Below are 144,179 nucleotides of genomic sequence, written 5' to 3' on the forward strand. Positions count from 1 at the left end.
GTGGATTTAAAGGACTTTTTGGTTGCTCCTGAGTAGGTGGATGAACTGTTCCATTCTGATTAGGGAGCAGGCCAACATACTCGTCTTTTGGGGACAGGCAAGGACCCGAGGCCTCATGTTGAATTGGTAATATATTGGTCAAGGACGAATGTGCAGTGTGTTTTGGCACTGGTGGATACAAGTGCAGAATGTAGCCTGGTATATGGCAATCCAGATAAGTTTCCAGGGGCCACAGTTCATATAGATGGCTATGGAAGACATACTACTGATGTCAAAGCTATGTCATTGCCATTGGGCATAGGAAGATTACCTCCTCGTGTATATACTGTATATATATCTCCTGTAGCTGAATGTACTTTAAGGTTTGCACCTGCAAACAACAGTTGGAGAGTTTTGGCTGCACATAGGGACAGTAAAGCCTGTGTTATGAGGATATGTTAAACATGACCCACAGGTGTTACCCAAGCCAAGATGTGTAGTTAATGTAAAGCAGTATCACCTACCAGGAGGACATGCAGAGATAAGTGCTACTATATTGGAATTAGAAAAAGTTGGCATTATTTGCCTAGCTCAGAGCCCATTTAATTCTCCAGTATGGCCAGTAAAAAAGCCTGATGGTCCCTGGAGAATGACTGCAGATTATCAAGAACTAAACAAAGTAGTGCCACCTTTGCATGCAGCTGTGCCTTCAGTTCATGACTTGATGGATCAGCTGATGACTCAGCTGGGAACTTATTATTACGTATTGGACCTTGCAAATGCCTTTTTCTCTATTCCAATCTCGGCTGAGAGCCAAGATCAGTTTGCCTTCACATGGGAAGAAAGACAGTGGGCCTTTCAAGTATTGCCCAAAGGTTATCTGCATAGCCCAACCACCTGTTGTGGTTTGGTGGCTGAGGACCTAGCCAAGTGGACTAAGCCAAGCATGGTTACAATGTTTCACTACATTGATGACATGTTACTAACCTCTGATTCTCTTGCAGATTTAACCCAGGCAGTTCCAACACTGCTAAGTCATTTGGATGAACACAGCCAAAGTGCAAGGACCTATGCTCTCAGTCAAATTCCTGGGAGTGGTCTGGTTGGGTAAGACGAGGGTCATCCCAGAAGCTATTATAGATCAGATACAGGCATATCCTTGACCCACAATAGAACTCAGCTACAGATGTATTTGGGACTTTTGGGGTATTGGAGAGCTTTCGTACCCTGTATGGCCCAAAAGGCACACCCACTATATGCACTGACAAAAAAAGGAGCCCTCTGGGATTGGACTGAGGAAGTAGAACAAACTTAACAGGCTACAAAAAGGGAAATACAGCAAATACAAACTTTACAAGTGGCTGACCCCACTAAGCTGTTTGAGTTACACGTACATATAACCCAGGAGGGGTTAGGCTAGGGTTTGTAGCAGAGACAAGACCAATTCCGCACACCTGTAGGATTCTATTCTCAGCTCTGGAATGGTGCTGAAGTGCGCTACACCTTAATAGAAAAGCAGTGAGCATTTGTGTATTCTGCCTTGAGAGCAACTAAAGCTATCACAAGAACTGCCAAAATCCTAGCTTTTTGTTGTTGGGTAAACATTTGAATGATGTTATGTTTTACCATGTTTTCTGTTTATCTGTACCTACTTGCTTTCAGTATGCATAATATGTGGCATAGATCAATGCTTATGCCAAAGAAGACATTATTTTCACAGGTAATCAAGCTTTACAAGAGTAAATGCTTTCCATACAGAGTCAACCTGGGTGAGGTTCAGTAGAAGATAAACAATTGGTAATTTGTGAGCAAATACTTTTTTTTGACAAGGTTAGAAAACTTCTTTATAAATTGAGGTAGATGTTGAGAGAGATGAACAAGATTTTCCAAAACACATTCTGTTAGGATTCCCTCATAAAGCAACAATTTGTAAATTACATATCTTACATCAAATCTGTGTTCTTCCCTATGTCTGGACCAATGATTTTCTATATAAAGTCTTCAGATAGGAAAGGAACAATAATGATTAAGGCTGTGTTCTCCGTTTGACCCAAATAACAACTGGTATAGATCATCTGTCATGATTATTAAAAATGCAGAATTCAGAGTTAAATCAATGAAATCAAAATGTGGGAATTTTGAACCTAAACCTTGGCTTGGACACCTAGAGAAGCTCTAGATTCTGTTACTAAGTAAATTTAGTTTTTGAAATCTACTCATTCATTCTCTTCAAAACATTCATAGAAGGTTGTTATTGGTTCTTTATAGTGAACACTGTGTGTTTACTCCACTATGGGAAAGGTAGCAAATCTTCTTAACCGACTTGATTCATTAAAGTTCTTTTAATAGATATGTGTTTCTAGATTAAATATAATAATGTCTAAATATAAAATTTAAATAGTATTTATGAAACAAAATTCTGAAAACACTAACCTGCTACATGGTTAGCATATAAAGTATTAAACAGAGTGTAATGGTAGTTATCAATATTTAAAAATACTGAATCACCTCTGCAAAGACATGTTGTAATATACTGGAAGACATTTCTATTAAAATATGATTTAAAACAAAAGTAAATATAATCACCCACTTTATCAGATAATAAAAATAAATTGGAAAGCAGTGACATATAAAAAGCAGTCATGGTTTTTTAATCCTTTCTATTTCTTTTCTTAGTGTTTGAAGGGAAACTAAAGTGTATATAAGACTGACTTATTTCATGATCTTTTAATATTGTGCTGTAGGAACAGGTTTCATGTGGTGATGGTAGCTAAGACTGAGAGGTATTGTTTACTTTTAAGACTCCATTGATTTTATTTTTTACATCTGTTTTATGTATCACAAAGACTAAAGCAAAAATTTGTTAGTAAAGGGCCCTGGTAAAATTTACAGTGAGAAAATGTTGACCTGAAAAGAAAATGCTGGTAGTATTCATATTAATACTTCAAAAAATTCCTGGACTATATTAGGAGTTCAATAAATAGTGTGGAATTAAAAGTATATAATTAAATTTGTGATCATTTACTTAACAATAGGAACATTGGATCAGATTATGAATGTAAATATAATAAGACTTAAAATGGATAAAGACATAGACATTATTTATAATTATTTTCTAAACCAAATGAGAAAAAATATTAAACATATCTCGTTTTTTATTTGGATAAATAAAAGAGCAAGTCTTAAGGGGTCTCATAACCTTCTGACCTTGTTTTCTCTCAGGAGGATGGCCATATCTTTGGCTAATTTTTAATTTAATAATTAATTTGAGGATTTTGATCTCCTGAATAAGTGGTACCATTAACTCTAGTCCTTTCATTGCCCACTTTCACTGCCCCAGGAGAAGTAGAATAACTGGCTAATAAGTTTGGAAGAAGATACTGGCTCTGAAACCCCTTTCTTTGTCTTGCTAAACTAATATGCCCACAAGAAAAGGACATCTTTCTTTCTTCTCTAGGCACAGATTCTGTGTGTAGTAAAGGAGCCCTACCCATGCCCAGTTCTGTCATTTCTGGAAAATAAGTATGTTAAATTCCATGCTTTATATTAGAAAGTACAATTTCCCATAAATAAAAGCCATGCAATCTAACCTGACTGTAATCAGTAATTATACACCACCCACTTTTTTGAAACTCCTTTTTTACTTGCATTTCAATGGACCATTTTTTCTTTTCTCTTTTTCTTTCTGTCTGTCTTACAAATGTTCTGTGAAATGTGGCATAAAGAAATACAAAAAAGATAAAAATAAAAATACAGGAAATTGCATAAATACATAAATGCAGTTTGAAAGTAAAAAAGGTCTACATAACCACAACCAAGTTAAAAAATAAAACATTACTACATTCCAGAATCCTCTGTCCCTTATCCATCAAAACCCTCTCTTTGCCCTCAGAGGTAACTGCAATCTTATTTTATTGTATTCACTTTATCACTACCCTCCATATTTTTCCTATACAGCCATCAACCATACATCACTGTAAAATATTAATTTGAGTTACTGATTTTGAATGTGTATATATATACAATTTTTATATAGCTAAAACTTGTACTTTTTATTGTGGAGTATTTTTTAAAATTTATTTTAAATTTGTTGCTCATAAATAGATAAGTGATTTAATTTTGCACACGTAGTTGGATCCAGAAAACTTGCTAGCTATTGTTTTATTGATTCCAAACCTTATTTGGAGATACAGGGTGTGGTGCTAAGGCTAATGTCGGAATCCCGCCGACATAGCTAATTGTAAAGCTCTTTTAATCCTGTTCATGACTCCAATTGTAAAGCTACACGACTACTCCAGTTGTCAGGCTCTTTTACCTGCCCACAATCCTGCACTGACTGGGCCAATTGTTGGGCTAGGGCTGGGTCTGAAGCTCACAGACCCCTCAAGCCTGTTCACAGACTGGGTCACAGAATCTTCACATGCCAGGCTGGGTCCCCCGACCCCTCACATGCCAGGCTGGGTCCCCAGACCCCTCACATGCAGGTTTAATTAGCTAGGTAATAGGCAAATAGGTCCTTGGAAGCCGAAGTTTGAAAAGCATGGCTGCCCCGAGGGGTGTCCTCCCAAGGCAGACACCACCCAAGCAGTGGTGCCATGCCACACATGCATGTCAACTCCACCTACACACAACCTATTCACAAAGAATATGCCGCACCACCCCCAACCTGCCCTGAGGTGAGGGGAGCCTGATTAAATTATTCTATTTTCCCAACACAGGGTTTTTTTGTATACAATAATATAATAATGATAAAAAAATTACTTATCAAGTTACAATGGGGTTATGTCCTCATAAACTCATCATAATTTGAAAATATCCTAACTCAGAAATGTATGTAATACAAGTACACCTAACCTACTGAACTTCATAGCTCAGGCTAGACCACCTCAAATGTGCTCAGAACACATTTAATCATTTGTTTAACCTGGTGGTCTCCTGGTTGACTGGTAGCTGTGTCACACTGCTGCTGCCCAGCATCATGAAAGAGAATTGCATCACATATCATTAGTCTGAGGAAAGATCAAAATTCAAAATTCAAAGTATGGCTTCTACTGAATTCTGCAATTGCAAGTTGCAATTATGATGTATTATATTAATGTGTATTATGTCCAGAACCATTAATTGGAGCGTAAAAGAGGCAAGTAAAGGGAAATAATGCCAAGTTGTACAGGGATTTCAGCTATCCAAGGGGAAGAGTTAATAAATTTATAATTCTTTCACCTAAAAGATTCTGCTGTTCAAATCCCCCTTTTGACTTGAAGCATTGTTTGTTTCTAACACCGGTGGCAGCACCACCCACATTTCAAGACATTTAGATGCAATCAACTTTCGTTTCCAGGATATAAGGCAAGTGATGTGGCAAAGATTTTTTCCCTGGGTCCTCAGTGATGTTAGTCATCATGAAGCAGATTAAAAGAGAACTCATTATTAGATCTAGCATTAATAATATGCTTAAATTAAATTTCATGTATTTATATGTTTTAACTGATTTAACATGAAATTTGGTTTATCATTAATGTTTTTTTCTTTATTTAGGTAAAAGGAGAATGTGGTAGTCTTTAAGAGTGTTCACTAATAATTTTTCTTCTTCTTCTTACTTTTCTTTTTCTTCTTCTTACTGTATAAGTAATAGTATTCCTTACTCACACCCTTGAGTTAGGCAAGGCCAGGCTGTGGCCAATGAAATAAGAACAAAATTCATATATATATCATTGAAGTGCAGATATTTCATTGTCCATGTACAATTCATCAGTCCCTTTTTCTTGCCATGGTGACTAGTATTCCAGGTAATAGAAGCCACGTCCCCTTGCATTATTGATTTTAGATGGAAGTAGAGCAGAGTCCCAGACAATTCACAATGAGCATGCAATGTAAATGATAACTAAATCCTGTTGTTTGAAGCCACTTCAGCATAACCTAGCCTGTTCTGATTGAAATAGGAAGTTTTCTGATAGTCGAGTCACCTGAATTTTGCTTCAATGATTTCATGTATATGAATACATGAAATGTAATCATGTACTTACTGTCATCGTTGATTGATGATCCTGACAAGACAGAGAGGACTAAAATTATGTCAGATTTGTAAATATACCTGTCAATACTTTTCAATAAATATTTAGATAGTTTTATTACACTCATGAAAGCACAAAGCAAAGTGCTCATTCCCTGTAAGGCTTTAGATGACATTAGTTTCTGTGTGTGTGTGTGTGTGTGTGTGTGTGTGTGTGTGTGTGTGTGTGTGCATATGTTTGTGTTTCCATAAACAGCCAAATTTCCAAAAGCAGAATTTATGTGTATTTATGTGGGACATATTAAGTAATGATCATTTTCTCATATGTCAAAATACTTTTGGAAGCAGTTTTAACTCTTCAATTTATGACCTCTCAAAATGCTAATGATAGCCAGGATAAAGAGTGGAAAGCAACATGGAAAGAAATATATGCTACCATCTAAATTGATGACTTCTAGTTTCTAAACCCACCTTAAACCATAGGTAATCTAATGAGAATTCCCATGGGTTTCTGTAACTTGGAAAGTTTGTCCATGGATTTTTGATAATGTCAGTTAAAAGTGTTTTCTTATTAATGCCATATATTAATTTTACTGGTAATATATCCTATAAATTGTCTACTTCTTATCTGCCTCAGATTTTAGAATATTCCATCTTCAAAGTTGGGGAAGGCAACTCAATGCAGTGATTAAGCACCTGAATTTTACGCTGTACAGATAAGGATTTGAACCCAAGCTCCTGCAATATACTTACTGTGCAGGCTGAGGCACATGAAGTAACATCTTTCAGCCTCAGTTTCCTATCTGAAAATTGGTATTTAAATTTAATATTTATACTATAACTGATGCATATTCCTACCGATTTCAAAAAGACAATGCACATAAAATGCTTAGTACCTGCACTGAGTAAATGTATTAATTATGTTTTTCATTTTCTGTATCTTATGATATTTTGACATCTCTTGGGGGCCTTCCAGATGTGGAGAAAGATTGAAACTTCTAGTTAATTCTTGGAGGTGGTGGACAGTTTGCCTGGAGCATGCTTCTTACATGCAGACCAGCTGACCCAAGGCCATGCCCCACCCCAACTTTTTATCTAACTCTCATACAACAAACCAATATTTCCCCTGCCTTAAATCAACTCAGTGACAGCTACCAGACAAATAGAGACTACCCCCATAGCCCAACACCTGCCTGCATTATTCAAATTAGCCAGTATTAAGCTATTTATTCTGCCCTGCCCTGCCTTTCTTGCAGAAACCCCAATAAAGACTCAGGCTTAGACTTTTCCTTTGCTATTGCTCATGGCTCCTGAGCAAAGCCTGGTGGTTCACCTGTGGTCTTGCATGGGATGCTGTGCTTCTTGACTCTAGGGAGACTGTGAGTAACATTAAACTTCAATGACATTGACCTCTCCATGTCATCACCCAGTCATCACTTTCTAAAGTCAGGACCTGGGCACAGAATAGTAAACAATACATAATAGCTAACATTAGTTTTAGTAATTGTAGTAATAGTAGTAGTTGTTGATGATGATGATGCGACCACAAAGATGATAAGTAAAATGTATTCATTATTTGAAGAGGTAAATAAAAAGAATATATAAGTATAATTGCTTGAAAAACACTTAATAAAAGTATTTAAATAACTTACAGGAAAGAGAGTATGTCTCCAATCATTTTTCTGAGGTATTTTATGTGTGTATGAACATTTAGAAAATCATCCAGCTCAAAAGTAGTTAAAAATGATCTGACAACAAAACAACAAAATTATGAAACTGCTAAAAAAGATTCTTAGAAGCTTTTATAAAAATCCCATTATATACCCTGGAATCATATATAAACACACACACACACACACACACACACACACACACACACACACACACACACACACACACACACACACTACTTCTTGTTAGTTTCTTTTGCTTTGGCCAAATAGAATACATAAGGAAAGGTAAAAACCTACAGAATCAGTTGTCTAATAGCCAAGCTGGTATTAAGACAGACACTTTAGATACATGTGGTGAAATTTTGTCATGATAGTACTGTTCATAAGCTCAAGTTTCAAGGAATGTGATCACGTTCATAATCAAGTATTTATTGAGAGGCTGTTCATTTTCTAAAGTTCCTCAATGTGAACATTTTTTAGCAATCAAATTAAAATTTTCCTTTCATTTTCCTTTTTCAGCTTAAAGAAAGAAATAATAGTCAGTGTCCAAGAAACTAGACACAAATGAGCTTAAAAAACACGCACACATACAAACACACACCTTTGTAGTTAACTACATTATATTTAATCCTCAAAAGATATTTTCTGGAAAAAAACTTATATTTCATTAAAATACTAATCCTTTTGTATAAAACATTACATGAAATTTTCGGTTCCTAGATCTAGAGCTCTTCTAGGGCTGATATTTTGAAAACAACAAATGCTTCCAGAGCATTTCCAAAGATTCTGCAAATACAAAATTAACATTAGCACCCTCCTTAATTTATTTTATTTTTCAGAATTTTCCATTTGTAACTTGTCTATGTACTTACATAATGTGTGTTTGTGTGCATGTGCATGTGTGTGTGGTATAGCACAGTCGTAAAAGAGGGAGAAAAAAATTAAAAACACTTGTAATCTAATAAGTAACCTATGTCAATTGTCATTTTAAAATGAACACCTGAGGCTGGCTAGTTAGCTCACTTGGTTAGAGCATGGTGCTGATAGCACCAAGGCCACAGGTTTGGATCCCCCTACCAGCCAGTAGCCAAAAAAATTAATTAATTAATTAACTAATTAAATCAAATGAATGCCTTATATCCACAAAAGTTAGGGGTTAGCATCTCAACCTATTTGACAATATCTAATAATTTTTTTTGTCAAATCTCTTTTATAATATAATTTTCATTCTCTCAGATAATATAAAATGCTTGCCAACACAAAAAATACTTGACACTAAAAACTGAGCATATTTTAATGAAAATTTCTTTGCAATTCAATTGTTTTATCAGAAATTATTTAAATAAATTATTCTAGTTCGTACGTTCTTAAAAGTTACTACAGTCAACAATTCCACAGCTGTGTAGTTTGATCTCATCTAATTCAAATAATTTGAGAATTTTTTTCCTCAAGCTTAGGATACCAGAAGTAGTTGCATTCTGTTCTCTGATAATTAAGAATTCCATATTTTCTAAAAGATTATCTTTTCATTTCCTAGTCACTCAGTCATCTAGGTGTCTTGTCACCCATCACTAGGTATCTCGATAACTGTAGCAGTGGATACTGGCAAACACAAAGATACTGTAAAGTGCATGATCACCTCTGCTGGCTGCCAAGTACAGCATCAAATAGTATAAAGGTCAAACAAACATTGCCATGTTACTGGAATTCCCTTAGAACTATGTATTTTTTTCTCGTTGCTTCCTATGACTCCTGGTCTCTGGACCTTTATGTATAGACTTACATTGAATGTTTCCTGATTTTTGTTCCTGAATGAGAAACTTCTTTGGAATTGGTTTTCTACTTTCTTAGATGTACATGGATATACCAAAAATTTAACTTTCCCATGACACTTGAGATCAAGTAACGTCACAAGTTGGACAGAAAACTAAACATCACAATTTTTTATACTACCATTTCCTTTTCTTTAGATTTTATATGACCCAATGGATTTGTCTCAATAAGAAAACTAGTGAATTTCCTTGTTACAATTCAGTGCTACTCCACCCAGTGCTCTAGAGTAGCAGAATCCATTAGAGAGGATAAGCACATTGAAACAACACACCGTACCCCACAAATATGTATGAGTAAATGTTAAGATTAAAAAAAAAAAAGAAACAATGCCTAATACAGTCAAAGAAAGAAAAAAAAAGAAAGGAAGGAAGGAAGGAAAAAAGGAAAGATGGATAAGGGGATAAGTCACATTTGAGCCCTTGGATGTGTAAGGACAGAAGAGTAACTTAAAGAACCTCCAGCGTGATTAAAATTTATCTCACTTCTGTTAACTCTCTTATGTTAGTTAATAGCTTCATTAACCCTAAGCTAAAAACATAAGAACCATATTGAACAATTTATGCATTTTCCATCCACATCAAATCAGTTAACTACCTCAGCAGAGTTTCTTGAATTTGCCCTGCCTCTGTTTAACCCCACTGCCATTTTCTTGTTTAGACTTTTACTGCCTCTTATCTGCAGTCTTTATTATTCTCGCTCCGTTCTCCCCATACTTAAAGAAATCAACACTCCGATTTATATTTTATTCTTGATTCCAGAGTTATTTTTCTAAAGTGAAAATAAAATTTATCGATTTTCCACAAAAAAGACTTTCAGTTTGCTATCTAAAAAATCAAATATAAAATTTTAATTCTGACATACAATACAGTTTGCTAGTTAAAGTCACAGCCACTTTCAGTTTTGTCTTCTTCTACGCCTATATGTCTCTACACTCTATTCCCTTTAATCTTGCTGCTCCTTAAACATCCTATAATGCTGCTGAGCATTCCCCCTGGGAATAACTTCCTTAGAGTCGTAAAATCCTAGTCATCCTTCAAAAACTGGCTTAAATATTAATCCCTAAAACATTGCCTTCTTCTCCGTAAATCTGTAGCATTTCCCACTTTTCTCATCTTCCGCTAGATCGTGATCTCATCAAGGACAGACATCGATCATGTTATATTATTCCATAATAAGTACTTGTAAAACAAAAGTGTATATCGTTTGCTTAATTATGGGCTCACTTCATAGAAAGTTTCGATTTTAAATAACCTGTACCTATGCTTCCCATAATATACATTTACCATAAGTTTATGTATTCTAGTTTGCGGTCCAAAAATAAAATCAAAATAATTGTATTATTTTAGAGCTAATATTTAAATATTGGGGTTTATGATCAGGGGATAAGTGTAAGCTCATGAAATCTGAAGTATGAGGGGTTCCATGCCTGTTCTAGCATGTTTTTCATGTCACAACTAATTTAAATGCAATAAAAATGCTTGCTTGGTTGTTTACAAGCAACTAGGGGCTTAACTTCCTTCATCCAGGGCCACTAGAGACTCTAGATGAAGTACTAGAATAAACAGTTTAATGAATAAATAATTAACACACAATTAAAAAGTTATTAAAACAGACTGGCATTAGCTATCTGTGTACAGAAGGTCTCATAAGTCTCCTGTAGAATAGCTTTAATACTTTTATTTCTAGCATTAATCTTGGTTAATGGCCTTTTTAGTCTTAAGTAAGAAAATTTTTGTATTTTTATTTCTCCCCAAATCAAAAGGTATATGATTTCATACTACCTAAATTGCTTAATTCTTCATGTAGATTTTTAGAGTAACATAGCTGATTATTTTGTGTTATCATTTGAAAAACTATTTCTAGATAAAATGCTACCAATCATTCCAATTATTACAACTGCATTATTCTCATAAAACATCCTGCAGTTGGTCTTTGGGCTGTAATAAGTTTATTGTCTCAGAAATTCTGAAAAATAGTGAGCAAATTAGATGATTCCCAGTGTTAAACACTTTCTTAGGTGACTTCCTTAAAACAGCTTCTTTTCTAACCCTGTTGCTTCTGTGCTTCAATGACACATTTAGAGATATGCCAAGTATTTGTCCAGATTCCAACACCTGTTTTTTTGTTCTGTTTTGTTATCATTAAAACAATCTCTTTAGAACAAGTTTTAGACTTCCTGAGATGGTAATAGACATTTGGACAGAATTAGTTGGATGCTTTCTGCCTTCATTCTCTTAAAAATTTATCATCATCAAAGGAATGATTCCAAAATCCTATATCAATCATCGCATGTCCCAAAGAAAATGTTATATTTTTTCATATATCACTAATCCAGTTTTCAAATCCTTAGGGTTAAATTGCTAGAGAATTTTGCTGTTTTATTTTTTAATCAAATGTTTGTATTTTTGAAAAGAAAAAGGGTACACACTCATAAACCCACTTACACACACGCACACACACAAGTGAAGTAAAATGCTACAGCATGATTGAAAGCATATAAAATTGTGAAACACAGAAATTGTTTCATTTTTTATCCGACATTAAGTATAAAATAAGACAGTATAAAGATTATCAAAACTGCTTCATTTTTTATCCGACATTAAGTATAAAATAAGACAGTATAAAGATTATCAAAACTGCTATCCGGCACTTTAATGTTAATGTACAGTGACATAATATGAGTAAAAATAAATCGTATGATGAAAATAGCACAGAGGACAGGAGGAGAAACATAGAATTATATTTCGTAATATTTTTAGATTTTAGTTGAAGTAGTATAGTGTTAATTGAAGGTACGGTGTGATAAATTAAAGATACATATTGTAAACCCTGGATAAAACCTAAAAATGAAAAACAACTAAATAGAAATATATCCAATAAATAGAGACATGAAAATCAACTACATTGTATATTGATAAATTAAAATAGTAAAAAAAAAAGAAATATAGCCAGTAAGTGAATAGAGAAGTAAAATTGAATACTAAAACATAATTAAAAAGAATTTTTTTTAAAAAGGAAAATTAAAACTTTCAATCCAAATTAAAATCCAAGTATGGTTTATTATCATCATCATCATCATCATCATCATTATCATTATTATTATTATTATTATTATTTTAGAAATTAACAAGATGACTTTAAAATGTTTCTGAAAAATGGAAATACCAAAAAAACAAACAATAAAACAAGACAAAACAAATCAAGAGAACAAGTTTGGAAGAAAATTTGTACTACCTAATTGCAGATGTACCACAAAGCTATACTAGTTGTGGTAGTCAGAATAATCATCCCTCAAAGATGCCCACATCCTAATACCTCTAACCTGTGACTATGTGAGATACATCCAAGGTTATTAAGGCTACAAATAGAATTAGGTCGGCTAAGGAGCTAACCTCATGATGGGGAATTATACTGGATTATCTGGCTGGGGCCAATGTAATCACATGGGTCCTTCTAAATTGAAAAGAGGTAGTAGAGATCGGACCAGAGAGATGCCAGCACAGGAGTTCCTGATGTTACTGACTTTGAAGATGGGGAAGGAGGCCACTAAGAAAGGAAAGCAAATGACCTCCAGAAGCTGGCAAAGGGAAAGGAAAAAAAAATAATTCTCCTGCAGCCTCCAAAAAGAATGCAGCCCTGATGACACCTTGATTTTAGCCCAAGGAGACTCCTTTCAGACTTCTGGTATCAGAACTATAAGATAATAAATGTAGGTAGTTTTAAGCCACAGCATTTTTGGTAATTTGTCACAATAGCGTTAGAAAACTAATATGCTAATCAAGACAGTTTTATATTAGCTTAAGGATAAACATATAAATCAATGGGAAAAAAAAGAGTCCAGAAACACATCTAGATATATAAAGTCAATTTAATTTTGACAAAGTTGCTAAGATAAATAAATAGAGAAGATAGGCTCTCACAGAACTTTCATCCTTACTTCACACAGTAGTACATAAAAATTAACTCAGAATAGCCCATGGACCTAAACTAAAAATGTAAAAGCTAAAATTATAAAACTTCTAGATGTAAACATAGGAGAATATCTCTATAAACTTGAAGGAGATTTTTCTCAGAAAGAAATAGCGTTGTCCTTAGGACAGAAAAATAAACATAGAACATATTGCATTAAAATTAAATATTCATAATTATAAAGACAACAGAAAGGAAATACATAGGCAAGACACAGAGTAGAATAAATATCTGTAATATACCTGTTTGAGAAAGGACCTATATCAAAAATATATTTTTAAAAGTCTTTCAATTCAAAATAATTTTTAAAAAAATTATTCACAAAGGGACTGGTACATAAATGTTCATAGCGATTTTATTTACAGTAGTGAAAGTGAAACATATCAGTACTCATCAACTAGTGAATGGATAAATAAATTAAGATAAATGAATACAAAGTGGTAACATTCTGTAATAGAAATTATGAACTTCTGGTATACAACATGAATGAATCTCAAAACATTATAATCAACAAAATAAGCCAGGCACAAAGTATATACTATTTATTTCCATTTGAATAACTCTAGACTTGCTCTCTGATAGAGATCAAATCAGTGTTGCCTGGAATGGGAGGTCAAGATGGCTTGACTGAATCAGGGAATTGAACTTTCTACTATTCTAGGAATATTCTAGGGGTGGCATTTACAAAACTACCCACATTTGTCATTTGAACTGTAATCTTGAAATAACAATTTTATTATATGAAAATTATGTCAATATAGTTTATTTTTAAAAAGATTAATCAAATTTATGTTAGCCATTTGTCATGTGTCACTTAAAATGTGTGATAAACATAAAATATATAGTCTGTTGGATGTAAACTTTCACACAAATATTAAATAATTAGTGTAAGCCACAGATAAGCTTTGTTTATGGAACTCTTCTGCTATGGAGACATCATGTTATAATGCAAAGTCCATCATCTTTGGACTTAAATAGACTTGAATTTAAATGTTCCACTCTGTCTGACTGTTTGAATAAACAAACACTAAAATTATAGGAGCATCAGTTTCTTCATCTATAAATTTGAATAAGAATGCTTACTGTGTAGGGTTGTTTCAACTATGAAGATTACATCTTACTCTTATCTGTTTCTCTTCAAATTTCTGATATAGGCAAGTCCCCTAACTTATCAACTCACATTGCTGGACATTAAGTACACCAAATTTGGCCCCAATAGGAAAAAAAAAGAAAAACTCTACCCATTCTCTTCCAATAAGCTGAGATGGAGAATAATGTCAACCTTTTTTAAAAATGTGTTTAAAGATAAAATAGAGATTAAATAATTTCACATTTAGGAGATTTAAAGAGATCAAGTCTCTTTCATTTGTGCCTTTGAAGGGAACAGAAAAGTGATGCTCAGAATTCTTTTATCTATTTCTATTTCTCCAAAATAAAAAGAAGTAAATAAAAAAGAAAAACCTTGAATAATACGTTCTTTTATGAGAAAGGTACATTTTGATTTGGAAGTTGTTGGGGAAATTGAATGGTTTGGTCAGGCCTCCTTGCCTCAGGTCCAGTTGGGTGTGGTGCAGCTCATTCTTTGTAAAGAAATTATGTGGGTGGAGTTAGTGCACATGCATGCAAATGTAACTTTTTGGTTTTGTTACTATTCTTGTGTTCTTCAGAGAGTGTGTGGAGAAGTGACCCTGAACTTCTGGCCGTCAGAGAGCTTGCACCTAAAATGAGAGCATGTTTACTTTGCTGGCAGCTGCTCAGTTTTTCTTTGGACTTTGCTGGTAGCGTTGAGTTTCTGAGTTTCTCTTTGGACTGCCTAGCTCCTAGATGTATGTGTGCAGAAATAAAGACTACTGTTTTTCAACCAAGTCTCCAAGGATGTTTCTTCTGGTTACCTAGCTCATAGACCTGCGTGTTTATGACCCATGTCTGGACAACAGGCTTGAGGGGTCTGTGAGCTCCAGACCCAGCCCTAGCTCTACAGCAGGAAAGCACAGCCAGAATAAAACTTAGGAAAATAGGCAGTAATTGAGACTGGCCTCTCAGACTTGGCTGAAGATTAGGCTTTCAGGGAGATAAGTGAACAAAAATAAAGAACATGTAATTCCTTTGTTTTCTAGTAGAAGATAACAAATATGGACTGTGGGAAAAAGACCTGCCAGGAAACAAGACTGCGCTTTTCACTGGAAGATTTCATCAGGAATTGAATAAACTAGAAGAGAGACATAAATAGTCGTTAAAGAAGAAAAGAAATTGAATAATAACATGTGAAGAGCTAGCACAGTGCCTAATTAGCTGTGCAATAAATATTACTTCCCTCTCTCTCTGTCCTACTTATGCTTAATCATCACTCTGCAATTTACAAAGAATCTATAATGGAGTGGAGACATTAGTGCTTGTAACCCAGGAACTAGGAGGCACCCCATATCAGGTGTTGGGTAACAATTTTTTTTTTTTTTACATATTAACAACATTTTTCAGATACTAATATATATGACATCAAATGAAGAAATACAGTGTGCTAAGATCAAAAGCATTCTGGTGCAAATAGAATACAAATATTTAGGCAAATAAGCAGTGCAGCATAAGCTGAACCAATAGAAAATGGAAAACAAAACTCTCAAAGTAAAATCCTCACTGTGTACAAAGCTGCATGATGATCAGAAAGAGATTTGCACCAGGTTCTCCTGAAGCTGTTTTAGAAAATAATATTTTATACATATTCACATGTGTTATTTTGTTTCCTTTCTCACGTAATGTTTCAGCAAGACTTACTTTACAAAAAGTATCTATTCATTGAGTAGTTGACAGTTGTAGTCATAGCATGATGTTATCAAGTCATGAGATACTGCCTTCAAGACTGTTTCTGAAGTTAAGTCCCAACAGAGATTTAAAGAAAGGCAAAACTCATATACAATTGTGAAACAAGGATAAAAAATATTGGAATGTCTTAGCCAAAGGAGTTGGGGAAAAGGCCACGTGAATATGAGCTATATTGAAGCCATAGTTAAAGAGAAAATGGGTGCCCTGATATTTTTTTTTTAATGGTTATTTTTCTACGACATTAAAGTAGTTGAAAAATTTCAAACATTTAATAGAAGGTGTATTATAAATCTCTTATTTTGTCAGCAAATAAAAAGGGCTTCTGGGTAACAATTTTTGACCTGCTCATTTTTGCTTAGGGGTAGTACTGTCAAACCAGGAATTTGGAAACTGAAATCCACTGTCTGCAAACATGAAAAGAATAAAAGCATTGCAATACGAGACTTGGGTAATAGAGCTCAAAGAGAAAGACTCTCACGACAGATCCCCAAAAGTTCTCAGTTAATAATAAATCACTGACAGAGCTTAGGAAGCCTTGCTCAATTTTGTCATCCTTAAATTATTCAGTTCAATTTAGTTTTGGGTAGAAATGGTCTAGAGGTCACACATCTTTAAAATGTTTCAAAACATGTTAATCAAATAAGCTGCATCTTGAACCCTGGAAGGTTAAAGTTTTTGTTTTGTATTGTTTTTTCCTTTGCTGTGTTTACCTATTGCTAATCACAAACAAATAATTGAAGTAAAGTTTAAAACAGCCAAATGCATTTATTTTTAAAGAAGCTGGATATTGTGACTATCAGAAAGAGTAGAAAGAAATCTGCATTATGTTACAATTAAATTAATAACTTTAAAAAGATTGTGGTGTCACTTTCAAAGCCACAGTACAACATAAATAATATCCTGCTGTTTGTACCTCATTTGTGTAATGCAGCATACAGAGTGCATTGGACAAATGATGTAATAGTTCTATAAATATGTTGCATCACCTAAAGTACACAGCTGTTCTATTCCAATGAAAAAATATTCACCCATTATCCAAAATTTCATTTAAAACGAATTACTTGAGGGTTTGTGTAGGAAATAATTTTGCTTTTGAAGCATTATAGTTAAGTACAGGCACCCAAAATTAACTTGAACAACAATCTCCATAAAAATTATTTCTAAATACTATCCATCTGTTAAGGGTTGCTTATAATAAGGCAACAATTATGTTACTTTACCTTTGCAGATGTTTTTGCCCTATACTTCCTGATGGCCTTATACTTTATTAACAAGCCCTAATCACATATGTAAGTTAGTAAAAATGGCATAAAAGTGTTGTTATAAATATAAATACAGATGATATTATCATTAAATTTTATTTTCTTAATTCAATTACATTTTAGCTCTGTTATTCACTTAATATTATATAAATTATCCTAGATTATTAATCCATTTAACTGTAAGCAATTCATGTAATATTAAGTAACATTTTTCTTATGGTTATATATGATTTGTTAATTTGGTTGATTTTCTATAGAAACATTAATCTTAAGCACATTATTCAGAAAAAAATGATAGAGTGTCATTGAGTAGAGTACACACAAAACATTAAAGGAAGAGTTAAAGATTTGGGGTGAGTTGAGAATTTAATTTTTTACATTTAATAAATCGTTAGCATTTACAATCCCTTTAGCTATAGTAATATCTACATGAGCAAAATGAGTTATTTGAATTTTTCAATGACTCTGCCTTATTCATTGAGAAAATGAAAAAGAAACTTGAGTAAGATAGTGGCTATATGAGGGTCAGGTATCTTAAGAACAAAATTGAATCCCACCTGCATTGAAGTTCATACCTCAGAGCCGTTTTCAAAATCTGAATATCTGCAACAAGTTTTAGTGGAATAAAATTCAAATGATAGACATTATTAAAAGAGAATGAACCAAAAAATTTCAGTCGTCAGACATACTGATTAGGAAAAGAAAGTAGGCAAAGTATGATACTAAACCTGGAAAAAAAGTTGATATTTTCATTGCTTAGACTCCTTCTATTCCTTTTTTCTGCTGTGTCTGACAAAGTAATTGTTCAGTTATCAATGAATACATCAACTATGTTGCCTTGAATCCACAGTAATACTAACTTAGCAGATACTTAGATCATTGTCTAGTAATTGTAACTGAGAAAAGCTTGAGATATGATGAATGGGAAGCAGGGGAATGAGTAGTGTAATAAGAAGGTAGGATAGAGGACTGGAGAGTCCAATTTTGGGGAAAGTGCTCTAAGGCTGTAGTGTGCTATGCACATATGTTCAGTAATGGAATGTTTAGTGGGTGATCAATATATAGTAAATGCTTATATTGTATTAGCATCCGGTTAGTATATTCATTTTTTCTCTTCTTTTTTTCAAATTTAGATATAAAAACAAAACAAAATAAAACCATGATCACTAGCAGAAATTTCACTCAAAACTCAGATTCATTTTCTACTTCAAATTCAAGTTTAGGCTTTGAGATTGAGAGCTCTGCATGAACAGTGTCATTTATACACAAATGAAAATTTTTTTCTGAACTTCCTACATTTAAACTGCCTCTACCATGGACTCCAAAGTACAATCAGGAAATCAGTATATACTCTGAATAGCCATTTGAATTCTACACTTCTAATATTCTAGTTTGATTTTTAATTTGGATTTCTGTACGGAAACAGTCTAAATTTACCCAGTGTTTCCAAAAACAGGGATCAGAATAAATTTGTTCTATATTGGTTATTATGGAGTATAGACTTTAACTAAATAGTGTGTGCTTTGCTAAAAATCTTGTAGTAGTGAATACATAGGGCTTAACAAAAGAATATAAAATTAAACTTCCTGTTCTAGAGGGTAGAACTAGGACCAAGATGTGGAAAATAGAGTTAATAAATTTCCACTCACCATAAGGAAGAGCTTTCAGCAGTGAAAGCTACCCAAGCATAGAAAAGGCTGCATCTCAGGTAGTCAGTTTCCTGTCATTGGAATTATTCAAGCAGAAGCCAGATATATGACTATCATTTGGGGATGGTGTGCATGTGGTGAGAAGTGAGATTATGTGACCTTTAAGGTCCCTTCAAACTGTGTTATGATTATAAGTAGATGTCTGATTAAAAATAGTTTACTATGCACATGCTGATGCTAAAATACCAAGCACAGTCTAATTCTGCCAGCAAAAGAATAAATCGACGATATCATTTTGATTGGAAAAAACAAGTATATTTTCTAAAATCTAGTAGCAATGAGGTGCCATGTAAGACACTGCAATGAATCAGTACTTGGCATGAAGGAGACAATGATTTAGTGCTTCAGCCTCAGTCCATATGGAGTTACTTATCAAATGGCAGCAATTTCTATAAAGCATGCTAGAATGAATCTGCTGCCCACCACACAAACACTGTATAATGTCATTGTCAGTTGCAGACTGCTTGCTTCTACAGGTTACAAAAAACCAGAAACACAGTGATTTCCTACCTCCAATCACCATTTTGATTGTAGGGTCCAGATAAACCTCTGCTTTCATTGTAAGATAAAAAGAAAGATTGACATTAAGATGAAAACATATTAAAAATGAAAGTCTAAATAATATTATTCCTTAACTTTTATCAGACTGTGTAAACAATGTTCTAGGTTAGGTATAGAATAAAACTGGCTAGACTTTCAGATCTATACTACTTCCTTCTCTACCCAGGTCTGTGCTTTGAGACTGATCTGTATGGACACATGAATGAGCTTTCTTGCTTATGGTTGGAAGACAACAGTAAGGGGACTGGCAGGAGTGTGGGGTTGGGGAGTGGGAGGAAGTCATATTAACTACTCTCCTAGCTTCCTAGCTTCCTCTTTTAGAGGTTGGCTTCACTTGATTAAGTATATGACCAAGGGTTCCAGTTTCTAAAAGGTGGTCCTCTCCTATCGCCTTTTTTGTTTTTTGGTTTGTATTTTTTTTTAGTTTTATTTTATCTTATCAATATACAATGTGGTTGATTATTGTGGCCCATTACCGAAATCTCCCTCCCTCCTCCCTCACCCCCCTCCCTCCCAACAAATTCCTTTCTGTTTGCTTGTCGTATCAACTTCAAGGAATTGTAATTGTTGTGTCTTCTTCCCTCTCCCCGCCCCAGGTTGTTTGTGTATTTATTTATTTATTTTTACCTCCCACAAATAAGTGAGAACATGTGATATTTCTCTTTCTGTGCCTGACTTGTTTCCCTTAATATAATTCTCTCTACGTCGATCCATGTTGTTTTAAGTGGCAGTATTTCATTCTTTTTTATGGCAGAGTAGTATTCCATTGTGTAGATATACCACGTTTTCTGTTCCACTCATCTGATGATGGACATTTGGGCTGGTTCCAACTTTTAGCTATTCTAAATAGTGCTGCAATAAATATTGGAGCACAGGTATACCTTCAACCTGATGATTTCCATTCCTCTGGGTATATTTCCAGCAGTGGGATAGGTGGGTCATATGGAAGATCTATCCGCAATTATTTGAGGAACCTCCATACCTTTTTCCATAGAGGCTGCACCATTTTGCAGTCCCACCAACAATGTATGAGAGTTCCTTTTTCTCTGCAACCTCGCCAGCATTTATCATTCACAGTCTTTTGGATATTAGCCATCCTAACTGGGGTGAGATGGTATCTCAGTGAGGTTTTCATTTGCATTTCACAAATGCTGAGTGATGTTGAGCATTTTTTTCATGTGCCTTTTGGCCATTTGTATGTCTTCCTTTGAGAAATGCCTATTTAGCTCCTTTGCCATTTCTTTAGTTGGGTTACTTGGTTTTTAGCTCTAAAGTTGTTTGAGTTCTTTGTATATTCTGGATATTAATCCTTTGTCAGATGTATATTTTGCAAATATTTTCTCCCACTCTGTTGGTTGTCCTTTGACTCTGTTAATTGTTTCTTATGCTGTGCAAAAGCTTTTTAGTTTGATATAATCCCATTTGTTTATTTTTCCTTTGGTTGCCCATGCTTTTGAGGTCATATTCATGAAGTCTGTACCCAGTCCTATTTCCTAAAGTGTTTTTCCTATGTTTTCTTTGAGTAGTTTTATCGTTTCAGGGTGTATATTTAATTCTTTAATTCACTTTGAGTTGATTTTGGTATATGGTGAGAGGTATGGGTTCTTGTTTCATTCTCCTGCATATTGATATCCAGTTATCCCAGCACCTTTTGCTGAAGAGGCAGTCTCTCCCCCAGTGTATAGGCTTGGTGCCTTTGTCAAAGATCAGATGGCTGTAGGTGTGTGGGTTGATTTCTGGATTCTCTATTCTATTCCATTGATCAGTGTGTCTGTTTTAATGTCAGTACCATACTGTTTTGGTTATTATAGCTTTGTAGTACAGTTTAAAGTCAGGTAGTGATATGTCTCCAGCTTTATTTATTTGCTCAGGATTGCTTTGGCTATGCGTGGTCTTTTGTTATTCCATATAAATGTCTGGATAGTTTTTTTTCCATTTCTGAGAAAAATGTGATTGGAATTTTGATGAGGATTGCATTGAATCTGTAGATCCCTTTGGGTAGTATGGACATTTTCACAATGTTGATTCTTCCAATCCAAGAGCATGGGATATCTTTCCATCTTCTTGTGTCCTCTTTTATTTCTCTCAGCAGTGGTTTGTAGTTCTCATTATCGAGATTTTTCACATCCCTGGTTAACTCAATTCCTAAGTTTCTTTCTTTTTTTTTTTTTTGGTGGCTATTGTAAATGGGCAGGCTTTCTTGATCTCTCTTTCTGCATGTTCACTATTGCAGAATAGAAATACTACTGATTGTTGTGTATTGATTTTGTATCCTGCTACTTGGCTGAAATCATTTATCAACTCCAAGAGTTTTTTTGTAGAGGCTTTAATCTATTAGATATATAGGATCATGTCATTTGCAAAGAGGGACAGTTTGATTTCATCTTTTCAAATCTGGATGCCCTTTATTTCCTTCTCTTCTCTGATTGCTCTGGCTAGTACTTCCAACACTATGTTGAATAGGAGTGGTGAGAGTGGGCATCCTTGTCTAGTTCCTGTTCTTAAAGAAAAAGCTTTTAGCTTTTCCCTATTCAAGATGATATTGGCAATGGGTTTATCATATATGGCTTTAATTATGTTGAGATACTTTCCATCTTTACCTAACTTATATAGAGTCTTTATAATGAAAGAGTGTTGAATTTTATCAAATGCTATTTCAGCATCTATAGCAATGATCATATGGTCCTTGTGTTTGATTTTAATGATATGGTTTATCACATTTATTGATTTGCATATGTTGAACCAACCTTGCATCCCTGGGATGAATACCACTTGATCATGGTGTATAATTTTGTGTATGTGTTGCTGTATTCTGTTAGCTATTATTTTATTGAGGATTTTTGCATATATATTCATCAAGGATATTGGCCTGTAGTTTTCTTTTTTAGTTATATCTTAACCTGGTTTTGGTATCAGGGTGATGTTTGCTTCATAGAATAAGTTTGGGAAAATTGCCTCTGTTTCAATCTTTTGGAATAGTTTATAGAGAATTGGTGTGAATTTCTCTTTGATTATTTCATGAAATTCTGCTGCAAATCCATCTGGTCCTTGGCTTTTCTTTGTTGAGAACCTTCTGATAACAGCGTCAATCTCTTTTATTGTTATTGGTCTGTTCAGATTTTCTACATCTTCTTGGCTCAGTTTTGGTAGCTTGTGTGTGTCCAGAAATTTATCCATTTCCTCCAGATTTTCAAAGTTGTTGGCATATAGTTGTTCATAGTAGTCTCGAATGATTCCTTGTATTTCAGATGTATCAGTTATAATATCACCTTTTTCATTTCTAATTTTTGTTATTTGGATCTTCTCTATTCTTTTTTTAGTTAGCCATGCTAATGGTTTGTCAATTTTATTTATCTTTTCAAAAAAGCAACTTTTTGATTCATTGATCCTTTGTATTGTTTTTGGGGGGTTCAATTTCATTAAGCTCTGCTCTGATCTTAATGATTTCTTTCCGTCTGTTAACTTTGGGTTTGGATTGTTCTTGTTTTTCTAGTTCTTTAAGGTGAAGTATTAGGTTGTTCACTTGCCATCTTTCCATTCTTCTGAAGTGAGCATTTAATGCAATAAATTCCTCCTTAGTACCACTTTTGTAGTATCCCATAGGTTTTGGTGTGATGTATCATTGTTTTCATTAGTTTCAATAAATTTTTTGATTTCCTGCTTGATTTCTTCTTGGACCCATATGTCATTAAGTAGAATGCTGTTTAACTTCCACGTGTTTGTATAGTTTCCAAAATTTCATTTGTTACTGATTTCTAATATTAATCCATTGTGGTCTGAAAAAATACATGGGATAATTCCAATTTTTTTGAATTTGTTGATACTTGATTTGTGACCTAACATGTGGTCTATCCTGGATAATGAACCACGTGCTAATGAGAAGAATGAATATTCTGAGGTTGTTGGATGGAATGTTCTGTAGATATCCGCAATGTCCAATTGGCCTAGAGTATTGTTTAGATCTTGTGTTTCTTTGCTGATTCTTTGCCTAGATTATCTGTCCAATATTGACAGTGGGGTGTTAGTGTCTATTTCCTTCTTTAGGTCTAATAGAGTTTGTTTTATAAATCTGGCTGCTCCGACATTGGGTGCATATATTTTTATGATTGTTATGTGTTCTTGATGGATCAATCCTTTTATTATGTAGTGGCCCTCATTATCTCTTTTTATGGTTTTTAGTTTAATGTCTATTTTATCAGATATAAAAATAGCTACTTCAGCTCATTTTTTTCATTTCTGTTTGCATGGTAAATCTTTTTCCATCCTTTCACTCTTAGTCTATGTGAGTCTTTATAGGTGAGGTGGGTCTCTTGAAGGCAGCATATAGTTGGGTCCTCCTTTTTAATTCAGTCAGCCAGTATGTGTCTTTTGATTGGGGAATTTAATCCTATTACATTAAAAGTTGTTATTGAAAAGTGTTGATTTACTCCTAGCATTTTATTGATTTTTATTTGGATGTCTTAAGTGTCTTTTGTTCCTTTCTTTGTTATTTACAGTTTGTTTTCTGTATTTTTTGGTTCCTTGGGTTGTAGATAAACTTTTTTTTCTCTTCATTGTTGCCATTTTTATTTTACTAGTGGGTTTTGATTTTTCTTGAGTTTTTATGGCAGTGGTAGTTATTTTTCAGGTACCAAACCCAGTACTCCCTTGAGAATTTCCTGTAAGGGTGGTCATGTGGTAGTGAACTCCCACAGTTTTTGTTTGTCTGAGAAATATACTACTTGCCCTTTATTTCAGAAGGATAGCCTTTCAGGGTAGAAAATTCTTTGATGGCAATCTCTGTTTTTTAGTATTTTGAATATATCATCCCATTCCTTTCTGGCTTTTAGGGTTTGGGATGAAAAGTCTGATGTTAGTCTGATTGGGGCTCCCTTATAGGTGATTTGATGCTTCTCTCTTGCAGCTTTTAATATTCTCTCTTTGTCTTTGAACTTTTCCAGTTTGACTGTAACATGTCTTGGAGAAGACCTTTTTGGGTTGAATACATTTGGGGATCTTTGAACTTCCTGAATCTGAAGATCTGTGTCTTTTCCTATACCTGGGAAGTTTTCTGCCACTATTTTGTTGAATATGTTTTCAATGCAATCTCCTTTTTCTCCCCTTCTGGAATACTCATGACCTGGATATTTGAGGGCTTAAGGTTGTCTGATATCTCTCTTAGATTTTCTTCAATGTTTTTAATTCTTTTTTATTTTTATTTTTATTTTATTTTATTTTTGTCTGCCTGTGTTATTTCAAACAGCCCATCTTCAAGGTCAGAAGTTCTCTCTTCTGCTTCAGCAAGCCTGCTGGTTAAACTCTCTGTTGTGTTTTTTGTTTGGTTGAATGAATTCTTCAGCTCAGCAAGCTCTGCTACATTCGTTTTCAGAGCATTGATTTCCTTGTACATTTCTTCTTTCAGGTCCTGTATGCTTTTCCTCATTTCATCGTGTTGTCTAGCTGAGTTTTCTTGTATCTCATTTAGTTTCCTTAGAATTAGCACTCAAAATTCCTTGTCAGACATTTCAAGGGCTTCTCGTTATATAGGATTGAGATCTTGAGAGTTATCACCCTTTTTTGTTGTACTTTCTTGATTTTTCATATTTCTGGTATCTCTCCCTTTGATGTTTAGTCATTGTGGCATGGGATTTCATACCCCACTGGTTTGACACTATTGTCCTGCTAGGATGCTGCTGGGGCTGCCATTCTCGTATGGCTGCCTCGGTGTCTGCTCGGTTGCCCACTAGTGCCTCGGGTGCATGGTCACCTCAGATCTTGGGCCTCTCAGAGGAGTCGCCTCTCTGGTCAGCATGCACTCAGCCGGGCTGGGGATGGAGTCGGGCGGTGGTGGCAAGGCCTATCTGCTGGGTTATGTGCTGGTACCACAGGGCGGGTAGTCTCCGAGGATCATGGTCCTCTCTGGCTGGGCGCCTCTCTGATCAGCGTGCACTCAGCAGGGCTCGGGATGGAGTCAGGTGGTGGCGGCTAAACCTACCTGCTGGGTTGCACGCTGGCACCACAGGGCTCGTGGTCTCCACAGATCTTGAGCTTCCCCAGCTGGGTGACTCTCTGATTGGCGCACACTCTCCTATCGCCTCTTTATCTCTGGGTTCCAAGAAACTGATTCCTCCCCTCCCCATCTAGGCCTAAGGATGAAAGAGGATTCTTGCCATTGCTATAACTTTCTCCTGTGTATTGCACTATAATATAAAGGTATACATCACCTTTTGAACATATTTGTAAATGATTCCTTTGTTAAACTCTCTGCAAATAATCCACTTAGAGCTTGCACTCTGTTTCCCTCCAGGTTCCTGACTGATCCCTTGGTGACTTGTTCTCCATACCACAAGTCCTCTTTGGCCACTTAGGATCTCATGTATGTTTTAGGAAAATTTTTACCTCCTATTTTCAATGATAATGAACTGAAGAATGTCAAGAATATGTGTTATATCTCATTATTTGTAACCAGTATATTTCAGCTACATATTTGAATTTTTGACAATTGTTCAAAACTATAAATAGTTTCATAACAAGCAATACATTTTGGAATACAGCCCCACAAGCCCAGAGCACTAATTTGATTGATCACTGTATAATCCTGGTATGGTCACATAAGTGGGTGTATACGTGTATAAATTTTAGTTATGGCCAATAATGGTCAATTTTGTTATTTTTATTTAGACTAACATTGTAATTTTCTCCAAGAGCATTTAATAAACCATCTAAACAATTTAAGACTTGGCATACAAAATACAAAATATATATTAAAATTACTTACTTAATAATGCTATACTGGATTGGATAGTGCTTCCCCCCAAATTCCTGGAAACTCAGAGTGTGATTTTATTTAAAAATAAACTCTTTTCAGATGTAATTAATTAGGTTAACATGATAACATGATACTGCAGTAGGGTGGGTTCTAAATGTAATATGACAGGTGTCCCTATAATAAAAGGAAAAGAGAAACAGAGACAAGAGGAAGGCGATGTGAAGACTGAGGCAGAGGTTGGTCTGATACATCTACAAGCCAAAGAATGCCGAGTATGACCAGAACCCACCAGAAACTAGAAAGAGGCAAAGGAGGAGCCTCCCCTAGAGCCTTCAGAGAAAACACGGATCTACCAACACCTTGATTTTGAACCTCAAGCCTCCAAAGTTGTGAAAGAATAAATTTCTGTTCTTTTAAGTGACCCATTTTGTGGTATTTGGTTATGGCAGCCATAGAAAACTAATGCATATGCCTATTAAATATAAAACATTACCCCGCTTTTTTTCTTTAAAAACAATTATTTAAAAGAAATCTTATTTTGAATGTATTTAAAGTTAAATTTTATTTTCAACATGATGTATTTAATTTACATTGGCCAATGTGCAAAATGAAAGCACACTTATTTTACGTAAATTAATTGTCATTTTATTATTCAGATTAACAACCATGTCTCTGCTCCAGTAAAATACCCCATATTTACATGTCTTCAAATAATCTAACATTTAAGAGTACATGAATCTAAAATCCAAAGCACATTCCTATCATATATATATGAAAAAACATAAAAAATAGCTCAAGTTATTAGGAAGAATAGTTTTTTGTATGATATTTGTATAGAAAAACATGGAATTGTTGTATTTATTTCAAAATTAAGGACAACACTTGAATAAAATTTAAACTGAGTGGAAATAAATTGCATGATTTTTTTATTTAGTCAAATTTAATTAACTTCAACACTTTAAACATATTCCCTCATTTCAACGAGCAGTAACAGAATATTTGAAACCCATCAGTCTGCACTGTTTAAATAAAAGGGCTTTAGTTCAATTGGAAAAATTCTTGAAAACAGTTAAGATTTTTTTGTTTATTTCAAAGATTAATTCCTACTGAACCAATAGGTATTTGACATTACTGGTACAATAACAGTATCATTTTGTGGCTTTCTTTTCCTCTGTATATTATAGAAATGATTAACAGTAACAACAAAAAAAATCAAACAATTTATTATTTGGCATGAGACAACAGAGAGTAACCACAGCTTTTTAATTAAGTCTATATGAGGAGTAAAAAAGAGAAGCAAACACACACATAGTCATTTAAAACATATTTACTTATTATTGGGATCCAAATACTAAATAAATAATTTATCTGACTAGTAAATCTCAATTGATGAACATGCAATTCTAATAAAATCAAGATCCTTATAAGAGTCGATTAACCTCTTCCTTACTATTCACCTTTCAATATATGCATTTGGCTTTAAAAAGAGAAGAAAAAAAGTTTATTTTTCAAAAAATTCATGCAAGGAAATTCATCTAAACTCCTAGAAAACTCTATACATTGTCATTCATTCAGTTCATTAATTAGTATAATAAATATTAATTGTACATCAGATTTTTTCCAGGGAGCATTCAAGATACTCTATGTGATAGGCAAGAAGATATGACACACTTCTTTTTCCTGGAAAACCTGCAAGAGAGATCATATCACTGTTCATTCGAATTTACCACAGCATTTACTCAAAAGCCCCTGGAGACTTTCTAAAACCTGCACTGAGGATGCATAGTTTTTCCCGAATCCTTTTTTTTTTCCCCCCTCTCTCTGTCTTCTTTCACAAGTGTCAGACCTGTGTCACAGTCTAAAGGCACTCCTGTATTCTCTTGTCCCCATCTGCTTTATCTTTCACAGGTCTTCCCCTGAATAAGTCTCTTGGATGTCTAATGATATTTTGGAGAACCAAAAATGACCCACAAGGACACTGAAAATTTTTTTAAGTATCATAAAAAATATATGGCAGAGTGCTCAGGAAACAAAGAGATGCCATCCGGGGAAGCCAGGCAACAGTTAATACGTGAACTTGTTAGTCATAGGTGTCTAAGGATGGATAAAGTGAAATATTGAACACAGGTGGCTCTTTTTGCTCAGCATGGCCTTCCAGTTCCTTGCACCTAACTCACATCTCAGGTTCAGTTGGTTAATTCCAGTGAGGAGGATGTCAGAGAAAGAAACAGAAGCACCAGGTAGATTATGGAGTGGCAGCATTCCAGGTACAAGGAATAGCATCTTCAGAAGTGAGGAGGTAAGAAAGAGTGCCATGGAAAGCACTAGGAAGTTCAGAGTACAAAGAGTGTAGCTTATATTCTGGTGTATTTTTAATCTACTTCGTTGTTTATTTACAACTCTGAGACTAATCTTAATAATAAGCCCGGTACTTGTAACTTCAATAACCAGGTATATGGTGACGACTTGCAAATCTACACTGTCACTCCAAATCTCTCCCCTGAGCTCCGGTTACTTCTGTATCTCCCCAACCATGCATGTGATAAGCACCTTAAATTCTTCATGCCATAAACAATTCTCTACCCCAATCTCTGTCTCCCTTAACTCACCAATAGAGTTAAACAATTCCCTTCATTAACTCAATGAGCTTATCTACTCGAATGCACAGAACAGAAGTTAATCCATCAACCTTGACACTTTCCCTTTTCCTGCCACTCTGCTTCCCATCCCAATTTAGTAATTTACCAAGTGTTATTAACTCATCTTTTCTTCTTACCCTCGTGGTTACTACATTAGTACAGAGTCCATTTATCCATCAGTTGTTACAGAGATAATATAATTCGTCTTTCAGCCTCTGTTCTTTCCCATTCCAATACTGTATACAGCTATAAACTCTAAAAGACATCTGATTGCAGTAATACTCTGTTTAAAATTTCTTAGTAAATTTGGTATACATTCTAAACCCCTCTTTTTCTTAAGAAAGATATTTCATTAATTTTTTTACATCTTTGTTAATTTTTCCATCTTTATTATTTTTTACATTTCCTAACCACATTCCCAAAATACAAACACACACACACACACACACACACACAGACACACACACACACACATTCAGACACATACTTCCTCACACATGAAACTCCAATCCTGCCTGAATCTTTACCAATTCCCGGGTCATTTTGTTTTGTTTTCTTTTCTCTCTTTAATTTAAATCCTAGTTCCCACTCTCTGGGCTGTACTTTATATTCTTTGTTCAGGAAAAACCCTTAATCATCCTTGAGAGAGCATGGCATTCTTACCTAAATGTGAAAACATCCCTCAGAAGGTGAAAGCATCTCTTAAAGTTCAGAATCCCTCCGTTTTAAGAAAAACCTTGTCTTTTTAATTGGTATTTGTGAATGTGTATGTGACTCTTTGGCTGTGAACAAAAATGCCTAGACAAATAAATCCCTTACAGTTCACTCTCATGGAGCGCCAGTAGAAGCAGTCATCACAAAATGTCATCACGGTAAGCTGGTGGGGGGGGGGGTAACTGGTATATAGAAATAAATGAAAGGAAAGCAAAATGTTATATTAAAAAGCCAACTTAACTTCTCAAAGAATTTCTAGTCACAGTGAGATTCCAATGTATAGATCTGTTTTAAAATGTGTGCCACCGTCAAAAAATCTAGACAATTTTTAGACATACTTAGGATGAAAAATGGAAGCTTTTAGCTATCAATGAACAGTTAAATGGGTGGTCAAAAATACACTGGGTTATTTTGTAGTGGGACACCAGCTATAAAAAATAACAATTTGAGTCACTGGTGAAGTAGCAAATATAGTGTAACAGCAGAGACAAGATGACAGCTTGATGTGAAAAAATTCATCAACTCACATGGTTTGTGTGACATTGATTGTATGGAATGTCTCTAACCTATCCATCCAGTGGAAATTTTATGAACTCAGACAACCAATGCTTTCAACTTTGTGGACAGAATGGTAGGAAAGAAAAAAAAATGTTTGGATTTATTCAATGATAATCAATTTTCAGCTTCCGTGATTTATTAACGTAACAAGAAAGTACAAACAAATACCAAAAAATGTTGATACTATTCTGAGGTGGAAAAATAAGCTTCAGTAGATCTTCAGAGCAACAGAGGGGCTAGAATACGAGAAAGAGCTAGAATATGGGAAAGATGCATTATTCATCTACTTTTCATTAAACATACGTGCTTTTAAAGGTGTCTTATATAATTAGACAGCCACCTAAATTTCAAATAGCTAAAAAGTATCATTCATTTATTTAAAAACAATGTGATAAATAGTATTATTTGCCAAACATTGTGCTCCATATTAAGGATAGAAAGTTGAGAAAGACATAATTCTGATCTCAAGAAACCACTGCTTATTGTGAGTACCAACAACTGAAGTGTAATATCTTGTGATTGAGAAAAAACTAGCACAGACCCTAAAAACGTGACTTCTGAAGCTGGAATGCTTGTTTACATCCTGACACTTCTACCTACGATGTTGCTTTATACAAATCTCAAAGTCTATGATTTTTCATAATTATAAGATGTAGGACAATAATAGTACCATACTTGTAAGTTTTAGCATATAAGAATAAGATCCTCAATAATTGTTAACTATGATTAATGTTTGTGCAAAAAGTGTAACAACAGTGGCTCAAGAGGAAGATCTGAGAACACAGATGTAGGGCTGCCTGATTCTCTTTAGTGAAAAATAATTTGAAAATAATGTTCAGGGAAATTGCTTCTCCTGGAGTGTTGAAAAATTAGTAGTAATTTCCCAGGATGATAGGTGGGCAAGCATTTCAGAAGAGGAGGCGACGTGTACAAAGGTAAATAGATGAGAATTTTTGCAACATAATGACAAATACAGTACAGACTCATAAAGATATACTCTAACACATTTACACAGATTAATTGATAACTTTCTCTCCATGAGGAGTACTCACAGCATGGTAAATGCTCATGACTAGGTAAACCCATTAGCCTATGTACACAATTTTTCTGAAAAAAAATTTTTTTTTCGACCGTTAACGGGATCGCAACCCTCGGCATGGTGTGGTCTGCACCACGCTCAGCCAGTGAGCGCACCGGCCATCCCTATATAGGATCCAAACCCTCAGTCTCAGCGCTACCAGCGCTGCACTCTCCCAAGTGAGCCACGGGGCCGGCCCCTGAATTTTAAGTTATATTATCAGAAGGAGTTCTTTTTTCTTTCTAACATTTTTTATGCCTCTTACAATTACTATGGTAATTATGTAATTAATTTAAATAATACATAATCAACTAAATGAGTTCAAAATAAATAGTTGTTGTGATAAACAAATTAAATGATTTGTAAATACTTGACAAAGGTGACTCATTTAAAAATTTACTGTTAAATTAAGTGTGAAAAGATAATAGTCTCATATTGAAAAGTTAATCACAAACATCTAAAATGAACCTGGAAAAACTGTCTTCAGAATTTTTGTTCTTTTTTAGAGAGAACAAAACTGGGAATTCCAGATTATGATGAAGATTTAGAAGTAAGGCAATATGACACTGCAATCAGAAGTAACTGACACAAAAGGAAAGACTGTGACACTACAGCAAATGTTTGGTAAATAAACATCTATGTAGATGTTAAATTCAGTGTTTATAATGCCTAAGTATAATGTTTAAGTCATTTCTTGCTTTACCAGATATTTTTAAACACTACTACTACAGATTGTTTAAGATGAGATAGTTTCAGTGTAATCTGGTTTGGTTAAAATGGAATGTGCCTATTGAAAATTGGTGGGAAATTAAGCTGGAGAAGTAGCTAGGTCAGGTTGTAAAGTACCATTCATGCTTTTCTTGAGCACTAATCAGAAGTTTATAATACAAAGATTTATTGTTAATAATAAGACATTTTTGTGAATTATAAACACTTTTATTGGTTGGCAAAATAGCCCTTTAATTTATATAGTTTTGAAGGACAAATGCAATTATTCACAGTTTCCTCTGATGAAATAAAGTTTAGAGAATGTCTGAAGTAAAACACAGGTTTCTGGTTTATGGAATCATTTCATAGGGACTTGTCCTGTTCCTGTGGTCTTACAGAGTTTAAAATTAAGTTTATGCATCATCACCCACTGCGTGAGATCTTCCACAATGTCTGCTGAGTTGATCAGTTATACCTCTACGTCCCCATAGTGTTGTTAAAATATCTCTATAAAGTCACATTGTAGTATAACTTACTTAGCCTTTGTTTAAATTTACATCACCCACTTACATCATGAGCTATTCAAAGGTACTCCACTGTCCTGCACAATATGTTTCAAGAGCATGTCCCCAATAAATATTTGGCTAAGCTGACCAGATATCTAGATAAAATACTTCTAAAGCACAAGTTTTATTACAAAAGCACCTCACGGAGGCCTCTGCTGAAGGCCCCAACAACGATGCCTCCAAAGGAAGGTACTTAAGCTAAAAATGCAGATATGCATAAGGGCATGGCTGGCCAGGGGGCCTGAGTCCTTGACTGCAGCCCCCTTCAGGGACTGCAATGCCCTGGCTTTGCACCACAAGGCCTACCAGGTAAAGCCTTTGTAATTGCCTGTGTTCAGGCCTAAAGTATCACACATAGCATTCTGGCCTGCAGCTGGACTCCTTACCCTGCAGCACTTAATCCAACATTGCCTAGCCTTACTATTTTACTCTCAAGCTTCTAGAGGACTGGACATCCATTTTTATGTTTCCTGCTGTACTCACTCATCCTAGTAATTTCTTAATTGACTTTAAGGAGTTCACAGATCCTGTTTTCAATCATTAATTTATGGAGTCAGAAAGACCAGAAACTCCCTTTCTGATGCCTATATAAATACATGGGATAATGGTGCATATTCCATGAACAAAATTTGTAAATACTTTGAATAGAGTAAGTGTCCAATAGGTATTACTAGTCATAACGGTCCCCCCAGAAAATGTATATGGTTTAAATATTGAAGAATAGGATAATTTAGTAGATTTAGGAAGATGATAGGAGAGCAATAAAAATCACAGAAATCTATTTCCTTTAAGTAACCAGAGTCTTAGTGCCTACTGAAATTTCAATCCGTAACATCTTGAGCCCAGAAATTCTTAGAAAGATAAAATGTCTGCTACTAAATAATGGAAGTTTCCATAATGTAATCTGGACTGGCTTATGATATCCAAGTGTGAATGTCCAAAGTGCTACTCAGGAGAAAAAAGCTATTTTTCTGTAATCACTAAAAATAATGGTGCTTTTGAAAAATATATTCAGCTTCTAAATTGTTTTACTAAAATTACATAAAAAAATACATTAATCCATATAGCTAATGTTTGCTTTTGTCCCATCAGATCCATTGCAAAGAGGCATGAAGGGGGCTGAAAAAGGTATTTTGTTTGCATTTATGATACACATTAATCAGATAAAAAAGGAAAAACTGACTAGACTAAATTGATTGTTTTGTTCTTCTTCTTGTTCGTACTACCAAGGAGATTCCACATGACAACAAATAACCAGACAGATTTCTTAATTTATTCAAATATAAAATTATTTTGCTAAATTGATAGAGTTGACATAGTTTGGGGATTAATTACAGAACCAATTTTAATTATTTATTTCTCATGGATATGTTTTGTTGGATATTGCCTTGGATTGGCTGTCCCTCAAAACTTGACAGTGTTAAGAGGGTGGGAAATCCTATTATGGCAATTAAAAGGTGGGAATTTGAAGAGGTAATTAGATTGTAGAACCATGCCATAGTGAATGGATTAATAATGGTAGTCAGGAGCATGGTTCTGAGGGCGTTAAAAGAAGAATTCATGAGGAACTCTCTCTCTCTCTCCTGTGCCATTTTCTGCCATGTGAAACCCCTGCATTCCTGTAAAGGCACCACCAAAGAAGACCCTCACCAGATGTGTTCCCCAGACTTTGAACTTCCCAGCTTCCAAAACTGTAAGCAGTAAATTTTGTTTTCTTATAAATCACCCAGTTCCAGGTATTTTGTTATAAGCAACAGAAACATACTAAGATGGAAAAGTAGACATCATATAGGAGAATTTTTGTTTTATTTTATTCTTCATTCAACAGTGTCTGAAATATTTAAATGGAAAATTTCAGATTGATCCTCTTTCAGTTGTATTTTCATCTTTAAATATATTTTCAGCATCTCAAAATATCTAAAGAAAATGGGAAAGCTTCTTAGATTTACAGACATGTTACTTTTTATTGCTTTAGTTCTTGATTTAGTTTTGTTTTTAATGGTAGCAAAACTTCAGAAATCACTTTTCATGTTGAAAGAAGTTACATAGTCATTTGCTGTATGCAAAATTTTCTCATCTGTGCAGATTTGATTGCGAGATTTTGGTGAGCATTTGTGCTATTGTTCTCATCTCCACTGCATCTATCATAATATTTTGCATGTGGTAGGTATTTAATAAATTCTGGCTTATTTAATAGAACATATATTTTGGTCTCTCTAAAAATGTCCCTTTAATGATGCCATACTGTCCCTGAAATAACAGTTTCAGAAATTTAGATTTATGGCTGGTATCAGCTAAAATTCCAGCAACTCAGAGCCTAGTTTTATCTATTGAGAATTAGGGTATTATTCACTCCCATACAAATTGAATTTATCATTATGTATTTTTCTCTTTTTAAATTGCCTGAGCATCTCAGAGAAAAGCTAACAAATCAGTGTAATTCTTAAAGAAACAAAACTGCAAAAATAGTCTTGTCAATGTACCAAGATTCTTTTAGAAGACCCTTTTAAGAGCTGAATTACTGCAAGCTAATTTTATGATGGATAAAACAGTCACATCAAATGCAGTAAATCATGTTTTTTCCCTTTGACAGAAATTCCCTTTAAGTACTTATCTAGTGAATAGAAGCTGAGTAAACACAGAATACATCCATCAATTCTGCCTTCTGAAAAGTTAAACCTAAAGTACATAGAAAAATCATTTTAAAGATCATGGATATGTAAGATCAGGTTTCAAGAAAATCTCTACTTGGTTTGGCACTGAAAGGCAATTAATTTAGTTACTTGTGATATCACTTCTTTGGATAGTTAAAAGGGATTAGAATTTCTCATCCTTGTTTGTAACAAAAGAAAGAGCTAGGCAGAGCAAGAATGAACCTCCAATAGAGGTAGTCTAGTATTCAGAAGTGCTTTAGTTTGTTCAGTATCTATGCTGAGCCGGTTTTAAAAAATACTTTTGACACCACCCCTCCTCCCTAGTGAAAAATTCCAAATAAGGCATACTGACTAGATTTTTTTGCATTTGTAGGAGGAAGATTCTCTTGTTACTATATGAGAATATATAGTTTCCTTCCCTTTAAAGTTTAAACTTATGGTTTCATGATTTCCATAAGGTTTTATTTACTCATCTCTTTGGAAAAGCAATCCCCAAAACCACAGTTAGTCATCAGAAGTACATGAGTATTCTTTTCTTTCTTACAATGAGACCATGAGGACAAAGTTATATTTAAATTCCTTAAGTGATAGGTATATGAGTATCTTCTTTACCTACCCAAGTAACATGAGGCAACCTAAGTACTTTCAGAGCCCTGTTTGAAAGTGTAGAGCATATGTGAATTACCCCTTAGGTCACTTTGCATTCTGTGCTAATTTATATGGAGCTCCTGTGTCAACCTCAGTCCATCACTAAGTTTTTCCTCTAAAAGACTTAGGAGAGCCAACACAATACTAAAAAAGAAGAGTTGGAGAATTCATACTACCCAATTTCCAGATTTACTATAAAGCTGCAGCAATCAAGGTAGCATAGTATTTGTGAAAGAATGATCACATAGATCAAAGGAACAGAATATGAAGCCCCAAATAGACCCACACAAACATAGTCAACCGATCTTTGGCAAAGCCTCAATGGCATTTCAATGGAGGAAGAATAATATTTCCCACAAATGGTGCAGGAACAATTGACATCCATATGCAAAAAAGAAAAGAAAGAGATAGACACGTAACATATACTTTTCACAAAAATTAATTCAAATGAATTATACATCTAAATGCAAAACACAAAACTGTAAAATTTCTAGAAGAAAACAGGAGAAAATCTAGGTGGCCTTGGATTTAGTGATGAGTTTTTAAATACAATACCAAAAGAAGATCCATAAAAATTAAGTTGGACATATTAAAATAAAAACCTTCTGTGGGGGAAATATACTGTTATAAAAATGAAATAATCCACGGTCTAAGAGAAAATATTTGCAAAACACATTTCTGATAAAGGGCTTGTATCCAAATACAGAAGGAATTCTTAAAGCTCACGATTTATTAAAAAAAAACAAAACAGGACAATAAGAAAACAAACAATTCAATTGAAAAACAGAAAAAATATCTGAACAGATAATTTACCAAATAAGATATGAAAAGATGCTCAATCATTGTTTATCATTAGGGAATTGCAAATGAAACAACAATGAGAGATCGCTACACATCTAATAGGATGGATAAAGTACAAAAATAAAAATAAAAAGTGAGAATATCAATAGATGGTGAGGATATTACACAAAAAGAAATCTCTCTATTGCTGATGGAAATACAAAGTGATAAAACACTCTTAAAGACAGTTCGGTAGTTTATTACAAAGGTAAACATAGTCTTACCATGTAATACCTCTAAGTATTTATCCAACTGATTTGAGCACTTATGTCCACACAAAAACCTGTGCACAGATGTGTGGAACAATCTCACTGAGGGTGATGGTTTGGGTGAGATATGCTGACCTAAATCCATAGAAATGAACAGTCTGTAAAACTAAAACTGTACCTAAGCACTATGCTCTAGTTTTTAAAATAATTTCCCTTGTGGGTGCAGGTTAACAATTCTGATACTGCTATATATGTATACTAGGATTGAACAATTAAGTAAATAGATGGCAGGTGCAGAAAGCCATGCTCTCATTGTTGTTCTGGGAGTTTACAGACAAGTGAAAGGAGGCTAAAATGAGCCATGTGGTAATGAATGAGAGTTGGAGACATCCATACAAACTCATGTTTAGCTTAATATAGACACAATTATATACAGAAATATTTATAGATATGTGTACATAAAGTTTAGTGTATGAACATGCATTTCTTAACTATGTCAGGTGGAAAGGTCTAGGAACAATGAAACCTATTTTCCAAATCAGGAAGTTACAGGAAGAGAACATAGTGGGGGTTATAGTTTAACAATATAGGCTGGTAACTTTCAGTGAAACAAGTCAGATGATATTGCATTAGACAATTAAGTGATTTTACAGCAATTTCTCAGTATCTTTACATAACAGTCAGTAACTAGTCTGTCTTTGAGCCAGCAACCTTGCTGTGCCACAAATCTTTATCTCACACCAGAGACTTTATAGCCTGAGGAAAATTTCCAGTTCTCCACAAGGTCAGTATTTGAAACTGCAAGACTTTGGAAAACCAGGCCCTGTGAAGTACATTTGCTTTAAGAATCCTCTACAGTATATGTGGATCCATTATGTTATTCTTTGTAGTTTACAAACGTGCAAATTTTTAAAAAATTAAAAGTTTAAAAAATTAATGAACAAGGTTTAAGTTCTTGGGAGCTCTTTTAATATTTTATAAATACATTATTTACTACTAACTCCCATAGCATAGTAATTGACCTTGATTATAATAGAAAATGACTTCTGTATAAATTGTAAAAAAAGTTTAATGCATTCACAAGCATATTTTATATACACAAATATATACACAAAAGTTGGCTTAACCAAGAAAATGTATGCTATTTAACTTTGATTTTCTCTGAAAAGTTAAGAAAGACCCTAGAAAAATCACAAATGTATGTGAGGAACAAATCTTATAATGTAGTGATATTTTCTAAATATTTGCTTGTGTTCTTTTTATCTCCCTGCTCCCTCTGTCAACATACATGGAGCTGTTACCTAGAATACAGTATGAATTATCTTTTTCTAATATTTACTTTTCTCCTCTACCAGTCTGACTCATGCCTTTTCACGTTCCTTTTGACAACCTTTTTCATGTGTTTCTTAAAATTAATGGTCTCAATAATTCTAGTCTCAGATCTTTCTTTTTCTGTTTTTATGGTCTTGTCCCCTGCACCTCATATCTAATCATTTCTTCTGTATTTAATAACCTTCAATAATCAAATGACTCCCAAATCTGTATTACCAGCACAAATGTTGTCCCTGACCTTTACATGTCCGTAAACAGCATATCTACTTAAGATACCTTTGGAAGCTACTAAACTTTATTTGATATCTTGTCACTCGTGGTGGAAAACCCCCAAAGGAATAAGTTCTTCTCCACCAAATAAATAGTGATTTTACTTGTAGCCCTGAAATAAAACTTACTCTCTAAAACAATTGTTGTCTTAAATGTGATGGGGGCAGGGCAGAGGTGAAAAATCAGTAGTAACTATTAAAAAGTACACTGTGGGGCCGGCCCTGTGGCTCACTTGGGAGAATGTGGTGCTAGGAGCACTGAGGCTGCGGGTTCGGATCCTATACAGGGATGGCCGGTGCGCTCACTCGCTGAGCGTGGTGCGGACCATACTATGCCAAGGGTTGCAATCCCCTTACTGGTCAAAAAAAAAAAAAAAAAAAGCTACACTGTGTTCAAATTATCATAGTATTAATAAATTGCCTCTTTGCTGTTTATAGTGATCAGCAACATAGCAAAAATCTCAGGTAAATTTTGTCATACAGCTAATAGTTTGCTTTTAACTCAGCATTTTTTAATCTCAACCACACAATATTTTACAGTGATGTAAAACATTTCAAAATCTAACACTGCAATTGGGATTTTATGGAATATACTGTAGGAAACTCTTGTCAAGACTTAAGCCCTCCTCTGGAAGGACCTCCATGAAAAAGTTGATTAACCTCTACTGCTTCTCTTGTCCTCCAATTGGTGATGAAAGCCACTAGGAAAATCTTTGATGTTTCAACTGAAAAATGGCTGGGGTCCAGTAGGAAACAACTGGATTCTCCTACTGTTTAACGGAAAACTAAAATGGATTCTGCTTTTGCCATTTCTTATGATAAGATACTGTGTTAGTCTGTTTCTGCTGCTTATAACTAAATACCTGGAAGTGGGTAACTTATAAGCAAATGGAATTTATTGCTTACAATTTCAGGGGCTGGGAAGTCCAAGGTCCAGGGAACACATCTGGTGAAGGCCACATCTTGGTGGCAATGACAGTGACCCAGGGGTCTCACATGGCAGACAATGGCAAAGCAGAGAGAGAAAACTTCTCATGTGCTCTTCTTTTAAAAACCTCAGAACCACACCCCTGACTACCATTATTAATACATTTACTACAGCATAGCTCTACAATCTAATCTCCTCAAGAGCACACCTTTCAATTATCATAATAGGATTTCCCACCTTTAACAGTTAACAGTGGGAATTTAAGATTCTGTGATGTTGGAAAGTCATCCAGTCTACTGCAGATACTTGCCTATTTTATAACACAAGATAAAGAACAATAAAAATGTAAATGTACCTTTAAATATCAAAAGGTATACAAGAATACAAAAAGATGGTACCTCAGCATTATACAAGTCAAAATTTGGGGTGAATTTCTACATAGGTCATTTTCCACCTTCTTCCTTTTCAACTATAAAAGACATTACAACGCTTTGCCACATCTCAAAGGATAAAACTCTTCTGGTGGCTTCAGGACCTCGTACAATGCCTTCTCCACTTACTTTCCCAATTCAGGGAAGAGTTTTTCATCCATCCATTTCACAAACCAAGAAACTAAACCATAGTATGGCATGCATGAATGAATGGCCCATTACTCTGAAGTAGAGCTCCCTACACCCTCATAACGTACGCTATCTGCTTCTGTAGAATTGCTTGCTTAACCTAAGTAACTCCATTTTACCCCGTCTGACCTGCAGACTAACTCCCCCTTCTGCATGAGAAACTGTTGACCTTCTTATAGAAACAAAAGCTGTTGCATAGAAACAGGAACCATACACAGTGAACTATTACATGGGAACACACACAATGAAAAGTTGTACACTCGATTGCTCTAACAGCTCATTCGTGCCTTCTGTAACCTAGCTCCCTAGCTTGCTTTGTGCATCTGAACAGACCCGTGTGCCAACAGGATGTAGTTTCTGCCTTTAAAAACCCCGCATGACCAAGGCCTGATGCCGCTCTTCCTTGATTGATCCTTGGGAGACGGATGCCGGCCAGCTGGAGTGAATAAACTGTGCTTTTCTGCACGAGTGGAATGTAAGTGCATTTCTTGTGGGAGGGTGCCTCACAACAACTCCACTACTTGGGAGTTCAGTGATTTAACTGATTCTATTTAACTTACACAAAAATGCATCAAGAGTTGGAGGAAGAGCAATTCTACTTCCAGGTATATACCTGAAGGAATTAAAAGCAGAGACTTGAATAGATACTTGTATGCCAATACGCACTGCAGCATTATTCACAATAGCCAAAAGATAGAAGGAACCCAAGTGTCTGTAGACAGACAAATGGATAAACAAAACATGGTATCTACAAAACAAAAAAATAAAAGTAAAAAGGAATCTACAAGAGAAATGTGGAAAAGTAGATGATCTTCCTTTATTTACATACAATAAATATTTTAAAATTTCTTTAAGATATTTAATTAAATTATAATTTTTTGATCTGCCTTTGGTTTTGGTTTTGCTTTTTTATTTTTATTTTTTCTTTATTTATGGAAACTTAGACTTATCAAATATAATTTTATATGCCTTTCCTCTTAAAGATAACAGCCAGTTTTTCCCTTTGGAGGATAAGTGAAGGGGAAAAATTGAAACAATATATATATATATATTTATAAAGCATCATGTTATGAACCTATCTTATTTTTGTTTTGATTTCTAATGCAGTTTTACTTTGTAGACATGGATATTTGCATATTAAAGGAGAAGTTGTAGAAAAGAATACTTTTTTTCTAGAACTAGTTGCTTCTTCCTGTTTTTGCCATATGAACACATTGTCACAAGAAAATTTTATTCCAGAGTTTGTTACAAACTCTGTACTTAACAGAGTTTTACAGTTTGTTCTGTATTTAACAAAATGTTTCCAAATTCTTAACATTAGAGGAATGAATGTGAGCAATCAAAATTACTGAGATCAACAGGGATATATGCGTATATTACATTTCAAAAAAGCATAGATGGGGCCGATCCCATGGCTCACTCGGGAGAGTGCGGCGCTGGGAGCACAGCGGCGCTCCCGCAGCGGGTTCGGATCCTATATAGGGATGGCCGGTAGAGCGCGGTGCGGGCGACACCAAGCCAAGGGTTACAAAAAAAGAAAAGAAAAGAAAAAAAAAAAAAAAAAAGCATAGATCGTTACATGCAAACAGTTTCACATAAAAGCTATATCAGATGATTCAGTTGCATAAATTACAAAACTCAATTTAAAATTTCATATAAAAAAGTGTTTTCTTACTTCTGTTAAAGAGGACACATTCAACCTTGCCTGCATCTGCCTGGAGCCAGCGGTTCTACGTGCACCCAGCATCCAGAGAGAAGCACCGCACACTGACGGAGAGGATATGGGCCGAGTGATTGTGTCTAGGCATGGGCTGGGGCTGCTGCTTCTGGCACTGCTCCTGCTCAGGAAGATTTATTCAAACCAAACAACTGTTGTAAAACTTTCAGATAACTCCTCCCAGAGTGTACCTCGGCTACCCCAAATCCAGCTAATGCTACCACTATGGTAGCTGGCAGCGCTCTGCAGTCCACAGCCTGTCTCCTCATCCTCTCCCCCTCTTTCCTACATCTCTACTATCAAGAAACTCAGGCTAAGAAATGTCTGAACTTCCCCATCTTCTAAACTCAATTCAGAAGGTACCTAGAAGTCCAGCGTGGCAAGGAAAAAACAGATCTTTGTCAAATCTATTGATTCCACACCTTATTTTATTGACACAAAAAATGTTGAGAATCTCATATTTGATTGGTTTGAAGAACATGTGGAGGATTTGACTAGATGATGAATGCCGATATCAAATCTGCTGGATATTCATGTACAAGAAGAAGAAAGACAGAGCGCGTTGGTGGTATAGTGGTGAGCATAGCTGCCTTCCAAGAAGAAGAAAGACAACAGGCAAAATTAGTTAAGAAATAATTTCCTTGAATGTGCCTTAAGAAATATGGACACTTAAAACTAACTTGAAGATAAAAATAGATTTTATCTAGAGATAAAAGATGGGATGTGGAATGGAGATTTAGTTTTGATTTGGTCATTGAATCTGTAAGGCTGGAAAACTGTTAGGTAATATGAAAAGCTTCCATGATTCTATTTATATGTACATTAGAAGGAACTTCAGTTGTTACTGTAAATACTCAATGTATTGTTTCAGCAGTACTAATTTAATGCTAATATACCATAGATGAAGTTTTACATTGTTAAACTATAACTGTTGTCTGGGGAACTGAACTCTTTTTCCTCTGAGGCTTTGGATTTGACATTGCATTTGACCTTTTATGTACTAATGGACATGTGCCAGGGCAACAATGAATGTAATCTACCCCCAAGTCCAATCATCATGAGTGACTCTTGCTTATCTGGTAGGCATTTCCCATCACCTATTTCCATTCAATAAGAGCACCAGCTTTATTTAGCTCAACTGATTCCAAAGAGTAGAATTGCATTGATCTCAACTATTTCAAAATATTGCTCTTTATTTTTCCATATGTTGCATACTTTTACAATTCAAAAAATTATCTGTATTGAAGGTAAAATTATAAATCTTGAACTTAAAAAGGCACAAATGTGAAGGAGCCAAACTGTAAATCAACTATCTGAGAAGTGAAAACTGGAAGCTTATTTGCATTATATTCATACACTTTTACACTCTTTCCATAAATACTTAAAAAAAAAAAAAAAAAAAAAAAAACTATGGATTAGAATAACCACATCTGGAACACTTTTTATTATCAGTCAGTAGTTTTAGAGAGTTAGAACCTGGTCCTATGCCTAAAAGAAGGCTTGATTCTGCAGCAAATCTTCTACACACAGAAAGCTTTCTCAGAATTCATTTGTTCCCATGCTCACACACTGATGCTTAGATGCTCCAGTGTCTAACAGGGCCACAGTAGTCTTGGTACTAAAGTCATTTTTCCCATTCTTAGAAATCTAAATGGAAACAACCCAGATTGAACAGATTGGAAGCTACTGTGTGTGTGAATGAACACTCCCTTTTGCTTCATACCTGAATGCTGTACATCTATTTCAAATTGTATATGGTGTTTGTGTATTTATGCTTTGATTCATAGCAACCTCTCAGGTTATGGAATTGACTTGTGTTAAACATAAACTATAAACAAAAAAAGAAATGGTTGAAAGAGCAAAATAAAAAGGGGGGGCATTCATATCTGTGATGAGGTTCTCAGAACTAAACCTCACAGTAAAAATATTGTTTAAACTGGTATACCTAGAAAATTTATCATTACTTTTTTTTCCCTTAGAGTTCCCATGGAAACTTGAAGGAATGGTAATGAAAAGGTACAAGGTAGAGAATGAGAATAGAAAGAGAACATTTATAGCATATAGAATAAGGGAACTTCAAAAAGTTCATGGAAAAATAGAACTAAAAGGTAATACTAATCTTTTCATGAACTTTTTGAAATATGCTGGTAAGTGCTTTAGGAAGATGCAGTGGCAGCATCTAACTATTCTTTGGTGACACCATTGTTGGTGACATCTTAAGGCTGAGGAAAATCAGAGCCACCAGATGGGTGTTACTGAACAAGCAACACCTTATGTTTTCTAGTCTGAATAATTTGAAACTCAAGACAGAGAGTTAAGTAGAAACAGAGCAATAGAATTCAGTTTCCTGTCACCAAACAGGTCATATTTTCCAGAGTAACAATATTTGTTTAAATTTAGATTAAATAATTTTAACTTGTTAATAACAAAGAACTGTTTATCTGCCTATTTCAGATAAAATCTGCATATTTCACACCGTATTATACTTAATTAGAAAACAAGTAAAATAAGTATCATATCAATGGTTTTTGAAAAATTTCATAGCTCTTATCCTTACAAGACTTCCAACACTTAAATCTTCCCCCTAATTTACTTCAAGTTCCAACTTCTTCTGCACCAAAGTGAAACAGCATCAATTCCTGCCTGTAACTGTTTATCTCCACCCATACCTTGTCCTCAGGAAGATCTAAAGTCCTATGCTGAGTACAAAACATGACTTTAAATACAATGAAGTCAGAAGAGAAATGGTCTTGATCACAAAAACCCTTAAATTTACTTTTGACCAAGAAATTCTATATTATATTTATTTTTGGTGTATTCACAAAAATGTTTGTATTATGCCAGCCACAGGCCAGACACCATGCTATATATGGAAGATAGTGTTGCAAGGAATGAGTAAGTCCCGCCTACCTCCCACAAAGACCTTAGAGATAGTGAGGGAGATGGCATTGAACAAAAAGTAACTACACAAGTATCTAATTAGTGAGAGGTATGAAAGAAAAGTTCGAATTACTACAAAAGCCTTTTTTCATGCAATCTAACTTACTACGGAGGGCAAGTAAGACCTGCCTGAAGAAGTCATCTTTGAGCTGTCTCCTGAAGGGTGGATGGGAATTAGCTAGTGAAAGGGGGGAAGGGAATTTCCCTCACCTGCCTGCTTTGTAAAGCATGGCATTCTTTTAATAGAGACCAAACCCATTCCCAGGTGAAGATAAGGTATGCTTTTCAAATATTCTTGAGAGAGACAGCAAAAATATCTTTAAATGCAATTGAGGAACCAATAAGTGACTGATACTTGATATTTAAGGGGGAGAAGAAAAGGAATTTGGTGGTGAAGATTCAAGTAAAAGACAAAACCTTACCAGCTGAGACAAACAAAAAGAAGGAACACAGTGAGAAAGAGAGAAGGAGGCAAATTTAATTGAGTTAACTTCAGTAAACTCTAAGGCAGGCGTTGTATTGAGGATATGAACACATATATGGGATACTAGCCCTCAAGTGTCTTATAATCTTTTAGGGAGGTTGTTCAATAAACAGATCCTGTTAGTGCAATATTGTAAATTAAAACAAAGAGAATTGAACAAGATAAGAGAACCAAAAAAGAGGCATATGCCTAGGACTTTAAAGAAGATCCTTAGAAGAAAGACCCTCTCAGCTAGGCCTTGACATAGATGCTGGAGATGCATATGATGAAATTTGCCTACTTTAGGTTTTCCTAGTACTAATCAAATATACCCTCTATTATTTTATTTTATTTATTTATTTATAATTTATTTTACGTACTTTTCTAGCAGGCTGTATGAGAATGTGGCTCCTTGTAGTAAAAAGGAGCCTGTTTTGTTCAGGAGCACTTTGGTGCTCTCTGCTTTCCACCTTGAGACAAAGATGTGGCCTTGCTGCCAAAGGGTTTAAGAACCAGAAATGCTTGGTATTGGTAAACATTTTCATAATATGGAAGTATCTAGATTTTTGATGTAGATTATATCAAATGGTTGATACAAACTTCAGGGAAGAAGGAAAATGACTTAGTGAAATTTCAGCTTCTCCTTTAGTTGTGTCGGGGATGTATGTGTCTACATTAACAGTACAACTCTCAGAAACTTTAGGCAGTTCCTTCCCTTTACAGCCATTGACTTGTATTAAGTTCAATATATTTGATTAAATATACTTTCAGTTATATATGGGTTTACGGCGGGGGGGTCTCTTTCTCAAAATTTATAACTTAATCTACAATCTGAAATTTTATAAGCTTTAAACATTTCATCCACTCATCCGCATCCTTTATTTAGCAAATGCTCACTGGATGATTACTATATACCTAAAACTATTTTGGGTAGTAAAGAAACAGTAAGTGAACATATACTATACTAAGGATTGCAGATGAGCAAACGTTAGTACAGAGAGTGTAATATTTATGAAAGTACAGTGTTGCTGTACTACTTAGAAAGGCTTATAGAGTAAGGGATGAATTCAAAAACAAAGTGATATCTAGACTGCGATATGAAACAAATAAAAGATTATGAGTTAGACAGACAAGGATTACTGTGGGAAGGATGGAAAGTGATGTTCTAAATTAAGAAAATAACATGTGCCAAGGCCAGCGGTGAAAGAACATAAGACATTAAGTAAGTCTGGTGAAAGTGGAATTGTAGAATTCAAGAGGTGGGTATGAAAGACGGGAGAGGAAAAGAGTTAAATAAGATAAAATATACTCAAAGTCTTGGCAGTCTCCTTAATAAGTTGGAATCTATACTTCAGTAATGTGAAATCAGTCAAGGGTTTAAGTAATGAAATACTATAATCATTTTAGAATTTTGCAACCATAATCCTGGCCTCAGTGTGAATTGTTTGGTGGGAAGAACAATTTGGCCAGGAGCCCAAATGACATTTGCTGATGGTGTGAACTGTGCTGAAGGTGTTGCAATGGAGAGAGAAATAAATTGATTTATATTCTTCATATGTTTCAGATTTAATTTATCCTTACATGAATTTACCTCTTTAAGGAGAATATTTATTACCTATCAGAAATAGTAAACATTCTTACTAGCCTTATAACAACACACTATTTCAAGCTCTTTTTCTTACCTGTAAATTGAGATACAACTACTACTAATAATAATGTAAATCATACTTGTTTTACACTTTAAACATAGAGGAGCTCTTATTCAAATATTTCCTCTGAAAATAGAACACAGACAAACCAAGATTAAAGATAAGGGCTTTTCTTGTAAAGGAAAATGTTTCAGCAACAAAAATTATGTTAACATTGCATATGAAAGTGACACCACAATCTAGGGATTAGGAATGGCATTCCTGGGACACAGATTAGAGATATAAATGGAGGCCAGTTAGTAGATAATCTTGATGTCAGTCACAAAATTTCACTTAATTTTGTGGACAATTAGTAGCCAGTAGATTTTCTGACAAGAGTGCATAGTGTGCCTACTGTGGGGAAAAAAATGCCTTTTTATTTTTACCAAAAGAAAGACAAATTCAGATTATTTTAGTTATTAGAAGTAGAATAGTTTTATCTAATAATATTTTGTGTTGTTTCAGTCTGAGGATTGTTGAAAAGAAATAGAAAAAAGATTCATAAGTGGTGAGGATGCCAAAATGTATCAAAACTATTTGAAAAATCGTCAGTGCTTCTGTTAATGTAAATAGAGGGAAGCAGGATTAGGGAAGAGATGTGCATTTTGTGCTAAACTTTTTCTATAAACTGGGCTACTATCCTGAATAATGATAAATGAGAATGTTGAGGATATGGTTTAAATAAACGGTGTGTAAACTTTGAAAGAGGACAGGTTGTTGGAACATGGTGATTTAACAGTGGTTTGTGAGAGACACTAGAAAGCAAGAATTTTGCTGAATTTTCTTTGTTATTCTGTAAGAGACAGGAGAAAAACAATCATGATATTTAAGGCAGCTAAAGACATGAATCTTGATCTTCCCCAGGAAATTTCTATGGTTCTGTGTCAAAGACTTAGTGTCTCAGATGAAAAATACTTATAGGAAACCCATCCTGTGATCTGTCATTGTTATGTGGAATGTTAAGTAAAAAAAAAAAAAAAAAAAAAAAATGTGATCAGTTAAGCCAAATTCTAAATATGCCTGAAAATGGAAATAAACTTCAAATAACTCCATCACCCCCAACTAATTTCAAATGAAGAGAGAGAGAAAAAAATACGTTATAATTCTTAGAGCAAAGCCTGGGAATTAAATTTAACTTGGCTCCTTTTTGTCGCTTATAATGTGTACACTGTATAGGATATTTTAATTTTGATTGGGATTTAGGAGTCATTTCAATGGCTGAATTTCATAAAATTAATTTCAATTATGATAAATTTGATTTAATTTGAGTAAAACATGAAATGTAACCACTGTTTACTAATCTTTTGCTTTTAGCTTGGTTGATATGTCTGCTACCTCATGAGTAAACCATTCCACTAATATATTCAGTTTTTCTCATGAAATGGTCTTTATTCCTGTCCCCCTAATGCAAAAACATGAATAACGCTATACATGATTTAGCAGAAAACATTGCACCTTCAGATTATAGATACTATTTTACACTTTTTAAAATATTCCATTCTCCAGAATATTTTGGTGGTGGAAGGGTTAACTATAAAAACTAGTTTTTAACAATACAATTTCCAAATGTGAAGCTTAGTTAAGGGAAATTCTGTGACATGTGAGAAAAACTTGAAACACAAAAATGAAAAAAAAAAAAGCGAGAGAAAGCTGTACATCTGCAAAGAAGAAAAACAATTACACCAATTCAGCAAACACATGTTTGATCTGAGTATTTTTTTCAAAAGGTTTTGCTGAATCCATAATACATGAGTTTTCAGGTAAAATGCGTTGTATGCTTGCTCTTTTAAAAAGAGTATTCTATTAAAAACAGCAACAAAACCTTTCAAGATACTGTGAGGTCAGCTTGACCAACTTTATTACTCCCTTGGATATTAATAAAAGCACAAATACAGTGTTGCTGTTTTTGTTGTCTCTAGTAAGAGTGAAAATAGCCAAAGGGGAGACAAAATTTACAAGAGGCACCAAAGTTAAAACATAAACCAGTTCCAAATTTGTGATGATTGATAGTGAAATCTGTTAACCTAGATCCCAGAAGAAATGAGCATACAATCACTTACAAACCCAAATACCTCCACCTGCAGGACATCCAATAAATAGCAGAAAAAAAGGAAGGGGGAATTGTTTACTCCATCACCCTTTTGGGACTACCTTTCAAATATTTTTGTGCATAAAAATTACCTGAAAAACTTGTTAAATATTCCATCCCTATAAATTATGTTGCATTTGGCATTGATGTTGCCCTAAACATGCATTTTAACAAGCTCCCTTGATGATTGTGATATGATTACCAGACCAGAGTTAAAAAACATTATTAAAAAGCATACAAATAACCAGGATATCAAACTTCCTGGAATTCAAAGGCTATTTCCCAACCTTTTCTCCCTATAAACTGGGTCTACTCTCAGACTCATCTTAATGCTTACAGGGCATTCTTCACCCCATTAGGCAGCATCTCTGCAATAACTGTTTCCTCCATGGTCCAGCTCCGATTGGGCACCTCATCATGTTAAGTTTATACTATGTGACACCAATTTGTGGCCTCCGATAATATTACCTAGTCTTTTCATTCTTCCCCTGTTAGGTTGCAGCTTCCTGTGACTAATCACTATGTTGCCTCAACTTCCCCAGTTTGATCTTTCAGCTTTTCTAACTATAATCAAACTATCTGTTGTGGGCTTTGTTTTCCTCATTGAAAATGAACCAACTACAGAAAGCAATATGGTGAGAAAAAATAAAATAAAATTGATAAAATAAAACAAAGTAAGTACTGATCTAGAAATGACAGCAAACATTACTTTATACTTTATTTTATTTAAGATATGAAAGCCTATCTTCCCATAAAACCTGCCCACTAGATCACTAAAATAACCTTTTGTCATTAAAAAAGGTAATAATAGATGCATAAATTAATAGCATCTGTAGTTTAGAAAAATAAGAAATGAAAATCCCCTGCCTCCTCAGATCTCACCAAGTTCTTCTCCTCAGATCTTAACCACTACTAATATTTTCTTGCTTATTTGTTTACTTAATGAATTTACAGGGCTTTGGTAAAACATGGCTGACAGAAGACAAACCTTTATAAAAGCTGCTGCCTCCCAGAACTGCACCAACCTTATATAAATAATACAAGAGGGTGTATCCACAATAGGAGAGAAGATGTTACAAAGAAGAAATGTCAATAATAATTTTGGAAGGAGGAAAGTGATTGTTGGAGAGCTATTGTTATTTAATCAAGCAAAACAGAAAATATATTTATATATGTGTTTATATTACTGCAATGACTACAGACAGGAAATCTTAAGAAGCAACCCAATTTGCCTCCCAGAACTCTGAGACTGGTGACACCAGAAAGATGGGAGGTAGGGGGTAAAATCTGAAAAATTGGTGGGGACACTCTTTTTGGGGCACTTGAATTCCCAAATTACCCTTAATAAAAGACAATGGACAATTGCCACACTACCCATCAATTCAGGCAAGAAATCATAGTTATAGTCTGTGGATAATTTTGTTGTAATGGTGTGAGAAGACTAGATACAGTGGAAATAACATCAGCCAGATTCTCTCCTGTGCTCCCACAGAAACCAAAGCAGGGACTGTATCTCCCAAACAGGAGACTACAGGATTTTTGTCTTCAGAAACTGAGTGTACTGTGAATGAAAAGACTCATATACCAATACAAGTATGTGGGGAATCCTTCTATGAAAAGGCTGGCTTATTAACTTTCTTGAAGCCCACGTAAGTAGTAGGAGATAAGATCAGAGTGTATTCTGGGATAAGATTAAGTGGAAACATTTTTGCTTTATATTTTCATTTTGAACCTCCAATTTTACTCACAACCCTTGTCCACACTTTTACAATGATTCACCCAGACCCACCTTCAACAAAGAACATGTTACCCCCACTGCTGGGGCAATATAACTGAGGAAAACTCCGAAGGGCCATTTTACCTCCTGAGCTTCTCACCTGGTTAGCCGAGGTCGTCCTGAGCCTGCATGACAAGTAGACTTTTACTTCTGTCCAATATTGCTTCCTTTCTCTCTTTTTCCACAAGTGTCAGTCCTCCTCCTGTGAGCACTCCTTAATATATGTTCTGCATGCTAAAATCAGCCACATTTTTTGGTATCTGGCAATTAGAACACTGAAGTTCTATTTATTGAGATGGATATGGTTGCTAGAAGTGCAAATAGACATGGAAATTAAAAGTTAATTTATGAGGCTGGCCGGTTAGCTCAGTTGGTTAGAGCACAGCCTTGTAACACCAGGGTCACGGGTTTGGATCCTCCTACTAGCCACCCACCAAAAAAAAAAAAAAAAAAAAAAGTTCACTTATGAATGCTAAGTCTTAGATGCTTTTGGAAACCCAACTGGAAATGTCAACTAGACAGTTTTATATACAAGTCTGTAGATAAAGTCCAATAGCAGGGCTGGATATAAATTTAGAAGTCATAAGAATATAGATAATATTTAAAGGCACTTAAGTTAATAAAAGTGAATGTAGATAGAAAAAGGAACTGGTGCAAGGGCTACATCATGAACTACTGCAAAATAAACAAGTTAGGGATATTAGAAGGGAACTGCAAAGTAGAGAAACAGCAACCAATGATGAACGTAGGAAGTGGAACAGAGGGTGCTAACGTTTTTGAGGAAGGAAGGAAGCAACTATGTCAAATTCTACTATCACGAAGTAATAAAAAACTGAAATTTAAAATTTGCTCTACCAAAGTGAACATCCTTGGTGAGTTAGCAAACACTGTTTTCTTGTGCTGACAGAGACAAAAGCCTAACAGGAGTGCATTAAAGAATGAATGGAGGTCCATTAAAAGGATCACACATCATGTCAGTGTGATTTATCCCTAGGATTTAGGGATGGTTTAGCGTATAGATCAACAAATGTGGTGCACCACAATAAAAGAATGAAAGATACAAATCATATGATCATCTTAATAGGTGCAGAAAAAGCACATGACAAAACTTAACACCCTTTCATGATAAAATTGTTCAACAAATTGTGTATAGAAGGAATGCACCTCAACATAAAAACAAACATATATGAGAAGCCTGCACCTAACGTCATTCTAGTAAAAAAAAAAAAAGAAAAGAAAGCTATTTCTGCAATATCAGCAACAAGACAAGAATGCCCATTCTCACCACTTTTATTCAACTTAGAATTGAAAGTCTGAGCCAGAGCAATTAGGCAACAAAAAGATATAAAAGACATCCACGTTGGAAAAGAATAAGTAAAAGTATTTATGTTTGCAGATGACAAGGCCATATACACAGAAAACCCTAAAGACTACCCCCCCCAAAAAAAATTACAACTAAAAATGAATTCAAGAAAGTTGCAGGACACAAAATTAACATATGAAAAATTGTGTTTCTGTGCCGTAATAACAAACTATCCAAAAAGGAAATTTAAAAAACAATCTCACAGTATTATAAAAAAATAGAATGAAATACTTAGGAATAAACTTAATAAAGGAGGTAAAAGACTGGTACAATGAAAACTACAAAAACCTGATGAAAGAAACCAAAACCATTACAAATAAATGGAAAAACATTCCATGTTCAATGATTAGAAGAATTGATACTATTACAATGTCCATACTACCCAAAGTGATGTACAGACTTTTTGTATGGTTTTAAGGAACTACTGTACTTAATAAAGATGAGATTCCATTTGAGTACTGCAGAGAATTATATAGCTTTATGATGATTAAAAAACATTTTCAAGATTCTTGTTTGGAAACAAAACCTTAACAAAACCTTGCATTATAAAAAAAGATACTAAATCATTCAAACATTGTAAAAAAATTTGTAATAGCTAAGTATTTGTGATTTATAATATACATTGTCACTTAGTATTCTACTAGAACAGTATTTAAAAAAAACTGGCACATAAAACTAAGTGTATTTTTATAATATTACTTGATTGCATAAAAATCAGGAAATTCATTGTTACGGCTTCCTTTTACAACAAACACACTTTGTTCCCCACATAACCGCATAACATTTAAGTTCTTTTCTCAGAAAGCACTTATGCAATATCTGCAGAACGTAAGTGAATTGTGGTCAAGAAATAAAGGATACATTTTTAATGCATATATGAAAAAAATTTCTCAATATTGTTCTGAATTCCTACTTATAAATGGAAACAAAATTGGCTCATTTAAAGGAATTTATATTTTAAAATCTCTAAGGTTTCAAAACACTCAATCTAGTTTTCATTTAGTACTATGATAACATTTAGTACCATGATAACATTGATAACATTTAGTACTGTGATAACATATGATAACATTAATCCTGTGATCACAATTTTTCCCATTAAGGATGAGTTTTCTACTACTATCTACTGATTTGTAAAATGACAAGAATTATTAGGAAATGTCTCAGTCTGTACCATAGATTATTTCAAAAATGGCTGAAATTATTCCCCTCCTTTGTCACCCTTTGCAATTTGACATTGGAGCTCTTCTCATCAAGTGGTAGTTTATATTACTTCATGCCTCAAATCAGGAATAAGCTTGTAACTTACTTTGGCCAATGGAACACAGCAGAAGTGATGATGTATCAGTTCTGAAGTTAGACCTCAAGAGACCTTGATATCTCTGTTTTCTTTCCCAGAATCCTGTTGCACCATATGAAGAAGCTCAGGAGGGCCTGCTGGATGAAGAGAAATCATGTAGCTCACTCATCTATGTCACTCCGGCAGATTACCAGCAGCCATTAAACACAAAGAAGCCCACATTAGAACAACCATCCCCAAGCATTCTACCAACTGACTGCAGATGCATGAATGAGTCAAACTTATATATGTGTGTGTGTGTGTGTATTTTAATAATACCTTACTTGGCAGTTTGAAAAAATATACATATTTGGCAATTGATAGAAAGTATTGATGAAAGCATAAAAGTCATGTCTGTAAAGAAATAAGCATGTTCATATTACCTCAGGTCCATGCGTTACACAAATATATACATAATTTGAATAAAATACAGAAAAAAATGTAGTAAAGTCAGATTTATTATACTAAAGAACTGCTTTATCCTAATACTGCTTGGAATTACTGAGAGTCGTACTCAAGAGAATCCTGTTATTAACATCATTTTATTTCTCTAACAGAGTTTCATAAAGATGCCTCAGAACAGTGGAAGTTAGTGTGGGTGTGGGGAATGTGTATGAGGTTCCACCCGTTCCCATATCCTCATAATCAGGGCACTTTTTCTTCAAGTTGTTTGATAACAGGGAATATACATCACATATCCTGGAAAGATGTTATGACACTACAAAAATTGTACAAAAGTCCCTGACAGCTTTTGCAAAGTATACAAGAGTGTTCTCTCACACAGGCATGTACTACAATCATGGCTGATGGGCAACGAGTAAACAGGATTCAACAAGAGAAACTGAAAGATAAATTCTTCTGTAAGCTAGCCCTTGCTGTGATAATAAGAGAATTAGTGCTGGGAAACAAGATTAAACTAGTGTGTTTAGAATAAATGAGTAGGTAGCTAGCTAGCTAGATAAATAGATAAGTGTGTCTTTAGTAATTCAAAACTTTGAGTAAAATTTGAGAAATTATATGAAATCAAAAGTCAACAGGAAAGGTCCTCTAGTAAAAAGGGGGTAAAATGCAATTTAAAAAATAGACTCAAGAATCATAAATTATTATTTTGAATAAGTGGATGCCACTCTGTTTTGAATATTATTATTAATGGAATTTAGTGTCCCTTAGTGATTTTTGCTGAGAAAATGAATTAGTCAATTGACAGAGAGAAAAAAAATTGCACTAACTTTTAAAAGTGGGGCTAAATTAACCAAAGCATATTTCCACTTATATTGTTAAATTAACTATTTTATTTTCTAAATAATCTAAAGTAAAGCAAAAGACAGACTTTAAAATATTGCATTGTATGAAATTATAACAGATACTTTGCTTCCATTTTGAGTATTTTAGCTTAGAAGAATATCTCTAATGAGCTTCCTATCAAAATTATCTATCTTACTCATATGGTATAACAGATTGTATTCATGTGCATGGTATATGTAAAGATATTGTAAGTTTTCTGCTGCTCTTGGTTCAGGTCTCTGTTGCATATAGAAATACTGTAGCATCAATAACTGTTAATTAGAGTTAGAAGAAAACAAACTCTGAACAGAACATAGTTCTCAAGTCACACAACTCTTTGGTAAAAGATAATTTCAAGATACCTGTGTATTCAATGAGAATATTTTGAAAAAGTTTCCAGAAATGTTAACTCCTTCATCTTCCGTACTAAAATGTACGCTATAAAATCAATGAATCTAAAACTGCTATAGACCGTTCTTCAACTTCTATTTTCATAATTGATAACCTTGGAGGGCGTCATTATTCAGAAAGGTACTCTACAGCATCTAGAGGTTTGACATGAACTGTGATTAATCTGACTCTGATCAAACACTGTGCAATACTGAGATTTCAATTTGAATTTTTAAATTAGCTTATTTTTCACCACACTAAAATCAAACATCAACCGATTAAAGGGAACTAAAATATAAGGCAAAAGGGTAAATTTTGAATCAGAAATCATATTTTTATCAGTTTACTTTTAACTTAAAATATATTTTAATATATTTATTTATTATTAATATTTTTTACATTCTAAGATGCTGTTGTGGAGCAGTTGGGAGGGTTGGGGAGGGGAAAGAAGGGGAGTCATAGTGGGAGGAGGAGGAAGGAGGAAGGGGGTGTGGTCAAGGCCCATGGCAACCCCCTCATTCTGGCAGGGGAGCCCATGGGGCTTTTGGCAGCAGCTCGGTTGTGGCTGGATTGGATGCGAACTTCAGGGGCCCAACGGTTGAGGCCCTCAGCCGCCCACTGCCCTGGCTTGGGAGCTGGGGGTGCTTCCAGCAAGGGGCCTAGTGGTCATCACTGGACTGAATGTGGATGGGGGGACATGGCTAAGGATCTCGGCCTCCCCACCACCCCAGCTCGAGAGCCTGGGGCACTTCCAGTGGTGGCTCAGTGGTCATTGCTGGGCTGGATGCCATCATTAGGGGGAATGGCTAAGGCCCTTGGCCCCACACCACCCAGCTCAAGAGCTCAGGGTGCTTCTGGTGGCAGTTGCTGGGCTGGATGCAGACTTCTGGGGCAAAGGATCCTATTAAAACAGCCCCAGGGAAGGCACAACTCTACTATGGCCTCCCTGGAAAAGCTTCTGGATTCACTCGCACATAACTCCTGCAGAGCTGCTGGTCTTTGAGGTGGAAACAGCCCCTCCCCAGCGAAGAGAAATAGACCCTTGGATGCTCTCTCCCATCGCTCATGGAGTCTCTGAGGAGCATGCGTTCTTGGAGTTTTGAGTTGTATTCCTGACTCTGCAGTTTGCAACTGCAACTGCGTTTCCTTCCTCCCAAGCAGACAGCTGAGTCAGGCTTCCCCATGCACTACTGGCGGCCACAGCCCTCGGTTGAAGCACTGGAGAATGCGCAGGGCACATGGAGCAGCTGGTAGTCCAGGAAGAAAGCTGTACAGGAGGAGTTGGGCTCTTCAGTGAAGACCATGTGATCCAGCACCTCCACCACTGCCAGGGACATGGCCCCAAGGACTCAGGAGCGGTGCTCAGGGAAGGTGCGCTTCTTGCCATCCATCTGGGCCAGGCAGGGAGCCAGGATGCAGAGGTTCCATAGAGGGTTGGGGGCCTGGCTGGATGCCTAGGCCCTGTGCCTCGCTTCCAAAATATATTTTTTTGTTTGCCTTGAAGAAAGGCCATAGAGAATTTTTTTAAAAATGTAAAAGCACAGCATGACACTTCAGGAGAAATTTTTTGAAGGAAATAATGGCAAATCATCATAAAAAATGTTATTAAGAAAACTCAAACATGATTTTTTCTATGGTCCTATTGTAAGGACATACAAATTTAAAATAAGAGGATCAATTCTCTCTGTTGAAAATAAGGGAAAAATTTCCTCACCTCCTTTTTCTTTGAGCACTTTGGAAAATTGTAAGTACTTTCTCCTTCTTGCAAGGTGTATAAATCCTTTTGAAGACTCAATTGGCCTTTTGTCAACTTTATGATCCAGCAATGTCTTTCTCAAGAACCTGGAACATCTCTCTCTAAATGCAAAAATCAAGAGTGATGACATGTCTTTCACTTTCTGTGGGAGGGTAGAAACCTAATGTCAGTGGTTGCCTTGCTCCAACTTGCAAAACTACCTCCTGCCATGAAAACATAAGTTTTTATTTCTTCCAGTTAAAGCCAATAAGCTAACAGTGGTGATCACCTCAGTCACCAGGTAAAGTTAGAATGAACTATGTATGATAAATGGTACTACTGAGTCTTCTTACTTGAGACCTGATATGGATTGTGTCCCCCAAATTTTATGTATTAGTAGCTTAATCCCAACTGTGACTGTTAAGAGGGTGTGAAATCCTATTATTTGAAAATTGAAAGGTAGGGCCTTGAAGAGGTGTTAGATTGTAGGACCATGCCTAGTGAATGAATTAATAATGGTGGTCAGGGGCGTTGTTCTGAGGGCTTTAAAAGGAGATGAGTGAGGAGGTTGCTCTTGCTCTCTCTGCTCTGCCATTTTCTGCCATGTGAAACCCCTGCATTGCTACAGAGCCAACACCAAAGAAGACTCTCACCCAATGTGTTTCCTAGACTTTAGATTTCCCAGCCTCCAAAACTGTAAGCAGTAAGTTTTGTTTTCTTACAAATTACCCAGTTCCAAGTATTTTGTTATAAGCAACAGAAATGGGTTAATATAAGGACTAGTTGTTATTTATCATAAAAACCTATGTGTAATGGGTTTTATCTGTTTGGTTAAATAAAATGGTGAGATTTGTAGTCTTTTAGTTTATTGCCTGTAATGCTCATCACATTCTCATTTAATACTTATTGAACAATAATGATGTTCTCTTTCTCTATTACCATTGTGGAGAGGGCTTCTGGGTTGGGAGAAGATTTTGACTTCAATTATAATGACCCAGCACTATCTTGCACTAAGTTCAAATCTTTAGCAACACTGCAAACTACTTTATGAATCAAGATGGGTCAGGAGTATAGAACAGGGAGGATATAGGCAGGTGATATGGTCTGAGTATTTGTGTCCCCTCAAAATTCATATGTTGAAATCCTAATCTCCAAGGTGATGGTATAAGAGGTGGGGCCTGTTGGGAGCTGATTAGGGCATGAGGGCTGCTCTCTCCTAAATAGAATTACTGCCCTCATAAAAGAGACCCCAGAGAACTAGCTAGCTCCTACCACCCTGTGAAGACAGAGCAAGAGGGTGCCATCTATGAGAAAGCAGGCCATACAAATCTGCAACCACCTTGATCTTGGACTTCCCAGCCTCTAGAACTGTGAGAAATAGATTTCTGTAGTTTATAAGCCACCCAGTTTATGGCATTTTGTTATAGCAGCTCCAATAAATGGACTAAAATAACAAGTTTAAAAAAAAAAGGCCACATAAAAACTATGCTTCAGATATGTGGAAGGGAAATATCTCTGCAAAGGAGATACCAGAAAAATAAAAACAGAGATGCCTAACACATAGGTTACTTAAAAAAAAAATCTTAAATTATAATGCACATGTTAAGATATTTTATAGCATATAGTTATAACGGTACATTTTTATCATACATACATTTGTGGAAGAAAAAAATCTACAAAAATTACACTTAACAAGACATTTACTAAAAACACTAGAATTTTTCAAGTTAAAAGTTTGAGTTTTCATTTCCCTTTCCTCTTCTAACTTATTTCAATACCCACCCCCTAAAAATAAATCTCAATTTATGAATATGCACTAAGCATATTGTAGGAATTATAAATTAAAATAAGCTTTCTTCCTAAATTTAAATTAATTTAAAAATATTTTATTATAGATTAGTCAAAACACTCTGCATTCATCTTAGTGTCTACGTTCAAGTGCTAATCTTAGAAGGATGATTACAGAATACAACAGGTAAATACAAAGTGTAGGTAAGTTCAGTCTAGGTAGGCTCCGTAAAATAAATTTTAGTGAACACTAATTCTGTTTCCTTCATACTCTAGGTCCTTCTACAACTCTATAACTAAGACATCTGCATTTCTTTCTTAAATTCACCATATCATTAACACCAACAAATGTTTGAGATATTTCTAAATTATCATTACCATGAAGAAGCTGGTTCTATCCATAGGTCATATGGAAGTGCATGATTTTCCCAAGACTTTTAGAATTTCTGGATTCCTATTTTAAATAGCCCTGTTCTTGTCATCTTAACTGATGGCTCACTCTATTCTCTGCAGCATGCAAAAATATATCCTCAAGCTACTAGCTTTTTACCTTCTATGGATCTTTGAGAGTACCAAGAGTTTGTCTTGCTAAGTATCCTGTGAGATGAAACAATTATTTTAGGAATTAAACATCTTCCTGTTATTGTAATTAGAAGTGAAATAAACTAAGTAACATATTTGTTCTTGAATGCTGCTTAGGGCTACTACAAATTAAGAAGATATAATGGTTATTTTCTCATATTGGTCAGAATAACAAACTGTGATATTTAAACAAATCAATAAAAAGTCATTTTTCCCTGAAAACATTCAACAATTGTGGTGGTCATTACAATCTGAAGCAAAACAGCTAGAAATATCAGTGAAAAAATGGAAGCACTGTGGGGGCAAAATGTAGAAGACAGGATTCTGTTGAATTCTGTATTTTTATTTGATTACATCCATTTAAAGTACACACTTTAAAGTACTACTCCCTCAACTTTAGATCATCAATCAAGTGCATAGTATTTACATAGAATGTCCCAGTCAATGTATTCATCCTCACTTCAAGATCACATTTGAGTTATTTAAAAGATTTATCTTAACTTAAAAATCATAATAGAACTGCTTGTTTCTTTTGTGAATATGATAATTTTCGATGAAATATTCATGGCAAAATAAATTAACATGATGAAACTATAAAATATTAAACATCTGTCTATATTTTTTGTGTATCATAATAGTCTTAAATTCTCTAACACTAAATATTGACACCAGACACTACTGCTTAAAAGACTGGGCTATTTTCTACATACCCTAATGTGAAGAAAATGGAATAATTTAGTCAGGCCCCCTCACCTTGGGTCTGGTTGGGGGTTGTGCAGCACATTTGTTGAAAACAAGTTGTGTGTGGGTGGAGTTAGTATGCATTTGCACCCATGTATCTTTTTAGTTTGTTGCTATTGTGTGTTTTTCAGTTTGTGAAGCAGAAGCTGGCTGGTAGAGCTTGCATCTAAAAATAGAGCATGTTTACTCTGCTGTCAGCTGCTCCATTTTTTCTTTAGACTTTGCTGGTAGCAGTCGAGTTTCTGAGTTTCTCTTTATACTGCCTAACTCTCAGATGTGTGTGCTGAATAAAGACTATTCCTACTTCAACCAAGTCTCCAAGGACCCTTTTGCCAGTTACCTCACTCGTAGACCTGTGTGTGAAGGGTTTATGAATGGGCTCACGGGGTCTGTGAGCTCCAGACCCAGCCCTAGCTCTACACCTAATCTTCTCATTATTTTTTTGGATACCTATCTCTATGCAGGAGTGGTGATTGTGGAGGATAAGTCAGGAATAAGGGAGAGTATTTTGTTCAAGCCCACAATTACAAGACCAGTTTCCCTGCTTTTTAATTCCAGAAAACCAATATCTAAATCTCAAAGCAATGGGGTGTGTGCGTGTGTGTGCATGTACACACACACACACACACACACACACACACATATAATATTCAAAACATGCCTATTTATTTCATCCATTCACTTCTAGAATCCCTACTTCATTATAATGGGACAACTCGTTTTCTTAATTTCTCACATTTTAGAGACCCTCCCTATTACATCAGAACAAGAATATTGATTGTATTTGGTGAATTAAAATATGAAAGACTGAAATTTAGTTTTTCAGTGAAAGTTTTTAGAAGATTGAAATGGATTTGAAAACTTAAATCTTGCATTCATACCTTTAAAATCAAAACCATCAGATTATTAGCATCAGATATTTATATATTGGAGTAGTGAGAGTAAAATTTAGTTTACATGATCCAAGAAAGGCCATTGAACAAGCTGTAGAAAACTGTATCTTAAACTATTTGTTAAAGAAACATACAACAACAAATATCCTCTAAAGAAAGATTTTCATTTGGTCAACTAAAGAACCCATATGCCACTAGTGGTGTTCTGTTGAAAGTTGTATTTGGAATTACTTGTGCATTTGGTAGTATTAAAAATTATCTTCAATACATTTTAATCTTCATTCTCTTCATTTGGGAAGTACATTACATCTATACTGTCTTCCAAATGAGACTCTTGAAGTAACCAAAATCATACTAATAAATACTTTCCATTTGAAACACATAAGACAATGGGTTGGGGACAATAACCAACAGGGTAAAACCATCAGTAATATTATATTTGAGCTGAAATGAGATGTGACTGTAAAGCAATAGGTTTGTTTTTCCCCTGTAGATCATCTGGTTTTGAAACATGCAAGAAAAAGGAATTCCTTTCTTCCAAAATAAATAAATAGTAACCATTCTGGTTACTCTAAAATCATGTTACACTTCACTCTGTCATTTCTTTGCTGTGTTAAAATTAAAAACTTATTTCTTATTCCTGAATCTTATATTCTTGCCAGTAAAGAATGTTGTACTAAAGATTGTACTAATGTTTCAGAATAATAACACCTGGCAGTAATGTTGTTTTAAGAAAGAAAGAGAGAAATAGGGAGGGAGGGAGGGAGGAAGGGAAGGGAAGGAAAGGAAAGGGAAAGTAATGTGACCTTAAGGCTCAAAAACAAATGCTTAGAAAACAAAAATATATTTAATAATTAACTTCCTAAAATAGTACCAACACATTCATTGATTTCTAAAAAGTGATTTTATTTGTCCATATATATACCAAGTGATTAGATAAAAACTTTCCATTTGTTTAAAATATAGGCTGATATTTCAAAAATAAATTTCTTGATTCACTTCTTTCATAAATAGATGTCTCAGTGTAAAAATAAGTGTAACAGAAAATGTCAGTGTAGACATTGATATATTTTGTTCAAATGGAGCTCCATTGCCTGCTCTTCCAGCTCAAGTACTGGTGGTTAACTTTAACAGGCCTTGCTTTTTATTTTATCGCACTGTATCTTAGGCTTTATGTTATACTTATGCTAGCATGTATCTGTGGGAAAAGCCTAAAATGATTGGAAAATCAGCTTTCCTCTCAGCCCTGCTTTTCGTCTTTCATTTTATTTACTAATTCACAGCTTTTCTTTCCCTGTGATCTAGTCATAGTCAGAGCGGAATTGAATGCCTCTCATCTTGCTAGGAACAGGGCTTTCTATCACATTACCTCTATGTTTAGAGAATTCCACTAGGTCCCGATAAAGCAGAGAATTGATTTTTAAGATCTTGATGTTAACTCTTTGGATTTACACATCATCAATCTATCAGTTCTCTTTCTAACTTTTTTTTTCTTTTTATTTTTCCTTGCCACAACTTCGGGACTTACCTTCTGAAGAGTCTTTGCCTGCATTAAGCTATATTTCTCACAGCATTTTAAGACCTCAGGCCACAAGCATTAGTGTTGATGGTCTTTCTTCTTTATCCTATTTTAAACGTAATACCAAACTATATACATTCTGTTTACCACCTTTGGACATATTCTATCCCCTTTGAAAGCAGTAAGGGTCAAGAAGAGTAATCAATGAAGCAGGCCAGGCATAAAAGCTGGTTTGCAAAAATCACTATATGAGCTTAATTTTATCCCAGTTCTGTGATTCTTCCTAAGAAGCAACAACCATTACATAGATAGAATATGTGAGGTGAATAGGGTGGATAAATCATGCAATTTATTTGTAATAACCAACCAGTTTTGTAAAATACCAGAAGTGTGCAGGAATTAAAACTTAGTATTCTATGTTTGAGTTTAACTCCAAGAAAGCCACTTCCCACTGCAAAAGTGTTTTCATTCTTTAATATTTATTTTAACCACCCTCAAGTTTTTCCTTGGGACCTCTCCACACATAAATTTAGCTATAAATCCTGTTTATTGATTCATTTGTTTGTTTGTTTTTGGCAGCTGGCTGGTATGGGAATCCAAACCCTTGACCCTTGACCTTGATGTTATAACACGGAGCTCTAACCAACTGAGCTAACAGACCAACTCCTATAAATCCTGTTTAATATTTACTTCTTTTTTAATGTGGTATTTCTAGTTATCATTTAATTATAGAAGGAAACTTGTCATCAGTAATCGGGAATAGAACATAAATGGTTCTTTGCTTCTTTGTCCCATCCCCCAAAGTGTTCCTGGTTTATCCCATTTTTATTTTTCTAATTATATGTTCCCACTTTTTTTTTTTTTTTTTTACACCAGCTAGTCACTCACAGTCTTGGGGAGTTCTGCAGCATTTGCCCACAGTTGGAACAACTGCATTCACTCAGTCACCCTTTTTTTGGGTTTATATGGCACCCGTTGAGGTTGAGCCATCTGCTTTCTTGGGTTTATACGGCACCTGGCTAGCTGTCAGGTTTAAGTGGCACCCTCCGAGCCTTCTCGGGTTTAGGTGGCACCCGGAGAGCCACCTGCCTTTGGACAAATGTGACATGTGTTTACTACATCATCTCCAGAGCAAGTTACACCATTGGCCCCTAGGTCCCAAAGCTGCAGCAGCCAGGGGCTCTCCCTCTTTCTGCTGCTTTACTGTCTCCCCCAAGTCAACCAGTGCAGCCTGGGTATACAGGACATAGGTGGTAAACTGGGTCACCTGTGGATCACCCACCGGTTGCCCATCCAGTCCCACAGGCTGCTCGTGTCTCAATTTCTCATGCACAATAGGTTATGCCTGGAGATGCATGGTTTCCCCCAACTCACCACTGGGTTGGTCATTGTCCCTGGTATGAGAGGCAGGAGTTCCAGTCATTGCATGTCATCCTCCAGGACATTTATCCTTGCTTCCAACAACTCTACTTTCTGCCTCAAATCTCGATCAGTTTGCAGCATAGTGAGCAGCAGCCAGGCTCTGGTCAGCAGAAAGGTGGCTAGAGGGCACAGCATATTCAAAAGTAGCCACATTTCCTCCTTCTTCCAAGGGCTTTTGTCTCCTGTACCTGCTCAGAATCCTGTCGCAGACTACGCCAATTGCTGAGCTCTTTTACCTGCCTGTAATCCTAATGACTGTGGTGCTCTGGCTAATGTTGGAATCCTGCACTGACTATGCCAATTGTTAAGCTATTTTACCTGCCCGTAATCCTGCTGACTGTGCCACATGTTGAGGTAGGGCTGGGTCTGAAGCTCACAGACCCCTCAAGCCCATTGTCCAGACTGGGTCACAAACCCTTTGCATGCCAGGCTGGGTCACCAGACCCCTCACATGCAGGTCTATGAGCTAGGTAACTGGCCAAAAGGTCCTTGGAGCCATAGGTTTGAGAGCATGGCTGCATGTGGCAGCTGCCCAAGGCACAAGATGCCAGCCAAGGTGGTGGTGCCACACATGCACACTAACTCCACCCACATACAACTTATTTACAAAGAATGTGCCACACACCCCCAACCAGACCTAAAGTGAGAAGCCCTGATTAAACTATTCTATTTTCCCAGCACTCTTTCTATGTCATTTGTCTTGAAGAGGAGAACTATATACAGTTACCCTTTTATAAATGTCCTGAAGCTTGACCGAGGACCAAGTGGGAGCTTTTTCTCTTGGTCTCCACCATCTGGGAAATGTGGTTTCTGAATGTGTCCAGCTCTCAGGGGAGTTTGTCTTAACAGGCCCAGTGCATATGGGCTCTTGTCATCTCAAACCCTGTTGCCTTGTTTGTGCTGGGAAACTCCCTTCCCAGTATCACCTATCCAGGGTCACAGATTAGCAGGTCTGTGACTAACAGTGCCACTCATTTAGTAAAGGACCAAAGACATTGTCTGCCTTAACCATCTGTGGCAACAAGAGTTTTTACTATCTTAGCTTATCTCTAGAAGTGGATTTTTGGGGATCAAGGGGGTTGTCTCTTCTGTGACTTTCCTAAGCCTAAAAGGTACCTTCTGGTATTTGTTGGACTGAGTCTCTATTAAAATTGGGTGCGCCACTGGGGAATTCTGAATTTTTCCTAGCCAGATGATAGATCCTTTGAACTGGATAAGTTCAAAAGAAAAACTTTTTCAGAGAGCTCTCATTTTAAACAGCTATCTTATAGGTATCTATGAAAAGATTAAATATAACAACTAGCCTTAAAAGCTTTCCTGACAAGATTAAAAAAAAAAAAATAGATGTAAGACAAAGTTAAAAATCTTGTGTGCTCAAGTTGCTTGCTTGAGCTACCACCTGCCCTCTCCCTGCCCCACACCAAAAAAAAAGGAGGCACCTCTGTAGACTAGTGACTGGGATTCAGTGCTTTAACCAGCACGGCTAGGGTTCTCTTCCAGTCAAGGAACCCCAATCCCTTGAAGATGTAAATTCCTCTAAAATGTTAATATCCAGAAAACTAGTGAACATCATTTGAGCAGAGATTGGATTTGAAAGAGTTTAGACACATTATAAAATTACTTTAAGGAGAAAAGCATTTACAAAAAAAAAGAGTTTAATTATTTGTTTTAAATTATTTGTATGACTCTTGATCCTTTCTGGTACACATTTGTGATCCTTCTATCTCCATAGACAGCCTTTGTTTTCTTTAAGCTGTCCTTGGGGACAATCTGGATGTTAGTAGAGGGGATACATTTTTGTTCCCTCTTTAGCAACTTCAGTCTCATGTGCTTATTTGTTCAGATTTGGGGTTATTTGTTCAGATATACTTTTGATTTTAAATTTTGGTTAATAATGTGCTATGAACTTTTTGTTGTTTGTCTAACTTGTCTCCTGAGCTCAATGAACAGGCCCATTTGTGGCTAATTTACTGGCTGACTCTGGATCCTGAGACAGCTACTTTGTACATCTTTGGTTTTATTTGAGTATATATATTTTTTAGACCTCTATTTATCTCTGTTAGATTTTTGCTTCTCCTCAAAGGAAAGATTTAGTCAGCTGAACCTCTTTTTTTCAAATCTCTGTTAACTATACACTCTTTCAATATGTTTCTCTTGCTAGCATTTTTGCCAGGCTTGAGGTCTCATGGAAAAGGCAGCCATGACATGCCAGCTGATCTCATTTTATGTCTGGTACTTTCCTCTCAGAACCCCAAGAGTCAATTGGCTTTGGCCCTATTTGTTAATTGGCTCAGCCCTTAGCTCAGTAACCCAGTTAAGAGACAGAAACTAGATTTAACGCAACCTGTCTAACTAGATGGTCTTTAAAATATGACATTCTGGCATTTAACTGGTTATTTTGAACAGAATTATGAATTTTCTTCTAGGCTTATCTGTGAATATCCTCACAAAATCCTATGGTGAATTTCTGTGATTTTATTTTGTCTTGGCATTCATTTTTTAATCTTTCTCTGTCTCCTCTAACATACCCAAACTCCTTCTTGAGAAAGCTTGCATTCTTTCTCTGTGCTTTAAGACATAAATTTGCTACTTTGGTTTCTCTAAAACTCTGTGAGGGTTTGACTGTGTGGGGCAGATAAACTTTAACTTATTTACAGACACTATTTAAATCCAGCTGTCCTTTTTAAACTAGTGACTTTTATATTTTTATCTGTCACAGGGTGAAAACTTAAATGAAAACTGTAAGATCTTTGTTTCTGTCTATGTTTTCATGTGTAAGCTGTATGTTGTGTCTACGTGTTTATGTCTATATATGTATTTGTATATTGTCTACTTGGTATCAAATCAGCTTTTACATAATTTAAGCTCAAAAATTAAGGAAATAAGCCTAATGCTTTTCAAACTCACATGACTTTAGTTAGCTTTGGTAAGTAAAGGTAGTTTTAAAAATTATTGGTAAAATAAGATAAAAATATATTCAGAATTTATACATTTTTTTCCTAAGTCTATCTATTGATCAAACAGGTTTATGCTGTCTGGTCAGTATTTTAAGGTCATAAAATTGTTGCTTTTGCAATATTTTTGATATTTGCTTGGTTTCTTTGTGAACTAAAAGCTGTAAGGACTGGCTGCTGTGCTTCTCCTGAAACCTTGCACACACCTTGTAAGCTTGTCTTTAGTTCTGAGCCGCTGAATTCTGGGGTCTAGATGGATGGTAAGGTCTGCAAACACATGTGTTCACAGTGTGCAGGCCACCAGCTGCGTGACAAAGCCAAGCCCCAAATATTCTCAACCTCCCTCCCCATCCATCTCTTGGCCATAATGGAAAGGGGCATATCATGCAGCCATTATCATTGTAGCTCTGTTCTCTGTCTTGGGCTCTGCACCAGGTACGTAAATCCAGATGGACTCTGCCCTTCACAGCTGCCCTGAGTGCCATGTGGACCCAGGACAACTAGAAGGGACTTTTAAAAGGGTAGCTATGTCCAATATCTCAAAGACCTTAGTTAAGACCTCTTGATACAGATTTAGCTTGACTTGCTTTTTCAAAAGAAAAAAAAAAATTTAATGGCTAGCTCTGTTTATTATGAGCAATTCAAATATAATTGTTAAAAATGAGTGAATTTAAAAAAAGTCATTGGGATAAATGTTTATATGTAAACTTGGCATTGTTTCAAAAAACTTTTCAGTAATTTAATTTCTTAAAAATTGTGTTAAATTAAGTAATAACCACAAATGTAATTTCTAAGCAAGTTAAAATATGATATTTTAAAGAAAGCTAAATATATTTGGATCTGTTTAAACTATTGAAGAAATATGTCTCTTCAGAAATTAAGAAACAGTGTCTATCTACAAATATTGATATGAAACAGTTCAAAATTGATTGCTTCCTAAATTTTTCACTGGAAATGAGGGTTATAAGAGTTAAAATTATAGTTAATATATATAATTAAAACTACTAGGAATAAGAAAAATAAGTTAAAAAGAGTTTTTTATGCAAAGTAGGATGTGTTTTTGGTGAAGAATGTTATAAGAAAGGGCATAAGGATGTAGTTTTTGTTAGAGAGAAAAATTTTTGTCTATTTTAGAGACTTTAAAGATTGTTTCAAGTTTAAAAACTGAAAAATTATACACAAAACTAAATAGATATAGTTAAAAAATTATAAAATGTTTTAAAAGTTTATAGGATCCTTGTGTACTCAAAACTGACTAAAATTGAATAGATTCACTTATGACCTTTTATTAAAATTACACATTGGTATTAATAGTACACTGGTAAAAATGAAATTTGTTTTTCCCTTTTAAATAAGATTTTTTTGTAGTATTGATAAGAGATAGTAAAAGATTTTTTTTTTACTCACCTTTGGAGTAAACTGCAAAAAACAAAAAAAGTAGGGGCAAGAATGAGACAAATTCTACATCTATATTAGATATTTGGATTACTTAGGGAAATTGAGTTAAAAATTAAGGGTTTTTTTCTCAGTATGTAACTTTATATTTGTATAAATTTTATTAATACATGCTCCAAAATTGTATGAAATCCCTAAAATTCTGTTATGCCTTAGTATGTGTTATCACTCATAGTTATGGCTATGACCAAAAATTATTGTAGGCCATGAAAATAACCAAATTTTTTTGGTCACTTCTATCTTTAACCATGCCACAGTAAATTCCTTTATTTTGATACTGTTTTTAAAAGGTCCTTACAAATTCTCAAGTGTTTTTTCTTTAAAGATGTTTATGGAAGGGATGAAAAAGACTGACAGTTATTCTGAAATACAGATCTCTGCTAATAACTTCGAAATTATTCAATTGGACTGGGTAAAAACTCGAGAACGCCAATGGAAAAACTGGATTTGTAAAATTGCTAACCTAACATTAAGTAGAACAAGAATTAATTATGTGGGACTTAACTGATAAAGAACTAAAATAATCTTTTTCTTTGTTCAAAACATTGTTTTTTTTATTTTTTAATTTTTGTTTTCCAGATTTTCAGAATTTTTTTTTTCTTTTTTGGGCTATTTGATAAAATATACTTTTGTGCGAAAAATTGAAACATTTACTTTTCTCTCTACTTTATCTCTCCAGGATTTTGAAACTATCCATGAGTATTCTTGTTTTATGGCAATATAGTTATTTGCACACATTCAAAAAGAATCTGTATTTTTTTTGTAACAGGATAAAATTGCAGACAATGGTTATTTTACCAAGGCTTCGATTAGAAGGTCATATTTTCGGATATGACCAGATTCCTGTAAAAAATTGAGGAACAGCCAGTCACTAATTTAAAAAAAAGAAAGAAAAGAACGAAAGAAAAATTGAGGCTGATTTTTTAATGGAACAAATAAAAAGCTCCTTGGAAAGACTGTCCTGATACCTTGTCTACATGATTACAGGATTCCTGGCCCTGTAGTAAGTAAAGAATGTCACTTTTTGACAGGCCCAGAAATCGCAATATTTGGGGCACCTCCAGAAAAGAGGAATTCACCCAGCTGGTAGAGGTAATCAGAGAGAGTCAAATCCTTGGCTTGGCTTCTTAACCCCAGGAGGCTTTTAAAGGTCTAATCTAAGATTCCTTATAAAAGTCCAAGCAAAACCTACTTAAATAGAATCTATATGATAAATCATTATTCTTGCTGCACTTTATGTAAATAATTAGGCAAGAGACAAAACATATTTTGCAAATGAGCTAGTTTTGTTGTAAATATCTTTTATAGAAAGAAGTGACTTAGAGAAAAATTCTGTTTCAGGAGAAGAAAAGTATAGTAAACCTGTTGTTAGAGTCTAGTACTACATTGTTTTAGAGTTTTTATTATCTGGACTGAATTTTTAATATCCTTTAGTATCCAGCGGTGACTCTCCAGAATAGCATTTTTAGTTTGTCTTCCACACTTCTGATTTGGAACCACTAGAAATTAAAGTTGCCTTTTTTCTAATGCCTTGCAGGCTTAAGTAATCTTGGTCATCATACATAGACCCAATCTTAATGGGAGACAATTTGCAATGCCACTTCCTGGAATGGGACATAACTGTTTAACTAACCTGACCTGTTCTCAGGACTAAGAGACTAATTGAAGAAAATGTGAAATACCATACTCGGACTTGTTTTTTCTTCTGTTCCAACTTTTGTTTTGTCCTTTGCTTATGTCTTATCTCAAAAGTTTCAACCCAATCTCTACCGGTCTTATTTTTATATGTGAAACTTTGTAAAACTTAAAGTTGCAAAGGGGAGACTGTGGAAAACCAAAATAATTTGGCCCTAAAATATATTTCTTTGACATATTTCAAGATGGATAATTCAGGGAGATTGGAAAAACAAGATCGGCTAGAAGGCCGTTTTTTTATAGAAAGAAATTTATATCTGTATATGCAAACAGCCAGGCTTCCTCTGAGGTGCCCCTTCTTTGGCTCTATCAATTCTTTCTGAAGGGAGCTGGGGGATTACCTGAAGTATTTTCATCTGCATATAACCTGTCTCCACTTAACTTTTAACTTCACTTTCTTCTTTCATCTGTGATAACACCTCCTCCCAGAGGTTCAGAGAAACCTAGCCTCAGACAATTGTTCTGAGTCTTGTACCTCCCTCCACCTTTTTTTCCTCTTATGAACACCACTATGAATATAAGCTTTGTACTCCACTGGGAAATTGTGATATTATTCTCTTGTGATTCCCTTCTGCTTTTCCCCCTCCCAGCACATTAAATAGTAAAATGTGTTATGCCTTTTCTTCATATTGACCTAAATTTGTCAGTGATATTTATTGATGAACTTTGAGGAGTAGAGAAAGTTTTCCCTTGGCCCCTACACTCCTGATGCTTCTAAGTTTGCATTCAACTTGATATAATAATGAATGTTTGTTTGTTTTTGTCATTCCAGATGATTTCTAAATTCAGAAAACTAAAATTGGCACGTTTAAAAACAGAAAAATATTTATAATTAATAAAATAATTTACATTAACTTGTGTCTAAAATATTTTAACAAGGCTTTGCAGTGACAAAGTCACTCCAACTCAGACTTTTTAAAAAACTTCAGACTTATAAATACATTTTATGTTCTTTCATTTTTATTCAATATATGTGTTAACCACATACTAAACTTCAGGTTCTAAAAAAGGCATGATATTGTTAGAAATATGAATAGAGCATATTTTCCATATTCGTGGGAGCTCAGAGCTAACTAAATGAAAGAGAATATGTGCTCAAATAGTGTCCTGGGAGCTAGAAGAGGTTAGCACCACAATAAAAATTAACATGAATCATGTTTTACGGATTTTGATATTTAAAAGCTTTGTCCCTCAATTTTCTTCTTTAAAAAGTGAAAATAATAATGCCAAAATGGAAAAATTGTTTATAGGGTTAAAGACAATATATTGCAGTGTCATTTACATTTTATTAATAGGTCCGTTAGAGATAAGAACTATTATTATTATTATTACTTGAGAGATCTTCAAAGCAGTAGAGTTTTAACCTGGAATTAAAGAGGGAGAAAGAGACATGAGGTGTTCCCAGTAGGAAATGAGGAGCAGATGAAACATTCCAGGTAATCATAAGAACAATATATAGGAAAAACCTTGAGAGTCTTTTCCTATTTTGATAAAAGACTAAGGATAAAGTTTTAGCATACAGTATCTCTAATGATATGATTTAATGAATAAATGTTGGGGTTTGATACATTTTACAAATTTTGTAGAAAGGAAGACCACCTGAACCATGTCACTGCCTTTTTCACATTAATGCACTATTTTTCCCTCAAAATAAAATATGGTATAGACTAGATGACTCGGTATAAATTAGTTCATAATGTAAGAACTGTATAAGTAAATAGAGAAAAACCATCAAAATCTTTAATAATAACCCAGACATTGACACTGATAAGGACTGAATCGTTTCCCTCAAGTTTTATATATTAGAAGCTTAATCCCCACTGTAACTGTTGAGGGTGGGAAATGCTATGGTAATCAAAAGGTGGGGACTTGCAGAGATGATTAAGTTGATGGTTTAAAAATGGTGGTCATGGGCATAGTTCTGAGGGGCTTTAAACGGACAGTGCTTGAGAGTCTCTCTCTTTCTGCTCTGTCACTTTCTGCCCTGTGAGACCCCTGCATTGCTGTAAAACCACCACTAAACAAGACCCTGCCCAGATGTGTTCCTTGGACTTTGGACTTCCCAGCCTCAGAAACTGTAAGCAGTGTTTTTTGGTTTTTTTTTTTCCCTACAAATTGCCCAATTCCAGGTATTTCTGTTATAAGCAACAGAAATGGACTAATACAAACACCATTATCCATGATAAATGATATGAGTTGTAGTTTTTTAAAAAATGTAATTACCATTAGAACATAAACATATCTTTGTAATTAATGGTGCATTTGTTAGTTTTGAGGGAAGGTGTGGTCACCAGAATGAAAGGAGCAATCCTGTTCTAGGAAAAATGGGAGTAGCATACATTTGTGTTTTCTCCAAACTATGCATGAAGGTCATATTTTTATCAGTCACACTGGGAATTCTGATATACTTGTGACAAATCTTATATTACAAGTCCTCCAAAAGATATATACAGAATAAGATTAGTTCTTTGATTACCCTTTATCATCATAAAGCAATGTCTTATAAAATTTCGTACTAATTTGTTTCAAAAAAACCCCAAAGTATATGAAAATAAATGTCGGTAGAATTCTGCTATTTAAAAAATTCTTCCAAGCTTTTACTGGCAGGTACTTTTTACTATGATATGTGCCAAGAGAAACAGCAGGTATTTCTCTTGCCTATCTGTTGGGGTGGAACTAAGTTCCCTAGTCATTTTATATTTTCTCAAAGCTGCTGATGTTACCATAGAGAATTTAAAAAAAAAAAAATCATATTTTACATTACTGCTCAACACAATCTTAAGGAAGAACATTTGAATTTTCAGTGTCCATAATTCATATTTCTGGCTTTCATGCTACAGATTTTTTTTTTCTAGGAATTAATTTTTGCATAACTAGATTGCTTTGCTTTTTTATTTCTTTTTAAGGTAAGATTAATATTGATTAAATTTTTTAAAGTTTTTGCTGACAGCTCCTCAAGAGGATTTGGGAATTTTATATTCAGCTAAGTTATAAAATGTTGCTGAAGAATGAAAATTATATTCTGTGAGATTTTGTTTAAAGATTGTGCTTGCATTAGTCAGAGTTCTTCAGAGAAACAGAACCAATAAGGTGCATGTGTGTCTGTGTTTGTGTGTGCATGCATATATATATATATATATATATATATAGAGAGAGAGAGAGAGAGAGAGAGAGAGAGAGAGATTATAAGGAACTGTCTGGTTATGGAGGCCGATGAATTCCAAGATCTGTGGCCAGCAAGCTTGATACCCAGGAAGTGCCAGTGTTTTAGTTCAAGTCCAAAGGCAGAAAAAAGCTAATGTTCCAGCTTCAAGCAGGAAGAATTCCCTCTAATTCAGGTGATAGACTTTTTGTTCTGTTGAAAACCTCAATGGATTAAATGAAGCCCATTCACGTTATGGAGGGAAGTCTGCTTTACTCAGTCTATCAATTTAATTGTTAAACTCATCTTAAAAATCCTTACAGAAACACCCAGAATAATGTTAGACCAAATATCTGGGCACCCCATGGCCAAGTTAAGTTGACACATAAAATTAATCATCACAGTATCCTACTTCACACTAAAAAACAAAAAACAAAAGAACATGCAAATTTTCGGTAGCATTAGACAGTAGGTGTGTTGATCAAAGATATGACAGGCTCTAGAAGAATTGTTAATTAAGGCACAAAAGTGATCTTGAGAGATATTAATGGAGATGGAACTATATAGAGGGTGACTATATTACTTCTCATTAAAACTATAGATTTATTTTAGGGGCATAGATTCTTAACTGATTAAAGAAAACTTTTTCTTACTAAAGGAGCATTACTTTCCAAGGTATATTCTGAGGATTCTCATTAGAACTTCTTTTTTTCATATCTATTTTAAGATTACATTTCCCAATAGTGTTATACAGTGTTAGACAATACACATGGTGTTACTACATTTTGAGATAGTAAGAAGAGAGAAAGTTAGTAAGAGCCACAGGAACAATATACTTTGGGTACAATATTATTTTACACATTTATGCTGACTCTGGAGAACTTTTAGTTCTCCAAAAATAATCTTCTATATAGTCTGAGCTAAACATTCAATAAAAGTACTCTCTTTTCATTACAGCAGAGCCAGTTTAAATAAGACAAGAGAAGTTAGCTACAGACTGTGAATGACACTGAAACACTGATGTAAGAAACAAAACTCTAAGGTTCTGAGATGATTCCAGCAATTAAGACTCATTAAATTGAAAACACACATACACAGAAATATGAAAGCAATCAAAAACATAAAGTAACAGGGCCGGCCCGTGGCTCACTCGGGAGAGTGCGGTGCTAATAACACCAAGGCCCCGGGTTCGGATCCCATATACGGATGGCCGGTTCGTTCACTTGGGTGAGCGTGGTGCTGACCACACCAAGTCAAGGGTTAAGATCCCCTTACCGGTCATCTTTTAAAAAAAAAAAAAAAAAAAAAAAACCATAAAGTAAGGAAACTATTGCTTTTGAAAAGAAAAGTCCTATCTTTAAAGTTTTAAAACCAAAAATGAAAGAACATTTTAAAATTATTTCCTTATGTTCATAACTAATAAAAACAATAGCTTTAAAGTTAAAGCTGTAAGAAAAAAATTAAAAATAACAAACCCACAGATACAAGAAGCTTAATCAAAGTCAAGCACAGAAACACGAAGAATAGATCTTAATTAAATTGCTTAAAACCAGTAATAAATAAATGTCTTAAAAGTATCCAGAGAAAAAGACACATTATGTACAGATAAACATGACAGCAGATTTCTCATTTGAAACAATTCAAGTGAGAAGACTGTGAAGCAACTTCTTTAAAATGAGAGCGAGAAAAAGAAAATATCTTTCAAATCCCAAGACAAAATTAAGACATTCTCAGACCAGCAAAAGCTGAAAGAAATCATACAAATTCAGACATAGAAAAAACAATCCAGCAGATCTGTACTACAAGAAATGTCAAAATAAATCCTTCAGGAAGAAGAAAAATGATACATATACATATGAATCCTCACAAAGAAATGAAGAACAACAGAAATGGTAACTGCATGGGTAAGTATATAACTTTTTTCATGGTATTTAAATCTCTTTAAAAATATTATTCGGTGTTTAAACAAAAAATAATACTGTAATATTGGATTTATAACATATGTACAGGTAAAATGCATGGCATCAATACAACAAATGTTAGCAGAAGAGAATTGTAAATATACAGATATATCAAATAAAATATTCTACTCTTTAAATAGAACCATTTTTTTCCAACCAATAACTTCCTCTAAAACATGACTAATAGATCTCAAACCAACCTGAATTACAGTCCTCTACACCTCCCACTTCATTCCCTCCTTACTCATAGTTCATGGTCGTCACTGTCTTGATTAAACCTACAGTTCATTTAATCCTGTCTCCCTTCATCATACTCTCCTGCAAAAACACTTGGTTTACTATTTTACTACCAGAATCCCATTCCTTAATAGTACTTCTATTTTTCTCACTGTCAGTCCAGGTAACTAACGAAGATTTCCCTTGAATCTGAAAAGGTCTTGGCACCAATTTGGGCTGTCTTTAAGGGCTCTAATTTAAAATAACAGAAACTAACTTCAGCTAATTGAGCTTGTAGCGTCAGTTAATAATGTCCCAAATCACAGCCCAAAACAGTCAGGTGAGGAAACCATGACTGTCTGCACTGCAAACTAGATGTTGTCCTACTGATACTAGTAGCAGTAGACCAGCCACTAGCCTGAGAACATGCCACCTCAGAAAGTCAGTCTTGCTGCGACTAACCTGATCAACAGAAAGAAGTATTAATCATTCCCAAATAATTTAATCCTTTTTTGTTGATACAGAGTCTGAGATAGTACATCTGACAAATGGAGCCCAAATCACATGCCCAAACTCTGGCAACCAGAGCGGCTAAGAAAATGATTATATGTATTTCAGCTTTCTTAGGTATATATCATACATGGTAATGATAATACGTTAAGTTCCCAGAACTTGAAAAGATTAAGTTATTGGTGTCCAAAGGGAAGAACTAATGTGCACCATGACATCAGAAATAAACAATGCTGTATTAGCTATTTAATTAATTTTGGGTTTTTTGTCATATGACATTTCTGAATTGTGGCATGCATCATATTGTAGCTTATTTTTTAAACAGTGTCTTTACTCTTCTCACAATAACACAACTTGTATATAAAAAAGGTATAAATATTTTTTACATTTACTAAGATCTGCTCTTATTACCACTTATCTGAAATAGATGGACTACCAGTCTTTTTAATTTTTTCCACATTTAATAAAGACATGAGTGAATAAGTTTCTAATCAAATAATCCAAACTGTCACAAAATATAACTGACACCCCACATCTGAGAGACAATAAGAGAAATAAAAACCTTATGGTAGAGGAGTGTGAACACTCAGTCTAAAGAGAGCTAAGTTTCAGCCAATTATTTTCACATAAGATTGCTGGCCTGGCATTTTAACATATTTATTCAATCCAAGAGAAGCTGAAAGTATGGATTTTTATGTGAAATACCATAAGCTTTATAAGTTGACAGTGTTAAAATTAATATGCTATAGGCTAATAGACTGTAGGCCAAAATGTGTATGTGTATATATATATATACATACACAAAATGCATTTGCCTTGTGCACATATTGTACACAAACATTCATACACCCCCCCACGCCAGACACACACACATACACAACTGCAGGGTATATTAGAAGCATGGATCCCCAGTTTATTTTTTTTAGAGAAAGGTGATTACTTCTGTCTAATTAGAACATTTGGTTTTCATGCTTTGGAGTACAAATATTTGTAAATATATACATTTGGGAAAAAAATATTTTTTGATAGTGTTACCACAAAAGGAGGTCAACATGAGTAGACGGCCATTTAATAAAACTAATTTAGTACAGGAATTTTTTTTCAAGTCTTCATGTTTGTTCATTTTTGTGGGTATAACCCTTGACTTGGCCCTCCAGTGTTGGGTTTTTTGTTTTTGTTTTTGTTTTTTTAAGAACTTTGAAATTCACTTTGTCTGTGTTGCCTGTTATAAGACCGTATCATAAACTTGCAGTGAAGCTTTCTGCCTCACTGAATCACTTTCACCGACCCTATATTATAAGGGAGTAGGGCTCTTTCTTTCCTTCTTCCTTTTCTTTACTCTTTCCACACGAGGACAAAGAACTTCTTTGAAGGAAGCCTACAGGGCTCAACATCTCATGAAAGAGGATTGATTGTGCTTTCCTTTTTTTCCCACAAGCCCCATAAAGCATGAAGTTGTTGTTACCAATATCATTATTTTGGGTGAGCTGTGTACAAATTTGAAACTCAGGTTGGTCAGGGTATAACTTCAAATATAGAAGCTAGCTAGATTGCTTGTGCTTTAAAGAAAAGTGAGATCTTAAACTTGAAATTCTCAATAATACACACCCGTTGCTTCTGTTAGCTTTATATTGCCTTTGAGTAGGAAAAAATAAATAGTATAACAAAATAGCCATAGGTAGTGTAGTATAAAATAATGTATTTCACATTTAAAGTTGTTGGTAATAGTAAAGATATGATACAAACATATACAGTTTTGTCATACATAATTGCAGTTTACAATTATCAAGTATGGATATCTCCTCAATCTACTAAGAAAATAGAAATGGTGGTTTAGTACTTATCCTGAAGTAGTCGACTTTTAAAAGATACTACAAAAGATTACCTTGCTTAATTTTTTATTAAAGTAAATATTTAAATTACTAAAACAGATATTAGTGGTACTCTTCTCTCATTAAAGATAGGTAGATATAAAGATAGATATCCATATCCATATACTTGATATATGTCATTTGCATATTATATCATATATCTAGTAAAAACATAGAGACGTATCTTCAGTAACTTGATATTAGAAATATTATACTGGGAATTTATGTAACAATAACTAATATGTTCAAGAATGAAGAATAATTTCACAGTCAACTGCAATCAATAAAGAGTTAACAAATTCTAGAATTGAAGAAATATTACAAATATAATTAAGAAGTATTGACTCAGTAGACATAAAAAAAAAACCTGGAAGATAAGTATTCAGATTGAAGCACAGAAAGATAAACTGCTGGAAATTCAGAAAGTGTATAAAAGACATATGGAAGTTAGTGCAAAGATTTAGTATTATTATGGCAATTGGAATTCCAGAAACACAGAAGATAAAATTCTCTAAGTCAAATAAACAAAGGTCTCTATGAAGTACAGGAAGGATGTCTAACAATTTCCAATCCATACATAGATACATCATAGAAAGACTTCAGAAAACAAAGGAAAAGAGAAATCCTAATTGAGTGAGCAAAATAAAATGCTCTTTCTCCAAGGAAGCAACAATAGGAATGAGGGATGAGTTACAACAGAAACTATATAAGAAATAAAAATTCCTTAAGGGGGAAAAAAAATCCAGAATTCTATATATAATGAAAATATCCTTCACTAAATAAAGTAAAATAAGGACATTTTTCAAATGAATAAAAATTGAATTTGTTGCTAGCAGACCAGTACCCATCCCTCTCCCCTCCCATTAGTCCGTTTCTATTGCTTATAACAAAATACCTGCAACTTGGTAATTTGCGAAGAAAATGGAATTTATCGCTTACAGTTGGAGGTTGGGAAGTCCAAAATCCAGGTAACACATCTGGTAAAGGCCTTATTGGTGGTGACAGTGACGCAGGGGCAGAGGTCTCACATGGCAGATGGCAGAGCAGAGAGAGAGAGCTCCTCATGTGCTCTCCCTTTAAAGCTTTCAGAACCACACCCACTACCACCATTAGACCATCAGTTTGTTCCATTCACTAGGGCATGGTCCTCATAATCTCTCACAACCTCTTCAAGTCCCCACCTTTCAATAACCATAATAGTATTTCCCACCCTTTTCTTGTTATGGTAGGGTTAAGTTTCTAACACATAGACTTTGGGGGACAAAAATTAAATCCACAGCATTCTGCCCCTAGTCCCCAAAGTTCATGTCCTTCTCATAGGTAAATTCCTTCCATCCCCAAAGTGTTGTTTCAAATTAAAAGTTCAAAGTTCAAGTCCCATTTGTGAAATCAAAATAAGTTACCTACTTCCAAGAGACAGTGGTGGGACAAACACAGGGTACATATTTCCATTCCAAAAGGAAGAAATAAGCCAAAAAAAAAAAAAAGGGAATAACAGGCCCTTAAGCAAGTCCAAAACTCAGCAGGGCAGGCATCAAACCTCAAAGCTGGCGAATCATGTACCTTGATTCCATGTTTGACATCCTCTGCACGCTGATGTGGGGGTTGGGTCCCCAAGTCCATGGGCAGCTCTACTCCTATGACTTTCCTGGTCTCGGGCCACATTTCCCTTCTTCCAGACTGGTGTTCAACTCTGATAACTCCACAAGTCTGAGGTCTCTATGGCAGTCCTGCTCCTATAACTCCATTAGGCATGGTCTTGGTGGGGGTTTTCTGCTGCAGCTTTAACCCCACATTACTTCTCAGCATCTATCTAGTGAAGGTTCTATGCAGTGACTATGCCTCTGCAACAGATCTCTTCTGGAGCCCCATGCTTTTCCATACATGCTTCAAAATCAGCATGGAGGCTCCCAAGCTTCCACAGCTCTGGCATTCTGCAAGCCTGCAGACTGAACACTACATGGACACTGCCAAGGCTTCTAGCTTGTATTTTCTAAAGCAGTGGGTCCAGCCACATCTGGAGGCAATTTAGACATGGCTGGAGCAATTAAGGTGCTGATGTCGGAAGCAGCTTCCTGAGAAGACCCTTGGCAGTGAGCCCATGGAGGGCACCTCAGGCCTGTTCCCCAAGACCATTTCGTCTCCATAGTCCTCTAATGGAAAAGGCAGCCTCAAAGATCTCTGAAATGCCTTCAAGGTCTTTTTTCTCTTCTCTTGATAATCCCTTTCTTCTCTACTAACCTCTTTAGCAAATGGTTGCTGGGCTACACCCTTGCTTTCATGGCCAGGCTGAAAGTTTTACAACTTCTTACCCAATACTTTCTTTTGTTTTTTTGTTTGTTTGTTTGTTTGTTTTATTTAAAATTTTATTTTTTTTTACATTCTATAATGTTGTTGTGCACCCTTTACTTTCTTTTGAATTACAGATTGTGGCTTCATATCATGCCTTTTCTGCCATAACTCAGCATGGGCTGTTGCAAGTAGCCATGCAGCTTCCTGAATCCTTTGATGCTTAGAAAATTCTTCTGCCAAATGTTCTGGGTCAGCATGTTTAAGTTCCATGTTCTATGAAACTTTTGGGCATGAACAGAATGTAGACAGCAAGTTCCTTGCAACTTCATAACAAGAAGATCACTGCTTTAGTTTCCAATAAGCTCCCTCTCATTTTCATCTAAGACCTTCTCTCAATGGCCTTTACTGTTCGTATTTCTATTATCATTCTGGTCACCACCATTTAACCAGTGTCTAAGAAGTTCCAAGCCTTCCCTGGTTTTCTTCAAAACTCCCACCAGCAGCCAGGCTTTTTCTACCTGCCTCCTCCAAATTCTTCCAGCCTCTCCTCAATGTCCAGTTCCAAAGCCACTTTCATATCTTCAAGTATTTGTTATAAGCAACACCTCACTTCCCTGGTACCAATTTTTTTTATTAGTCTTTTTCTGTTATAACAAAATACCTAGAACTTGGGAATTTGCAAAGAAAACAAAATTTATTGCTTATGGTTTCAGAGGCTGGGAAGTCCCAAGTCTAGGGAACACATCTGGTGAGGGCCTTGGTGGTGGTGACAGTGATGCACAGGTCTAACGTGGCAGATGATGGAGCAGAGGGAGGTATAGCTCCTCATATGCTCTCCTTTTAAAGCCTTCAGAACCACACCCATGACCACCATTAAACCATCAAATTATTCCATTTACCTCACAATCTAATTATCTCTTCAAGACCCCACCTTTCAATTACCATAATAGTATTTCCCATTCTCTTAACACTGTCAAGGGTGGGGGGGGTATAAGTTTCTAATACATGGACTTTGGGGAGCACAAATTCAATCCACAGTAGCCCCCCAAAAGGTAGACAAAGATCTTCAGGTAAAGATAAATGATACCAGAGCATAGCTTGTATCTTGAGGAATGAAGAGAAAAAGGAATGTAAAATACCTGGGAAAGTGTTGAAACACTATATTTCTTTAGGTCAGTTAAAATAACTACTATTGCTTAAAAACAAAAACTTAAAATAGCATTTTATGTTTTTAAAAAAATGTTTGAAATTATAAAACAGTAGTCCCTCCTTATTTGTGATTTTACTTTCCACAATTTCAATTACCAGAGTCAACTGAGGTCTGAAAATATCAAATAGAAAATTCCAAAAATAAACAGTTCATAAGTTTTAAGTTGTGTGCTATTCTGAATAAGATGCTGAAATCTCTTCCACTCTGCCTGAGGTGGAAATCATCCCCTTGTCCAGTATATCCATGCTGTATATGCCACCTGCCCGTTAGTCACTTAGTAGCTATCTAGGTTGTCAGATCCACTGTTGCAATATTGCAAAGCTTGTGTTCAAAAAACCTTTATATTATTTAACTAGTGGCCCCAAAGTGCAAGGGTAGTGATGCTGGCAATTTGAATATGCTAAAGAAAAGCTGTAAAGTGCTTCCTTTTTTTTTTTAAAGAGCTTTCTTTAAATGAAAAGATAAAAAGTTCTCAGCTTAATGAGAAAGGGAAAAAAAAATCCTATGATGAGGTAACTAAAATCTACTATAAGAACAATTATTTTTTATCTGTTAAATGGTAAAGAAGGAAAAAAAATGTACATTATATACATAGGATTTGGTACTATTTGTGTTTTCAGGCATCCACTGGGGGTCTTGGGATGTAGCCACTTGAATAAGACGGGGATTACTGTACATACAATTATTATAACATCAACGTGGGGAAGAAAAGACCCTAAATAATTGCAAGTAGTTTTTAGCTTTTACTTGAATTGGTACAATGTTAACTATAAGCTGACGATGAAAAGTTAAGGATGCATTGTATAATACCTAGAGGAATAGCTAAAATGCCAATAGATACATTAAAATAGAACTTTGATAAACAACAAATTATATGAGAGCATGAAAAAGAGAACACATCGGGCCTTAAAAACTAACGCCACCTTAAGTGACATTACAAGCGGCACCATTATGGGCCCACAAGGGCGTATTAATGTGGCCGCCTAAGACAGCCCCGGGAGGAAGTAGGGTGGGAGTGTCTGCGGGAACCTTGCCTTAGCCCTTATTGGCCAAATACGCGCTTCCCCGCTCCTGAACACTGAGTGATTGCAATAGCTAGGCATTGAGACAGGATGCATGCTCTTGACCTTTAAGCTGATAGGATTATGTTAAAACCTCCCCTCCCCATCTGCCTATAAAAGCAAGTGCTTGTGTGATAATAAACGGAACTGTTCGACAGAACCCCCGCGGCATCTGAGTGTCCTTTAACGGGCTGGTTGGGGCCGGCAGCTGTGCTCACCTCTCTTCATGGCTCTCTTCCCCCCCCGTCTCCTTCCAAAGGGGACCGGAGGGAAAGAGGAATCCAGGCCATTTGCTCGCCCACCAAAAGGAATGATGCTAGGGCTGTTCTGGTCGGCCAGTGGCGGACCCGACAAGAACAGATACATCAAAACAAAGAAAAACACTTAAAAATACTAAAATGGCAAACCTGGGGGAAGGAAAGTGAGGCACAGCTTAAACAACAAAGAATTGATTTGAGACAACATGAGTGACTGCAGCCCAGGAAAACACCTTCACATTGGCTTGGGAAGTGCTCTGAAGTACAGCCAGAGCTTCAATATATTTAGAATCACAAATGGGGAGGCAAAAAGAGGAGAAGAGGGAAAAAAAAACCCTTAATCAGGCTTTACATCAGTTGTCTTGCATGATGTGTTAGTGATTGGTGAATGGTTACATCTTGCTCTTTAAACAAATGCTAAATTTATAAGTAAGAGTCACAATCATCCATTTCAACATTCTTTAGATTAATTTATAGCTCTATGAGCCAACACCATGTTAGGATTTTTATGTCTAAAGTAAACTGTTTAGCAATGTTCCAGGATGTGGGGGACATGACTACTGCCACATACCTGACATCCCAGGGCCTTGGCAATTTAGCTGACCCCAGTTATTAATGCTCGAGCAATTTTAAATTTATCAGTTGAAATTAAATAAATGAAAAAAGATAGATCTTGCATAGTGTTAGAATGAAAAGGCTGAAGTTGCTACTTCAGTGTCAATTAAAATAAACTTGATGACAAAGAAGGGCATTTCAAAATGATAATAAAAATATTTTACCAGGAAGATATAAAATTATGAATGTATTATAATGCCTAATACACAGTTTCAAAAGGCATAAACATTGACAGAATTAAAGAGAGAAATAGACAAGTTCTTAGTCACAACAGGTTATGTTAATACCTGTCTTCTGGCAGTAGATAGAATATATAGTCAAGAAATTAGTAAGAATATAAAAGACTTAAAATATTATGAAATATCTTGTTCTAACTGACATTTATAGAACACTACACTCAACTGCAATATTCAATTTTTTTCAACGTACATTCACCAAAAAAGCACATATGCTAGGCTATAAAACAACTATCAGTAAATTTAAAAGGACTAGAATTATACAAAGTAACTTCTCTGACTCCAATGCAATTAAATTAGAAACTAATAGCAATAGGTACATAGAAAAACCTCAACTATTTGAATATTATGCAACGCACACTAAATAGTCCATAGGTCAAAGACAAAATAATATAATTCTAATAGTTGGAACTGAATGATACTAAAAATATGTCAAAATCTGTGGAATGCAATCAGTGTGTAAAAGAAAACAAATTTAAAAAGAAAATAAAAAAGAAACAAAGAAAAAGGTGGAAGGAAAAAAAATGGAGAAAAAAGGATTGAGGGAGGAAGGAAGAATGAGGAGACTGACCAAACTTCTGGATTGGGGGCTGGAGCTGTTCAGCTGTACCATGAGGTACAAGCTGAGGATATTCCCAGGATGTGCTTCAGGTGCCTCAGTGTCAGATCCCACCGTGTTCTTGTAAAACAATTAGAAATAAACATCACAGAGGAATATGGAATAGAAACTTTAACAAATTTTGTTAGGCCAACCTGGCAGCCATGAGTAAAAATGTATAGTTAAATATTTACCTCACATTGTATGTTAAGAAAACTACAAATTAATCAGAAACATAAAGACTTAAAAACTATGAAACCATGGGCAAAATGCTGTAACTTTGGAGACACTATTTTTAATTATTAATCAAAAGAAATGTAAATGTGTAATATTCATATTTATTAATAATAACTGAATGCACATAGGTTTTTGGAAAAGAAACAGATTAATTATTATTTATATAATAATAGTTGCACTGACTCACCTTTGCCCTAATTCTTACCCCTAGGACAATGTGATGAGAACCTCCGTGTAATAGAGGTCTGTACTGTAGGTGAGAAACACCAAAAATAAATCTGGGTACTAATAAACCCACTGTCCTTCTCCCTTACTTGAAGTAGAAAAAAAAAAAAAAAAAAAAAAACCTGATTCTCATATCTTTTGGGATGTAAATAAATCTCTTGTGGGAAAAGATAAGAATACTGTTTTCACTTTTGCAGACCAGGGATATCTTTACAGTCCCAGGTCTCTGCCCTCTTTGAAATGTAAATGATACTCCAGAGTCTGGTAAATCTATCTGGGATTCTTTCCATTGTAAATTAACTTCTAAGGCTTCCCTTTAGAACAGGTCCCAAGATTTTTTTAGAATGCCAAATGGTGCAACATAAAAATATATTCTCTGCAACTCCATATCATGAAAATTAAAAACATGGAGTACCTAAAAATCAAAACTCTGCATAGCAAAAAATATTAATGTGAAAAGAACAAATGACAAATTGAGGAAAATATATGCAACTCATATCATTGACAAAGTGCTAATCTTAAATTATAATGACATCCAAGAAATAGATAAAAGGCCTATACTTCAACACAAAAATAGGCAAATAAAATAAAATTATATAATTTTCAATATGAAAATGTTCTTACTGTTCTAAAGTACACAAATATTTTCTTATGCTAAATTCTAAGGGGGGAATTATTATATGATTTCTTATATGGGACACACTGAATTGTATAATGGCCAATGTTTTTTGAAACATTTGAAATTAGTAAACATCACACAAGATTAAAGAGATATCTTATATCTTTGAATCCATTTATTGCCACAATATGACATTTGTCTTTTCTAATTTTATATTTATAAACACACACGTACACATATCATTTTTCATTAAAATGGAAATTTTCCATTGACCACGTCTGACTTAGTGGGAGGTGTTACAATATCATTTTAGAATACTACTGCTCATTATTTTGACTTTTAAAATAAACTCATTTTTAACTAACTATTGAAAAACATCACAACAAAAAAAATTCCACAATGGAAGCTCATTTTCACAACTTGAGTTAGAGAAAAAACTTAAATGTTTTCAATGTTAATTTCTAAGTCAGGAATGATTATGTTAAAATATACCCTAAAAGACAAACAAAATGGATTCTGTAGCTAAAGACACACTCAAATTTTTAAACAAAACCAAATGGCTGCAGTGGGAGGAAAAGGGTACATACATATTTCTCAGCCTGCAATTATGCATCTTATTAATTGTTAAGGTTTTCCTTTTCGGCAACTAAGCAAAATCAGCTCTTAGAAGATAAGGCCTAATCAGCTATGGCTGAAAAATCTTCTCATTGACCACTGTGGGACACCTGGTGCCTTGATGCTGACCTCCCTTCTCATTTCTGAGGATGCATAGTGTCTCCAATGAGATGAAAAATAGACTCCATGGGTATTCTCCCCTCTCTTCTTCTAAGAGAGGCCTCATCAAACCAGCCATGGCTGGTCTATGGAGTCTGTGCAATAACCCATGTTTTGTGCCTTATAATTACATATATGGTCACTTGCTGCACATGTGTATGGCCTTTGCCATAAGTAGTTGTAGCATTTCCTCTAGATTCCTTAAATATGTATGTAAACCTAATCCTAGAAGGAGTAAATACCAGCCTCCTCCCCTTCCCGGGGGGAGCACTTATCTTCAGTCCTGAGGAAGTGTTACCAAAACTCCAAAGGTCCGTTTGCTCTCCACTCATTAGCCAATAATTGAGAGACAACTGTTGGTGTAAGGAAAGGTAGGCTTTAATCAGGAAGCTGTCAGCCTGCAGAAATGGCGGACTCATGTCTCAAAGACTATCTCTGCTTTTCCCAGACTTGCCAAAGGGTTTTATAGGGACAGGTGGTAGGGGGCTGATTCATGATGATCTAAGCAGGGATGTGCAGGCATAATCATAAAATTACAGATAAACATCAAGTAACTTCTTAGGTGGGAGCTGATTCATGGTGACCATCTGCCACGAAGTCAAGTCATGGATTCTGTTCCTGCTAGCCTCAAAAATATCTAATTAGTAAGCTAGTAAAGAATGACCACCTGGGTTAATTTCTTCTATAATTTTTCTGTGTACAGTGTGAGCAAAAGCCATTATGTTTTAGCAATCATGGTGTCGGGCTAGTAGGGCTCACACCCTTCAATCCTGTTGTATAGACTGGGTCACAGATCTCTCACATGCAGGTCATGAACTAGGTAACTGGGAAAGATCCCGGGAGCTGTTGGTGAGTTGACAGGCTCATTCCAAAGTGAGCTTAGTCTTCAGCAGCAGCGGCAGAGGTGGCCTCCCAGGGCACTGGCAGCAACAGCATCCAGCAGCAGTGCCCTCCCTAGGGCATCCTGGGGGCAGGGAGCATTGTGCGTCAGAGCCATTTGTCCTTTATACTTAAGTCTGATAACCCAGGAACACCTGGGTGGAATCAGACAACCAATAGAACACCTGGGCACACATGCACGATTACATTAAATGATAACCAAGGAACACCTGGGCACACGTGCATATTTACATCAAATGTTCAGCAAGATTCTGAACATCTGAGGGACCCTGACTATTTACTTTCACTTTCTGTACACATGCGAACAAGAATCATTGTATTCTAATGTCCAGCTTCAAGCTATGCAGTTCAGGTTACAAGAGGAAGGAAAAAACTTTCTAATTCGCAAGTTTGAGAAAACGGAGTCACTTATGTTCAGCCTGTTATAGAAGGCTGCGTTTCCCAAATCTGCAGATTACTTTTTTCCCTGGAAAATAAAATCTTTTTCTTCTTTAGCAGATCCTATGGTCCTCTTTTTATTAACAATTATTTCAGCCAAGACATTATCCCGATAGTGAATAGACCAAATAGAACACTTGGAGGAATGGGTTTCTCAACCTGAACTTCACGTTAGTCTTCTTGGAGAGCTTTTTTAAAATAAGGCACATTTATCTCACTGGTTAAATTGACTGGTATTAACTGGTTAAATTTAACTGGGTGTGGGTAAAGTCCGAGCACTGGTCTATTAAAATTTTCCCCAGGTAATCCAAATCTCGCTAAAACCAGGTATTACACTCAAGTATTAAATAGAGCTGCATGTGAGAAGTTCCAAGCAATAATCTCTTAAAGGAGATTGGGGTTCATTTTCTTCCCAAGTAATAAGAAGAATGGAAGTAGGCCATCCCAACCTAAAGAGGCTGCATTCATCGTGAGTCTGTGTCCTTTTTCTTATGGTCATTTTTTATTTTTATTTTTTGAATTGAGAATGTTTCATTTAAAACCATCCTCTCACCATGCCTCCAAGGGACACCAGCCTCCCCTCCTGGCTGGGCCATGTCCTCCTGTCATTCTGCAGCACAGCTGTGACCTGAAAGCTGGCCAGGTCTTGGCAGACAGTCACCCCCCATGGCAGCAGCTGGCCTGGGAGCCACAACTGTGCTGCTCCCAGCCCCTGCCCAGCCTCAAAGTGGGTCAGTGCCCTCACCTCCTCCTGGATAAGACCACTAGTTGGCCAGGCCTCCTGGTCTTGGCCTTGGAACCCTAACAATGTGCTGACAGACCTGGGGCTGTTATAGGGCTGGTGTTTGGCTCAGGCTGCTGCAGGTTCACATCAGGGCCTCTGCATTGCTACATGACAACGCCAATTGTATGGCTAGGCAATTCATAACTAAAGCCAAAATGTTTCATTATTTTAGTTACATTAAGTTTTCTGATTGTATTGCTAGGGCTAGGGCTCACAGACCCTTCAAACTCATTGTACAGACTGGGTCATAGACCCCTCACACGCAGGTCCAAACTAGGTAATTGGGAAAGATCCTGAGAGCCATTGGCAAACAACAAAAGCTCAGTCCTCAGCTTCCATGGCATCAGTGGTGGCCTCCCTGCGGATAAGAGCCACTCATCCTTTATACTTAAGTCCGATAACCTTGGTGCACATGCACAATTACATTAGACAATAACCAAGGAACACCTGGGTACACGTGCATATTTACATCAAATGCTTGGCAAGACTCCAAACCCCCAAGGGACCCTGACCATTTATATTTCATTTTCTCTATAGCCTCCATGTGCACAATCTTCAAGGCCTCAGAGATCTGGGTATTGATGTTCATCTGGCCATACATGCCCACCAGGAAGGCCAAGTGCAGCAACAGGGCTGTGTGCTCTTGGCAGAGCAGGGTATACTTGGGTAGGTTCCTGTAGGGAAAGTGAAGGAAAATGGTCAGGGCCCCTCAGATGTTCAGAATATTGCTGAGCGTTTGATGTAAATATGCATGTGTGCCCAGGTGTTTCTTGGCTACTGTAATTGCACATGTGCACCCAGGTGTCCTGGGTTATGGACTTAAGTATAAAGGATAAGTGGTTCAGATCCACAGTGCCCCTTGCCCCCTGGATGCCTCACGGGAAGGGCCATGAAGGAGGCCGGTACTGCTGCCGGAGGCTGTTGCTGCAAGCTGTTGCTGCTAGGGCCCCTGGAACACTCCAGGAGGCTGCTGCTGTTGCTGCTGCTACTGTAAGCCAATGCCGAGGAAGCTGAGAACTGAGGACTGAGCTCCTGTCATCTAGCCAGTGGCTCCCGGGACCTTTCCCAATTACCTAGAGCGTGGACCTGCATGTGAGGGGTCTGGGAACCCACTCTGTACAATGGGTTTGAAGGGTCTGAGCCCTAGCCCTGACAATACAGGTGGAAATTTAGTATCACTAAAATAATGAAATGTTTTGGGTTTAGTTATGTATTGCTTTAACAATATAACTGGCTATGTCAGCAGAAGTCCGACAATAGTCTCAGCTAGACAATTGGCGTAGCCATATAATTGGTGTAGTCATGTAGCTTTACAGTTCCTGAGGGTGGTCTGAAACACCTCAAAGTCCCGGCTGCCTGTAGGGTCCGCCACTGGCCAACCCGAACAGCCCTAGCCTTGTTCCTTTTGGTGGGCGAGCGAACAACACGGGATTCCTCTTTCCCTCCTGTCCCCTTTGGAAGGAGACGGGGGAAGAGAGCCGTGAAGAGAGGTGAGCACACCACCGGCCCCTCAAAAACAGCCTGGTTAAAGGACACTCAGATGCGGCGGGGGTTCTGTCGAGCAGTTCCGTTTATTATCACACAAGCACTTGCTTTTAAAGGCAAATGGTGAAGGCAGGTTTTTTACATCCTCCAATCAGCTTAAGGGTTACAAGAGCATGCATCCTGTCTCAATGCCTAGCTATTGCAATCACGCAGTGTTCACAAGTGCGGCCAATAAGGGCTAAGGCAAGGTTCCCTCAGACACTCCCACCCTACTTCCTCCCGGTGCCGTCTTAGGCTGCCATGTTGATCCACTTGTAATGTCACTTAAGGTGGCGTTAGTTTTTAAAGCCCGACAGCTGCCCAGGAAATAATGAACACAGGCAGGAAGTCATCTGCAATGCTGGGGCTGTTCTGGATGGAGTGCAGGCCCAGGCTGAGGGCCGGGCTGCGGCAGGACTCCTTGGCTGAGCTGCTGCCAGTTGGTAGAGAAGAGGCACAGGATCTCAGGTCTCTATCGGGACATCTCATCTATGTTGCTCAGAACCCCCAACAGATAGATCCTTGACAATCTGGCCCCAGGAAAGCCTCTTCATGTAGAGGGCCACCTCAACCATGGTCAGGGGGTGAAGAGGGAGATGCTGACAAAGGACGGGGAGCCAGCCAAGCGCTGGCCCTTGCCCTCCTCATCCAGGCCTTGGTTGTCTCTGCTGTCCCTGCGGGGAAGACTGAGACCCTTGAGAAAGGACTTCAGCATCACAAGGTCTCTGTCGAAGGACAGGTTGTGGAGTACCGTCAGCATGTTTCTGGTGTCTCTGCAAGCAGGAGAGCACTGCTGGGGTGTTGCTTGTGGATGAGCTACAGGAACTTGCTGATGAAGGGAGCCAGGTGACTTCATGTGCAGGCGGCCAGAGAGCAGGCAGTCCCATAGTGCCCCCTGGTGCTCGTTCTGGAACATCTGCAGCTGTAGTAGCTTCAGGACACCCAGCACATAGACAAAGAACATCACGTGATTCTACTGCCAGAACTCCTGTAGTTGAGGTGGGCGCTGGTGTGCAGGAGGGCAGTAGTCATGGACAGATGTCTGAGCAACAGGACGGAGTGGGCCACAGCCATTTTCCGACAGGCCATATTGGCATCTGCCACTAGGTTCTTGGACTTCCGTGAGTTGTTGGGGTCCACAAGGAGGATGATGAAGCAGTGAATGAGACAGTCCAGCTTGCAGATACAGCTGTCTGTGGCCCCTTTGCTGGGCAGCAGAACCTCAGCCATGAGCACCAGGAGCTCCAGCAGCTGTGAGTAGAGCTACAAGAGCAGGTCTTGGCAGCATTTGCCCAGCATGCTGTTGCCCCAGTGCCAGATGCAGCCTTTGTGGTACTCTGTCACCCTTCTGATGCTCTCATCGTTTCCATGGCAGCAGCTGAGCAGCAGGGGCACCCAGGTCTGGAGGAGTGTGCCAGTGGTGGTGTCCACATTGTGGCTCCTGGTCTCCACCTTGCCCAGGATTGGCTCCCCCAGGTTAATGAGCTCTGGAGCCTGGATCTGGAGCACCAGTTTCTCCTGCCACTTCTGTGAGGTATGCTTGTACTCTCCCACCATATCTGAGGAACTTGGAGAAACAGACCCAGGGGAATTTCAGGGAGTCAGAAGGGTGAAGCCTCTGTTCCCGACTCTTGCCCAGCAGGATGCAGATGCACTGGTGCAGTGTGGACCAGCTGGACTGGTATGTGAAAAGGGCCGGGAGGTAGGTGCAGAATAATGGCACCCGGGCACTGCTGTGGCCTTTGCCTTTCCTCTGGGAGAAGAGCAGCCTCTGCTGCAGGTCGGAGCAGCTGCTGACCACCTCAGGGTCCAGCATCTCCACTCACTCCACGAGGAGCCTGAATGAGGGTCCCAGCCACACGGCCTCCAGGCTGCCACCATCAGTCATGTTTCCCAAGGCTGGGGGCTCCTCTTCCTGCTGTAATAAGGAGCTCACCACCATAATGGGCTTTAAGGCTGGAAATGGGGAGGTGGCTTCTATGGTGACAGAGAAGACAGCAGCTCCTTCCGGTGAGGGGACCTCACCTCTCTTGGACCCCGGAGAACCTTGCTGAGGAGCTCCAGCTCTACACTGCACTACTCCAGACTTGAGGGTAGTGATGACATCCTGGACAGTAAGCTGACCACCTCCAGGTCCTGATGGAAGGTCAGGGCCTGGGCCAGGTGCAGGATCCCACTCCGCACTTCCCTGATCCCATGTCTCCCTGAGTACTGGGTGGCAAACAGCTTGAGCTGGATCTGGAAGGACGGTCCTCCATGGCAGGGCTGTCCGACCACTGCAGCATCTGCATGAACGCTTTGAGGAAGAGCAAGGAGAAGCCAGTGTCCTGGGGCACACAGTGCCAGTACAGTGGGCAGGAGAGGAAGTAGCTGTGGTGCATGAACATCACCAGGGCGCTGCTGTGCAGGGAACTGAGCAGGGTGGGGATGGCCTACAGGAAGTACTCTGTGATGCCCGGCACCTAGGTGTTCTCCTGGCAGACTCAGGCCAACTCCTGTCCCAGGGCCTGCTGTAGCAGGGAGAGCAGTGGGGCAGGAACTGGAGCTCTGCCACTGCAGGCCAGGGCTTAGCGGGAAGATCTGCAGGAGCAAGATGGCCAAGTTGTCCTTGGGGCCAAGCACTCAGACCTGAGTCCCAGCCAGTATCTTCTTCACCTTCTTTGCTCTTGTGCATGCACCTCACATAGTGGGAAAAGACAGACCAGCACAGGCTCCCACGTGGTGCTGGAGGAGAGCTTCAAGCAGAGGCAGGACATGGTTGTGGAGCACTCCACAGCAACCTGGACCCTTGTGGTCAGTTTTAAGGTGGCCTGGTGGGAAGAAAAACATTTCACCTCAAAATATACTTCTTAGACATAGTCCAAGATGGCTACTCTGGGAAAATGAGATTGGAAAAATAAGATTGGCTAGAAGGCTGTGTTTTCTGGAAAGAAATTTACATCTGTATATACAGAGAGGCAGGTTTTCTCTGAAGTGCCCCTCCTTTGGCCATTAATCTATTCTTTCTGAGGGCAGCTGGGAGATTATCTGAACTATTTCCCTCTAACTTCAGTCTCTAACTTCTCCTTCCTTCTTTAACTGTGACCCAACCTCCCCTGGAGCTCTGTAAAACTTGATCTCAGGACATTTTTCTTGGGCTTTTATCTCCCCCACCTTCTCTCTTTTTCTCTTTCTCTTTTGTTCTTTTTCTCTTTCTCTTACCCTTGCCTTTGCCCTTGTGCTTACCTTTATAAGCTTAGCCCCCATTGGAAAAGTGGGAAATTATTCTCTCGTGAATTCCCTGTGCATTGCCCCTCCTAGCACATTAACATAATAAAATTTGTGATGCCTTTTCTTTATCTTAATCTGAATTTATCAGTGATTTTTATCTTTAGGGGTGAAGAGGAAGTTTTCCCTTGGCCCCTTCACCATTTATAGTTTCATTTATTATGTCCATACTTTAGCAAGGGAGAAAAAAGAAATGTGAAAGATAAAGAGTACCAGCCAACTGAATCTGTCCTCTTCTTCTGAAACTTTTAAAAGGCTCAAATTTGTTTACATTTTCTTGGCCAATATTGTGTCCAGAACCATCCATTTCTTCAGGTGATGTAACAGAATACAGTATTTCAGCAGGATACCTGCTACCTCCAACAAAATTTAGATTCTGTTAGAAAGGACAGAGGTTCATAGGTTATAGACTATTAGATAGCAATATTTACTACTCCGATTTGATGTTCTATGGGGTCTATCACTTCGCTCTTCTAAGGCTATGGTTAAAGTATAAATCAACAAATAACATAATAAAGAGTATTATAAAATTGCACTCCTAGTCACCAAAATAAAAAAGATTAGAAGTTTTTTATAATAAAGAGAACTTATATAAATGAAAATATACAAATTTTATGCAAACTTTTTTATTTTCCATGACAGTAAAAAAAGTCTACAAATTAAAAATGCAAACAAGCAGCTGAGAATTTTTTTCTTTAGAGAAGAACATTACAAAAATTACTGTTTGTTGGGAAAATAGAGTAATAAAGTCAGGCCCCCTCACCTTAGGTCCGGTGGGGGGTGGTGCGGCACAAGTTCTGTGTGAGTAGAGTTAGTGCGCGTGTGTGGAACCACCATTTTGGCTGGCCTTTAGTGCCTCCAGCCTCAGACTCGCAGCCATGCTGCCCAACCTTAGCTTCCAAGGACCTTTTTTCTGGTTACCTAGCTCATAGACCTACGTGTGAGGGGTCTGGTGACCTAGCCTGGCGTGTGAGGTGTCTGGACACCCAGCCTGACGTGTGAAGGGTTTGTGACCCAGTCTGTGAATGGGCTTGAGGGGTCTGTGAGCTGCAGCCCCAGGCCTAGCTCGACAATTGTCCCAGTTGGCAGGATTACAGGCAAGTAAAAGAGCTTGACACTGTTGTTAGATAAAAATATCTAAACAATTTGGAGCCACAGTGTCTTTAGCCCAAATCATCTTTATTAATGGACTAATTAGATCAACCAAAATAAATTTTCAAAGCGAAAGAACTATGATTTCCAATGCATGTGATAAACAAAGAATCCACTCTGACTAGGTCAGCTAAATACATATAGTGCATTTAGAGGTCTGGGATAAGTAAGTAGTCATGTCTACCTATCCTGGAAAATGTTATAAGACCATTTTTACTTAGAAGCAAACAGGATGGCACCAGAAAGCCATAAATAAACTAGAATGCTTCTTGTAAACCCTACCCTAGATCCCTGCATGTAGGATGTAACCTAGTAACAATCTCAAATCTATACATGTACAACCAATAGAAAATCTGATGAAGTAATTAGGTGTGGCTGTCCTCTCTCCTTTGATCCTTCCACCTTCTTGTGATTACAAAATGCTGAAGTCTGCTGGCTCTCTTCAGAGCACATTTCTCAGGGTGACCTGACCTATTTATTTCCTGGTTGCAATTGTCATATTGGCTCAATAAGTCCTTGCTCTAGGTATTTGGCCTCAGTTTCTTTTTAAGTCAACACATGATACTCGTATTTTATATAAAAGCTTACACCAATTTTTTATAACTTATTTCAGTAGTGGCCTGATACTTGAACATAGGCTCTGTGTTCCATTAATTTATGCTGACCGTAGCCCAATTTCAAGTAGTGTGCTTTGTAAAATAAAATTTTCTGTCTCAGCATACATAAAAAGTTAGAAACTTTTGTAATTATCTCCCAACAGAGTAGAATTAATTCAGAGCAAACTTCTCAAAACTGCTAATGACTGCATGATCAGGTAATTTTATTGTTTTAGCAAACAATGATAGAATGCATTTAAATTTCGTTTAACTTTTCTTTGATTAATGTATATCTAATAGAAAAAAATCTTCACTCTTTTAGAAGGTTATTAGTTTTTGTTTCCTTTGGCAGAATTTTAGTATGATAGAAAAGCCAAATTTTATAACTATTGCTACTCTCCATAAATAATGAATGCTTTACTTTGCGTAATCTAAAGTTCTCTATATAAATATGATATAATTAAATTTTCAGTGCAGAACTCTTTGATATTTTAAAGGAGTTAATTTGAACAGATTTCAGGTTTTATTTTTAAGTTGCCCCATTCTGTTACAAAGAATAGAAATTTTGTTATTTCTTATAACTAATCTTATTACTATTGTTGTAAAGCCCTCTATTTTAAATCTACCTTTTCAGTGTCACAATTAATGAATAATTTTGTAAAATACTAATTTAAAATTTCTTATAGATGAATAGATATCATAACCGTAAAGAATATATTAGGAGGTGATTTACAGCAGTTTATGCCATGTATTGTATTGTTATGCTAATGCTCGATAGAATGAGGAATATATTCATTATTTGCAGATGTCTTTACTAAAAACACAAAGATGTCTCTTCACTAAAGTGCATTGGAGAAAACTCAATTTTTAAAGAGATGATAAAGTAGAGATCATCTACCTTCTAAAGATAATCTCCTTCAGGGCTGTGGGCTGAGCCCTAATTTACCTCTTTTCTCATGCTACCATAATACAATTTTAATAAAGAGTTTTAAAAGAAAGCAAACTTACATCAATAAAAATGAAAGGTTTTAGATTATGTAAATAAGGTGGAGAAGAGAGCCTGGTGAATCAGAGAAGACAAAGTAATAATATGAAATCAGCAAAGTGATGAATTGTAATCAGGAAGTCTCTGACCTTCCAAAAACTGGAGAAGGTAAGAAGCTCAAAAGATGGCAAGTTCAATTCAGAAGGGTAGATAAAACAATGAATTAATTGAGATCCTGTTTGTAAAAGAGTGCATTCTTTTCTTCCTTTGTCAATACGACAGGCTGGTAGATTGGCATTTTATTATTAAGCAATAATCAATTACTCAATCTAGAGAATTTTACTTTTTTAAAAAATGTATAAGCTATAGGAAATAAACTAGAATAATTAGTGTTGATGTCAATGTCATAGAGTGCAAATCTATTCTGCAGTTTAGATATTCATCAGTGTTTTATCAGTGTCCATATTACTTCACATAAAGTCATCTTGCTCGTCTACAAGTCATGCCTCTGTGGGAAAGCAAAATATTTCAGCCCCGAAATATATTTCTTTGCATATATGTCAAGATGGCTAATTCATAAAGACTGGAAAAACAAGATTATCCAGAAGACTGTTTCTTTGTGAAAATAAATTTACATTTGTATATGCAAACAGTCAGGCTTCTTCTGAGGTGCTCCTCCTTTGGCTACAATCGATTCTTTGAGGGCAGCTGTGAAATTACCTGTAGTATTTTCAGTTGCATACTAGATGTCTCTACTTAACTTTAACTTCTGACTTCCTTCTTTCACCTGTGACAACACCTCCCCCGAGAACTTCAGAAAACCTGGTCTCTGGCCATTGTTCTGGGGCTTCTATGACCCCTCCACCTTATCCCTCTCATCAACACTGGTATATAAGCTTTGTCACTCCCATTGAATTTGGGTCGTTACTCTCTTGTGATTTTCCCGTGCTTTTTCTTCTTCCAGCATGTTAAATAATAAAATTTGTTTTGCCTTTTCTTCCTATTGATCTAAATTTGCCAGTGATTTTTGTTAATGAAACTTTAGGAGTGATGTTTTCCTTTGGCCCGTACACCTCCATACTCAGCAAATGAGCCCAGCTTTATTAATAAAAAGGGATGGGCATGCAAGATCCCCCAATATCTCATGAGACTGCAGTATCAAAGAGAAAAACTAGGATCATCAACACAAACTCATAAACTGAAATAAAAAAGAGTTAACAACTTTAACAAAGAGATAAGCACACAAATCAAAAATTCTTATTGATATTATCAACTATATTTGAAAAACACAGCATTTAAATACTGAAAGATTAAAATAAAAAATCCGAGAACAAAAACTGAAGTCACATATTTAATATAAGAGTTGAAAAAAATTTTAAAAAGAATATTTTCTAAAATGTAAAATTAAAAAAGACCAAGAGATGACACATATGAGAACAAAAGAACTAAAGAGGCATATATGTGTTTAAAGGAAATTACAGAAAAGGACAAATTTAGAAAAAGGAGATTGGTTGGATGGAAATAAAGAGAAATTCATCAAATATTAGAGAAGAATTTTCCTAAGTTTTAGGAGAAAAGCATCTTCATATTAAAAGGGCTCATGGAGAGCGAACATGACACATTAAGAAAAAAATAATTTTAAAAACCCCTCATTTTGGGCACTCTGTTCTGAGATACCAGATGATCTCTGCCAAATAAAAATACATTGTGAAACACACAAATAATTTTAAATTTTCCAGTAGCCTCTTTTGAAAAGTAAAAATACGTAAAATTAATTTTATTATTTTTCAACCCATTATATCCAAAATATAATTTCAATATTTAATCAATATTAAAATAATATATTTGAAGTCCATTTTTCTATACTAAGTGTTTAGAATTCATTGTATATTTACACTTACAGCACATTTCATTTGGGTGCTAAATTTTCATTAAAAGTACTTGATGTATATTTAGATTTTATAAAGTTACAGCTAAAGTAGATTTACATGGCCAAATTGTTTCAAACATTTAAAAAAGTTTTCCAATAATTGTGTAGCATATCAGTTATAAATTTAAATGAACTGAAATGAAATAAAAATTTTAAATCTTTTCTTCATTTGCACTAGCACATTTCAAGTGCTGAGTAAATAGTGTCTTGTGACTATCAAGGGTTAGCGCCAGTCTAGAACTCTACCATTATAATAAAATCCTAAAACGTTGAGTATGAGTGTAAGAAAAGGTCAAACAGGAAGGTGAGTATGCAAATTTCTTACAAAAGAACAACAATCTGACTAGCATCATAATGCTCATCAACAAAATTCTATGGTAGAATGAAAAGAAGTAAGACCCATGGGGAGATTTCAGCCAAAAGGTACACATTTCAGTCAGACAGGATAAATAAGTTCTGGAGATCCGTTGTACCGCATGGTGATTATAGTTAGCAACAATGTATTATATACTAGAAAATTTCTAAGAGAATATGTCCTAAATATTATCACCACACAAAAAAATAAGTATGTGAGGTAATAGATATGCTAATTGGCTTGATTCATCCACTCTATGATGTCTACATATATTAAAAGATCACCTTGTACACTGTAAATATATACAGTTTTTATTTCTATTATATCTTAACAAAGCTGTGGGGAAAAAAGAAAAAAGACCTAATTTCTGAGGACTAAATAATTTTTAATGTAAAATTTTATATCCACCTAAAATATTATTCAAACAGGAGTGAAGAAAAAAATTTTTAGGAATAAAGAAATTTTGATTACTCAGAAATACTATTTTCACTGCACATTTTCTTATAACTTATATAAAGACTTACTGTATCAAAATAGTTGAAGAGAAAGATATATCAAAGAAAGTGTAGATCTAATCAATGGCAGCAATTTTGCTAATTTCCAAGATCAAAGATCAGCAATTCTATAACAGTTATACCAAATTAGAGGAAGATGACAGAGGCTTCAGGAGGAGATTGTAGAGGGAATTTCTAGAGGGGAAACAATTCAAATATTCACATAGTATGGTAGAATGCTTGTGGGAAAATAGCCTAAGTGATTCATTTTTAAGAATAGCTTAACAAGGGTTGCTTGACTGACTTGTGGTGTGATAACTCCTGAAAGTGCCCTTTCCCGAGGGTGACTTCTCAAGATGGTGGCTGGTCAACTTGTTCTTTTTACTTCTTGGTTCTTTGTCCTCCTCAGGACTTCTGGGGGCCTTTTTTGCAGGTTATCCTGAGCCCATCCCTTTCTGCCAGAGGGAAGGGGACAATAAATGCCTTATAAGGAAATAATAAAACTTAGGTGACATTTGGGAAGATTATGCATCCCACAGTACTCAGCCAATGAGGAACTGGGGGAGAGACTTGTGCACTAGGAAATAAATTGCTCCATGTAACTGTTTTGGGTGTACCCGGTTCATCAGACACCCAATCTTGCCAGAGTGCAATTAAAGTCTCACTTCACCATACCTCATGTCTCTGTGTCCATCCTTTGGCATTGGATGGGTGAGGGCATTTCTCACAATGCCCATGAAGAAAATGAAAATACCGCAGTGGCAATTATTTCAGAGTAAAAAAGAGAACCCATCAGAACATGACTCTGTTGTCCAATGATGGGGAAAAAAAACACTGTGGTTATAGAACAGACTACAAACTTTATCTACCTTGAGAATATGAAAGTATAACTACAAATAAAAAGAGGTGGGATATTAAAAGAGAAAGAGAAAAAGGGAAATATGGGAATATTTTATTATCATCTTAAAAATAGAAAAAAAAAGTGATATTGTGTATGATTGATTAAAAAAATGAATATACAATACCATTTTGCTTGAAGGCTGAGGTTACCAGTAGAAGATCTTGGGGTGCTGATATAAATATATCAAGGGATGAAGCAGGGGATGAAGTAGTGGGTTTTTTGGATATGCTAGTTTTTCATGTGTTATAGCAGGGATGCTCGAAAAATGTACATAATTTACAAATAACTAAAAATCTTATAATATTTAGAAAATGTAAGTAACCATAGATATAACTAAAACAGAAAAGGTATAAAAGTGACTCAAAGGAGAAGACAGATGAGAAAGAAACTATTATTTTGCTTCAAAAAATCTTCATTGATTTCATTTGTTGTGGTTTGTTTTTTAGCCATATACATATATTATTTTGAGGAATTTTTAATTTTTGATTTAAAAATTGGCAAGCCAAAACAATACAAAAATGAGGCTTTCAGTTAAAACATATTTCCTGTTTAAATTGCTAATTCTTTCAATAAAATTTCATTACTTAGCGTCTCATTCCATTTCTTCTTACTTACCTTTTTAAAATGACTCCTCTGGCACAGAACTCCTGAGTTGTGTGCCTAAGAGCATTTTTCAGAATTGTTGGAGATAGGTTGACCCAACACAAACTGAGCAAGGCTGGTTAAGCCCACAGACCTCTCTACTGAGCCTGCCTGAATGTCCAACACTCTAGATCTTGCCATTTTCTGAATCTGCAGAGGCATGCAGATGGCTTGGGCTTGTACAGATATGTACATGAAAAACTAGCATATCTACCCCTAACCACTTCTCTATAAATATACCATCTTCTCACTTGGTCACTGATGGAATTTGGATGTGTTGTTCTGTCGGGCCTTAAAAACTAACGCCACCTTAAGTGACATTACAAGCGGCGCCATTATAGGCCCACAAGGGTGTATTAATGTGGCAGCCTAAGACGGCGCAGGGAGGAAGTAGGGTGGTGGTGTCTGCGGGAACCTTGCCTTAGCCCTTATTGGCCAAATACGTGCTTCCGCGCTCGAGGTTGCAATAGCTAGGCATTGAGACAAGATGCATTCTCTCTTGACCTTTAAGCTGATAAGATTATGTAAAAAACCTCCCTTCCCCATTTGCCTTTAAAAGCAAGTGCTTGTGTGGTAATAAACTGAACTGCTCGACAGAACCCCCACCGCATCTGAGTGTCCTTTAACTGGGCTGGTTGGGGCCGGCGGTGTGCTCACCTCTCTTCACGGCTCTCTTCCCCCGTCTCCTTCCAAAGGGGACAGGAGGGAAAGAGGAATCCCGGGCCGTTTGCTCGCCCACGGAAAGGAACGAGGCTAGGGCTGTTTGGGTCAGCCTGCGGCGGACCTGACATTGTCCGCTCCAAAACTCATGTGGAAATTTGATCCCCAATGTGGCAGTGTTGGAAACTGATTGAGTCATGGGGGCAGATCCCTTATGAATGGATTAATGCTCTCCCTGGGGGAGGAAGTAGTAATGAGTGAGTTCTCTCTCTATTAGTTCCGCGAGAGCTTGTTGTTTATAGGACCATGGCATCTTCTCTCTCGCTCGCTTCCTCTCTCGCCATGTAATCTGCTTGTACTCGCCAGCTGCCTGCCGCTTTTCGGCCATGAATAGAAGCAGCCTGAGGCCCATGCCAGATGCAGCTGTCCCAGAATCGTAAGCCAAATAAGCCTCTTTTCCTTATAAATTACTCAGTCTCTGGTATTCTTTTATAGCAACACAAAGCGGACTAAAACAGTCACCTTGTGAATAAACCTTTTTCTCTGTTGCAATGACTGGTGCTTTGGTGTGTGGCTTTCGGTTGCAGGAGCAAATGAACTCCATTCAGTTTGGTAAAAAATGCTTGACTCATTGAGTAAATATTTAATGAGCATATACTATTTGCCAGGCACTGTGTTGAGTACTGAAAATGAAATAGTGAATGAGACATTGTACCTCCGACCAATTTGCTTACAATTTTGTTGTTATTACAGCAAGTAATATATATGCAAATAAAGACTAAAATACAATATGACATTAGCTGCAATGCACTCATATTGGGTGTTTTGGAGACATTAGGTGCATCAAACTTAGCCTTAGGAGTTCATTAAAAACTCAGTGAGGAGGTGAAATCTGTGCTGGACAGGTTTGTGTTTTAGAAAAATTATTTGGATTGCAGTGAGGAAGGACATTTTAGGAGACTTGTATAATGCAAGGAAGAGTAAATAGCAGACCCGGATTAAATAAAGGGGAGGGGGAAATAAGTACATAAATTTAAGATATATTTAAGAAGAGAATAATAGCACTTGATGTACATGTAGAAAAATTAGGAATGCTCCCAATACCTGTTTTTGGCAACTGGGTGAATAACAAATAGCACCATTCACCGAGAGGAAGAAAAAGAGAATACAAAAAAGTCAATAAATTAAGTTTTTAACATTTATTTATTCATTCAAAATTTTCATTTTACAATGCATTTATGGAAAGAAGACATGAAAATCTAAGATACATTTTCTAAATTTCTGCTGTCAAAAATATTATTTTTTATTGTGACAGTGAAAAAAATAAAAAGCATTATATATAGCAACATGCGATTTTCCATGATCTTCCAGATTGGCATAAGGGTGAACAGTACAGACTTTCCAAACACTAATTTTGTGTACACAAACATATACATATTATTATTATTTTTTTAAATTTATTTTTATTTATTTATTTTTTTGTCTTTTTCATGACCGGTACTCAGCCAGTGAGTGCACCGGCCATTCCTATATAGGATCCGAACCCGTGGCAGGAGCGTCGCTGCGCTCCCAGCGCCGCACTCTCCCGAGTATACATATTCTTTTTAAAGCTTAAGGGGATTTTAAAAGTTTTAAAGAAAAATATCACTATTGGCATTTTTTGTCCTTTCCAGAAACACAGCCAGCTTCTGGGTGGTTTCATCAAATACATTGAAAGCATAAGCACAGGCTCTTTTAGAAAAAATAATTTGTCATTGATATAAACTTTTTGATTAAATTTCTCAAATAGAAATCATTATATGCCAAAGAACATTAGCAGTCACATTAAATCTATGTTTTAGAATAAATTTTGAAAGCCTGAAAGTGTTATCAAATCAGCAGTATTAACTGCAAAAAGGACATTTGGAATTTAAAATCTTAACATTTACTGCTTATAATTTAGAGTCTTCAAGTTTTGAAGAGAAATGCATATGCAAAATGTGAAAAAATTGTGAAGTAAACATTCTTATACTTCTAAAAGTGTAAGTCAAACTAGAAACAACTGTATGGTTTTCACCTTGTTGTGACACCTCACACTAACTTTCAATTCATCTGATGAATTTCAAAACTAAACATCTATTGGCACCTTTATTAGTCTCTTAGAATGAGAAAGACACAATCTGCACCTTGAAAGAAAGACATAGGCATGTAAAAAAATATCTAGCTATCTGTCATCTCTCTATCATTATATATTAAGCATTATACTAGAAGAATGTGAAATGGAAACACAGATGGGTAATTTTGCCCTAGGATGCTGAGAAAGTCTTCATTAAATATATATTCATCTGATCCTTATTCTACTCAGGCTTTCAAAATTAATTCCAAATATCTGTTAACGAAGGTAAGAGTGATTTAGTTCAAACTTTAATAATAAAAAAACTCCCTCAAGGTTTTTTAAAATTATGAGCTCATCTTGAAATATTTTTTAAAAAATAACAGTAAAAGCAGAAAACAAACAGAAGAAGAAGATAAAATAATTTGGCATAAATACATTGCAGAGCACAAATCTAAAATACATTACTATGGACAATATCAGAAGTTCATCACAAAATTTGTTCCCGTGAATGATGTTTTCACAGTTAATACTGAGTTTTCATCAGAAAATAACTTTGAGATAGTCATTCTTGCTATAACTAGTATTGACATGGCTGATAATTTTGAAAAAAATCACACATCAGTTTGCCATAACCACGAAACTAATGCATGATAAGCAATCACAAACCTCTGTGGCACACCGCAATATGCGTTTATTTCTTACAAGTCTGGGTATCAGCTAGAAGTTGGCTGATGTCAGCCAGGCTTGTTCTTCTGTCAGTGGGTCGCTGACTTATTCTGTTCTGGGGCCTCTCTACGTGTCTCTCATCCTTTTGAGATGAGAAGACTATTCTGAGCATGCCCTTCTCATTGAGATGGAAAAAAGAACATGACAGATCAAACTGGATCACACACACCTGTTTTAACATTCTGCTCACATCAGATCTGCTATCATCTCATTGGCCATAACATGGTTGAGTCTAGGGACAGGGTATTATGTACATCCACAAAAAAAGAGCAAGGCAAATTCACAAGGCGAAGGTCAAGAACAGAGGGGTTAGCGGAGATTTGTCCAATGATGAAATCTACTACACATCTAAAGAAAGGCTGCTGCCTTGAAAAAAATCAATGTGAGATAAAGGGATTGACAAACAATTTAAGTATGTACAAGGGTATTTCAAAAGTTTGTGAAAAAAGAAAAAATTAAAAGATAATACAAATCTTTCCATGAACTTTTTGAAGTAACCTTGTATTATGTTATGAAATACAAAGTTTTCTAAACAAGTGTGGTAGCTGGTTATATTATTGTCATTGTGACTGTGTTCTGACAATTAAGAACAGATGTTCCTCTTATTTACAGCGAATAAAAGAAGTTTGGCTATGCATGAAAGGTAGAAATAAAGGAAATGAGTAAAATAGATAGCTCAAGTAACACAAGCTGAAGCATGACAAAAAAAGGAAGAGCTAATAAAGTACGTTATAGGGAAAAACAAGTGACATTACTTTCTTATTTGAAAAATACATGAATTGCAAGACATAATACATGTTCGTGGCAATTAAATTCAATTGTAATGAGATGAAAGTAACCTGAATTTGGCTAATTTTATCCTTAAAATATCTAACTATATCACATTTCTCAAATTTTCATATTTTAGACATGTTAAACAGTTATAAGTGAAAGAAGATTTTTAAAAAATTCTTTAGCCACCATTTAACTGGAGTCACTGAGTTCTGCTTGGCTGCTTATAGATGTGCTAAATGATTTCTAGTTTTTTTCTGGATTACTGATTTAATGAATTCAAACATTTGTCACACGTTCAAGATCTCTTAGAAAATGAAGGAGTTAACTCTCTTTTTATCAAAATTGAAAGCTTTATGAAAATTAACAAATATACTTATTTTAGGGTTAAACATATATCATTGATTCAAAAAGCCTGAAATGTAACATTAAATATAAAATTATATTTCAAAATTTTTAAAAATTTCCAGGAATTTTATTTTATTTATCGTAAGTGAACCATGTATGTGCCATAAGAAAAAGCTCTACATAAATGTCTCATCAGATTTTATTTTAGCCAAATTAACTGTAATGTTCTTAATAATTCAAAATTCCATTAAATTAGGAATCTGAAAAGCATATAGAAACACATTTTCTAAATTTTTCTGTTTGATTAATGAAGCAAGAAAATTAATCACTACTAAAAAAATTCAGTTTTCAATCCAACAGACAGAAGTTGTTAAACATAAGTGTAGATTCACACAGGTTTTTCATAAGAGTGTGTGCATGTATTTATGTATTGATAAATATATATAGATTATCTATATGCATATATATAAATCTATGTAGCCACACCTATTAAATGATAGAAAATTGTTTATAAATGAATATTTATAAAAATATCCAAAGTTGTTTGTGTGAGAAACTATTCTGGTGATGTTTAAAATGCAACTTGGGAATTAAGAGAGAAAATGTCCCATGAAAACTTGCCTTGCAAATTGACCAAAGTGATTGTCTTAAAAGGAATGGAAATGTTTCTAAAGGCCTAGTAAAGTGATTTCCTCCTAAATCCAGAAGTGAATTAAAAATAAAATCACAGAAATTTAGACCCTAAATGGAGCTTGGAGAAAATTTAGTCTAATTCTCTAAAGAGAAAGTGAATCCCATGCAAGTCACACTGATAGGGTCATAAGTCAGAACCAAGGCCAAAATTTAGATCCCTTGTTTCTCAGCCTGATGTGCTTGTGGTAACTCCATACTAAGCCCAAGAGGAGATGATCCTTGTAGCAATAAAATGAACCATTTTGTTGCTAAATCTTTGGGCTTTGAATCTGGCGAGATATGAAGGCTGAGAAGACAAATCTGACAAAATATACGCAACTTTTTTCTTCTGTGAGCCACCGACAAATAATTTCTAATGCTAACAAGTGCAGCATGAATGTCAGAATGTAGCAGGCACCCAGGGTTGTCACTCCCCCAAAATTGCAGAGCTGTCAACACATCCTGATTTCCTCTATAATTAGGGAGATTCAGTCTATTAACCACTTGAATGCCCATTGGACAAATGATACATTCATGAGATAGCACCTGTAGCAAGAAATGAATTTTGAAAAATTACTTTTAAAACCAAAGCAAACAGTGTTTAATGGGCACAGAATTTCTTTCAAAAGTACTTCTACAAGAGTGCCTACATGATACTGGAACAAATTGTTAATCAATTTAAGTGAACCAAACATCAGTCAATTCTGGAGAAGATAAGGCACCTGGTTGAACGAATTGCATTTTTGTCTGACTCAGTTATTAATGCAACCATTCTGTTATTCAATAAGCAAGCTTTTTCCTATAATTTAAAATTTATCTTTGTTGCATTTTTCTTACTGCAAAAGAGTTGTGCATTTATTTCAAAATATACAAATAATAACAAAAGTAAAATTCATCTGTGATATTATACTCATTGTTAACATTTATTTATTTATTCATTTTTAACATTTTGATATACATTCTTCCAAACTTTGTTCTTACATATAACTAAAAGTTATACTGTAGATATTATTTTATTGTCTAAAAATTTTACTGTAATCTAAATTATCTGTCACAAATTTTCCAAAAAGAAGTTTAGTGTCTTCATATTGTGAATGAATAAAAAGTGAGTTAACCAATTTTCTGTCTTTATACATATATTACATACATTTATACATATATTATAATGTATACATTCTTTATGATAAATAATGGCTCATTTAAAAAAAATTGACATGTATAACCCTTCCAGTAGTGGAAAATCAGTGTCCTGATTTTTTAAAGGAAGAAAAGAGTAGATGAGAACATTTAACTCAATTGATGTTAGTAGGAATATTTTAATAATAAACTTTGAATAAGTAACTTCTTATTAATACATAGGGTGTTGGTCAAAGGGGTTTTCAATTTTGAAACCAAAGAATCTTATGCTCTTAATTTTTAAAGAATTTTTCCATAAAGAAAGTTTACGACTCATGTGAAAATTGTAGCTAATAGTGCATGATTGGAAACAGCAGAGGTAGAAAGATAATGAAAATAGTCTTGTTAAGTGAGATTTAGATGTCTGGTGTCTTGAGACAGATGTGTTTTTTATATGAGACTAATATATATATATAATATTTATGTTACAGGAGCTTTAATACAGCAATTTCATTTAACTTTTGTATCAACCTTACAGACAAATGCTATCATATTATCACAACTGTCATACAGATCAGGAAGCCACAGTTCTGTAATATTAAATACACTTCATGATGGCTAGGATCCAAAGCATTACATCTGCATATAACTCATATACTAAAAGGATGTTGAGGGAATTTTAATTCCCTCTCCTCTCCTAGTTTTGGTAACAGAGATTAGAGTTATTAAGAGTTTTTATATGGCCCCCAAAATATGGCCCATCTTTGGAGAATGTTTCATGTGTACTTGAAAAGGATGTGTACGCTGCTGTTGTTGGATGGAGTATTCATACATGACAATTTGGTCAACTTGATTGAAAACATTGTTCAAGTCTTCTATCTTACTGATTTTTTTTTTTTTTTTTTTTTTTGTCTAGTTCTTGTATCAGCTACTGACAGAGAGGTGTTGAAATCTCAAATATAATTGTAGATTTGTTTATTTCTCCTTCCAGTCTTGTAAGATTTTTGTTTCATTTATTTTGAAGCTCTGTCATTAAATGCATAAGTGTTTAAGATCATGCCCTCTTGATGAATTTATCCCTTTATCATTTATGAAATAATTCTCTTTATCTGTCGGGTCCGCCACTGGCCAACCCAAACAGCCCTAGCCTCGTTCCTTCTGGTGGGCGAGCGAATGGCCCGGATTGCTCTTTCCCTCCTGTCCCCTTTGGAAGGAGACGGGGGAAGAGAGCCGTGAAGAGAGGTGAGCACAACCGCTGGCCCCAACCAGCCCAGTTAAAGGACACTCAGACACAGCGGGGGTTCTGTCGAGCAGTTCTGTTTATTATCACACAAGCACTTGCTTTTAAAGGCAAATGGGGAAGGGAGGTTTTTTACATAATCCTATCAGCTTAAAGGCCAAGGGCATGCATCCTGTCTCAATGCCTAGCTATTGCAGCCACGCAGTGTTCACGAGTGCAGAAGCACGTATTTGGCCAATAAGGGCTAAGGCAAGGTTCCCATAGACACCCCACCCTACTTCCTCCCAGAGTCGTTTTAGGCTGCCACAGTAGTATACCCTTGTGGGCCCATAATGGCGCCACTTGTAATGTCACTTAAGGTGGCGTTAGTTTTTAAGGCCCGACATTTATCCATGGAAATATTCCTTGTTCTAAAATATACTTTGTCTGATATTAATATAGCTATTCCATGTTTCTGTGATTACTGTTAGCCTGATACATCTTTTCCAATTATTTTACTTTTACACTATTTGTGTTTTTATATTTAAAATGGGTTTATTGCAGGAAGAACATGGAGGGTCTTAATTTTTTACACAATTTGACAATCTATACCTTTTACTTCAGTTGTTTAGATCATTTACAATTGATGTGATTATTGACAGTTGGATTTAAATCAACCATCTTACAATTTATTTTCTGTTCTCTTCTTATATTCTTGGTTCTTTATTTTCTCTTTTTTTCTTTCCCTTGGCTTGAGAAGTTTTTATAATTTTATTTCTTCCCCCCTGCTGTCTAATTAACTATAACTTGTTGATTCTGATGCTTTAGGGTTTATAGCATGCATCTTTAACTTATCATATCCCACCATTAACTGATACTACTTAATGAACTACATAGTAATCTTACAACTGAATACTTTCATTTCTCCTTCTTGGCCCTTTGTTTTGGCTCATATATTTTATTTCTGTATATATTATAAACTCTGGTATAGTAGTATTTTTTATTTTTTTGGTGTCTTTTAATTTTCAAATCATAGCAGAGCATTTCAGAAAAATGGTATATTTTTTCCAGAATTTCTAAGAATTTTGTAATAAATTTTTTTCATGGTATAGGTACTGTATTCTTAGAAACACAAATCAAAGACCTTTAAGTATATCTAAAAGATAAGAAAATGTCATACTCTAATCAATGCCAGTAGTGCTTGAGTAAATACACATACACAAAAGGTGGAATTGCTAAGAGATTTTTGACGGGCAAACACAGTTCCAATTTCCAAGAAGAGGAATATGAGGCCATAAACTGATTGAAGAGCCTACTGTCAATCTCAATAAGAAGAATTCAAGCAGTAATTAAATGTGTCATTTCCAAGAGACTAAAACTATGGGCAATGACATGGAGCTGCATGTCTGTTTTATGCATATCGTGAAGAGTCTTCTTTATTATAGAGATAATTTTTGAAATTGCAGTATGACAGTTAATCAAGCTAATAACACATCTTGTTCCCCCAAACAAATAAACCAGTAAGTGAAGAAGGCAAAATCTATCAATAAACATATATTTTCAGCACTAAAAGAAAAAAATAGAAACAGAAAAATAACCTTACTACATGATCATTGAAAAGTGGCTGGTCAATTATATACCAAAAGTTCTAGAAATCAGTGCATAGACACTCCCACCAATATTCCCTTTTCTCCCTTCACAAAGATCAGGGTTCAAAAATGAGAAGAAAAACTTGTAAATTATTTTACTATTTGGAGACAGAAGGCAGAAAATGGGAAAGAGGAAAGTGTGGATTAAAATAAAATGACAGAATGACTCATCGAGTAGAAGCCCTTAACTGCTATGACAATGACCTGCCGAGACTGGTAAAACTTCCAACTTTCCATTTTATTACCTGGATGGAATAGGTTACCCAGGGAGAAGAGGCACATAACAACCTGCATGTGAGAGACTCTTTTCCTCTTGGGAATTAATAGAGTCGTGGTCGAAAGTTACGTTTTTGCTTACCTTTCCCTTCATCTGGTTAGGGTGGAAGCTAGGATAGATACTGGGGAGATGAGAGTAAATTGAGATTGGAGAAAAATTCATGCCATTTTTTTTCTATCAGAAACAATCTTTGAAATTTCCTCTCAAATAGTTGGAGCCATCTGAAGCCAGAAGGCACCTGTGCCAATGCAGCTGTATATCAAAAGCACCTAGATATGCTGAATGGTATTACTTTAAAGACATAAGATTTATTAAGGGTCACTGCAATTATACTGCCATATTGTTTTCATTCTCTCAAGTCCCACTCTCCTCGATGACTGATCTACCTCTTCTCCCCTCCTCAGCACTGCCCAACACCTGGTACTCATTTTCACTCTTTGCTTATGATCATGAATCTTATATCGCTGAGAAAATAGGAGCAATCAGAAAAGAACTTCCAAACTTTCACACCATCATCTCTGTCAACATAGTGGTGATGGTACCCATATGCTCTGCTTCTCCTCTTGTTATTGTGAATGAACCGTATTTTCTGTCTAGGTCCAACCCTTCCATTTCAGAACGAAATTCTTTGTGTCTGTCTTAGTCTGTTTCTACTGCTGCAACAAAATACCTGCAACTGGGTAATTTATACACTACAGAAATTTATTTCTCACAGTTTTAGAGGCTGAGAAGACCAAGATGAAGGTGTCAGCACTGGTGTCTGATGAGAGCTGCTCTCTCTTCTTGCTAGATGGCACATTGTTGCTGTGACCCCCAGAGAAGATGAATGCTAGCTATGTTCTTACATGGTAGAAGCCAGAAGGGTAAAAGGGATGAACAGCTCCCTTACATCTCTTCTATAAGGTCATTAATACCATTCGTGAGGGCTCTGCCCTCATGACTAAATTACCTCCTAAATGCCCCCCTGTTAATACTGTTGCATTGAGAATTAAGTTTCAACATGAATTTTAGAGGAGATACAAACATTAAAACCATAGCAGTGCAGTGCAAAATCAAAAACATTGTTTTAATAACTGCCAATAACTACCGCTTTATCTTTTCTGCATTGTTCTTTTTTTTTTTTTTTTTTCCTGTTACGCTGAAGAAGTTACATACCTTGGAACTGATTTAACTGGGTTTAAATTTTGGCTCTGCCACTTCCTGGCTGTATAAATTTGAACAAGATACTTAATCTGTTTCTCAGTTTACCCATGTAGGTAAAGGAGAAGCAAATAATAGTATCTACCTCACAGTTTTATTGTCAGGATTAAATGAATTAATAAGTAAATTCATAGAGCCTGGAACATTTTAAGTGCTACATATTTTTATACTATTTTTTCAATAGCACACAATTTTTTTCTATAATATATCCTATCAAAAATTTATATACAATCTACTTCCCACTTTTTCTGCTTCTCTTTAAAAAAAGAGACTTCTGATCAAGATGGTGGAATAGACAGTACACAATCAGCAAATTTACAACTATTAAAAAGCAATGACTGCCAAGCCGGGGCCACTATAGCTCAGGGGAAGAGGAAGAGAGACCTACAGAGTTCATGAAGGCAGGAGAAGTCACAATGAAAGAAAGAAAGAAACTCTCTGACCGTTTTTAGCCCCGACCACTTCAAGGCTGGCCCTGATGAGCGCACGGAGCAAGAGCTGGCAAAAGCTGCTGCTGTGCCCTTCATATGAAGTTGCTTGGAGGCTGCAGGGGAGGAAAGGGCCTTAGTAGCCCCTTAGGCTAGCACGACCTCTAACAGGCTTCCTGTGGACCGACATAGGAATAAGGGACCACAGAAAACTTAAAAAAGGAGCCACTCAGAGGCGAGTAAATCATCTCAAGGGACTAGTGCATGGCCCATTCCATGAGAAGTATTTGGAGTGCTGGGGGTGGGGAAGACTGGCCCACTGGGGGAACACTGAGGCACTGCATGGTCTGCCCTCCAGTCAGCACAGGACCACTCAGTGGAGACTGGTTAGGAGTGTAGAACTGCAGGGGTGAGTTTGCTGAAAAGACTCAGGCCCGGACCAGAGTTTCCACACAACTCAAGTGTACTGGACCTCACAAGACCTGAAAGTGCTTACAAGGTCAGCAATTAAACCCTGAGCTACACAGAAAGCCTTCCCCAGAGAATCAGCACCAAAGCAGCAATTTAGCTCAGCTACAGGGCTCAAGTGCTGGTTCCGACAGGAAGTTCTCCCATTTTAGAAGTAAGCAAAGGACAACAAATTAGTTCCAGTACAAAATTTAAGAGGGAGGGGTAGCTAATAATCCAACACAGAACTGAAAGAAAACACAAACAAGAAAAATTCCAGATCATAGACAAAGTCTTTATATTAACCAGTAAAGGTCTAACACCACCAAAGAACAGCTATATAATAACGTAGAAGGACCAGAAACACTCTAGGCTCCCAAGCCAGGGTGGGGGGTGCCAAAAGCCTCAGGCATGACCCGACATCCACATCCAGACCAGCAATGGCCACCGCGATGCTGTCCTTCTGGCTTGAGGCTCTTGGGGTGCAGAGGTACTGAGGGCCTCAACCACACTCCCACAAAGCCCACATCCAGCCCAGCCACAACTGAGCTGCTGCCAGAAGTCCCCTTGGCTCCCCTGACGGAATGAGGGGTTTGCCATCAGCCTCATCCACGCCCCCCACCCTACCCCCTGCTCTTTCCCCTCTTCCCCTTCCTCCAACTGCTCCACAGCATCTCAGAATGCAAAATAATAATAATAAATATTTTTTTTTAAAAAAGAAAAGCTCTTCTAAATGATCCACTAATGTGATTCTCCTAACTTCGTAAATTGCATCCTTATCCTTCTAATTGTAAGAAAGAAACCCTTTGCAATCATCTTTGAATCATTTCTTTCTCCTAAACTCCATGTTGAGTTCATCAAGAATTCCTTTAGGATTTATATTTAATATTCAAGTCTTCAATTCTTCCCATTTTATTTCTTTTGAATTCATACCATATGGCTTTTGCTGGTACTCTTCACCAAAATGGCTTTTTCAAGGCTTCCAAGGACCATATGTTGATAAATCTTATGATGAATCTGAATTATCATCTTATTTGACCTACCTGAAATAGTTAACACAGTTGCCCACTTTTTCATTTTGAAACTCTTCTCTTGTCTTGCCATGTATCTCTTCTGATTTTAATTCTTCTCCAGCCTGGCCTATTCTTTTTATTGTTATTATTATTTGGGACAATTCTTTCTAAAATTTCTAACTTCTAAATATTGGAGTTACCAGGACTTACTCCTTGAACTTCTTCTATGGCTATATTATTCATTCTCCTAGCTTTAATACTATCTATAGTATTTGTAAATTCGTATCTTCAGTTCAGGCTGAAGACCTAAATTCCAGACTCATCTATTCAAATGTCTCTCTCAAATTCTGCTTGGATATTTAAGAATTGTTTCAAACATAACATTCCTAAAACACAACTCATGATTCTTCCTCTCACCTTCATTCTCCAAACCTTTCCCTGCCACAGTTTCTTTGAAGCCATTGTTGAATTTTTTCTTTCTTTCATACCATACATTGAATCCATTAGCAAATCCTGTGGGCTCAGAATCAGACCACTTTCTCCTGCCTCTGTAGCTAACATTATTGTCCATGGCTCATTGCTCTCCTGTGGGCTACTGAAATAGCCTCCTTTCTGGTATGCTTTTTGCTCTCAATGCTCAATTACAGACTATTCTCAATACGGCACTCAGCATAAATTTTTCAAAACATAGAATAAATCATGGTATTACTGTGTTCAAAACTCTCCTATGGATTAAAATTTTACTCAGAATAAAAGGCAACTCCTTACAAAAGTCTAAGGTCATAGAACAAAGGCCTGAGATACAGCTCTCGACTCTATCTCCAACCCTCCTCCCATTGTGCATCTGCTTGCTCCACCTTTCTAAGTACTATGGTCTTTATGATTCTTTAACTTGTCAAGCATGTTTCAAATGCAATGTCTTAGCATTTGGAGTTCTCTCTGCCTGGATTTGTCTTCTAGATATCTTCATGTCTCACCCCTTTAATTTCTTTACATTTTTACCCAAATGTCACTTTAATTAGAACATCTCTATAAAATAATTGATCTTACCCTCTGCCCTGTATTCTTAATTTTCCTCCTCTTTTTATTTTTTCACAGTATTTTTCACATTCTGGCATACTATTTATTAGTTACTTATTTTCTACACACTCACTGAAATGTAAGCTCCAATATAGCACATTTGTTTTCCCATTTGGTTCAATGTTGTAATTCTAATATCTAGAACAAGACACAGATAGAAAGCTTAGAAAATATTAGTAGGATTAATAAGTTAGTAATATTCTCACCTTTCATACCTTCAACTCAATAGATAGAGGCTAGAAATAATAAATAGGATCTTGTTTATACTAAATGAGCATAGTAATAAAAATGTAAGTTTTGAAAATTAGACGAGAAGAAAATATCAAAGGTAGTTTTGGCAGCCAGACATCTGTGTCCTAATTGCGGAACCTACGAATGTTACCTTATGTGGCAAAAGGTACTTCACAAGTAGGATTATGTAATTTCTTGAAAGTTGAGAACCTTCCATAGCTGTGGTCAGAATGAGATATGCCATGGAATAAGGATCAGGGTGTTTCACTATTCAAGGAATGTGGGAGGACTCTAGAAACTGGAAGACATAAATTCTCTTCTTGGAGCTCTAGAAAAAGACACAGCCCTGGAGACACCTTTATTTAAGCCCAGTGACACCAGTGTCAGACTTCTGACCTACGGAATTGTCAGATAATACATTTTTGTTGTTTAAGACCAATGAGTTTGTGCTAATTTGTTACAGCTGTAATAAAAAAACTAATATAATAGTGTGGGATAAATTTGTAGTTAAAATGGTGAAGAGACAGAAACAAGAAAAAATAAAGACAAGTCCCAATGAGAATGAAAATATAGTAAATTTCCTGTTAAACAAAATGTTAACATAACTACAAATACAGAGAAAATTCATGTAATTGTTAGAATACTTTTTAAAACGTATGAAAATGTATGAAAATCGATCTGTAATTTGTTACTGTCTAATAATTGTAAAATTTTTAGTAGTGTTATTGATACATGCAGAAAATTGAAATAACAGTATAAGCATGTACAATTTGTGAAATTACTCATGTTTCTATAATCTATCCCACACCCCCACACAAAACATCAGGCCAAGACTTATCAGCCACAAATATTTATAATATTCAAAGATGAGATATATTAGCTGTTATTTAAGCCATTTCAGATCATAAAAAACGTTTGAAATTTGTTTCAACCATAAAAATATCAAAACCAAAATCCTATGTTAATAGAACAAATATTTAAAAATATACATTGTCAGCAACAAAGTTATTTTTAAAAAGTTTTAACATCCTTCTTAGTTTAAGAAAAAAAAAGGAAACTTTTTAAATGTGTATAAATGACGTAAAATTCCTTTGAATTTTACAAAAAAATTCAAAATAAATGTAAATATTAAATGAAAAGCTATTACCTTGCAAATGATGATCCACTGATGGCTTTTTCTTAAGGGTAGAAACAAGAGATGAGTGACAAATATTGTCATTATTTATTACTGGTATGAAAGTATTGGGCAATACAATTAGAACAGGAAATACCATGCAATTTAAAAATTAGAATCTAAATTGTCACTATCTGTATATGGTATGATTTTATAGTTGAAAAGCCCACAAAATTAGTTGCATAATTATTGGAAAAAAAGTAATATGCCTAGTCACCAAAAAAATTGATTTAATCAATAGCTTGTATATGTAGAAACAGCTTCAAGTTAGAAAACATATTGAAGAAATAGATTGCATTTTAAATATAAATAAAGGTGATGAATAAACCTAAAATAAACTTTACATAAAATGGGCTGGAAATACGTGGAGAAAAAGATAAAATTTTCTTAGGCATATAAAGCAGACATCTTTAGTGTAGCCAATTGGATATTGTCACTCATATTAATTTACATGGTTATTACTAATACAAATTCTTTCTCAGGAGAACATCAGGTAAATGCTTGTTTTAATCACGAACTCCAAATCTCAAAGCCCTGAAAATGGTTTATCTGAGGATGAAAAACTTCTGTAACTGTTTGTGACTAAGGATTCGAGAGTAAGCCTGAATTAAATGTAATAGGGGATTAGTCCTTGAAGCTTTTCTCAGAATCCATTGTTGACAATGGCCAATCATGCCCGGAAGGTAAGCATTCATAAAACTGCAGTTGACCTGGTGATTTTGAAGATAACCTTCACTCAGGAAGAAGACACGTATTGCTCTCCTGCAGAGCAATTTGTCCTAAGTAAAGCATTCATGATAAACGTAATTGTAACTCTTGAGGAGGCTTGTGGTCCCCGCGTGCTAAAAATGAAATAAAATTATGGACTCCGTTTTAATGCAAGTATTGAAAAGGAAGCTAGTATAGGGTCACTGAATAAAAGACAGAGTATCCAGGAATTGTAGATTCATACAATGTTCTGAGAATTTGAGAAAATAAAGAGAAACTTGAAACTGTAGCCTTAAAGAATTCTAATCCAAGATACTGAAGAACATGATATGGAAAAAACATAAAAATAAACCACAAAAATTGATTGATATAGAAAATAAAGTAGTATCTAATGCTACTACTTAGCGGGAATGAATTTCATAAACATATGTAGGTGAGTTAGTTTCAAAGGGAAAAGAAAGCAATTTTACCACCTTTATTCTGTCTTGGTACATGTTTCTAAAGCCATGTTTCTTTAATGAGATGTGTGTTTGTCTATGATTCTGTACAGAAAGGCTACTGGGGAAATTTAGAACTGCTTTAGTTGAGTTCAGCACTATTCTAACAGGATGAATATGTTGAATAAATAAGAACTTATTAGGTTTTGAGAACAAAAATGAATAGAGAAGAAAGGATCTATCGTACTGTGGTTATTCAGAGAATACATTCTGAGACAGTACATCAGTTAAGTCAGAATCGTCCAGCATTTCTATTAAGGAGAGAACTCTAAATATACTCTATTTGAGGTAAAATAGATAACATATCTAAACTTAAAGAGGTTTAATCCCATTAACAAATAGGGGAGATATAATTCCGTACATGTATGTCAATCTAAAATAGAATCCCCTCTCCCAGCAAAAAGAAACTATATGGACAAGATGTGGTAAAACTGAGCACACTTTTAGTGGACCAAAATCTTGAGCTCTGTGATAATGAGACATTAACCTTAGATACCACTTAAGTATGCTAAATACACAGTACCAGTCTGGTCTAGTGGCAATAGTTGAAAAAATTGAGCATAAATGTTAATAAAATTCCCCCAAGCCATCCTAAAAGTGAGTACACATTAGTTGTGTATTTTGGGCATTATTCCAATCTCATGTCAGATCTTAGAGAGGATTTTGAATATAGAATTGATAGTCCTCTTTTTTGTTTTTATGTGGGCCTTTCTTCCCATAGAATTCGTAAGTCATTTCATAAGAGAATTTTTCAAAATCCTTTCCATTTACCATGGGTTTTGTTCTGGATTCCTACCTCTATGAATACACCGCATACTTCCTAAGATTTGAAAGCTTTTGATTTATAAAACCTTAAATTTTAATGTTATCTATTTTTTTGACAACTTTTGCAAATAGTGATTAACTACCGTATTAAGTTCAGTTAATGGTTTTTCTGCCAAACAATACACATGGATTACAATTTTTCTCAAATTTTAGGAAGTAAAACAGAACAAAAGCAGCCAATACTACCTCCCGAGTAATTTCAGAGGCATATTCTTTACCTAAGTATTTATGAAAAAAACACTTTCCATTTAGTCAGCTATTTTTCTCTTTAATTTTGTTTGCTGAGATAATTAGGTGTCACGGGAATTAGTCCGGTAAACGCTGCTGATATTCTTCATGGGATATTCTTTATGGCACATCCAGCAAATTGTCCCTAGCTCGCCGAGACCCAGTTTCAGTGTCAGGATGTTCAGTGACTACTTTTCCTTTTCCGTGATGCCTTCCAAATGCAAAGATCTTTACTATATGCATAAACTGGTTGATATCTTCCAACCTAGGACTATAAAATGTTATATAATCTCAATTAAAGTCACTTTAATTTTTTAAAACTGCCTCAGAGTGGTGATTTTTTTCTTGAGTGCCTAGGATCATGTGTCCATAATACACATGTATATTACGGTAGAACCATTCTCAACCAGGCAAGAGAGTCCTCTTGAAGATATTTGCATGATTTCAGTGCTTGGGAATTCTAATAATAAGTTTTGTTTTATTTAATTAATTTATTTATTTGTGGGCAGCTGGCCTGTACTGGGATCTCAGCCCTTGACCGTGGTGTTGTCAGTACCATACTCTACCAAGAGAACTAACCAGCTAGCCCCTAAGTTTTACTTTAAACAGCTGATGACAATTGAAATGAAGATTATATCAATTGAAGGCATCAATAAAAAAGAGAGTGGCAGACTCTCTTTCTATGAAGAGTAGTCAGACATCTCAGGGGTGATTATGCTGGAAAGGAGGTGGTGTAGTACCTCAGCTTAGTTTGTGCATTGATGTATTGTTATCAGGTGAAGGAACTGAATTTAAAAGTATTGATTAATAAATGTATAGAGGATCAGCATGATATAATCAATAAGATTTAAATGAATGTTATGCCCTAACATAGAATAAACATTATTTCCAAGTATCTGTAAATGGTCCAGTTCACGTTCACCACTAGCCTAATCAATTATAGACATAAGAACAAATCCCTCAGTAAAAACTCACTGCCAGGATCCCACAAATGTGAGAGGGAGAGGCACCAAACAAAAGAAGAGTGATATCCTAATACTTGTTTAACAGTCAGCTTTCCAAAACAAAACAAAATCAACCAACCAAACAAAAAAACGAAAAAAGATTTGTAATGTTCACTAATTTCCGTGGTGTAAATATCTCCTTCATGGCCACTTTTAAGCTGCTTAACGGGATATCACTAAAAACAAAATCGATGAGGGATATGCACCATTGAATTGTATGAAGTGTCTTCAAAACAATACTGGAAGATTTATAGTGAGCAGGGAACCTCTGAAGTGTCTTCTACAGGCGGTAGTCTCCATGACGGCAGGATCACTGACTATCCTGACCACTGCAAATTTCTCCTCACATTTATGTGCTCAATAAATAGTTGCAATAATTTCTGAGCTAGTGAAATCACATTGAGAGTACTTACTCACCTCTGAAATTTACACTTTAATAAGGACACAGAGGAATTCAAAAATGTTGATGTATATCATAATAGGAAATCTGAAGAAAGTGAGATTTTGTTTATAGAAATGGAAATTTAGAAGTTCTATAATAACTAACTATCTTCAAATAAATAAAGTGTCATTTTGAAAGAGATATTTGATTTTTTTATGCATGGCTTTAAGGAGTAGCAACAAAAAGAAAAGATTACAGGCATACATCATTTGGCTCCCTATGAAGATCTTTTTCAACAATTTGAAACCTTATTAAAGACATAACAAAACTATAATTAAGCAGTTTGTTAGTATTGGTTCAAGGAAAGAAAAGAACTTTGTTGAAAATCTTATTCTGGAAATAAATTCAAATGCCTAGTGGGAGATTAGATTGCATGATCCCAAAGTCTTCTTCAGTCTTTAGATTTTATGATAATGTGCAAATAAATTGCATAGTAGAAAGATGTAGACACTCATTCCAATCCCAAAAGAATTGCTTGCTGTATGTTATTATACAATCTCCCCGTAGGTCTAACTGTTCCATTCTTATGCAGATGGATAGCCAATTGTCTCTCTACTTGTGACTCAAAGGAAAACTGCTCAATTTGGATTCTTAGAAATCATGTCCCACTTCATACAGAAAAATATTAAATGAATATTTTTCTAAACTACTTCAAATATTTTTATAGATAACAAACATATCTGAGAACAAAACACCTATGAGGTGCATATCCACCTCATGCTTTCTGATGAGGGTATATATATATATATATATATATATATATATATATATATATATTTCCCTAGTTGATATAATCTAGCATTGTTTTTTACCCTATCATTTAAAGATGCTATGTTGGCCAATTTTTATTTTATGAGATAAAATGCAGTCATTGTATTGATGTTCATATTTTTTGTACATATTTTGTTAGGTAAAATATGATGATTAAAGCCTTTCTTTGAGAAGAATTAATTTTCTGGGCAAGACGTTTAATATCTTAGGCTGTCAGTATTGTCTCGTAAAAAATGAAGAGATTAAAATAATCTAAAACCCCCTCTATTTCTGTAATCCACATTCTCCAAGAAAATTATTGCAATAGTTTATAAGCATTTTTTTGAGCTGTTAAGCTGTAAACGAGGCACTAGTGATATGAGTAAAACCTGAGGCATAAGGCCTAGTTAATAGACACCATCATCTAAAGCATTATTAAAATATATACTCACCTGTGTCCAAGTTGCAATGTGGGTAAAAGGGCACAGTGATTTATCCATCGGGAGGACAGCATAGAGGTAATGTTTTATAGGAGCAGTAATGTTTGAGCAGTAAGAGCAATCAAGAGAAAATGTGAGTGGAAAGAGGAGTAAAAGTCATAAAAGTCTCATCATTTGTTACTTATTTTAAAAACCAATATACTTAATGCATATATAGAAAGCATAGTTATCATATTAATAATTCATATGGTTCTACCTTACATGTTTAAATTATTTACAATATCATTAAATGTCATTTGCTTTCAAAATGATAAATAAATATTAAAATATCTGGAGAACACATACTTGTTCATATACATATTCTTTTAGTAGTTGTTCCAATTCTAGAATTTCATTAAATTGTTGAACTAATTATCTCAGCTCCCATTAAGCATAATATAATTTTTGCAAGCCCATCAGATAGCATAAATACTTAAGACAATTTGTAAAGTTCTCCAAGTTTTCCAAATTCAAGGTCTTTTGCTTTGAACGGAGAAATCTGAATGTGACTGAAATATACCAGGATTAAAAAAAAAAAAAAGTTTTATCACTTGTCCAGCTGAAGCTAAAAATCACCTGTTTCTCCTTAGTTTACTTAACCTTTCAGCTTTAGTAAACCTTGAAGACCACTCTCTCCAAAAAATATATTCCCTTCCCTGTTCAGTCCATGTTTCTTTTCACTATCAGCCTTTCTCTCAGCTCTGCTGAGTATGCCTGGTCAAGAAAACCTCTATAGGCTGGTGCATCTCAAATTTCTATTTCAGGACCTCTCTTCTAACACATTTCACCATCTCCTTAGGCCATCTCCTCCATTCTTATGACTTCAATTACTAGGTGCGTGAGGAATGGGACATCTCCAGCCCAGACTCTTTTTCTACATCTTCAACTCTGACACAGCCAAAAATTTTACTTGCCATATTCTTCCCCACAAAGTGCTTGCCTTCATTTATTTCTTATATTGGAAAATAGTGCACACATGTATCTGAACAATGTTATTGTCCTTTCTAAAATCCTCCCTCCCTATATGTCTAATCCATCTTCAGAATCTCTTTTCATGTCTAGTGTGCTCCATCTACACAGCCAAGCCACGAGTCCAAGTCACAGTGGCCTCTTAATGCCATAGAATACCACAGGCATATATCATGGCCAGACCAGTCATAGTCTTTTAATGCAGTAGCTGGCTAAATGTTATCCCCACCTCCTGGCTTTATCTCCCCATCCATTTGAATACTATGATATTTTATAACATATATCTGGCCATGTCATCCACAAACTAAAATCTCTTTGATGACTTTTCACTGCCCCAAACAAGATCAGATTTCTTTCATGGTCTTTGAAACCCTGCCTTATTTAGTACTGCCTCCCTCTCTTCAGCCTTATTTGATGTCATCAAATGAAAGCTCCCTACACTCTAGCGATCATTAATTTCTTTCAGTTCTACCATACAATTTCCCCACCCCAAGGCTGTCATATACATAATGTTCCATCTACAAGAAATGTATTTTTTTTTTTACTTTTACTTCAGTTCTTAACCTAACATATTAGTATTTGTGCTTCATGTTTCAGCTTTTCCTAGCCATCCCTCTTCCTAGACTATAATTATTTTGACTTCAGTATTCTTTCCTTTTACTTTGAAACATGTAGTGAACTTATGAGTTTTTGTTTAGTGAATGTCTTTAAGGTCTGCCTTAACCTGAAACATTCTATAAAATTTATACTGTTTTCATTAAAGCAGATAAATAACTCAGTTATGTACAAGTATACATGTATATAATGTATTGCATATGTATTTTATATATAAAATTTAGTATACTGAGTTTTTCTATTAAAACTATATGAGAATTATTCTATTAGAACACATGCAAAAACACTGAGAACGGTGCTGTATGCAGTGAGTGAGTGGCTGATGAGGGAACAAGGGAGGGAGGCCAGAGGGAGAGATAAGGAGAAAGAGAATATTTTGCAATTTTTAATTTTCAGAAAAAATAAGAGCAGTAAAAATAAAAACTGTATATGCCAGAGAACTGCTGTGTTCATGCTGAAGTGTGAGGTTTACTTGTTAGAACAGTTTAAATCAGTCTCACAGCAATAATGGTTAAACATAGTTGCCTGCAACAGTCTTGAAGTAGAAATTCACATAGAGATGATGCATTATTTTTCCCATAAATTTATCTTCAATTCAACAAACTTGGCCTGTATGATATTTAATATACACTGATCCAAAATGCACACCTCCTCATATAACAATGGAGTGAATAAATAAAGCAATAAGAACAGATGACTCAAAACCATAAAACATTTTTCACCTGAAATATTAAATATTAGAGGTAAGGTATTTTTATTTACTAAAACTAGCGAGAAGTTATTAATTCTTAATTCTCTTTGCAAATAGAAAAGGCTGGATATTTACCCCCGGGTAAAAATGTTTGTGGATTTGGTACCAATGTTAACTGTTTGAGATCAAATATACATGTAGACCATATCTTTCTTGGTACCTTTTTAGCCTTAAGTAATATACCTTTCAGAAATCCTAGATATCATTTTAAAGAATAGGTTAATTTTAGTGTAACTCACAAAAGACATGTTAAAAACACAATCTCTAGCTTCTCTAAATTTAAAATTTGAATATAGCCATATATATAATATCCTCTTACATTTTTTTTTTTCTTATTTATATTTTCCTTTTAAATCTCTATGGGCTCATTGAAGCCAATAGAGGGGGAAATGAAAGGTGGAGGGTAAGACAGTTTGTAATAAATGAATATTATTAATCAAATCTACCAGATTATGGTACATCTATCTTAGCATGAGAATTTACACGGCAATGAACTATACCATTGGGTACCTGGTAGAATCTCTTGGCATGTGACACAAAGCTGGTATGGAGATAGAAATGAGAACAGATGACAAAAGTTGTCTATAACATTAAATCCTAAACATAAAACTGCAAGAATTTTACAGAAGAAAAATGACCTTGAAACTCCAGTGCTAAAATATGTTGAATTCCAGTGTTATTGATATACAAACAAATATAACTTTATCATAAAATCTTAGATAGAAAGCCAATACATATTTAAAATTTAAAAAATACAGAATTTAAAACAAAATCAGATTAATGACTCAAATATATGTGATAGATGATGCTGTTTTGCTAACTAACTTGTACCTCAAAACATGAACAGTACACAGACAACCACTACAGTGTAGGTATCTATCTGTGCACAGTCAGTTCTGCAATAAGGCTACTTTTTAAAAAGCAGATGTGTTCCAAAGTGAATGATATGTTAGGGAGTAACTTAGGGATAACACAAATTTTGTGTTTGTTTATGGGTGATATCCTCCACAGGAAACAATACACAAATGCAGAAAATTGCAACTGGTTAAACTGAGCCCAGTAGGAACACACAAAATGCACACACATCTCCCAGCCTCCTTAGCTCACCTCGTTTGTTGTAAGCCACACCCATCCACATACGCTGTGACAACTTTCCATCAGATTTCAGATAACCCCCCTTTCACAACTTCATAATAACTCATATGCTGCAAGCCTCTAGTGCCCACTTCCCGAGCCCACTCCGCGAGCAAACTTCCAAAGTCAACTGCCATGTTTATTATTGTGTTTGTGGATTTCTTAACTGTTTTTTTCCATGTGTAAAATTGTGCTATCATTTGTATCAGGTTTCTATTTTTTTATGTCACTGACAAGCTTCTCAAGTGTTATGTATCTAATCCCAATTTTCGCATAAGCCCTGTGTTTTTTATTGTGTGATTTTGCCTAGAGCAGTGATTTTTAAAAACACCTGTGTTACATTATAGCTGACTGTATTATGTACCTGGGATTACTCAATGTTTCTATCACATTTCTGTATATAAAGCCTCTGTGAAAGCTTTTCAAGTTTAGGTCACTATGTAGTTCTCTACTAGAAATGAAGGCAAGATTTACACATTTAGTCCACTTTGGTCTTTCTTCATTGCTTAATATAACTAAAGTAATATATTTTGGTTCTAACTAAACTCACAAATACAATCATGACCCAATAGCAGTTCTTGACTGAAAAATGGCTATCAAAATGATTAAAATCACTTGATCACTACCTAAATTATTAATTTTTTAGATTATCTGCTAAGTTTAAACACAATAGGCTAAAATTTTTCAAATTCCCAGTTTTGACAAGGTATCGTCTTGTAGACAATGAAGTGATCTGGATTTCAGAAACACCTCATAATATTTTCAAAGCATAACTAGTACCAAAAGAAACAACAGACCATCCCTATGACTCTAATTACACTTTCAGATTAACCATGTCCTGAGTAATAAGGATGACCCTTTCCTTCCCAGATCTTTTCCTTATCGACCCCAAATTAAGAATATCACTAATTCCTAAGTCTTGAGTAGACTCATGTTATCTGGTTCACATAAGTCCTTTACTTCAGTAGCGGTCACCATATATTTTTTATTTTTTATTTATATGCCCTCTGACACTCTGCTTATGAATCTGATATGTGACATATGCTTCAGGATTTAGACATTTCCCTAGTGTATTGTGCTGTATATACTCTGACTACTGTGATTGAACAGAATTAAAAACTAGCAAGCTCTTCAGAACTTCAAGGCAAAAATACTTGTAGCTTGAAATAATTGCTGCAGTTTTGTTTACTACAACTTGCCCAGAGATAATTGGTGCTTATGAGAATAGTTTATGTTTTAGAAAAAGAACCTGTCGAGGGAGGATTGATGAGGTCCAAACAGAAGAAAATCTTTTGTTGTTATTGTTGTTTTGCAATGATAATTAGAACTGATTGGAAGAAAGCCCAATGTCTGGGAAAGTATGTCTGTATGAGTCCAGAAATAAGACTTTTACATTAAAATTTAGTTCAAAAAATAAGAAGGAAGATGAAGGCCTTCTCGTGGTGTTTCAAACTCCAACATGACCGCTTTGGAGATGTAATGTTTGGAGTTAGGTTTTCAATAATACTATCAATATGCTGCATGAAATAATCCCAATTATAGCTCTCTAAAAACCCTAATGTTTCCATGTGCAAATACAGTTGTTTCTCAGATGATTTAATTGGTGTTACATGTAAAAAGTATGAGTAAATCAATGTTACCCAGGGTTGAAGTAGTAATGATAATAAATTATCCACTTTAAAACATACCATTCAAGCCAGATCACTATTTGAAATATTTTTGTAAACAGAGATGAATCAAAGGAAAGAAAAGTTCCATAAAATCTATTGCTGAAGAAAGGGTTTTATTTCTAATTTTAGCTTCCTTTTCAGTTTTCCTTAAAGGAAATGCACCTTGTCTATAATAAAATAATGCGATGTTTGAGTAATTACAAGAGAAAAGTGAGAATTTGTATTTATAATTCCTGAAATAAATTGTACAATTTGTAAGTAAATTGCTTATCAAATATTTGTGACAACCCTATAATATAGAAAGGTATTTTGAAGGAAGTTGTTAATTAGTAATGGTTAGTATCTAAGCATAGAAATAGTAGTTTGCACCATTTTCACTGCTGTAACAAATTCTCAGAAAGATAATTAAATAGACCAAACATCTGGATCACCCAATTTACCACCCGTCATCCTGTAACAGAAAGTTTTCTGTCACACATTCCTATGAAGTAGGCCAACCATAATTTATATATATTTTTTAGCCCATATGGACATAGGTTTTAATGAATCATTCATATCTCTTCATAAAGCCTCATAATATAGGACTGGGACTCACAATCTCAAAAATATAAAATACAAACATTAGGGTACATTTCACCCATAAGAAAACACACATATATCTTTATTTTGGAAGGACATCGGATGCATTTCTAATATGCCAAATAACTAACTTTTTAGAAAATGATAAACAAAAACAAGAAAAAATAGGAACAATATGGGCTATTTCAATGGAAAAGAAGAAGGTTAAATTGTGAGAGGTACTTTTGTTTTACTAAAAAGATATATCGCTGTATCTATACCTGTATTTATATCTATATCCATCTCTCTCTATATATATGTACATATAAAATTGAATGTTTTGCTTTATCTGCACAGCAATAACTGTGACAGAATTTGGTCTCACCTGTGTCTATATTCACTTTCCCCAATCTCCCTTCTTAATCATTTTTCTTACTTCCCACTTTAAGTAGCACAGGAATATTTTAAATATATATTCAAAAACTAACCTCTTTAAAACATTTTTTTAATGTTTTGTGTTCTATGTCTAGTCTTTTCAGCCATGAAAAGCCAATTTTATATTACGTGCTACCTTTTTAGATTGTGATAGTTCACTGCCTAAGGAAGATTCAACCAAGGAATTTATTATCAGGCAGGGCTGCAACACCTGGTACTAAAAATGCTCTTTATCTCCACCAAGTCACAGCTCCACACATGTCACTTCATACTGCCAATCACAACAATGTCCTATTAAAACCATTCCTTTCAGATAGATGTTTAGAAAAAAATTAATCTGATTTAAAGATTCAAATTATAAATAAATCTGTCACTTTTAACTTTTTAAAACTCTGTAGGAAAAGGATTTTATAGAAAATAATTTCTCAGGCCTTGTTAATCCATATCAAGTAGTTCCTCTATCTACCTTTAAGTCTGGCTCTAACAGACTCTTCAATGATAGGTACTGTAGAATCGTGCACTTTGCCACAATTTGAATAATTTACTTCAAGTCCAAGTTTAGCTTTGTTGAAGACTTATATACATGCCAACTTAGAGTTATAGGATTTCCTAACATGTGTAGCAGGAAAAAATAAATCTCTGTATGTTAGTTGAGTGTCACTGTTGGGAAAATAGAATAGTCTGGTCAGAGCCCTTGCCTTGGGTCCAGTTGGGTGTTGTTCAGCATCCGTTGTAAGCAAATTGTGTGTGTGTGTGTGTGTGTGTGTGTGTGTGTGTGTGTGTGTGTGTGGAGTCAGTGTGCATGCATGCCAATGTGCCTTTTTAGTTTTGTTCCTATTCTTGTGTGTGTGTGTGTGTGTGTGTGTGTGTGTGTGTGTGTGTGTGTGTGTGTGTGTGTGAGAGAGAGAGAGAGAGAGTTTGGTGAAGCAGGTAGGTGGGCGTCGGCCTCGGGTGTCAGCCTCCAGCGTCTGCCTGGTGCAGCCATGCTCTCCAACCTACGGCTTTCAAGGACCTGTTTGCCAGTTACCTAGCTCATAGACCTGCATGTAAGGGGTCTGGGGACCCAGCCTGGCATGAAGGGTTTGTGACCCAGTCTGTGAATGGGCTTGAGGGGTCTGTGGGCTCCAGACCTAGCTCTAGCTCAACAAGCAGCTCAGTCGGTGCAGGATTACCAGCAGGTAAAAGAGCCCAACAACTGGAGTGGTCGCCTAGCCGGAGCACCACAACTGGTGTAGTCGTGGTAGAGTAGCTTTACACTTGGCATAACAAACAGGATTAAGAGCTAGACAATTGGCGCTGTGAGCAGGATTCCAGGCCTAAGCCCAGCCAGACAATTGGCATAGTCGGCAGGATTCTGACATTAGCAGTGGCACAGCAATTGGCAATGTTGACAGGATTCCAGATATTTGCTGTGGCTCCACATTGGCATACTCTGTGACAGGATTCCGAGCAGGTACAGGAGCTAAAAGCCCTTGGAAGAAGGAGGAAATGTGGCTACTTTTGAATATGCTCTGCCCTATGGCCACCTTCCTATTGACCAGGATCTGTTTGCTGCACACTGTACTGCAAGGCAGCATAGACCAGGTACTACAACACAAAACCCCTTGGGAAGGGGAGGAAATGTGGCTATTCTTGAGCTTGTGGTGCCTGGTGGCCACTTTTCTGCTGACCAGAGCCTGGATGCTGATCACTATGCTGCAAACCGATCAAGATTTGCAGCAGAAAGCAGTGTCCTTTGTAGTACGGATGAATGTCTTGGAGGACGACGTGCAGCAACTGGCCACTCCTGCCTCTCACACTAAGGAAGATGACCAACCCAGTGGTGAGTTGGGGAAACTGTGCATCTCTAGGCATGACCTGTTGTGCATGAGAAATTGAGACAGTAAAGCAGCAGAAACAGGGAGAGCCCCTGGCTGCTACAGCTATGAGACCTAGGGGTGGATGGTGTAACATGCTGTAGAGGCAAAAGGCTCAGAGGGTGCCACTTAAACCCGATGGCCGGCTGGGTGCCCTAAAACCTGAGCAAAGAGTACCACATGCAGATGGGTAGATGACCTGAGGACGGGTGCCCCTCCAGAATTTCAAGTATGTTTTCACTTGGTGAAAAGGTGGAAACGTTAGTCTCCATTACCACGTGCCTGTCTCAATGGTAGCAGTTTCAGAAATAGCTACAGATATGCCCAGGGGCAGGGCAGCCACTCCTTGATGGACTGGGTGAAAGCAGCTGTTTGAACCGTGTGGGCAAATGCTGCTGGACTGCCTGAAACTGAGTGAGTAGCTGGTATAAGCCAAGCTGATCGAAGTAATTCAAAAGCCATAATGTAAAAGGGAAGCAGAGCATAAAGATTTGGAAAATTTGCAGCCTGGCCATGCGGTAGAGAAGCAAAGAGCAGGAGAAAAATGCATGGGTGAAGCAAATAAAGTGTTTGCTAAAGACATTATCTTGGAGGTGAGGCAGCCAGATACTAAAAATCAGGACAATGGGAAAAAAAAGGCCTAAACATATTTGAGAAGTCTGGATGGGTGCCCCACCCATCACAGGCCCTGAGGGCATTTGAGAAGTTTAGGAAAGCTCCCCTCCCATCCTAGGAGAACTGAGTTGTCCTGGAGGACAGACCTGGGGCACTGCTGCTCTAGGCAAATTGCTCCCTGCATCCCAGCCGCTCTGGCTGGAGCAATCCTGCCTCAGCACCTCCGAAGAAAAAAAGCCAAAAACCCTGGTGGCATTCACATTGTGTTAAGTTTGCAAGTCAGCAGTATGTGGGAGCAGTGGAGGTGAGGCAGCCTCCACCTAGATTTTGGAAGATGTATGAATAAGCTGGGGGACTCAGGCAGAGATCTGCTGCAGGGGTGGAGCCACTGCAAAGTTTATCTATGGAGTAATATTGAGCCAAAAATTGGGGTCGGAGCCCCCACAAAGAACCCCCACTGAGGAAATGTCTAGTGGAGCCAGGATAGCAGGACTGCCACCAGGAGCCCAGAACTGTGAGGCTGCTGGAAATGTGCAGCGCCGGCCTGGAAAAGCTGCAGGTACCAGGGCAGCTCAATGGGCTGCACTTGGCAGAGCTGTAGGCGTGAGATTGCCTGACGCTTTAGGGGTCCAGGTGCCCCAGTGTGCTTAACGTTTGCCCTGTTTGGGTTTTGGATTTGTTTGTGGACTGTTTTTCCTTTCTATCCCTCCCTTCTGGAATGGGAATGTGTACCCAGTGCCTGACTCTTTACAGGTTCACAGCTGGAAGGACTTTTGCTTTTGGTCTCAGAGGAGACTTTGGACTTTGGACTTTTGAGTTGGTGCTGCAACAAGCTAAAGACTTTTGGGACTGGGATGGAATGTGTAATATGTAAATGTAAGGGTAATTTATCCTCACTAAGGGAATGTCATGGAAGATTCTGAACGCTTAGATTGTACGGCAAGGACCCCGAAGGGGTGGATTGTTGGGAAAATAGAATAGTTTGGTCAGGGCCCTCGCCTCAGGTCCAGTTGGGTGTGGTTCAGCACCCACTGTAAGCAAATTGTGTGTGTGTGTGTGTGTGTGTGTGTGTGTGTGTGTGTATGGAGTTAGTGCGCAAGCGTGCCAATGTGTCTTTTTAGTTTTGTTGCTATTCTTGTGTGTGTGTGTGTGTGTGTGAGAGAGAGAGAGAGAGAGAGAGAGAGTGTGTTTGGTGAAGCAGGCAGGTGGGTGTCGGAGCCTCGGGCATCCGCCCAGAGCAGCCATGCTTTCCAACCTATGGCTTCCAAGGATCTTTTGGCCGGTTACCTAGCTCATAGGCCTGCATGTAAGGGGTCCAGTGACCCAGCCTGGCATGTGAAGGGTTTGTGACCCAGTCTGTGAATGGGCTTGAGGGTTCTGTGGGCTCCAGACCCAGTCTTAGCTCAACAATCAGCCCAGTCAGTGCAGGATTACCAGCAAGTAGAAGAGCACCACAACTGGTGTAGTCATGGTCAAGCAGCTTTACAATTGGTGTCACGAACAGGATTAAGAGCTAGACAACTGGCTCTCTGAGCAGGATTCCAGGCCTTAGCCTAGTCAGACAGTCACTATGAAAAACTGTCAGGAAAAAAAAATTTTGAAATGCTAAATATCCAAAAGATTAGATGAAAAGAGATTATTAAAAAAAGAAAAGTGAAATGATGTCAGTGCAGTCTCCCCAAATTCTCTTATCAAATTCATTTTGTAACAGATATTACAAAAAACAAAAGCATGTTTCTAGTCTCTCTCAGTCAGGGCTATGTATTTAGTTGGATCATATGTTACCTGTCAAAATACAAACCTGTTCAATTGTGATCTAAAGCTTCACATGGAAATTCTATAAAGGAGTCATTTAATAACAGAGTCTTTCTTTGAAATAGGCTTTCAGGACCTGGCCTCAAACTAACCCAATTACACATACACAGAAGCCTCTTTCTGCCCCGAGACTCATGCCAGTTGTTGTTCAGCAAATTTCAAATCTCTTCACTGCCACCTCCACCACCAGTTTTAACAAAGAATTTATTTTTCTCCTTTTGATCATTGAATCAGTTCAGACTCAGTACTACTGTAAACGGTCCACAAACAAATGGAACCAGCTTTCTACCTTTCAACCATAGTTCCAATTACTGTGGGAAAGCTTTCAGAATTATTTTAAGGGGTTTAAAAAATATTTTTGTTTCTTGTTGTTTGTAAAGAGTCTCAGAATCACTCCTTTTAACCACACAACAACAAAAAACAACTTGATTTCACAGTCCTTTTTAATGACTGTAGTTCTCTATTTTTTTCTGCAAATATGAGTATGTACATGTCTAACATTGTACTCAGAGCTATTCCAAATGCTTAATATTACAACTCTATTGCAGTTCTGTTATAGCATATTTTTATTTGAACCAAGTTCCTTGTGAAGATATGGGAAATTCGAAATCCTTTAACTAAGAAAAGTTTGTTATCACGTAAGTACTTGAACTAAACCTTGTGCTGTAATCAATGCTGGTCATTATAGAGTTAATGATGATGGATCAATTGATGGTAACATTTCTGAGAAAACAAACCTTGGTTGAAAGAGTGTATTATGTGTCATCACCTTTCCACTCACTGAGGCAATACAGTCTCTTTGTCAAAGGACAGGATAAAACTCCTGGGGAATAAAAGCCAGATGCTACCCAGGTCTACACACAGGAGCTTCTAGATTAGAAAACCTCCACTTTAGAAAATACTATCTGACTTAATCCGATTTGTTGTATGGGATATGGTAATCATTATATTAAAACATGGAAAGAAGGAATCTAATTGTATTGAAATATTTTATTTAATTTTTTAAACAGACTATAAAGTAGGCACTTTTTATCACTATTGTATAAATGAGAAATAAAAGGCTAAAAGATAGATAATTCATATGAAGTCATAGAATTAATAAGGGGTACACGTAGGATTTGAATGTAGATTTATCTAGCCTCAGAGTAAATTCTTTTCCAGATATGATGATGTAATAGCCTCATATAATTAAATAGAACACTTAGATAAAAAACTATTTCCTCAGTGTATGATTACAAATCAATATCTGGAAAGACTAAACATTACTAAGGAGATAATGAGAGTTTGGTTAATGGACACAAAACTACAGCTAGATAGGAAAAAGAAGTTCTATCGGTGTACAGTAGGGCTCGGCATCTATAATTAACAATAATTTACTGCATGTTATAAAATGGCTAGAAGAGAGGAGATCAAATGTTTATACCACAAAGAAATGATTAAATTTTGCAATGATGAATGTGCTAATTACTCTAATTTGATAATCATACATCATGCACATGTATTGAAATATAACTCTGTTCCCCATAGATATGTGAAAAAGCTATTACAATATACTACAAAGAATATTTAGAGTAAAATACTTTGAGGAATTACAGAGACTTGATAAATATTAAAATCGGTTATTAAGATTTTAAAAGCAAATGTTAATTTTAGTGATTCAAAATGGTATTAGGAATGATAAGTTCAATACAAAGATTGATATTTATCTGACAAATATCTTATAGCATATTGCTTTGAAAATAATGTATTACTTTGAAAATAATATTAAGAATAATCACATAATATGTAAATAAAATTAATAATAATACACAAATTAAAGAATAATAAATAACACAAAGGTACATTCTTAATATATAGTTTGAAAAAGAATATATTCACAACATCACAACAATTCACGTTTTTTTTAAAAAAATTCAATTTGATGTATAAATCTAGCTCTATTGGTTAGACAATTACATGTAAATTATTTTGGTCCTGACTCTAATGCCTGTTCTTCCATTTTTCTAATTTTTGCTTAATTTTTACAGGAAATAGGTAGGCAAGCTTTTAAAATGGGAGGAAAAATGATATCTGACAACTTTAAAAAAAATACATTTGTCACAGCTTTGGCTTTCCATTGCAGCAGACAGACAAAGCTAAGCATATGAGTCAGTGAGTGCCTTGAATACTGTGGCAGGGATACAGCAAAACCAAATGCAAAACAAACAGCTCCTGCCAAAATGCAAAAGGCTCTCTTTTGTAATGAATATAATTTTTCAGTAGTAAATATTGAGAACATGATCAATCATAGACTGCCAATTATGCATGAGCTTTTCTCTTATCTCCATAGTTCCCAGAACATAGACTTTAAATCCTTTTCAGGCTCAAACACTTCAAAATAGTTTTCCAAATCAGGGAAGAGAATAACAGAAGCTGTGGAATTATGGAAGGATAGGGAAAAGCTAAAAGATACAAGGTACAGGCTAAAAGGTATAAAGTGTAGCACCTAGAGACTTTGGCAAAGGAGTGGACAACATGGCCTGATATATGCACAATCAAAAGAAACTAAAAACACTCTTTCTCTTCACTTAAAACTGATATATTTTTAGGTTGATATGACTTGGACTTAGCCTAAATAATTAATTCTAAAATCACCAAGCATTGTTGCACAATTAAATTGTTACAATTTAATTGTCGCAATTAATACAAGAGCTGGCACTGATAAATGCCAAAGAAAATGCAGTGGACAAGCAAAGAGAAAGTGAGTTTAATTTAGGGGCGTTCGTACATTCTCACCATTAATCATGATCTTAAAACTCATTATTTTTATTTCCTCTGGGAGAAGTTGAGTATTACAAGTAAAATAAAAAAACGTTGCTTTGTCAATAAGTAACAGGGAGTCACTTCAAATACTCTTTGGAATATGGCAGAATACAGACATGTAAATAGGTAATTAGTAAGGATTTATCTATTAAAATAATAATAAAAAAACATACATAGGCTAACTCAATTGTTTCAAGGCTTCTCTAATGGCTATGGAGGGGCTTGTTATTTATTCAGTAGAAAAAAATAGGTGTTGAGAAAATTAGCTAAATAAGATTAGAGACGTATATAGTCACAGAATATCACTAGTTCCCATGGAGATTTTTATGTGGATCTATTTAACCTGCTGTGATGATCAGGACTTAAAACTAGAAAGAAGAATAAGGAGGAAAAAAGAAACCCAGCATCTTTATTCTGCATGAAAAAATATCTTCACATTTTAATCCCAAAATCATGCAAGATACTGTGAAAATATACTCTGGTTTCCCCAGAACATTCAGAAGATGACATGAATTCTCTCATACTTTTTTCAGCAGTGGAGTGATCAGGAACCACATTGCTTTATTTTGCAAATCACTAAAATTAGCATTTGCTTTTAAAATCTTGATAACTGATTCTAATATTTAGCAAGTCTTCGTAATTCCTCAAAGTTATTTTACTCTAAATATTCTTTGTAGTATATTTGTAATAGCTTTTTCTTGATATTCTACAATGGAGATTCCTGTGATGTACAAAATATGTGTTGCTCAGAAACATGACAAAAATAAATCGATCTTTATTACATGTGAACTAAAAGATATTTCTCTTCATATTCTATTCCTACAGTTACTCTTATAATTCATAAATATTATGTTTTCAATCTTAGAGTATGAATAAAAAATGCAGACATTTCTTCTTTTTAAAATTTCATGTTACCCTAATTTTTAATCATGAATAACAGATTGTGGGTGAAACTTACCGCAAACACTAATAGAAAATCAATACCTAAACCTAAATCAAAAGGCACTAAACTTATCTGCTCTTTTAACTAGCAATTTACTTTCTGGAAATGCATCATAGGAAATTACTACTTTATATAAAAGGGCCAGTTTTAATAATGGGAATATTCAGTACAGAATTATTTATAGCACCAAAAAATCAAGATTAACCAAATATGCAACTCGCAGAAAATAGTTGAGCAAATTGTGGAATAGACACCAGGGAGAAATTTAGGCATGTTAAGTCTTTTTGGAAACATAATATGCATTATATAATTTGATAATTAAAAATATATGCATGTGAACAAACACTAACAAAAATATGAAAGAGTAATTTTGTAAGGGTAGTCAAATAGCACTAATCTTCTGCATGCAAATATGAATTTGCTGTAATATAGTTTTACAATGAAAACTGAGAAAGCTGTATTGTAGTACCATTGTAATGGGTGGAAATCATTGTTGTCGTGTTTTATATTATTTAAATAACTCATCATCTATATGCCGAATAGCAAATACATATTTATAGATTCATTTTAAAGTCGAGTAAGTCCTTGTCAGGCCAGAATGCAATTATTTTACTCCATTATCTTTCTTTTTAGGGGATAAATCAACATTTTCATGAAAGTTACATGTTCAATAAACTTCCAACTTCCAGTTTTGATTTTGTAGCTCTAGTTTCATAAATTCCGATGTTTTATGTCATAAGTAATGCTGAAAAGGAATGTGTGCTGCATGTCTTACATAAGGCTCCACTGTTTCTGTTTCTGCAGCTTTTCTGTACATAGCAAAGCTATATAGCAGGTTGTATAATTATAGAAGTGGCATTTGTGACTGCAGGCTTTCAGTATTATGTAATCATATCATGCAGTGTGATATATTAAATGTAAGGTTAGAAAAAGCAGACAGGCTGTACTTAAAGTCAAGAAGAGGCCATCAACCTAAAAGATAAAATAGTGACTATGATGTGAATTTTCACACCAGACTATATGAAGTAGGCTTTTTCAACCACAACTACTAATAGCTTGTGAAAATACCATTAAATGAATCATTTCAAAATGGTAATATTTATCAAGTGCAGAAAGATTTGTATGGTGTTCATCAGATTTGGAACAGTGCTGCTGGAATTTCTATTGACTATTATGAAACAGCTCTAAACCATAAAGGCTTTTGCCACATCTCTCCCATACCCCCTTTTTATTTTATACTTTACCTTGATATTTGTCAAAATGAGTGGAGAACATAATTAAGATCACTGAGGTCTAAGTTTGATTTGGCTTCCCACTTTGCCATGTGAACTTGGACAAGACATTTAACCTATCAAGGCTTCAATATTCTCATCTAAGAAACAAACAAACAAAAAAATAAGATATTTATAACATCCTTTAATAGATCATTTTAAAACAAGAATACCTCTTATTTTTCATAGCTTGTAGTAGCATTCCCCTGACCTTTTTTGTTATTGTTGTTTGAAGCTTTGCACACTTATTTTTGTTTTTATTTTGTTAATATCCCCCAAATAGAAATAGAGTCAGGGAGAAGTATCAGAGGTGTATATGAGATACACGTGGATCTTCATCCCTTTGATATGTAGCATGGAATGAGGGTAGGCCGAATCTAGGACATATAAAAGATGGCACTTCTTCGGTCTTATCTCATTTGACAATTGATGGGAGTTTTTATGACATTTGCTACATATATTTTATATGTAAATATGTGCATGATTGTGTGTATGTCTGTGTAAAGAGAGCTGGGAAAGAGAATTAAAACATTCATTTGTATATGTGTAGTATTTAATTGCTCTTGGAAAATGCTACATATAGAAATATGCATTATTCTTATTTTTCTATTTGAGCCTCATCTTTTAAGCCTGTGGAAGCATTAGAGAAAGGCAAGCTGAATCAAACAAAATATAACTAAACATTTAAACGCAAATACTCTAACAGATGCTATATAAATATAAGGACTAACAAAGTATACAAATAACTATAATAAAATATAGAGCTGCATAAAATACATAGGGAAACCACAGGCAAAGTAAATCCAAAGAAATAAAATAATGAGCACCATTGTAAGGCATTTTATGGAATCTGATTCTTCTGTCAGATAGTGTTTTATCAATATTTGTAAAAGGAAGAAAAAAAGGAATAAAAGAGGCTTTCATTTTACAGGTGCAGAATATAAGGCTCAAAGAGGCCAAATAACTAAAGCTAAGTCCACATGAGAACAATAACTTAGCCAATGAGGCAATGGACTCATCAGTTATCCAGGAGTAATAGGAAATTTGCCCTTTATTTCTACACAAATTAATTTGACCATCCATAGGACTTTTCAAGAATAAATGCTATTTGACTATCATTTCCAGTAAGGAGAAATGCTTAGCAGTTACTTGCTGGTGAACTATTTTAAAAACTTTTAACTATATTTAGTTACTTAAAGCTTACTTTGTTTAAAAAGAAATGTAAGGTAGCTTTTTATACTTAAACATATATACGGTGGAATAAGAAAAAGATGTAAATAATTTTTGGCTGATTTAAAAGCTCTTGGTTACTTTGTCATCAATTGAAATCAACTATCCTCTGAACTTTTATAAGTGTGCAGCCATTTTTTGACTAGTGAGGGCCTCTAGTCTCTATTCTAAATTTCCAAGCTGAGATACCCTAAATAAAGCCATAAAATTTCACTTCAAAAAAGGGATCTTCCAAGTGAAAACAAAACAAAACAAAACAAAAAACAAAAACAGCTCAAGAGTCTGCTGACAATGCCTTCCAAAAGGGATAGCTTAAGAAAAGACAAATCACCCTTCCTGATGTTATCTCTAAAGGAATAATATATATCTTCAAATATCATAATGGTTCTTTATGCCCTGTAGAACTTTTACCATACTGCCCCAGAAGACCTTAATGTTCCTCTCAGCTTGACTAAACTTTAGACAGGCTTCTTCCTGTCTCTAGGTCCCTGACCTCCCTTTTCTTAGATCATTTACTTTAGAAAACTTGTAATTGAAAATTCTTTCTTTATTCCTTCAAGATATTAATCCTTATAAAAGCTTCGTGCCAGTTTTACAACACAGGACTGTCTTTCTCAAGGACCCAGGGGCCATCACTTTAAAATCATTAAGGAAGACAGTGCCTGTATTTCTCATTTTCTACAAAAGGGTAAGAGTCTAACTTCAAGTAACAAGCACAGATGACTTAATCACAGAGAAAAACATTTCCAAACTTGGGAAAAACTCAAGGTGTTTCATACACTTTATGAATCAACTTCTTCCGTAACATCATTAAGACCTCTTCAAATAGCACCCCCCCCAGCGCTTCAAAACTCTCCTACTCTTTTTTCAGCAGAGTTAAGTTCAGACTCAGCTATGGCCTATCTTCCCTATTGCAGAAGCTGTGAATCTTCTTTGACTGTTTAACTTTGTCTAGTGCAGTTTTTGCTTTGACAGTACCTAAAACATCTGTTTAATGTGTTCAGTTTCCTGTTGTTACAATAATTTCTGTGAGCAAAATTTTTTGCGGGGGTTAACAAAGCTCCTTTAGTTCTTATTCTGACAAAAATACATCCTGACGAAGACATAAAATTAAAGAAATTTCTTACATTTCAATAGTGCTTTGGACCCCCCAGAGTGATTTCACGTATTTTCAGAAGAGTACATCAAGTTGACCAAAAAGTCAAAGTCCCCCAAACCTATTTACGCAGCTTCAGAATTGAGTGTAGACATGGATCTGTACCCATGGTTAGTCTAGTAGTGGCCTGTGTGTTAAAATCAAGGGCCAATTCATATCTTTACTGAAAGCCTGGAGTTGACCTTGGATTCAAAAGTGTGAGGTCATTTCATAGGTAAGAGATAAGCTGCAAAATATTCTCACTGGAAACGAAAAGGAGTTTCTAATACTACTTTGGGGGCAGTCGATTTATTATTTTTTTATTATTAAATTTACTCTAAGATGAAATAAATTTCCTGTGTTAGTAATTGAAGCAATATAGAAAAATAACTAATTTCTTTAATCAAGGAAGGCGGCTGTTTGTCCTTGGTTAACCCTAACATATTCAATCAGCAGAAAGTATGTGTCAGGAGAAAAATTGGAAACATAGATTGAATACAAAATGATCTATAGGCAAAGAGTAAGGTAGACATAATGGGTGGGGCAGTAAGCAGGAATTATAATTAGGACAGCATCGTCGTTTTGATTAAGACTCTGACAGCTAACTTTTGGCTCTTTTCACAATCTCTGCAGGTTTTATCATTTCTCTAACTCTTTAAAAAATTTTTTTTCATCCAGATTCCTCATGTTTTATTGTAAAGGTAGTGACCTAAGAAGTTAGTTACCAAAATCTTTCTGCTGCATATATCTTGCATGAACAATTGGATCAGTACAGGTATACCTGTGTATTTCTAAGGAAGTAGACAAACAGTATCAAGTGTGAAAAAGATATGCTGGGGCAAATAAAGGGAATTTTGGTCATACTGAACTCATAGCCATGGTCTCAATTTCTATTTTATTTTAAATACCACTTGCTTCTATTAAAATGTTGGTACTTATTATAAAACAGTTCCTTTCCTCATAAAATTGTATGAGAAATTTAATGACACGTTTTACAAATTTAAAAAAAAAGAAACTTTTTTTTACAATTTCTAGGCATGCTGAGTATTTTTAAATAAGAAATATGACTACTTTCAAAGTCCTCTCATAAATACAAAGGTTGAAAATGTTTTTCCCTCCCCTCCAACCAATACCCAGCAGTACTCTTACTTGGAGCACAAACTTTAACAAATGTGATCTTTATAGTAGATATCACAAATGTCTATAAATACCCAACATTCATCATTTCAAATTATAAATTGTTATCTGATAGAACAACCATACTTGACATTAAAATATGAGGATGAGTTAGTTTCAGAAAATTAAATAGCATGTCACTGATTATATTTAATTTAAAAGCAAACTCTCACTTTTGCTTATCCTTCTTTAGCACTTGCTCAGTCTTAAGGTGAGATGAACATTTCACTTAGTACTAGATCTTTACTTTCTTAGAGTAGAAAGCAGTGGATGGGGTGAGATTTCAAGGCCCACATGAACATGTTCTAAGGGAAACATGGTAATCTAACTTAGGCAATATAACTTAGGCTGACATGTGAATTATTTTCTTAAATCAACTATTATCACCTAGCAGGTCCTTGAGTGACTAGAGCTAAAGACACCTAAAAGGCTTTAAGCAAGGAATAGATTTCTATCATGAAGTAGACAGAAAAAATGGCAGATGGCCTAAGAATTTAATTTGAGCAAGCAACAGTTTCACAAATGAGTTTGTGTCTAATTAAAAATTTTAGGGGAAAGACCCTCTGTTAGCAATATCAGTATGTGTAAACAATACAGGCTTGAAGAGAGTAAATTAGAGTTCTGGTCAAGATGGCGGAGTAGATGGTTCCTAGCATTGCTCTCTCCCACAAATCAACTAATTTGCAACTATTAAAAAGCAACAACAGGAGGACCAAGAGCCACACTGGAACAAGCAGGAGCCATGCATGGCAGGACCTCCAGCCTAGGCCAGTGCCTGCCACCCAGAGAGGCCTGAGAGTCACTGGGCCCAGACTCAGCTGCTCTGCAAAAGGCAGGTGCCACAGGACCTCCAGCCCAAGTCAGTCCCCACCGCTTAGAGAGGTCCGGGAGCTTCCAGGTTTACAGGCCCCAAGTTAGCTGTGCCAGAAAAGGCAGACACTGCAGGACTTCCAGCCCAGGTCAGTCCCTGCTTCCCAGAGATGCCTGAGAGCCTCTGAGCCCACACACCCTGAGCCAGCTGCGCCAGAACAGGCAGGCGCTGTGGGATCCCCAACCCAGGCTTGTTCCCACTGCCCAGAATTGGCAGTTCCTTCAGGATCCAGGCCACACATCAGGGTGGCACAAGTGAACCATGATACTCCCTGTCACAATGACCAAACACCAAAGGAAAGGTACCAGAAATATGAAAAATCAAGAAAGTACATCACCACCAAAGGAAAATAATAACTCTCAAGCTCTACATCCTATAGAACAGGAAGTCCTTGAAATGACTGACAAGGAATTTAGAGCAACAATACTAAGGAAATTAAATGATATACAAGAAAACTCAGACAACATAATGAAAAGAGAAAAAATATACAGGACCAGAAAGAAGAAACGTACAAAGAAATCAATGCCCTGAAAAAGAATGTAGCAGAGCTTGTGGAGCAGAAGGATTCATTCAGTGAAATAAAAAACATAACAGAGAGCCTAACCAGCAGACTACAACAAGCAGAAGAGAGAATTTCTGACCTTGAAGACAGGCTGTTTGAGTTAACAAAGGCAGACCAGAAAAAAGAATTTAAAAAATTGAAGAAAATTTAAGAGAGATAACAGAAAACCTTAAGCACTCAAATGTCTGAATCATGGGTATTCCAGGAGGGGAGGAAAAGGAAAATGGCATTGAAAACATAGTCAAGGAAATTATAGCAGAAAAATTCCCAGGTATAGGGAAAGTCACAGTTCTTCAGATTCAGTAGGCCCAAAGACCTCAAAACATATTCAGCCCACAAAGGTCCTCTTCAAGACATGTTATAGTCAAATTGGCAAAACCCAAGGACAAAGAGAGAATCTTTAAAGCTACAAGAGAGAAGCAGCAAGTCACCTATAAGGGACCCCCAATCAGACTAACATCAGACTTTTTATCAGAAGCCCTAAAAGTCAGGAAAGAATGGGATGATATATTCAAAATACTAAAGGACAAATATTGCCAGCCAAGAATACCTAACCCAGCAAGGCTATCCTTCTGAACTGAAGGACAAATAGTTTATTTCTCAGACAAACGAAAACTGCAGGAATTCACTACCACCCAACCAGACTTACAAGAAATTCTCAAGGAAGTACTGGGTTTGATACCTGAAAAACAGCCAACACTGCCATGAATACTCAAGAAAGAAAAACACCTACCAGTAAAACAAAAATGCTAACAACAAAGAGAAAAAATATTTATATACCAACCAAAGAAACCAACAAATACAGATGACAAACAGAAAATCAGAAAGAAAGGAACAAAAAATACTTGAGACATCTAAACAAAAATCAATAAAATGCTAGGAGTAAATCAACACCTTTCAATAATAACTCTAAATGTAAAGGGATTAAATTCCCCACTCAAAAGACACAGACTGACTGACTGGATTAAAAAGATGGATGCAACAGCATGCTGCCTTCAAGAGCCTCACCTCACCTGTAAAGATAAACATAGACTAAGTGAAAGGATGGAAAAAAATGTCCCATGCAAATAGAAATAAAAAAGGAGCTGGAGCAGCTATTCTTATATCAGATAAAATAGACTTTAAAAAGCAAAAAGCATAAAAAGAGATAAAGGAGGCCACTATATAATGATAAAAGGATCTATCCATCAAGAAGACATAACAATCATAAATATATAGGCACCCAATGTTGGCGCAGCCAGATTTACACAGCAATCGCTATTAGATCTAAAGAAAGAGATAGACACTAACACCACAATAGCAGGAGACCTGAACACCCCACTCTCAGCATTGGACATATCATCTATGCAAAAATCAATAGAAAAACAGAAGATCTAAGCAACACTTTAGAACAACTGGATTTGGCATATATCTACAGAACATTCCATACAACAACCCCAGAATATTCATTCTTCTCATCAGCTCATGGAACATTCTCCAGGATAGATCACATGTTAGGTCATAAAGAAAGTCTCAACAAATTCAAAAAGATTGGAATTATTCCATATGTTTTTCAGATCACAATGGATTAAAATTAGAAATCAATAACAAAAAAAACTCTGGAAACTATACAAACACATGAAAATTAAACAACATTCTACTTAATGACATATGGGTCCAAGAAGAAATTAAACAGGAGATCAAAAAATTTCTTGAAATTAATGAAAATAATGACACATCATACCAAAACCTGTGGGATACTGCGAAAACATTACTAAGGGGGAAATGTATTGCATTAAATGCTTACCTCAGAAGAATGGAAAGATGGCAAATAAACAACCTAACATTTCACCTTAAAGATCTAGAAAAACATGAACAATCCAAACCCAAAGTTGGTAGACAGAAAGAAATAATAAAGATCAGAGCAGAACAAAATGAAATAGAAACCTGAAAAATGATACAAAAGATCAATGAAACAAAAAGTTGTTTTTCTAAAAAGGTAAATAAAATTGACAAACCTTTAGCAAGGCTAAGAAGAGAGAAGACCCAAATAACAAACATTAGAAATGAAAAAAGTGATATTACAACTGATACCTCAGAAATACACAGAATCATTAGAGAGTACTATAAACAATTCTATGCCACCAAATTTGAAAACCTGGAGGAAATGGACAAATTTCTGGACACATACAAACTGCCAAAACTGAGGCGAGAAGATATAGAAAATCTGAACAGACCAATTAAAAAAAAAACAGATTGAAGCTGTTATCAGAAGACTCCCAACAAAGAAAAGCCCAGGACCAGATGGGCTGATGGCAGAGCTCCACCAAACCTTCAAAGAGGAATTGATACCAATTCTCTACAAACTATTCCAAAAGTTGAAACAGAGGCCGTTCCTCCAAACTCATTCTATGAGGCAAATATCACCCTGATATGAGAACCAGACAAAGATACATCAAAAATAGAAAACTGCAGGCCAACATCCTTGATGAATATAGATGCAAAGATTCTCAGTAAAATACTAACTAGCTGAATACAGCAACACATACTCAAAATTATAAACCATGATCAAGTAGGATTCATACCAGGGATGCAAGTTTGGTTCAACATATGCAAATCAATAAATTTGATACACCACATCAATAAAAACAAAGACAAAAAGCATATGATCATCTCTATAGATGCTGAAAAAGTATTAGACTAAATTCAACATTTGTTCATGATAAACACTCTCTACAAGTTAGGTATAGTTGGAAAGTATCTCAACACAATTAAAACCATATATGATAAGCCCACTGCCTATATCATCCTGAATGGAGAAAAGCTTTCTCTTTTCCCTTAAGAACAGGAATTAAGAACAGTAATTAGACAAGGACGCCCACTCTCACCATTCCTATTCAACATAGTATTGGAAGTACTAGCCAGAGCAATCAGAGAAGAAAAGGAAATAAAGGGCATCCAGATTGGAAAAGATGAAGTCAAATTGTCTCTGTTTGTGGATGATATGATCCTATTTATTGAACAGCCTAAAGCCTCTACAAAAAACTCTTAGAGTTGATAAATGATTTTAGCAAAGTTGGAGTATACAAAATCAACACACAAAAATCAGTATCATTTCTATACTCCAACAGTGAACATGCAGAAAAAGAAATCAAGAAAGCTAGTCCATTTATCATAGCCACCAAAAAATAAAAACTTAGGAATAAAGTTAACCAAGAATGTGAAAAATCTCTACGAAGAGAGCTACAAACCACTGTTGAGAGAAATTAAAGAGGACACAAGAAGATGGAAAGATATCCCATGCTCTTGGATGGGAAGAATTAACATTGTGAAAATGTCCATACTACTCAAAGTGATCTACAGATTTAATGCAATCCCCATCAAAATTCCAAAGACATTTTTCTCAGAAATGGAAATAACTATCCAGACATTTATATGGAGTAACAAAAGACCATGCATAGCCAAAGCAATGCTGAGCAAAATAATAATAATAATAATAATAATAATAATAATAATAAAGCTGGAGGCATAACACTACCTTACTTTAAACTATATTACAAAGCTGTAATAACCAAAACAGCATGGTACTAGTATAAAAACAGGCACAAAGATCAATGGAATAGAATAGAGAACCCAGAAATCAACCCATACACCTACAGCCATCTGATCTTTCAAAAAGGCACAAAGTCTACAAACTGGGGAAGAGACTGTCTCTTCAGCAAATGGTGTGGGAAAACTAGGTATTCATATGTAGGAGAATGAGACTAGACCCATCCCTCTCACCATATACCAAAATCTAC

At 35.8% G+C, this 144,179-nt stretch overlaps 1 pseudogene; it reads right to left on the reverse strand.

Annotated features, from left to right (window-relative positions):
• Nucleotides 1-63,654: 63,654 nt before the first annotated feature.
• Nucleotides 63,655-113,145, reverse strand: LOC134360413 (integrator complex subunit 1-like; annotated as a pseudogene).
• Nucleotides 113,146-144,179: the final 31,034 nt, after the last annotated feature.

This window comes from Cynocephalus volans, chromosome 1 (assembly GCF_027409185.1).
Source record: "Cynocephalus volans isolate mCynVol1 chromosome 1, mCynVol1.pri, whole genome shotgun sequence".
In the NCBI taxonomy this organism is placed as follows: Eukaryota; Metazoa; Chordata; class Mammalia; order Dermoptera; family Cynocephalidae; genus Cynocephalus; species Cynocephalus volans.